This window comes from Lampetra fluviatilis, chromosome 31 (assembly GCF_964198595.1).
Source record: "Lampetra fluviatilis chromosome 31, kcLamFluv1.1, whole genome shotgun sequence".
In the NCBI taxonomy this organism is placed as follows: Eukaryota; Metazoa; Chordata; class Hyperoartia; order Petromyzontiformes; family Petromyzontidae; genus Lampetra; species Lampetra fluviatilis.
The window spans coordinates 9654155-9798333 of record NC_136305.1 but is presented as its reverse complement, the minus strand read 5'-3'; the positions used below and the strand labels follow the sequence as shown (position 1 = coordinate 9798333).

Genomic DNA, 144179 nt, shown 5'->3' with positions numbered 1-144179 from the left:
CCGTGGTAAAATGGCCTTTCATGGTAAACTGGACTTCCATGGTAAACTGGACTTCCATGGTAAAATGGCCTTTCATGGTAAACTGGATTTCATGGTAAACTGGATTTCCATGGTAAACTGGACTTCCATGGTAAACTGGATTTCCATGGTAAACTGGACTTCCATGGTAAAATGGCCTTTCATGGTAAACTGGACTTCCATGGTAAACTGGACTTCCATGGTAAACTGGACTCCCATGGTGAACTGGACTTCCATGATAACATGGCCTTTCATGGTAAACTGGATTTCCATGGTAAACTGGACTTCCATGGTAAACTGGACTCCCATGGTAAACTGGACTTCCATGGTAAAATGGCCTTTCATGGTAAACTGGACTTCCATGGTAAACTGGACTCCCATGGTAAACTGGACTTCCATGATAAAATGGCCTTTCATGGTAAACTGGATTTCATGGTAAACTGGATTTCCATGGTAAACTGGATTTCCATGGTAAACTGTATTTCCATGGTAAACTGGACTTCCACGGTAAACTGTATTTCCATGGTAAACTGGACTTCCATGGTAAAATGGCCTTTAATGGTAAACTGGATTTCCATGGTAAAATGGCCTTTCATGGTAAACTGGATTTCCATGGTAAACTGGACTCCCATGGTAAACTGGATTTCCATGGTAATCTGGACTTCCATGGTAAACTGGATTTCCATGGTAAACTGGATTTCCATGGTAAACTGAACTTCCATGGTAAACTAGATTTCCATGGTAAACTGGACTCCCATGGTAAACTGGATTTCCATGGTAAACTGGACTTCCGTGGTAAACTGGATTTCATGGTAAACTGGATTTCCATGACAAACTAGACTCCCATGGTAAAATGGCCTTCAGTGCTAAACTGTATTTCCATGGTAAACTGGTTCTCCATGCTAAACTGGATTTCCATGGTAAACTGGACTCCCATTGTAAGCTGGACTCCCATGGTCAGCGGTGGGCAACTAAAAATAACAAGAGCGATTTTTTTCGAATTCAATAAAGAAACCCCTCAATATTTCAAGAGCCACAATGCAGTCCTTAAAGAGCCGCATGGCTTCCGACCCCTGAGCTAAGCAGAGGTCGAGTCTGGCCAGGACTTGGACAAGAGGCGGGCTGCCAATCAACGCCACGCGTTGTAGGCTGGGACTGCGAGGATGGCCAAGAGATCGCAAGAAGTGTCACCCTCTCATACGAGCATCACAGCTTCCTCCCTCACAAGGACCAAAACGAATCAGTGGAATTGGCCCAACATTTCAACGCTTAGATCCCCATTACGATCAATCTTGAGCCTCGACGAGGCTTGTGCGGATACACAATGGACACCAATCATTATTGTACCTTGAAAAAAACCACAACAGCTGCTCTTCCACGGATATTGTTTTAAATATATCCTTTAAAATAATTGCGCAAACACTCTGTTGGTCCGAGAGCGTCAATTCATTATTGACCTTCCTGGCTTGAAGGATATGTCAAAAATAAAAATGGGCTCAAGACGGCTTGCTGATGCACCTGGCACCAAGGCAATAAGCGTGCCGTCCTTCCCACGAACGCATCTTGATTCGATGTCAGCAGAAAGGGTCAGGTTGGAGGTTTTTGTTATGGGAGTTGTGTGGGCGTGGTGGTGTGGGGGGGTGGTAGTGTGGCTTTTTGCACAAGCGTCAGCCAGATCGACGCGGAAACAGCGCGGCCACGGGAGATAAAGCACTGAAAGCGCTCTCCGGATTCAAACGGTCAATTGTGCCGATCACGGAGCACGCGAGAGCTTCCCATGAGGTGGGGGGGAGTGGTGGAAAGTGCGGGGGGTGGGCGGAGAGGGGGAGGGGCGGGACCCGTGGAACCCGCGTGCGGTGCGACGATGGGGAATGATCCCAAGGCTTTCCCAAAATCCCTGCTGCACCCGCGCCTGCAGCTGCTGCAGACGCGGGCCGGAAGGCAGCCGCGGCCTCGTGTGAGTCGCGGGCAATTGATTTCCAATTCCAACTCGACGCGTAGGGATGCAACTGCGTCTGGCAGCAAGCCCCGCTCGCCTCGAGCCGGGGATGTGCGTAGGCGTGGAGCAGTGGCATCGCCGGGCGCGTAGTCATTGCCGGCGCCGCACGTCTGCGCCGGGGATTTCGCGGGTTGCCATACGGCCAGTTTGGTTGCAGTCGCGACGAGAGACTTCCCCGTGTCTCGTTGCATAACGGGCATCGCAAGACGCCGTGCAAGGCGGAGGACGTGTGCATTTAAATGCAATTGTGGGGGAGATGAGGGTGGTTTATTTATGTTTTACGCGAAGGTAGACACGGGGGCGTGCAATGTAAGGAAAAGAGAAATTATATTTCCTGTACTCGGCCCTGGAACTATCTTCTCCTGGAATTATCTTCTCCCAGCCATCGGTGCTGTAGATCTCCTGCATATGATCGACTGACCATCTCTCTCTCTGTTTAGAAAATAAAAATATGCTCCTCGTTGTGTACAAATGGGGTCACATTGAGACGCGCTATCCAAATACAACACGTGTCGTACGGTGATGGACACGGCGAGTCGCAGCAGAAGAAGAAGAGAGGTCTCGAGTATGGAATTGAACAGAAGGGCGGAAACGGTGCGGGGAGATGGGGGGGGAGTTCTCAACAGTTGGGGCAGTAGCGGCGAAGGAGCCAATCTCCCAAGAGGGGCGCAGCAAGAAGAACCTGGGCTCGACTCCTGACTCGGGTGCATTTCTGCGTGGGGTTCGTATGATCCTCCACTGCTCTGCCTCGTTTCCTCCAAGTTATCCATTGTCCTCCCCATAGCCAAACACGACGTGACCGGGATTGGCCAAACAACCCCAATGGCGAAGAATGTCCTGCAAATTATTCAATTGAGAGCGTGCATAGTAGCATCGCTCTCCTACTGTGAAATTAATGGCAGAACCCTCCTTTAAAAGAGTTATAAGAATCAGCGAGACTTTCCTGGGTACACAAGCGTAATCATAATTACGAAACATCTTATTTATAATATTTTACTCACGTGCTGGGGGGGAGGGTGGGGGGTCAGCCAGCATCACGTGTTTTTTTTAATTGACGTACGGATATGTGCATGGACGCTGTTAGTTGGCCTCAAATGTCCTCGGCTATTTTCGGTGTTCAGGGCGCGCGGGCTGCGGCTCAAAATAAACGCTCGTGTGCGTGCGGGGGAATTAATGGCAGGGGTGGACTTTGGGAATAAATCAATTGGCATGCAAATTAGGCACAAGGGCATATTGAATTATGTATAATGGATCGCATAATGTCATTACTCGCTCGGCTAATGAGCCCGGGTGACCAGATAGAGTATTGGTGCAGATGCCCACTTTGGCTTTGACATGGACCATAGCTGCTTAGCGATGTAGAGGACAGTAGTTTCTCTTTTATTCTGATTGTTAACGTCCAATACAGCCTGCCTCCCACGCTACATCAGCCTCTCGGTGGATGACGTGAAGCACTCCAGATACCTAGTATCACACCAAAGTCCTGCCCAAAACGAGGATTGCCGTGGTGTTCATCTACACCCTGAGCTAGTGCTCGTAATTCCACATTCCTATGACAGGGGCGAATCTTTCTAAAGGACAACTGCTGACTTTCCCACACATTTGTATCTCGTTTCATCGACCCGGGAGGGATGATGAGCCGAGTCAACCTCACCGCCATCCAAGCCAGGACTTGAACTCGCAACGTTCAGATCTGCGAGCTGCTCGCAACGGCCGACGAACTCGCACCTCGTGCCGATCGAAGGCCTTCCTTTGTTATCTCCTCGTGGAACCATAACTCAGGGCGCCACGCGATCTTGTTAAGTTGTATTTCCAATCAAATCCACAGCAACAATTTAAAATCAACCGAGCATTTTCCACTCCCCTGGGGCTTTCATTACGAGTCGCGTTGAGGCGAGCGCGCAATGCACCCCATCCGTCTGTGCCACCCGAAGCCCTGCCTCTATAAATCACCTTCGCTAGGGCAGCAGCGGCAGCAGGCCCCTGCACAGGCGGAGGTGGAGCCGGCATCGCCGAGTTGTGCGTAGGGAGGGACGCGCTCCTGCGAGATTCATTGCCGGAGGCACCGGGGGGGGGGGGGGTCGCAGGCCATTCGTCAAACGCGCGTGTGTGTGTGTGAGAGCCCCCCCACGTACAGCTCAACTCGGGGTGAAGGGAACAGGCTGAGCGAGGAGAGTGGTGGACGGCTGTGGAGACACCGGTGAGAGTTTGGGCACTGGCGCTGGGTGACACGATCGCCCTTGATGGTCGTTCTATAAATATAAAATATAAACACCACGAGCTGGACTCACTCAGTGTTGCTGGTGGCGTGTGAGAGCGGTGGCGCAGCGGTTAGCGCGCTGCGGTGTCATACCTGGCGACCCCGAGTTCGATTCCCGTTCACGGCCAACACCAGCGACGATTATCTGAACCGGTCGTGGGCCTCCCCTCTAGGTCTACTCAGCCTCAAATGAGTACCTGGTGCGATGCGTGAACATCGCCACTAGAGGAGACAAAGGCGGCCGGGCGCGGTGCTGGCCACCCACACACTCGTGTGCCGTGCCGGCCTTCATAGGTGCTGCTCGCTAACAGCACTTGCACCAAATAGTCTGTTACAGGCTACACGGGGGTCGTTGTCATTGTGTATGTGTGTGAGAGAGAGAAGGAGATCATTATTCAGGCAAGTAAGGACGATTTGGTTGAGCGCGACTTTGAGTTAAAATACGCCAGGGGAGGTTGTGTGTGATTGTGGCCGCGTGGGTAATATGGGTTACTCCTCCCAAGATTTCATACGTCTAGCCGAAGAGAGATTGTGTTGTAATATTTCGTCCAATTTTAAGGCACTTTCCTTCTGTTTCACCGCCACATTTGTGCTCGGTCCCTCTAGCAAGCTTTGATGACATTTGATGTCTCCTCCTTCTCCTCCCCCATTGTTTTTGCTTTAAATAATTGCTGCCGCGCAGCATCCAGAGATGCTTATACTAAAATATTAAAATCCTGTATGTATCCAAATGAGTTCTATCATTGTATAAACGCACAGCATAGGTGAGAACGCCAACGAGTAATTTCCATTTCGATTTAAAGCTTTCGCGACTGCAGGGATTCATCTTCTTGGTTCTTTCGGTAAAGTCACGTAGAATGTAAATAATAAAATAATAAAAATAAAACATAAGAAAATCATTCTCACGACGTTTCGGCCACAACGCAAGTAGCCGTCCTCAGGTGGAGAAGACAGAGTCTGAATGAAAAGCCCCAGGCTTGGAGCGACTTTTTAAGCTGGGATGGAGGGGCGAAGAGCGCCTTGACAAAATAATTTGCATATCAAAAGAAATTTAGCATATTTATGGGAAATGCAGATATGCGATTAGTACTACTTGTGAAATGCGTAGGAGGTTTGGCGAGGGGAGTCATTTTCATCCTGAGCCCGTGCAGTTCCTTCACCCCCCCCCCTCCTCGCGCGTTAGATTACAGGGCGCTGTGTAAACAACATCCACGGGTTGTCAATAACGCTCTAGAAAATGATCTAATTTGCGTGTTATAATTCACCATAGATTTTTTTCTACCTTTCTTCTCGAGTAACATTTTTTTTTTATCAGGATCACATCGCGGGGGATTTTATGACAATGGAACACCGAGTGCCCGGTCTCCCTCGATACGCGCAACATTTTCTGCTCAGAATCTAATTATCGTATCGCAGTGCAGCGAGAGGTGATTAATGGAATCTAAACGTCCCGTGCATATGCTACGCACGCGGGTAAATAACATCGTGCGCCATGTGCTGCAAGTAGCAACTGTTCGATTGTCCGCGCACGGGATATCGTATCTTAGCGAGAATCCATAATTAACGCTTCGATTCCGCTCCACACTCGAGCAGCCGTTCCAACTTCCAACGGCCGAGCTCAAACCACACGCCACAGGGGGTAACCCGCACAAGGCACCACGTGGGTGCGCACAGGGCACCACGTGGGTATGCACAGGGCACCACGTGGGTACGCACAGGGCACCACGTGGGTACGTACAGGGCACCACGTGGGTACGCACAGGGCACCACGTGGGTACGCACAGGGCACCACGTGGGTACGCACAGGGCACCACGTGGGTACGCACAGGGCACCACGTGGGTGCGCGTCATAACGCGACAAGAGACCAGGGCCCCACCACGACGATGCACTGCCCCGTTCCGAACGGGGATTTTTCTTTTCCTTGCGGTACATTGCAAAAAAAGATCAACGTCTGTTCAAATGTTTGTCATGAACAAAAAAAAAACACGCATCGTCAAAAAAACACCGACACTCTGTGCTTACGCCGGACGCCACTCACAGCCCTGGTTCCTTGACCGTTTGTGTTGGGGATGAGATACGTCTGGGGTTTTGAAGGTTCGTGTTGCCACCGTGTGCGATTAAATTCACGCAAACTAAGGCCCCCACGCTTCGGGGCGGTTTGGCGCTGGTTCAAGATGGAGATAGCTCGTGGCCACGCTTCCCTTTTACTTGAGCCGGCTGGCTCCGAGCATGGCCCCAGCCGCGCTCCAGATTCCAATGAGCGGAGCCTGAGCCAGGCCACGGCTGAACCTCTCAAGGGTATTTGAAAGCGACCCGAGCGGTTCAAGCTTCCTTCGAACCGTGATGAACAACACGGCAGTCGAGTGCTCATGTTATGAATCGTAAAAAAAAATCCCTTCATAAAGGAGCTGCTTTCTTCGGTGGAAGGGACTGATCGTTTCTGTTGTTTAATGCCGAGTAGCAAACGGACCCCTCTTAAAGACCCCTTAGCTCTGTCTGCCGAGGTGTGATGCACACCATCACGTCTGTCAATTGCTGGCCCAGGTCAGAATTTGTAAAAGACTCTGAATGTGTCAAATGTTACGCACAAAATGAAATGCAAATGTTCGGTAAGTCCCCGTTTGTGGTGGGTACAACCCAAGGGTAAGTGGGCGGAACTAGGGATGGAATTTGGAAGTAAATGTAATCGCAGAGGGAGAGGTTAGGGGTGAGTGTCGGCTAATCCGAGGAGGGGGGAGGGGGGAGCTGTCGCAACGGGTGAAATTTACAGGGGGAAAAAGTTGATAGAGAGAAAAGAAAAAAGATAGCAAACTTAGAAATGTAATGCAACTCAGAGAGTCGGCCAACACAACAGTTAGCACTATACCTGGTTTATCAACGTCCTTCCAAAGATTGCAAAATGTTGCATCCATCTTCTCGGTTGAAGTCATGTCTCATAACCCAAGGGTAAGTGGGCGGGACTAGGGATGGAATTTGGAAGTAAATGTAACCACAGAGAGAGAGGGTTGGGGTGAGTGTCAGCTAATCCGAGGAGGGGGAGGAGGGAGCTGTCGCAACGGGTGAGAGGGTGGGGGTGAAATTTACAAAGGGGAACAAGTTGATAAAGAGAAAAGTGAAAATCTAGCAAACTTAGCAAACTTAGAAATGGAATGCAACTCAGAGAATCGGCCAACACAATAGTTAACACGATACCTGGTTGACCAACGTCCTTCCAAAGATTGCAAAATTTTGCATCCATCTTCTCGGTTGAAGTCATGTCTAAGTTGTGTGGAAATCCTCCCCGTAGAGGTGGTTCAATCTTGATTTGAAGCTTTCGTGACCGCTGGAATTTATACTCTTTTGTTCTTTCGGTAAAGTCACGTAGATAGAAAAAATAACTAATAAATCACGACGTTTCGATAGCAACACAAGCCATCGTCTTCTACTATAATCACCCGAAAATGTCTGTCCGTCCCGCGCGTGACGTCACTCCACATGAGGCCCACCCCCCCCCCCTCATTAATATTCATGAGTGGGTGTATTTTTACACTAACGCAGAGAAAGGTCGAGCTTCAAATATAGTATGACGTTTCTTTACAGAAAGTGACGGTAAATAATAAATCTATGCAGCACAATGCTACATCCGTGCGTGACGTCACTGCAAAAGAGCCCCCCCCCTTCATTAATATTCATGCCCGCGTGGAAATTTACACGAACGCACTCCACATGCCGCACCCCTCCCTCATTAATAACCATGAGCGGGTGACGTCACTCCACATGCCGCACCCCTCCACAATAACCATGAGCGGGTGACGTCACTCCACATGCCGCACCCCTCCACAATAACCATGAGCGGGTGACGTCACTCCACATGCCGCACCCCTCCACAATAACCATGAGCGGGTGACGTCACTCCACATGCCGCACCCCTCCACAATAACCATTAGCGGGTGACGTCACTCCATATGGGGCAACCCCACCTCCCCCTTATTAATAATCATGAGCTGAACAATTTTTCTATTGAATATTTCAGATTTACTGCAATATACACTCGTCCTTGGACGGGCAAAAAAGCTCGTATTGTTACATTTTGATACTGGCAAGGTAGGTCCCATGATGTAGCCGCTCACCCCGAGCTCTCAATGTCCTGATAGTGCATTTTGTTTGTGCTTTTCGCCTTTCAGCGTCCTCTGGTCTGACACTGTTTGAGATCGGGCTTTAAAAAAAGCTGTCTCTAGTGTGGACCAATCAGGTTCAAAGACAATGCATATACTACCAGAGCATGCGTCTTTTGTCTGCATGTTCACCACAAGTGTATGTGTTTAATGCAGACACGATTACTTGCAAAAAGGTTTCAGTTTGGTGTTTTAACATCTGAACAGAACTGTTTAATTGCCAGAAAAAGGTAAAACGTATTCTCATATTTTTGTTTATACTGGCAAGGGAGGTCCGATGAAGCAGTAAGGTAGTCAGTGACAACACAAGTTTCGTGGCCAACCGTAACATTGCGCCAGGGATGTCTCAAAGCGGAGCCTCCCCCCGTGGTTTGTTGCCTCTGTAATGTAGTAACTCGGCGGGAGACGACTTCACGGGTAACACACTCTTTATTTTATCAAACTCGTTCACAGGTGACTAACACCTACTTTGTATCTCGGGTGACAAACACCCACTTAGTATCTCGGGTGACAAACACCCACTTAGCTACTTGGTGACTAACGCCCACTGAGCTACTCGGATGACCAACATCCACTTAGTATCTCGGGTGACAAACACCCACTTAGCTACTCGGCGACTAACGCCACTGAGCTACTCGGATGACCAACATCCACTTAGTATCTCGGGTGACAAACACCCACTTAGCTACTCGGCGACTAACGCCACTGAGCTACTCGGATGACCAACATCCACTTAGCTACTCGGCGACTAACGCCACTGAGCTACTCGGGACACTCCCTGCCCGGGGTATCCGTCTCGACTGTGGGTCCCCAGCCCGACCCACGGGGGCGTCGGACCCCGGGTCCCACAGCCTCGCCTCCGAGCCACACAGGGCCCCGGTCCCCACAAGGACGGCGGGACTAGGGGTCTCGGGGCACTAGGTCTTCAGCTCCGTCTTCGGGTCTTCAACTGGGTAACTCTCCCCGAGTGCTCTCGCGCGTCCCCCTTTATACCCCACCTGCGGACGTCGCTGCGAGCACCCACTTATTCGACCAATCGCTGGGCGCTGGCTACGATCCTGTTTTCCCACATCTCATCGTGCCTCACCACCCACGCCGCGCCGCCCCGTCATCTGTCACTCCCGGCGCGCGCGTCCACACCACGCCCACAACGCGTGCCCAACCCCGCACCCCGCGCCGCCCCGTGATCCATCACTGTCACAGTCGGCGCACGTCAACACCACCACTACATCACCCCCTACCACATAGCTCGCAGCCGACCCGGCTGCTATAAAAATATACAAACCGCCCTGTGTGCCCCGTAACACAACACAACAACAAGAACACTACCATCCGCAACCATCAACCAATGCCACCGCGACAATAAAACAATATATACAAACCGGCGAGTGACAATAGCAATGTGTATGCAGAAAGGAAAATAAATGGACATTTTTTTTTTTTTTCTTTCGACTCGTGCAGTGTCCCCTTTTTTCCGAGCGTCCCTACAACGGGACATTACCCCGGCAGAGGGGAACACCGGGCGAGCTCGGTGTAGAGAAAAAACGTCTTCATGAAAATTGTTGAGCCCTAGCCCGAGTCCGCCTTGCCGGTCCGTCGTACGGCACCAGACGCGGTTGAACGTCCGGTGGTGCCGGCGGTTCAGGAAGACATCGGCCAGGCATCGAGGACCCGTGCGTGCCCCGGGGTTCAGGCTCCCGACGGTCAGCAGCCGTCAAGCCCGAGGCACCTGGGGGTGGGTCAGGTGGAGACACGTGAGGATCAGCCTGCGACACCTCCCTCCCCGAGTCGACGGTCACATCACACGCCCGGTCGTCACGGCACAGAACGGGGTCACACGGTGCCGCATAAGGCTTCAGTCGGGAGGGGTGCACGTACAAACGGCGTTTCCCCCATTTAATCTGTATACTCTGGGGTCGTGCAACCCGCACAATTTCCACCGGTCCCCTCCAAGGTCTCAACAACTTGGGGGACGTAGCCAACGGTGCATGTGGACAATGCAGCCAGGCCTTATCGCCTGGTTTCCAATCATGCGTATGCACCCTCCGCTCATGCAATTTCTCGTTCGCAATTTGCCGCGACCGCGAATTCAACCTCGCCGCCTCCCGCGCTTCAGTCAATTTGGCGATATTAAATTTGATGTGGTCTGCCAATTTAGATTTTGCACGTGGCTGGGAAATCCCCAGTTGGACGTCCATGGCCGGATCGGCCTCCCGCCCATACATAAGAAAAAATGGGGAAAACCCCGTCGCCGCATGAGGGGCCATTCGATAGGCCGCGAGTACCCCCGGCACCTGTAAGTCCCAATCAACCTGATCGTCGCAGACCTGTTGGCACAACATAGACGTAATCGTCCTGTTCAGACGCTCAACCATCCCGTCAGTCTGCGGGTGGTAGGGGGAAGTACGCACTTTCTTTGTACCCAACAGGTCGCACACCTCGCGCAACAAAACGCTCGAAAAATTCTTTCCTTGATCCGTCAGCAAGCGTTCGGGGGCGCCCTTGTCCAAAACATAACCCTGGACAAAGGCGTCCGCCACCGCCGCAGCCGACTGGTTGGCGAGCGGCCATGCCATAGGCCATCGGGTGAAGTATTCCACGCCAACCAGCAGGAACCTATTTCCCCTTGGTGTAGCCGGAAAGGGCCCCAAGATGTCCAACGCTACCAATTCGTTTATACGCGAAACCTGAATGGATTGCAGCGGTGGATTAGCTGCCAATGGTGGCGGTTTCCTTTTGGCGCACCCTACGCATCCCTTAAGAATATTCGCCACGTCGTTACCCATCCCCGGCCAATAATAGTCTCGCTGGATTAGGGCGAGCGTTTTGTGAAAACCCAGATGCATGAGCCGTTCATGAGCTGCCAGAACAACCCTACCCCGCATAGCAACAGGCACAACGAGCACGTGACGCCGGGACATGTTGTCCCACTTCATCATAAGGCCCTGTCTGCACACCCAGGAACCGACCCGCGCCTCCCCTACCTCGGGAGCGCCAACTTTCCGACGTAGCGTAAGTAGGGAGCTGTCGGACATCTGGAGACGGCCCCACTCAATGAGGGGCAACGACAACAGCGAATCCCTCCCCGTGGGGGCGTCCTCTCCCGGGGTGTCAGTGGCGGCGAGCGCAACTCCCGGGGTGCCGGCGACCGGGGGTTTGCACCGCGCCGATCCCAACAAACATGTGCAGTCCGTGCACGGAGGCAACCGCGACAAGGCGTCCGCATTTGAGTGTCGCAATCCCTTGCGGTAAATCGTCGTGAATTGGTAGTCTTGAAGGACCTCCAACCATCGGGACAATTGGCCCGATGGCTGTGCCACGCGCATAGCGTATTGTAGAGCCGCATGGTCCGTACGGACCGTAAAATGACGGCCGTAAAGATACGGCCTGAATTGCTGTGTAAAAAACACAATCGCTAACAATTCACGACGAGTTACGCAATAGCGTTGTTCGGCGGGGGAAAGAACTCTACTACCGTAGGCGACCACCCGTTCAACCCCCCCGACCACCTGTGAGAGCACCCCCCCGATACCCGTGTTGCTGGCGTCTGTGTCAAGCAAAAACGGTTGTGTGAAATCGGGGTAACACAAGGGGGGAGCCTGCACCAAGGCGTCACGAAGGGAGCAGAACGCAGCCTCCTCTTCCGCCCCCCAGTGAAACCTCACACCCTTAGCCGTCAAAGAGTGCAGGGGCCTGGCTATGGTGGCAAATTGCTTGACAAAACGACGGTAATAGGAGGCGAAACCAATGAAACTGCGAACCTCCGTGACCGAGGTTGGCGTTGGCCATGAGCTGACGCAATGCGTCTTAGCAGGGTCCGTCGAGATCCCTGAACGACTCACGATATGGCCCAAATACCTGACCGATTCCCGAAGCAGAAAACATTTAGCCGGTTTAAATTTAAGCTTAGCGGAACGCATCCTGAGGAACACCGCTCTCAGTCGCTGGAGGTGCTCCTCGAAAGTCCGACTAAAGACGATGATATCGTCGAGATAAATCAAACAGGTATCCCATTGGAGGCCCGACAAAACCAATTCCATGAGTCTCTGGAACATGGCGGGAGCGGAATGTAAGCCCATGGGCAAACGGTTGAATTCAAATAGGCCACCAGGTGTCCGGAAAGCAGTTTTAGGTTTAGACTCGTTATCGAGTGGCAATTGCCAAAATCCAGAAAGCAGATCGAGTGTGGAAAAAAACTGTGCTCCCGCCAAGGCATCCAGCGACTCATCCATCCTGGGGAGCGGATACGCATCCGCCATCGAGATTTTGTTTAAGCGGCGGAAATCGACACAAAACCGCAAGGACCCGTCCTGTTTCTTTACTAGGACAATAGGAGCACCCCACGGACTAGAAGAGGGCGAAATGATATCGGCCGCCAACATATCATTAACCGCCGATTGCACATGTTCCTTCTCGGCTGGGCTGAGCCGGAAGGGATTCTGACGAATAGGGGCCGCGTCCCCTGTAGCTATGTGGTGGCGCAACAGGTCAGTGCAGCCGATATCGTACTTATGTTTGCTGAACACGTCAGCAAACTCGAGTAGCAAACCCCTCAATGCTCCCAATTGCACCTCGGACAAGTTAGCAGAACCGGCACACAACGAGTCCAACCACTCAGTCCCCTCATCACTTGGAGGATGCGACTTGACAGTGAAATCTGCTTGAGCCACGAGCCGTTCCTCAACGGGTAGCGGCGCGGCGTGAGCCAGCACCGTTCCCTGCGCAATTACGGCCGGCCGCGACCCCGTATTCAGGACCATTACGAACGGCTCACTGTCCCCTCTCACCATGGTTTGAGCAACCGCTAAGTCGAGGCCCCTTCTGGCTCTGTTAGACGGCCCCAACAGCACCCCCTGTGCCTCCGCACCCACCTCGAGTGGCTTCCTGAACCGAAGGGGTACTAACATTTGCGATCCCGGGGACACCCGTACAGTGTGAGTTGCCAGCGCCTGCACCGTCGCACAAACCGTGCGCATTTTGGTAGGGCTCGTCAAGAACGCAACCCGCCGACCTGACGGAAGCTCTATGCAGGCCTGATCTATGAGAATTTTGATGGGCATTTTGGACAAAAAGTCCGTACCTAGCAAACAGGGAACGGCCAGCGATGATGATACAAAAATAGGGCCCGCCAATTTGATGTCACCAATGCAAATAGTCGCCCGAATCTGGCCGATGATCCCCAGGGATCCCCCATTCGCCGCATAAAATGGCACGTCTACTGGCAGAAGGGGTCTACTTTGGACGGGAAGAATGTTATAAATAAGGTCCGAGATGATGGTGGCCGACGCACCCGTGTCAACAAGCACCCGGACCTCAACCCCGTCAATGAACCCCGTTACCACGGACGACCCGGCCGACGCAGCCACGATCCTGTGGGCCAATTCGGACCACTCGACTGCTTGCGGGCCGCGTACGGACCCCCCTCGCCGAAATGAACCCCCGGCACCCAGCCGCGAACCCCCCACCGCCAAGCGGCGACCCGAATGTGCCATGTTTGTGGACCGAACGTGTGAGGTGCCGCGACTTGCCGGGTTTTGTTGGGATGACTTGTGGCCCTGGTCGTCGTCCCGACGTGGTCCTGTGGCGCGCTGACGCGGGGCCCGGCACCCGGCTGCGACGTGACCCCGAAGGCCGCAGTTGTAGCAGACGACGGACGTCGTAGGTTTCGGTTGCTCCAGCTTGCGGGGTGAACGTGTGGGCGAACGACCTCCCGTTCTCCACTCCCCCGGACGCGATGCAGCGAAGGCCTGCTCCTGATCCGCAGCTGGCTGAGGTTCGGCGATCGTGGCGGCCAGTGCCGCGTTCCCCGCCCATTTGCAGACGACCCCCGGCTTGCGTTTGAGGACCTCGTACGCGTGAATGCTCGTGGCGATCGCCAGGGAGCAGATATCCATCTCGTCCGCCACATTGATGGGGACCCCCAACTCGTGGGCCAACGCCAGCAGCTGCTCCGTCACCATGGCGTCCTTCCCCTCCTTATCCATGCGGGGAAAAGCTGCGTCCGCCAAGGCGAGTAGTGCCGTGCGATAGGCGAGCGTCGTTTCTCCAGCCACCTTCCGCCGATCGTAGAACTGGTGGCGACACGTGGAGGGCGGCCCGAACACCTTCGCCATCAGGTGTAGTGCGGCCTGGAGCGTAGAGCGGGACGACCTTGCAGCAGATGTGAAGGCTGCAAGCGCGTCGTCGTCAAGCATCGCTGGCAACGCACGCAGGGCAGTGGTGTCGGACCACCCCGACATCTCCTGATGAGCGAGGAACCTTCGTTGGAAGGCTCCCCAGTCGCCCCCATCCGCCTTGAACGCCGACAGCGCGGGCAATCTTTGCTGGAGGACCCGATCGTCGTCGACGTCGGAGAGATTTTCCCGCGCTCCGCTGTAGTTGTGTAAAATGTCGGCTCGGTTGTCAGGCGCAAAATGGAGAGCTCCGGCGCGCGCTGATGACGTGGGCTGCGCTGAGCGGAGGTGTCCGGCCACGTGGCGTCCGTCTTTCCCGCCAATCGGTGGCGGCCCCCCAAAAACGGCGGCAACTTCCAGACTTTTGGCGCGAAGCGCCTTTTGGCGGGATTCCTCCAACGTCGCTTCCTCCACCAACCCCGCAGCCGTTTTTCCGCTCGCCGGAACGGAGATGTCGGCCAAGACAGCGGCGGCGGCGAGTAGCAACTCCGCCAACCGGGAGTGCGCGTCCTGGAGGCTGGTGTCAGAGGCAAGCGGAGCGTCGGCCATCACCGCGAAGTGCTGCATCGGCGGCAACTCCTCGTCCTCTCCTCCCGAGGTTGGTGTCCCCGGTACGCCGTCGTCGTCCCGACCTCGCTCGTGGGTACGGGTAGTCTTCCTCGTGTCCATACTTCTTGAAGACAGGTTTACTTCTGACGCCAGTTGTAATGTAGTAACTCGGCGGGAGACGACTTCACGGGTAACACACTCTTTATTTTATCAAACTCGTTCACAGGTGACTAACACCTACTTTGTATCTCGGGTGACAAACACCCACTTAGTATCTCGGCGACTAACGCCACTGAGCTACTCGGATGACCAACATCCACTTAGTATCTCGGGTGACAAACACCCACTTAGCTACTCGGCGACTAACGCCACTGAGCTACTCGGATGACCAACATCCACTTAGCTACTCAGCGACTAACGCCACTGAGCTACTCGGGACACTCCCTGCCCGGGGTATCCGTCTCGACTGTGGGTCCCCAGCCCGACCCACGGGGGCGTCGGACCCCGGGTCCCACAGCCTCGCCTCCGAGCCACACAGGGCCCCGGTCCCCACAAGGACGGCGGGACTAGGGGTCTCGGGGCACTAGGTCTTCAGCTCCGTCTTCGGGTCTTCAACTGGGTAACTCTCCCCGAGTGCTCTCGCGCGTCCCCCTTTATACCCCACCTGCGGACGTCGCTGCGAGCACCCACTTATTCGACCAATCGCTGGGCGCTGGCTACGATCCTGTTTTCCCACATCTCATCGTGCCTCACCACCCACGCCGCGCCGCCCCGTCATCTGTCACTCCCGGCGCGCGCGTCCACACCACGCCCACAACGCGTGCCCAACCCCGCACCCCGCGCCGCCCCGTGATCCATCACTGTCACAGTCGGCGCACGTCAACACCACCACTACACCTCGATGCGCGTGGCTGCGTCGCTTCGTGACGAGTGAGACAGCGGATTCGCGGTGCCGCACGGCCAGAGGTCGCAAACGGGTTTTGATTCCTTACCCGTACCCGTACCCGGCCGCACCAGGGTCGCAAACGGGTACCCGTACCCGCCCGGGTACGGGTACCCGTTCCCTACCCATACCTGTACCCTACCCGAAATTAGTGACAAACGGTTACTCACCAGTGACTCACGGCCTACCCGTACCCGTACCCGGCCGCACCAGAGTCGCAAACGGGTACGGGTAGCCGGGTATCGGGTAGGGTACGGGTATCGGGTACCCGGTTGCGACCTCTGCGCACGGCCCCGCACGCGGCCCCGTCAATGCAGCACTGTCGGAGGCAGCGGCACGGGTTCGGTGGATCACCGCACGAATGGCAACACGTTGCGAGACCCCCCACCCCAACCTCCCGTGGGCGGCGAGGTGCAATGCCCTGGCTTGACCAGCAGGATGCGGCACGGCAACGTGAGGACTCGTAATCGAGATTTTTTGGGGGGGGGGGGGGTGAGATCGCATCAATATGAATGTGTCGTTAAACCCGGCACCGTCCGACACAGCCAATTAGTAAAGGTTTGTCACGTGAACAAAACATGTCAGGCGACAGCCTGATGATGATGAGAGTTGTCATTACTGGCTGAACGTCATTGTGAATGTCGTGGGTTTACTCTCCAACACACCGGTGTGCTGAACTAATAACAAATTGGCGTGTTTTGTTCACGTGACAAACTAATTGGCTGTGTCGGGTGGTGGCGGGTTTAACGACACATTTCTATTGACGCGATCTAACCCACAAACCTCTACTATGGATAATATTGGTCGTGAAAGCCTACGACGCGTTAAACGGACTGATATCATCGTGTCCCTTCTGCACGGGGATAGGGAGCGTTGCCGCCACCGCATGTGTAGCTTTTGTTCCGGGAACGCCGGTGTCCCCCCACGTATAATAATAAGACTAATTAATTTGGCTGAAAACATCTTAATACACAGAGAACTGCAGAACGATTATCGGTGCCGGCTCCACCAACCCGGCAGGCAGTCTTCATAGCTTGTCTGTAGATCCACGACGATTGCAAGATGTAATTTGCACTAACGATTGTATGCAAAATTAATCATTAGAATGTAAAACAAGAATAGATTAGAATGTGGGCCAAATCCATTCGTTCTCTCAATGGGACTCTCACGCGCGGCGACAGAGCGCTGTGAATTAAGGGATGCTGACACGCGTTGCCATGGCAAAAGCCGAAGAAGAATAAGAAAAAAAGGCAGCGATCATCTGGGTCAATGTATTCTGGTTGTATTTTTAGTTTCTCTGCAACGGGAGGCTGGGAACGTGCACGCTTCGCGGTGCCCGGCCAGGCGCACCACTCGGCAGCGGCGAGTGCCTCTGCTGCAAGCAACTAACGCGCACCATGAACGCAGCGCACAGACACCACCTCGTGAGCGGGTGGCCCACGCAGTTGAGACGGCGTGGAGGCACTCAGCTTAGGCACTGCGAATGTGAAATATAGCCAGCTGTAAGCCAGGTTTGCAAGTAGAATGTTGTTATCTCGGGCCAGCTTTAACAATGGACTCAACTGCACACTAAAAAAACGTGTACTCAATTCAGCTCACTGCTATTACTGATAATTAAATGCATGTGTTTCATTGGTACCAAATAAAAGAACATTTGGGGATGCAGCATTATTGCACCGCGCAGCACACAAAACGCCAGGATTGTGTAGAGGACTGCGTGGTGCACAATACCGTGCAGCGTTTGTGCCGGCAAGGGGCAGCATTGCACGAGCGCAGGCTTGCTGCTCTCCCACCCCACAAGCCGACGAATCCAGCCGGGCAGCTCCAATCTGCCCAGCGCTGACCGCCGCGTGCGCTGCAGAACGGGCAGAGCGGGAGTCTCCAATCGCTCCTCTCGCCGATTGCTCCTGCAAGTCGGGGCCGTTCAGGCGCAACGGGCATCTTCAGGACTCTATTGATAACGTTACGACCGCTACTATCTTATTTGATTTAACCAGGTTATTTTGTAGGGCCCAACTGAGTAATGTGGCTCTTTTTCGGAAGCGAGCTGGCCACGAATGATGGCTCAACCTCAACGCAGTGGCTTCGTGCGTGGACATTTCTAACAGCCAAATAACTAGGATCGCGTGTTTCTAAATATGGAGGGGAAAATAAAAATATCCGTAGAAAAATCCACGCGACCACGGAGAGAACGTGCAAACTCCAAATATACAGGCGGCAAGGTCGGGATCGAACCCACGACCAGACGAGGGAGTTAACATCTCACCACAGTCGATCTCCCACAACGGGCTGATTGTCAGAACATGGGATCGAACCCACGACCTCCTGTATACCAGGCGAGGGAGTTAACATTTCACCACAGTCGATCTCCCACAACGGGCTGATTGTCAGAACATGGGATCGAACCCACGACCTCCTGTATACCAGGCGAGGGAGTTAACATTTCACCACAGTCGATCTCCCACAACGGGCTGATTGTCAGAACATGGGATCGAACCCACGACCTCCTGTATACCAGGCGAGGGAGTTAACATCTCACCAACAGTCGATCTACCACAACGGGCTGATTGTCAGAACATGGGATCGAACCCACGACCTCCTGTATGCCAGGCGAGGGAGTTAACATTTCACCACAGTCGATCTCCCACAACGGGCTGATTGTCAGAACATGGGATCGAACCCACGACCTCCTGTATACCAGGCGAGGGAGTTAACATTTCACCACAGTCGATCTCCCACAACGGGCTGATTGTCAGAACATGGGATCGAACCCACGACCTCCTGTATGCCAGGCGAGGGAGTTAACATCTCACCACAGTTGATCTCCCACAACGGGCTGATTGTCAGAACATTTTCAAACCTGCCCCAGTGCTCGTACCCTTACAAAAGAGCCGTGTGTGTGTGCGTGCTGGCTCGCTATTCACAGCACTTGCCCCTAAAGCATATTAAGGCTACACGGGGAACATTTGTCTTTGTATAACCGCAAATCCCGTGGCTAGGGTTCCCAGGCAGACCTTACGTCCCCAGTGAATCTCGAGGATTGCCCGATTGGCCGGTTTTGTTGTCATAGCAAAGTTATGCGGCTAATGTAAGGGGGGGAAACACGTGCGTGCAATTTTGGATTGTTGTTTGTCCGTTGATTATGTTACATTGTACACTCGTCCATTTACGAAAACATTCTTCACGTCTCAGATATCGCAAGGGGCACGCGCATGCCTCTCTCACTTGCGAAAATATATAAGTAATGTAAGTAAAACACACGACACAATGTATAATTTAAATCTGCAAATTAAGAATTTGACCGATTACAAAAGAGCACAGAAGAGAAATCTGGGTATTAATGAAACTGTAACGCTGTACAGATTATTCAATTTTTCCATTTTATAGAAATAATCGTGATGTGTGTGTGGGGGGGGAGTCCCATTGTTAATGCATGCGCTCGGCAAAATGGCAAACACATAAATATCAACGCACGTCTCCGTGTAAGAAATGATGTTTCAACGACTCGTCGAAACAACACAAATGTGAACACGTATTTAGTCGAGAGCGCCTCCATCGGCATTCCAATCGAACGTTTCGCTATCGAGAGCGATGCGTCTCAATTCCGTCGACAGCCGGAGGGTCACGTGGAGGATGACGGTGCCGGGTGACTTCGCGTTCGCGTGCATCGATGGGACTGAGCGAAGATGGGAAGCGCCTTCCAAGTGGCAGGCGAACACGAGCACCAGGACAACGGGGACTCGAGCGCAACCACCGCCGACTGATGTCGAGTCATAGCCAATGCCTAGACTCCAGTCATTGCCTCGTCTACAGCCACTGCCTCGTCTACAGTCATAGCCACTGCCTAATCTCCAGCCACGACCACCGCACGCCGTGCTTTCAGTAATTGCATAAAGATGCAGCGATTCATAAGGATGACCAAAGTTCACGGTGAATTGTCAATCGGCCGATAGATGAAAGCCTCTCTGTGCCACGTCAGTCACTCATGGGGAGTTGTTTGGCCATACTTCACCGCATGAAGAGAGCAATACCTCGCTGATCCCGTCAAGGAGCATAAACCATCATCACGCGAACTCCGGTGGTCATCCTCGCAACAGCAGCAGCGGCTTTGGCTAAGCCACCAAACAAAGACGGCGGTCACCACTGCATCGCTCGCTTTTAAATGCGTTTTTGCGGCCGTCCTAGACTTTTTTTCTTCCGATATTAGGAAGCCACAAGAACAATACCCTTTTTAAATCTAGATTGAAAACTCATTTCTTTAGAACTTATTTTTGTGTTTAGTTTGTTGTCCTTCCCCTGCACCTCCGATTATCACGGTTGGCTATGTACGGTGCGAAAGAAATTCAACATACATGCATACACTGATCTAGGCTGTGGCCAGGAATAAAACTCGGGCCACGTGGTGCATAGCGCAGTGCACAAGTCACTGCACCTTCATTGCATCCAAAGCTCATGATGCATGTAATGATAATAGGCTTTATATGTACTGTGTAGCACTTATTGCAAAACAAGAAAGCACTTAACATCCGGAGTTGCATTTAAACCAGGGAAGTAATATTACAGATACAACTCTTTATTGAAAAATACACATCAATTATTAACAAACAAAACATATTAAGCACAGAAATTAAAATCATATGTTAAGGAAGATGTTATGAAATTTTTTATTTAGACAACTGAATGGCATGTTGAGGAATCAATGTTTTTTTGTTTCTACATCACACGTGCCATATCTGACGGGTTCAAGCGGCACCACCTGTGGCAGATGTGACATTTTGGCATAACGCACAACTAGGAATTGGTCGAATCGCAACCGTTCCTTCGAACTGCCCAGAATCTGGGATAGCGTGGCGGTAGTCGGTGTCACACCTCGCGCTCTCAGTCACGGAGACCGTTGCAAGCAAACGAGACCCCGCAGCAAAAGCCCCCATCGGGTTACGCGAGGACAATTTACCCAGAGGGCCGCCGCGGCCCTACTTGGTCAACTCTGCGCGACCCACGTGCGCCACCACGCAATTTACTTTGATTGAGGGTTTGCAATAACGGGAGACCCTCATCGTTACCGAGGACCGCTCGCCGCTCGCTCGGGTAATCCGAGAGATTTCGCTCGCCCGATAACAAACGCAATTCACTCTCCCCGCATGGAGAATCGCAGGCGGGGGTTGCCTGGAACACCCTTTCTTGCAAGAGCGGTGCGATGCCAAAGACTGAAAACGGTGGTTCATGCCGAGAGTTAAAACAGCGGTTCTCAATCGGGGCAAGGCAGTATCCCTAGGGGGTACCACGTGGCAATGTCCCAGCGGTGGGAGGAGGGGGTGGGGGAGTACGTGCGGTGATATATGAACGTGCGAAATTATATCATTACGTGAGAGTCGTTGGTGAATAATCTGCCAATATAAAATTACTACATAAAAAATGTCATCTCTATGCTAAGCTAGAGCGATGTAAAATACCTTTCGAACCTCGTTGATCGAAAACAACGCGGGTTTCCAAGAGTAACCGGCGAGCACGGCAGAGGGTCCCGTTGAATTGTTTTCATTACCGGCTGGCTAGGATACCTCGCAAAATGAACAATTGGTTACAATGTTGATGATCGTTCATTCGTACATGCATTTCTCGGAACCATGTTTGGGTCAGGCAAGGGGGCACTCGGTTGAAGCAATATTCAGCAAGGGGTGGTACAGTAGCCACAAGACGTTTGAGAACCAACGGACTTCAAGTGACCCACGTGTGTGAAGCAATCTTCACCAGGGCAACGATGTGCAAGAGGTGGCACCACTATAACGATTGTTTTTTTTCGTCTTGGAGGAACGCGATTGTTCGTTACTTAACGTGTCCAAAAAATTCTAAATGGATTCTTGTACGCCCAATTCGATGGCTATCAATAATCCAGACTTTCACAGAATCGACGAATGGATTGAAACACTGAGAAACAGCACAACTCATTATATAAGCAGACAAAAAATCCTTCACATATCAATTCTCTCCAGGAATAGAAAGTATTTTTTACGCAACAAATTGACCCCACGGCCTACATTCTGGGTGTGCAGAATTTCAGCAGCATTGGTTCAGTACATATAGACACTCTCTGGACCCGTTGCGACATGCAGTGTCCCATCGGCAGACTTGCCTGAACACGATACAACCTAATCCCTTTGCTCAATTATCCAATTCATCGCATTGCCTTTGTGTACGCACACTGTGGCGTTGCCTGGAAGAAAGAAAAAAACAACAGCAGCAGCATATGCAGCTGCAGCCCGTGGCGGTCAGTCCAAGAGTCAGCCACCGCATCCATGCCCACACACGGAACGCGCCCTCGGCCACGTCTTCAAAATCACGTCGCCGCCCACATTCAGACCCGATTCAAGGAACGGTCTAAAAACAACAAGCACACCGATCCGTGCAGAGGCTGCCCTCTGCTGGACCACCATGGGCCACATGGCCGCGTAGCGCCGCTGTCGCATCTGCAAACATGGGTGCCGCGGTGGCGAGATGTTAACTACCTCGCCTGGTATGCAGGAGATCGTGGGTTCTATCCCGACGATTGTATATTTGGAGTTTGCGTCTCTCTTTCTCTCTCTCTCTTGTGGTCGCGTGGATTATTCTCCGTGTCCTCTGGCTTTTCTTTCCAGATTTAGAAACACGCGTTTCGAGTATTTGGCTGCTATACATTCCCACATGAAAAGCCACTTCGTTGAGCTATCGTGTGTGGCCAGGTCACTTCTAAGTAGCTCAGTGGGCCTAACCTGGTAAAATAAAAATAGTTAGTTTAACGCGTAGGCTTTCGCGACCAATATTATTCATAAAGGTTTTTCGTTAGAGCGCGTCAGTATAAATGTATCGTAACTCTGCACCACCCGACACAGCCAATTCGTAAGGGATTTGTCACGTAAACAAAACGCCAATTAGTTACTACTTCAGCCCACCGGTGTGTTGGAGAGTAAATCCACAACATTTACAATTTGAGTACGACGTGTCGCTGGTAATTATATAAATACATCCAGCATCATCGGGCGATTTGCCAGAATATCGAAGCCATCCACCTGCTTCCGGTCTTAAATAGTTGCAGCAATATGTGGAGGTCTTCTAGCTCCGACGGGAGGGCTCCAGGAAAGAGTTTCGTGGAGTGTTGCTCTTCCCCCTCCGTTGAAGGAGCGCGGAATGCAGACCGTGTGTGGGACCGCACATCTCAGCACGACGTTGTTGAGCGATTACGCTGGTGGTTGTTGGTAAGCAGAGTTGAAATTGTAAGAGTTCTACCAGTCAGCAATTTGTATTGTGCACATATAGCAGCCGGCGCACGTGTATTTACGCCGTCAGATTCAGCGCAGCAAGTCGGTTACTTGCAAACAATTGCGAGGCTTGTGGGCAGTGGCGTGCAAATAGAAATCACAATCATCAGCTCCACCACCACCACCACCACAGTCCTCATCAACACAGCCCAAACAAGAGAAACAATAGAATAGGCCGATGATGAGTCAAGCCCCACTGCTCTTAATGACCGAGTGAGGATGCGTCATTATTTTATAGAGCAGCGGTCCCCAACCTTTTTGGCACCAGGGACCGGTTTCGTGGAAGACAATTTTTCCACGGACCGGGGGGGAGGGGGGTCATCATTGGGTCTTTCCCCCTTTTCAAAAAAGCACTCCAGCGACGTTTGTTTTTTGACTCATGTTGGCTACTAGGGGTTAGAGCTTGTGGGCTTACCGACACTGTGACTGAGACAAGTGCGCGGTGTGGGAAAGAGGCGTGGACGGAAGTGATAAATAAAATAATGGGGGCGGGCAACGCGTGGACTCACCGCTCTCACCTCCTGTGCGGCCCGGTTCCTAACAGAGCATATATAATGCAAGGCCGTAATTATAATATATATTGGGGGGGACACATCCCCCCCAATAATCAAATATGTTCAAAATGCCCCCCCCCAATATATTGCTATAAAAATATTTTTTTTTAATTGCGATGCTATGGAAATAAAAACAACCATTTGCTAAACCTTGGCCACAATATCTGGACTTGTCTTCATATAACAATGCATACATTTATGTTAATATGATTGTGGTTATGGTTGTAATGTATCAATCCCTAATCTCTGCCGTTACATACAATGAAACAAGAAATGGTAAAAAAGTTCAAACAGAGCAATGTAATACAATATACACTATTAGCCACGACCATCCGTCCCTGCCAACGAGTGACATGCCCAGTCACAACGCCTCCCCAGCAACCACCGCAGCTTCACCAGAAGCCCAGGCCAGGGAGATCAGTGGGGCTTATATAATTGAATAATGTTTTAAATATCTTGATTTGAAGCTTTCGTCACTGCAGGAATCCATGCTCTTTGGTTCTTTCGGTAAAAGTCACGCAGGTATAAAAGAAAAATAAATCACGACGTTTCGGGCGCAACACAAGCGTCCATCAAAAGCATGCTTTTATTGTATTTTATACATACGTGACTTTTCATCTTCTTGGTTCTCTCGGTAAAGTCACGTAGAAGGGAAATAATAAAATAATAAAAATAAAACATAATAAAATAATTCTCACGACGTTTCGGCCACAACGCAAGCAGCCGTCCTCAGGTGAAGAACAGGTCTGTCGGAAAGACAGCGTCTGAATGAACACCACCAGGCTTGGCAGCGTATATTTAATGGATGGTGACTCTACCGAAAGAACCAAGGAGTCATGTTTTAATACTGAGTGACTTGCTTACATTTTTCTCTATTTTGCACTCCAATAGTTGGTTTGTGTATTATGTTGTTGTTGTAACTTGCTGGACATCTGTGAAAAAGAGCTTCATAGCTCATCGGATTCCTCCAGCGGTCTCAAATAAAGATTCTGATTGTGATCTCCGGCTGAGTGGACACTTGGTGCACCTTCGACAAGTCTTCCACGCGGCGGTGAGGGCGGCTGATTGGACGGAGGAATGAAGAGGCTTTGCAGGAGTTTCAGAATCAGAATCTTTGACTGCTGTTGGCCACGTATTACAATGCCACCTTCCAGTGGTGCCGACAATTGAGATATCTGGCGCTGGGCTCATGGACGAAGCTGTGTCCGTCGCATTCGCATCGTTGCCAGTGTGTGATGTTCTAAGATGTTTAGCAGCCAGAGGGAGCTCATTCACTTGTATAGACCCGCCTGAGTCGTTCGAAACCTAAATCCTACGTCGCGAACACTGACAGTTCTCGTCTCTAATAACCCCTAACACTCACCGACATAATTTTATTGATTTTTCTAGGGAAACGTTGCTGCGTCTCAAAATATATTCAGGAGAGGCCTGCATTGGGGTGTGTGGTCAGTTCAGCTGAGTGGTTTGTCTTGTGGGAGGAAATAGGCAGTGCCGGGAGAAAACCCATCCAAATGACGGGGATAACAAAGACAAAGATACCCTGTACAGCCTTTACAGCCTGTTAGGGCAAGTGTTGTTAGCGAGCACCTATGAAGACCGGCACAGCACATCATGGGATGGGTGGCCAGCACCACGCCCCAGCCGCCTTCGTCTCTCAAGTGGCGATTTTCACTCTTTTCACACTGAGTCGACCAAGGAGAGGCCCAGGACCGGTTCTGATAATCGTCACTTTTGGCCGTGAAAGGGTATCGAACTCGTGACTTGTGTGGACTTGTGCTCCCATGTGTGTTGACTTGTACTTCCACGTGTGTGGACTTGTACTGCCACGTGTGTGGACTTGTACTGCCACGTGTGTGGACTTGTGCTCCCACGTGTGTGGACTTGTACTGCCACGTGTGAAGACTTGTACTGCCACGTGTGTGGACTTGTACTGCCACGTGTGAAGACTTGTACTGCCACGTGTGTGAACTTGTGCTCCCACGTGTGTGGACTTGTACTGCCACGTGTGTGGACTTGTACTGCCACGTGTGAAGACTTGTACTGCCACGTGTGTGAACTTGTGCTCCCACGTGTGTGGACTTGTACTGCCACGTGTGTGGACTTGTACTGCCACGTGTGAAGACTTGTACTGCCACGTGTGTGGACTTGTACTGCCACGTGTGTGAACTTGTGCTCCCACGTGTGTGGACTTGTACTGCCACGTGTGTGGACTTGTACTGCCACGTGTGAAGACTTGTACTGCCACGTGTGTGGACTTGTACTGCCACGTGTGAAGACTTGTGCTCCCACGTGTGTGGACTTGTACTGCCACGTGTGAAGACTTGTACTGCCACGTGTGTGGACTTGTACTGCCACGTGTGAAGACTTGTACTGCCACGTGTGTGAACTTGTGCTCCCACGTGTGTGGACTTGTACTGCCACGTGTGTGGACTTGTACTGCCACGTGTGAAGACTTGTACTGCCACGTGTGTGAACTTGTGCTCCCACGTGTGTGGACTTGTACTGCCACGTGTGTGGACTTGTACTGCCACGTGTGAAGACTTGTACTGCCACGTGTGTGGACTTGTACTGCCACGTGTGTGAACTTGTGCTCCCACGTGTGTGGACTTGTACTGCCACGTGTGTGGACTTGTACTGCCACGTGTGAAGACTTGTACTGCCACGTGTGTGGACTTGTACTGCCACGTGTGAAGACTTGTACTGCCACGTGTGTGAACTTGTGCTCCCACGTGTGTGGACTTGTACTGCCACGTGTGTGGACTTGTACTGCCACGTGTGAAGACTTGTACTGCCACGTGTGTGGACTTGTACTGCCACGTGTGTGAACTTGTGCTCCCACGTGTGTGGACTTGTACTGCCACGTGTGTGGACTTGTACTGCCACGTGTGAAGACTTGTACTGCCACGTGTGTGGACTTGTACTGCCACGTGTGAAGACTTGTACTGCCATGTGCGTGGAGCTTCAGACTCACCGACTAATTCATGTACGTGTGTGAAAATCACATTTTTCTTCGAGATTGAATGCGACTCGCCTTGTTTGCCGGAGAACAAGTCCGTCTGGAAATCGTCTATTTTTAGCGTTCAGCCCCCCCCCCCCAAAAATACAAGTGTAACAAAAAGCCTGTGAGTCATAAACATTCGTGAATACGTTCTGAGAAGACACTTGTTGTATACCCAGCACTACCGTGAAGCCTCACTAGCACATTCCCACTTCGCCTATAGAATCACGAGATGCTTCTTTTAGAGTCAGTAGGTACTACTTTACAGCCACTAGATTCTACTGACTGTATTGTATGTAGGGTGTGTCGGTAGAAATGCCTACCAAATAAAAATTGGGTGGTGGGGGGGGGTAAAAATATCTTTGGAGGGGGGGTCAACATTTTTGGAAACCTTTTAGATCAACCATTTACCCCCCCCCCCCCCCACTTTCTATAACTTTTTGATTCAGGACTTCTGAATGGCTCTTATCATTTGGTTGACGGACAAATGGACAAACAAACGGAACGCCAGGCTCTCACAATAGCTTAGTATTTGTGTATGTATATGTTATGTTCTTTAAGAGAAGAGAAGTTTCGAAATATATATTTTCCCCGGGGGATAAAGCCGGTTACTTCCTGCTAGTTTACTATAATCTAACGTCACAATTTTTACAAAAAATGTTATTCTCGATGTCGGGGGGTGGGGGGTTGGGGCTCCCCATGGTGCGCAGGTCGTGTGCGAGTTTATTTGACCATACTTCACCACGCTGGTCGGTGCGGGTTGGTGAAGGAGAGAACCAATATCGTTGGAGAATAGTAGAGTACAACTATGGGGTTCAGCTGCACAGCCTCCTGTTGACAACGCAGCATCTGCAATGGATATTCGTTGAACGTTGCTTGAATTGAGAAAACGACTCAGAGGCGCGAGGAGGAGGAGGAATCTCAGACGAGCGGGGAGGCGGCAGCAGCAGCCACGTGATGAGCCAGGCCCTATTTCCCCACAAAGCTCTGCGGTTTTCTACATATTAAGGTTTGTTTGTCCAGCTCAACGAGTGTTTACGCGTGGGCTGGTAACTTCAGCACCCGGATGAGATGGGGCACAGCACTCGATCCCGTACAGATGGACGAGATGGCGTTTACATGCTTGCTATTCCGTCTCCTGGTACGCCGGGGTATTGCCACCTCCCTGACGCCCACGGGAAGAGAGTTTAACAACATTTTTTGTGATCCATCAGCCCTCGCCTTGTACACAGAGCTGGATCGGCGGCGTGCGTCATCGCCGCCCGGCAAACATTGATGTTTATCACTTGCATAGTATCACTGGTTAAACCACAACGGTTGTTGCGGCAAGCGTTGCAATTTGATATGATCGGTGAGTAAAATTGTGTATGAACAACAATCACTTTAACTTTTTTTGAAAATAAAACAACGGAAGTAGTTTTATATTTTTGTTTTCGCGTTTCAAATTGCACGATTTTCCCACGTATGCCCGCATCCAACCTGAAGAGTTCTGAAGAGGCGAGCTTAATCTTTTACGATGCATCGCACTGCATGCTGCTTGACTCCGAAAGGCAAACATGATGTTTGTTAAAACGTCGCAGCCTGATTGCATCAACCTTTGACCTCCAGCCGGTGAAACGTCCTCCGTCGCTGAGATAATATAATTGGGCGCGCGTGGGCCTCACTCTGAAAAAAATTCAAAATGCCACTTTTCCCTTCACCTGTTATTGGTATTCCTCCTTTTGAACAGCGGCAAAAGCACACACACACACACACAACCCTGTGATCCGCTGTCGTCAAGTGCTCGCCTCTGCAGAATATTTTTTTTCAAATGTTACATATATATGTATGTCTTGTTTATTTTAAATGTCAGGTTTTTTTTAATGAAGGAAGGCATTCGTTTGTTTTTGTAGGTCAGGTTTGTTAGAGGTTTATATTTAGAACGTAGCCAAAGCAAATGGTTGCACCGTCTGTCATCGCGCACGATCGATGCGAGCGGATTGTCATCGCTACCCTGCAATTTGTGTTTCTGCTGCGCGCGAGTGAATCGAGCGCCCATCGCTCCGTGCTCGACAAAGTTCAGGCCTGCCGTCAGAAACTCCGCGTTGATGCGTTCATCTCCAACAGGAAGCTATGTCAGTCAGGAACGTTGCACTCTTTATATTTGATTTGCCGAGTTCCAAGAAGAATGAGAGATGGACACAAAATTGTAACCACGGAGTGCACAAAAGACGAAATCAAAGGGGTCGAACACCACTACCGATCAGGAGCAAGTGAAGAAAGGATGGATGGGAACAAACCATAAATGGGGGAGGCCTTTGCCCAGCAGTAAGAAGATATTGCCTGACAACAACATCAAAAACAACAACAACAACAACACGAACTAAACGACAACAACACAAGAATGACGTCAGGCCTGGAGTCAGAAGCATCAAACGCTGTGCCCACGGCTGTTCCGACAGCGGTCACACTTCAGGGGCAAGGAGCAGCCAGGCGAAAGGGGAAACTCCCTCCACCGAGAAACAACGCACTGCGATTACACCTCGAACTGATTAATAAACAGCCGATGTGCCGTAATTACACAAAGCCGCTGAGGCTCAAAGGTATTTTTTTAAGGACCGTGCTGCATTTCCGACATTGGGACCGCCGCTGGAGCAATGCACTTCTAAATCGAGATTGAAAACGCGTTTCTTTACAACTGTTGTTCGTGTTCAGTTTGTTGTCCTTCCCCGCACCTCCGATGAGCGCGGTTGGCTGCGTACGGTGCTAAAGAAGTTCAACACACACATTAGGATTACTACTATGAGACATCTCCTTTAAATGCTTACCCCGAGCTCTCAATACTCTGATAGTGCACTGTTTTTTTAGTCGTACGCCTTTTGGCGTCATCTGGTCCAACACCAATGGAGACTAGGCTCTAAGAAAAACTGTCTCGGGTGTGGACCAATCAACTTCAAGGACAGTGCATATGATTATCATTATCAGAGCTGTTTATTTTTGTTTGCATTTTGACGGCTTGTGTTGTGGTTATTGCAAACATGATTGCCTTGTATAAAGGTGTCAGTTTTTGTACCAGTTGAAAGGGTAAACACCTATTACTACACATGAGGATGTTTGGCCAGTTCCATGCGGAAGGCTGCACTTCATAGAAGAACGAAGCTACCCTGTACAAACAAAATTCAATGAAACGGAGCAACAGACGAGAAGACACGGAGACTGCCGTGAACATGCGGGGTAGGAGCGCCGCTCGTCGTCAATGAATGGTTTTCCTGCTTATTCTCCTCCTTCTCTGTGGCTGCTGCTGCTCGGCTGATTCGGAGCGAACAGGTAAACAGGAGGATGTGCAATAGAACGGGACGTGCACCGCCAGGGAAAATAAGTCGGCATTTATAGGTAAAGATACATGCTATTGTACGTGTGTATGTTGAACTTCTTTCGCGAAGTACGTAGCCAACCGTGCTAATGCGGAGGTATTGAGAGGGAGCCGGCCAGACGTACGCAGATAATGGTCTTGAGCCTGAACTGGGGATGACTATTGTACGTGTGTATGTTGAACTTCTTTCGCGAAGTACGTAGCCAACCGTGCTGATTAGGAGGCATTGAGAGGAAGCCGACCAGACATACGCAGATAATGGTCTTGAGCCTGAACTGGGGATGACAGGGATGTGGGAAGGTCAGGGAACAGTCGTCTACAGAGCAACTCCATTCCACTGCTGGCTTGGTGGGTGTTCCGCTGTCGCCACCCAGGGGAAGTGTGCGCTGGCACCGGGTTATTGTGGCCTCCGGAGTTCAAAGCGTTCCTCTCGCTTTAAAGCCAGCATGGCCACTTTGTGAATAGCAGCCCATCTATTCGGGGGGGGGGTGGGGGGTGGCACACTTCAGCAGCCGCACGTAAAGGTTACGACGACGGAGTTTTTTTCTTAATCCATTATTAACTAAGGCAGAAAATAGCGGGCATGTTGCACGCGAGCGTAAACCTGTCCCCCCATTCGAGGAGCGTGTCTGCCCTGTACGTTAACCCGACAGAAAATACACACTCGGAGCAAAGCCACGGTGGGTTTTGTTTATATATATTTTTTCAAAAACGAACGACTCTTTGCGAGAGACGTTTCGCTTGATGGAGCGTTGCTTTGTACTTCGCATTAGACGGCGGTTGAGGTCCGTTTGCGTTCGTCGAATTCCCAAAGACAACAACGACATCATCATCATCATCGCCGCCGCGCGAAACGCCATGCAGAGCCCCCACATAGTCCAGGTCAAGAGCGCCTTTCAGTCCATTGTCCGTCACCCGGTTGACGAGGCCATCTCCTACACCGCCGGACAGTTCATAACAATAGGCCACGAGTGCGATTGTGGTCACAAATCTCAAACCGTGGACCACGCAGACACACCACTGCCCGCTTCGGTCGTTCGCTGGCAGCGTTCCACATTCGCCAGTTGTGTGTGTGTAGGTGTACGTGTGCGTGTCTCAACATTGGTAACGAATATCTGAACCGGTCCTGTTCCTCCCCCTAGGTCTAGAATCGCGAATTCTGCAAGATTGTTACGTGTGATCAGATGTGTATGTATATGAGTGGTGAATATCTGAACCGGTTCTGGGCCTCTCTTAGGTCGACTCAGCCTCAAATGAGTACCTGGTGCGGTGTGTAAGTGTCACCACTAGGGAGACAAATGCGGCCGGACGTGGTGCTGGCCACCCACGAACTCGTTTGCCGTGCCGGCCCTCACAGGTGCTCGCTAACAGCACTTGCCCCAACAGTATGTTAAGGCTATCCGGGGGATCTTTGTCTTTGTAGCTCTCCGTAAGTCTATTCACCAGGCTCCCCTGAAAGCCCTCCACTGGCTCACTCACCGACCTCGACACGAACATACACGCGCTGTGATCAACTCCCCGCCGCACGAAATAACTAGGAAAAAAATTATAGATTTTTAGTTTGAACGTAAAACTTCGCTAAACTTCAGGGATTGTATCGACCGCGACAGTGCTGTTTAGTCATTACAGACACGGTTCGCGAGCCCGCGTGCTCCCGGCGAGTGAATGCAATTTACCGATCTCCAGTCGAGACTGGGCAGCCATGCAAACAATGTGCTTCTAAAAATAAAGAGAGGCCAAGCGTGAGAAAAGGCCTGTTTGTGCACGTGGAATGCAAAATAAACGCCGCTGCAGCCCCCAGTCTGTCTGTCTGTCTGCCCGCTGTGACACCAATGTTCGAGGAGCAGAATGATGCCCTTTGATTGGGTTCTGGGATCGCGCGAGTGCTCCCAGTATCTTGAGACGCGGGGTTCGCACATTTTTTACGAAACGCCACGACCAAGGCGCAAGGGTCTCTCCTCTCGGTGGAGTTATAGAGATTAAGCTCGTGCAGGGCCTGTAGCGTACGTTATAAAGGGGCCGTAAATAAATAAACACATAAATATGAAAAGCAATTTTTTTATTGCATAGTAAAGTAATTGTATTTTTCCTTTTGCTATACAGCCAGATAATACGACAAATCGCTAACATTAAACACGCAGTCGTTCATAAAAGTTGAAGGCAGTATAGTACTATAGTAATAGAGCAAGTGCAGAGTCACTGAACCGGAATTAATAACGTGAAAGCATTTAGCGCAGGGTCCTTGACAGTGCGGGGCCCGTAGCATCTGTTACTTTTTCTACTAGGATACAGTAATCCGGCACAGGGCATGATAACAAAATACAGAGATACCCCGTATAGCCTGAACAGACTGTTGGGGCAAGTGCTGTTAGCAAGTAGCACCTATCTAGGCCGGCACGGTGCACAATGGGGGTGGGTGTCCAGCACCACGCCCGACCGTTTTTGTCTCCCCAGTGGCGATGTTTACACACCGCACCAGGTACTCATTTTAGGCTAAGTCGATGTAGAGGAGGCCCAGGACCCCGGTTCAAATAATCGTCACTGGTGTTGGTGGCCGTGAGCGGGAATCGAACTCGGGTGGTCGGGTTCATAGCGCAGTGCTCTAACCGCTGCACCACCGCTCCCCACATGTTTGGGTATAAGTACCCACACTCTACGACACCACATTTGGTGACCACATTTGGTGACCCTTGCCATTGAGGCAATGATTGGTTTCTTGAGGTCTCAACTGGTTAAACATAATAACCTTGACTTGATTTACCGATCGACTAACTATGGTGAACCCATTTTATACATGCTGGGTGGACAGGCAGGAGAGATATAAGGACCTTGCCTCCATTAACTGAAATTCCCAAAGGCAATGTTTGTCTTTTTTTAAATATAATTTAATAGCGGTACGAGTATTCATATTTTTACAAACAAAAACATATCAATTAAACTACAGTATTGCATCAACAGTGTAGAGGCCAGTGGCTTAATTGGCGAGTGTGCAGGCGGTGCAACTGCGGGGGGGGGCGTAATTAAACTAAAACGATTAAACTAGTTTCATCCACGCACCAGCACCACCCGTGACAAAACATGCCACTGACAGAGGTTAATATACATACTGTATTTTGGAATGCGGACTGCATGCTTTTGCGTTGTTTAATCTGTGGACAATCGCATGTATGTACTTGAAATAGCTCATCGGCGATGTGCAGAACATCACCATGTTGACACCACACAGGGGCATATGCGATAATTACTCAGCAAGGAAGTGATCGATAGAGTTGGGGGGAGGGGGAGGGGAATCTGGACACAGGAGCGGGCCATCGCGTTTTGGTTTAGCAGGTTTTGACCGCTCTGAGTAACCACTGCCCCGTGCAATATTCTAAAAGCAGAAGGCAATTGCGCAAATGACCGCGTTATCACGGCGACGGACGTCAGAGCCTTCGTTTGGTTCTGTCGTTCCATTCTTCCCGTTCGCTTCTCACATCCGCAATCCACCTAATGCGCGACGCGTGGCACGGCGAGCCGTGTGGCAACACGGGCCCCCGCTCGGGTTTCGCACGCTGTGTCTGCATCGTCTACTCCTCCTTCTAGCAAACTATCAGAATCGGAATATGTATTTACACTGGAGGAATCCGATGAGCTGTAAAGCTCTTTTTCACACAAGTCCAGTAGGGGTGGGTAAGAACGTCACAACAGCAAACAGTACACAAATACTGCAGTGGTGCAAAGTACACGAGAGGTAAACAGATCACCCAAACACATACGAATCAAACTAAACCATCCCCATCCTACCAGTAAAAGCCCACTGAGGTGTTCACTTATTTTTCAGAAGCGACCTGCCCACAAATGAGAGCTCAATAAAGTGGTTAATCATTTGGACATTTATAGTCAGCAAAATAATCTAAATAATCGTCGTCACGATTGCCCCCCTTTACTAAATATAAAACATTCACGTGGTCTTGTTTTTTTGTGAATATAAAATGTACGTATTTCGTTTTCGGCGTTGTATTTGCATAAACGCTCTAATTAAATGCTCCGATTAAGTGCTCAGATTACGCTGCATTAGTCCTTTATTTAATCAGGAAAATGCTCACCGACTTTCAAGACCTTTCATGAGGGTCCTGCTTTGTAAGGCTTGGCCATGCTTTATGGAGTAGTTTTGTTAGTGTGTGAATATACATTTTTAAAATATACTCGCACAACGGTGCCGTGGGGTTCAATGCAAATCTAAGAATTGCACAGCAGCGACAAAAAAAACAACCCCGATGGTTGAAATCCGTGGCCAATTGATGAGCTGCTTCACTCGGTGAGTTGCGGACACTGGAGTGTTCTGTGCGAGGGAGGAAAACAACTTTTTTTTTAAATATAAAAATGAAGTCTACGTCGTGCTCCCAGCTGGGAGAGCGGAGGAGGCGTGAGGAGGCAGCCGTGCACGTTGTTCCATTGGCACAGGGAGACTGTCCGTCACGGGCGCGCACGCCGATGACTCCGCGAGACCTGCGTCACAGTACGCACCGCAAACCACGTCACCCCCTTGTCATTCATTTATTTTACATCTGGCAGGCGGGGAGGGGGAACGTGCCGGGGCGTGTGGGGGTGGGGCTATTGAGCATAACGCCTGTGCGCTGCATAATGTCACTTTTTGTTTTGTTAAACCAACAACTACAACTGTGTGCATCACCGCAGCCACTGGTGTTGGCCACGTGCACTGTATGTGCCATGGGCAAATACAAGGGGAGGTCATCATTTTTTGAGAGAGATGGGATATGTACATTCGACGATGGCCTTATTTTAAGGATTGTGAACATCATCGTTGATGTATTATTCATGACATGAGGTTATTCCATTTTTTTGCGACTTCTAATACTATAACACGAAAAGCCCCATAAAACATTGGGACGCAAATATCTCAGCGATCTCTTGCTGTGAGCGAAGTTGTGCTCTTCCTGCAGCTAATGCGTTTCACAAGAAGCCATCTGTCAAAAATGCTCAATCATTACACAAGCGACTCAACCATTTAGTTATCTATTCATTCCTCTTGCAGACAACATTTGCGACCGTCCGTGCACCGGAACCCAGGACAAGTGACTAATCGAGACGGGTGGGACATTGCCCGGCTTTGGGTCGCGGCCGCATTAATGCTGCTGCTGCTCCTACTGCTGCTCGCTCTACTGGTCGAGCAGGTGAGTAAGTGGCGCGTCACACACGCCCGCGTGTCGGATCAATCACACAACACAGGAAACGCTTTGCTCCACCCCACGCATTAAAACAACGCCACATCGATTGGGGCACGTGTACGTGCGTGGTCACATAATGAAGACTTCTCGGACATATTTGAGAGTCGATGTTGCCGGTAATTAATTTCAACTTCAGCTCCCCGGGGCTGAGCTCTAGAAAATATGTATCTGTCCTCCCCCCTCCCCACACCTCCGGCTAGGGTGTAATTAGTGGTTCTTGATGCAATTCACCCCCCCCCCCCCTTGTCCAATGTCAGCCCCTCTTCGTGGTCCGACGTCTGTGCCTCGGTTGCAATTGCACCGCCTGTACACTCGATAGCAACGCCACCGATGTGACTGACGGCACCGAAATTACGCGTCAAGGAATTGTTCAGGGCCTGAAGTGGAAGAAAGAAAGAAAAAAATCGCAAAGAGCAATGCTGCCGGCTACGAATAAACACAAAGTGGAAAGGACCCTTGCTGATATCACTCGCGATTGTCTCCAAATAATCGGCATGCTGGCACTTGTATTATTATTATGAACAACACGTTGTGACCACAGGTGTAAACAAATACGTACAGGGAAGCGCGTCATCTGGCGTGGGCTCGAGCTGGAAAACGTGTGGATCATTTACTAAGCGGTGCCCACGTTGTCAGGATGTCTGTGTGGGCGGACCGAGCCAGCTACGTTGAGTGTGTGACGGTGGGCACTGTATTATCGAGTTGTTGCTATTTTTGTTTTATTATTTCGCTTGTTAGGCCAGGAAAGTGTCACCGAGTCTCAAGAATATTTTGCAGGAACATCCTGCCAGGTTGTTCACAGCAGGAAACCATGTTGCCATATCTAATCCCGGTTGAGTAATTCGCAGCTGTTTTTTTTAGCATTCGAATGCCTGTACGCATGTTGAACTTCTTTCGCACCGTACGTAGCCAACCGTGCTAATCGTAGGTGCGAAAGGACAGGGGGAAATGGTGCATGTATGGGATTAGTAGGATGTCGTATCTCGTGGGCTTACGGTTACGCAATACCACGTTGCACTAGCAAAGATCATGCCGGATAATCTCAAAATATCAACAATTCTGCCGTGGAAATCGTGAAGTCATGGAATGTGTCCGGACGGAAAATGTTTGCAGCTCATGGCAAGAATTTGATTTATTTAAATAGCCACGCTATTTACTTTGCAATTACCTGACTCTGTGTTCCACCGTTCTCCTGTGTAAACATTCGCGTTTGAAGTAGACACCGTTCCTGAACAGATAAATGCGATGCTGTATATTAATTCGCCTCATTTGCAGAGCTCAACAGAGTCCCGCTGTGCTGCCAGCATGGCTATGTCACATGCCTCTGGTCCCGGCCAGCTGGCATCGATCCAACATTCTACAGGAAAAAAAAGATTGTCATTACCGTTAGGTTACAACAAAAATATATGGCGAGGGAGAGTTTTGTTTATTTAAAAAAAGAAGGCTTTCATTAGCCTCCAAAAGATGGTATTCATATTCTTTGGGTCTTTCGGTAAAGTCATGTAGATAGGTTCAAATAAAATAACAAAAAAATATAGAATAAACTACGACGTTTCGATCGCAACACAAGCGTTCGTCATTCGGAAGAAAAAATTAACTGACCTTTTCTTCCTGATGACGAACGCTTGTGTTGCGATCGTTTTGTTATTTTTTTGGTTATTGTCTTTGAGCCTATCTACGTGATTTGGAGCTTTCGTGACTGCAGGAATTTATTTTTGGTTCTTTCGATAAAGTCACGTAGAAAGAGACAACACGGAGACACAGATAGAGAGACACAGTGGCGTTGTTTGTTTCTCTCTCTCTGTGTGCCTCTGTGTTGTCTCTCTCTGCTTATGTGTCTGTCTATGTGTCTCCTTGTCTGTGTTTTATCTCTCTCTCTCAAATGTATCACTCTTTGGAAGACCGTAAACAACCAGGTAGGGTGTTGACTGTTATGTTAGCCGACTCTCTGTGTTTTATTGCATTATATTTCTAAGTTTATTACGTTTAAATTTTGGATTTCACACCTGATGACGATTGCTTGTGTTTCAGTCGAAACGTCGTGAAAATTGTATTATTTTATATTTTTCATTATTTTATTGCTTCCCTTCTACGTGACTTTACCGAAAGAACCAATAATATTTATTAGGTTTGTTTTTTATCATTCATTTGTACCTGATGATGATTGCTTGTGTTGCAATCGAAACGTCGTATTCTATAATTAAATTGATATTCTTTCTACGTGACTTTACTGAAAGAACCAAAGAATATGAATCCCTGCAGTCACGAAAGCTTGAAATCAAGATTTAAGATGTATTCATTTGTTGTGGCAAAATAAGCAGAGAAAGGCAGAGGAAGAGATGCGAGACAAGACCGGGGGTTCAGAGGTCATGGCTGGTCAAGAGCAACTCAGGAAAGTGAGGAATACAAGAACATTGGGGGAGGCCTTTGCCCAACAATAAGTTACCAGCCGTCAACAACGATCACATTCATTACTGTGCACTGTTTTAATTACATTTTCATACAACGCGTACACGTTTAAACGTAGGCGTCGTGTCTCCTGTCCAACCTCTATGGATCTTTCCCAACCTTCTGCACAGGCCACCAAGAGCTTCAGGTGTGGGCATCGCCAAATCTCGAGGAGTGCATTGTGGCGCTGCAGGGCATCGACATGTTCATTCAAACGTGAACACGTTACGCGTTCACCTTTAACGAACACGTCGTTACGCGCACGGGCCCCTCAGACGATGTCAATCCACTGCTGAATAAATATTCTTGGTTTTAAAAACAATCCAAATGCCCACACCTATGCTTGTGACCGCACCGCTGCTGTTTTGAGACTCCCTGCAATTCACCCGCGTGTCCTAACCCTTGGGAAATCTGCGCCCCCCCCCCTCCTCCCCTATGCATTGCACCGCACCCCGATGTAATTACCGACATAGCAACGTGACAGCCCCTCCACAAAAAAAATGCAGACACCGCCACCTCTGCAGTGCCGGGCGTTGCCTCCCGCTCGGCGCGAACGAAAACTGGCACACCGCGCACACCGGCCGGCGTGCCCGCAGCTACGGCCAAACCATTGTTGCTCGACATTACCTATGTTCCGTAAAAGGTCACGTCTGAAAATACCCTGGATTTTTGTGACACTGTAACATGCCAGGGACACTGAGTGCAAGTGCTGGAGGTGGTTGTGTGTGTGTGTGTGTTATGTGGGGAGTGGTGGTGTAGCGGTTAGCACGCTGTGCAACAAACCTGGCGACCCGGGTTTGAGTCCTGCTTATGGCCAACACCCAGTGACGATTATCTGAACCGGTCCTGGGCCTCCCCTAGGTCCACTCAGCCTCAAATACGTACCTGGTACGGTGTGTAAACATCGCCACCTACATAAGTGCTCGCTAACACTTGCCCCAACAGTATGTCAAGGCTATGCGGGGGATCTTTATATTTATTTTTGGTTGTCACGATCCCCATCTTCGATGCGATCAGAGCTGGATCCACTTGCATGAGACCTTTATGAGGCGGGGGGCTCCAAAGGGCTTTTTGTGGGCATGTGTTGCGACGTGGCCTCCTGAAAATTTGCTTGAGTTAATATTACAGCCTTATTCGTTTAGTGCGGACAGCAGTGGTGCTGTGGTTTGTGCACTGCTCTCTGTGTGTGTATATACTGTATATGAACACGGCCACGGTTAACATCAGTGTCGAGTTAGATCAGAACCCGTCCTGTACCACTCTGCTCTTCACTAGCATGCACTGCCCAGCGAGTATCGTCAAACAACCACCAACACTGGCATGTCATGGGGGCCAGCATCTAGCAGTGAATTGACTAAAGCCTGTAAATTATGAATAACAATGTAACAAGTGATCACTATACAATGTTCAGTATAAACCTATCTCATTAACGTGTCATTTTTGTGCAAAGATAAGCAATAAGAAACATATAAATCGTTGAAACCATCAACATGACGATGGTGGTGATTATGATGTTGAGTATGTTGTGAATATTGGGTCATGGGTGCAGCACTTAACTCTTTCTCTCTCTCTGTCAACATTTCCCATCTACCCGAACACGAGCTTGGACGTAAATGGCTCAAGTGTTCTATTTGGGCCACTCAATTCCAATTATGGCACTGTATAAATAGTAAGAATTGCACTTACTTGGGCATAGCACAGAACAAATGCATAATTTAAACATTACCGCAACATTGTTATGAAGACGCTGAATGGTGCTTAAATCACCCAGCAGCGCGGACACATTTATGCACACACACGCGCACATCATTCAGCGGTGTCCGGTAAATAAACAAGGAGCGTCCGCACGTTCATTCGCTCGCGTGCCATTTCACCCGAAAAGTCTGTTCCTGCCAGGAGAAATGCACGGACAATTGGACGATTTTCTTGGATGTTTACTTTTGCGAACGCGACGTTGCTCAGTACCGCGTGCGCGCTCTTGCCGTGGGCATTGACGCAAGGAATCAGGCCGAGCCCTCGGTCCAATTTTCCATTCTCGTCGTGGGTCCACGTGCAGTTGCACCGCCTGCACCCTCGGCAGTTACGTCGTCGCATTCCGGATCTTGTGTTGATAGCGCTGAGCATCACCACCAACCACGTCCAATGTGTTGGTTGCGAGCTCTGCAGTGAGGGCAGTGTGTTTTCGTTACAGGTGAACAGTGGTGGCACCCCTGACAATGAAAATGCCAGCTCAAATGAGCGATGGCACAGTAGCACTCACTCCGGTGCTGGGTCTGAGCCAATGGTACAAATTTCCACATTCCCATAGCAGGGGCCAGGCTTTGCTCTGCACACAATTCTGTGCATTTTTAGTTTTTGTTACCCAACGGTATTTTTTCGAAAGTAATAAAGTCAGTTGGAACGTTTCATCGCTGTTTTCCTTAACATTTCCATTGTGAACGTGGGGTTTCTATGCTGCCTGGGAATAACCACGTCATGGACTTGGGCTGGCTGCGTGGCCGACATTAGAAGGCGGTAGAGCAATGGATTATTATACTCATCTCTGCAGAACTCAAAGGTGCGTGCATGTGTTTACTGTTAACTGTGGATGCTCTGATTTCCTCCCACATCCAATACAACCATTAATACAAATGAATCTAAACATCCTTAGGCAAGTGCCCTTCTGAAAAAGTCTTGAGACTCAGTGAGATTTGTGTAGGTAAAATAAACGACGTTGTTATTATTACTAGAACTACAAGCACTACAGCATCACTAACCAGCTCACACGATGCCCCGTCATCGACTGTTCCACCAGCAAGTGCACTGTGCTCAATGGGTTTTCCCCCATTGCATTCATCAAGGGCCCCTTATAATAATTGTGTTACCACTGCCTGGTCTTCACCGAGGAATAAGTGCTCTTTACTCACCGCTATAGGATAATACATTCGACCAGCTATCCCGTTACACTTTCAAGCAAACTCGGAAGACTGTGGTATTAGCAGTCAGCTACCATGACTAATTTGCTACGGCTGCTTGTATATTTACTTCGTGTTCACTATTTGCACAAAAACTTTACCTTGAATATTACATCGCGGTGGGACCCGTTTCAGAGTATTGTTTTTTTGTTTGTTAAATTATTAATGTGGTCACGCGTGTGCCTTGGTGGGTTTCATTTAGCTGGGTTTTATGGATGGTCAAGCCCTTAATTTTTAATGCCAAGAAGTAGCGTTGGAAAATTGAGTCCGGTATTCATAACGGAGTCTCGGTGGGGCTTCATGGAGGATGAGGGAGCAAAGGATATTCTGTCTGCTTTCAAACCTACGTGCATTCCTCCGGGCAAAACGAATCCCATTTTGGAAAAGCTGTGGTCGGCTTCGGCTTTCAATTACGCGGGCGCTCACTGGGCGAATGCAGTGGCCCCGTTATTCGACAGGGTGGTACGTTTAGAGAAAGTTTTGCACCACAGATAATAACCATTAGCGTCATGACACTGGTACATCGCAGAACATATTGTTCCGCATCAGTAAACACATTTGTGCTGTAATACTTATTCTGAATATTTGTTTAGTCTTACATCGAACTGATACAAGTGGCGTCGCGTTTTTGGCACGGGTCCTGGCGTTCCTCCAAGCCCCGTCGTTGGCCGCTGTGCAGTTGCACCGCCTGTGCACTCGATAAATCCACGCCACGGGACTGATACAGTAGTTGTTGAGTGCGCCAAATGCGATGGAAAGAAAACACGCGGCCGGTCTTCCTGAGCGGGTGGTCAGGGTGCGCAGCCCAGGGGGGCCGTAAGCGACCACACAGAGCGTCTTGTTTTATTTGCAAATGTTAACGTGAGCGCGCCTGGCCCAAAACCACACCGACACTTGGCACTGCCGTTTCCTCCAGCCTGCTCGGGCAGGCGAGGGCTGTCTGTTTGTGCACATGTGCATGCGTGTGCCATGACAACGATAGCAGTCGTATACGCGTACGCATATATGTTGAACGTCTTTCGCACCGTACTTAGCCAACCGTGCTAATTGGAAGGTGCAGGGAGGTGTCACATGCTGGAGGTGTCACCATTGTTATTGATGGGATATACACCGTTGATAAACCCGGCTTGCTTGCTTAATCAGTTGGACCTCTCAAATGTACATTCTTCTGTTGCCAGTCATCTTCATGAACAATTTAAATGCAAGCGATCGGCAGCGAATGTGTCTCTCAGCCTTCACTCTTTTTGTACAGAAGAAGGGTTGACGCAACCTTCCACGATTGAGGTATTTTACTGGTAGAAACCTCCTGGTTACACCAGCCCACAGGGGATTATTGTGTCCGTCCGTCGTGCATCCAAAAATGGGAGGGGTGGGGCTGGGTGGAGAGGGGAGGTTGGGGAGGGGCTGGGTGGGGAGGGGCTGGATGGGGAGGTTGGGGCTGGGTGGGCGGTGGGAGGGGTGGGGCTGGGTGGGGAGGGGCTGGTCACCCCGTGGTGCCCTTATAAAACTCAACGTTTAACCTACTCACGCCGGCTTGTGCCCGCCCTCACAGTCGGCCATATTTGCGGAATACACCACGCCGCCGTTGACCCTGGCCATTGACCGAGCAACCCAACGTTCCTACCAGCTCCCTCCGCAGGAATGTGTTCATTTATGTGAAATCATTTAGGAAAGAGGTCGAATATGTTTTTTCCCCCAACAACTGGTCATGATTCTTTCATGTCCACAGCGATATCATCATATTCAGGAGATCGTGCCTTTGTTTTACTTTGCAGAGCAGTGTGACACACGATAGCGATGGGATCATACAATTAGTAGAGGCACTTGAAGCGGGTATCTGTGCAGAAAGTAATAATTTGGGAGGTGTAATGTTGACATCGCTTTTTTCATCTCAAGTCAACTTGTAGACAAGAAGTGCTTCTCTCATCTCATCAGCTATCGTTTAAAAGGATGGTTGGCTACGTACGGTGCGAAAGAAGTTCAACATACATACATATAACTGCAAACTGGACAAAGTGACACCATAACATATTTGTCTTACGCCTATACCCCACTATCCATGCTGTCAGAAAAGTCCAATAACAACATTCGAAGACGCTTTGCATTAATTACTAAAAATACTAAACTATTTATTATTTCACCAGGTAAGACTCACCGAGCTATGTCGCTGTTTTTCAGAAGCAACCTGGCCACAAATGATAGCTCAACCACGTGGCTTAGCGTGTGAAAATTTATATCAGCCAAATACTCTCAACGCATGTTTCTAAATGTGGAGAGAAAAACAGGAAGATCCAGAGAAAAATCCACGTGACCACGGGGAGAGAGAGAGATGTGCCAACTCCAAATATACAGCAGGCGTCAGGGTTAGGATCAAATCCACAACCTCCAGTATAGCAAGCGAGCTACTGTAGTTAACAATTCGCTACCGTGGCGCCCAAATAGTAAACACATTAACGGCTTTAGCTATAGTATTAGACTCTTCCTGGGCGCAGTGCAATTGTTACAGTACAGTGCAATTGTTGTGCTATGACATGGCCAAGCGGTAGCGCATTCACCGCTCGTGTCAGAGGTTCCCGGTTTGAGTCCAGCGGCCGTCCTGGTTATCACTGCGGCTTGATTAACCATGCGAAATAAGCGCCTGTCTGCTTTACAGTTGGACGTTAAAGACCCCCTGTTATTCAAAATGAGTTGGCCATTGTTTCCCGGGCGTTATGGTACCAAATTTTAAACTTACCCGCAAATTACTAAATTGGGAATCCACACAGCAATCATCGCCCACCCCCTCTCCCCTTCTCCTCCACCGGAAACTTGGCAGGACCCTCCTGGGGAAGGGTCTGGAGACTCGGTGATGCCTTCCAGGGTAAAAGAAGTAGACATACAGCAACACCCCGATGTCCGTACCGACTCGTTACATCGTTCATGACGCTGTTTGTCACTGGCCGTCTTGGCACTTTGGGCCTCTGGGCCTGTGTTCAGAAAGTGTGATTACAGAAGAAGAAGAAGAAAAACATCCCTCCGATGTATTGCATTCACATACAGTGCTAGTATTTTCCAACAGCAGCATTGGTTTAAGCGATTTTCGACCTCCACTGACCAGCGCTGTGAAGTATGGTCAAACAACACGGCGTGGGGAGACCTTATTCAATCATTGGATTGCAATTTGCTGTAAGATACAGGGGGATTTAGGTCTGAACAATGGGGGGGGGGGGTCTGTGAATGTGTACATCAATTCTAGATTTGAAGCTTTCGTGACTGCAATGATTCATATTCTTAGGTTTTTTCGATAAAGTCACGTAGGTAAAAATGTTTGAATAAAAGTAAAATAAAAACAAAATAAAAATCACGACGTTTCGGAGGCAACACAAGCTTCCGTCTTCAGGTGGAACCGTCACAGCACGACTGCTGCATCAAGTAAGAGAAATTCCAAGAAAACTTAATTTTATTTTTTTTACCTACGTGACTTTACCGAAAAAACCTAAGAATATGCACATCATTTCCCCGATTTAAGTCGTTCCGCAATTACGTCGTCACTTCATTATTAACACCGCCACCTGATTCAACCTCCAAGCTCACGTCGCTGTCAGCGTCATCGTCGTCCGTCCCTTCCTCGTCATCCGTCGCCTCTCAGCCGTCGCCTCCACCACCCACCACGACCAACCCTGTAAAAGCCGCTTTGGTCTCACCTCGTTTCGATATTCGTCGTCGCACCTTTACAGGAACGCATCCCCGACGTAAGCCGGGCTTTTACCGCAATCGTAATAAATAATCATACGGTATTCATAATCGTGGATGTTAGTTGCAACGCTCGTGGTAACGACTACGCGTGTAAACTGGTGGTGATTGTGCCATTGGTGGTGATTGCAGCAGCAGTAGCAATAGCAGCGTGTTCAGCCACGCAGCTCACAGTTGGCAGTAGCAGTAGCGGCTGCAGCCTCGCTGATCACTCCCAGCAAGCGGCTGCAGCCTCGCTGATCACTCCCAGCAAGCGGCTACAGCCCCGCTGATGAGTCCCACTAAGTGGCTACAGCCCCGCTGATGAGTCTCACTAAGTGGCTACAGCCTCGCTGATGAGTCCCAGCAAGTGGCTACAGCCCCGCTGATGGGTCCCAACAAGTGGCTACAGCCTCACTGATGAGTCCCAGCAAGTGGCTACAGCCTCACTGATGAGTCCCAGCAAGTGGCTACAGCCTCACTGATGAGTCCCAGCAAGTGGCTACAGCCTCACTGATGAGTCCCAGCAAGTGGCTACAGCCTCACTAATGAGTCCCAGCAAGTGGCTACAGCCTCACTGATGAGTCCCAGCAAGTGGCTACAGCCTCACTGATGAGTCCCAGCAAGTGGCTACAGCCTCACTAATGAGTCCCAGCAAGTGGCTACAGCCTCACTAATGAGTCCCAGCAAGTGGCTACAGCCTCACTAATGAGTCCCAGCAAGTGGCTACAGCCTCACTAATGAGTCCCAGCAAGTGGCTACAGCCTCACTGATGAGTCCCAGCAAGTGGCTACAGCCTCACTAATGAGTCCCAGCAAGTGGCTACAGCCTCACTAATGAGTCCCAGCAAGTGGCTACAGCCTCACTGATGAGTCCCAGCAAGTGGCTACAGCCTCGCTGATGAGTCCCAGCAAGTGGCTACAGCCTCGCTGATGAGTCCCAGCAAGTGGCTACAGCCTCACTGATGAGTCCCAGCAAGTGGCTACAGCCTCACTAATGAGTCCCAGCAAGTGGCTACAGCCTCACTAATGAGTCCCAGCAAGTGGCTACAGCCTTACTGATGAGTCCCAGCAAGTGGCTACAGCCCCACTGATGGGTCCCAACAAGTGGCTACAGCCTCACTGATGAGTCCCACTAAGTGGCTACAGCCTCACTGATGAGTCCCACTAAGTGGCTACAGCCTCGCTGATGAGTCCCAGCAAGTGGCTACAGCCTCGCTGATGAGTCCCACTAAGTGGCTACAGCCTCACTGATGAGTCCCACTAAGTGGCTACAGCCCCGCTGATGAGTCCCAGCAAGTGGCTACAGCCCCGCTGATGAGTCCCACTAAGTGGCTACAGCCTCACTGATGAGTCCCACTAAGTGGCTACAGCCTCGCTGATGAGTCCCAGCAAGTGGCTACAGCCTCACTGATGAGTCCCACTAAGTGGCTACAGCCTCACTGATGAGTCCCAGCAAGTGGCTACAGCCTCGCTGATGAGTCCCAGCAAGTGGCTACAGCCTCGCTGATGAGTCCCAGCAAGTGGCTACAGCCTCACTAATGAGTCCCAGCAAGTGGCTACAGCCTCGCTGATGAGTCCCAGCAAGTGGCTACAGCCTCACTGATGAGTCCCAGCAAGTGGCTACAGCCTCACTGATGAGTCCCAGCAAGTGGCTACAACCTCGCTGATGAGTCCCAGCAAGTGGCTACAGCCTCGCTGATGAGTCCCAGCAAGTGGCTACAGCCTCGCTGATGAGTCCCAGCAAGTGGCTACAGCCTCGCTGATGAGTCCCAGCAAGTGGCTACAGCCTCGCTGATGAGTCCCACTAAGTGGCTACAGCCCCGCTGATGAGTCCCAGCAAGTGGCTACAGCCTCGCTGATGAGTCCCAGCAAGTGGCTACAGCCTCGCTGATGAGTCCCAGGAAGGGTGGGAGGGGGCACCCTCGCGCCGACGTCACTCCGTCGCGGACCCGCCTATTGGCCGCGCGCGCGTCACGTGCGCCAAACATTCCAGCTCGGCGTCGCGGCGACCACGAAGGCGAACAGGGGGGAGAGCGGAGAGAGACGCGGGGAGAGACACGGGGAGAGGGAGAGAGACACGGGGAGAGACACGCGGAGAGACACACGGGGAGAGACACACGGGGAGAGACACACGGGGAGTGACACGCGGGGAGAGACACGGGGAGAGACACGCGGGGAGACACACGGGGAGAGGCACACGGGGAGAGACGCGGGGAGAGACACGGGGAGTGACACCCGGGGAGAGACACGGGGGGAGAGAGATACGGGGAGAGAGACACGGGGAGAGTGACACGGGGAGAGTGACACGGGGAGAGAGACACACAGGGAGAGAGACGCGGGGAGAGAGACGCGGGGGGAGACGCACGGGGGAGACCGAGACGAGGAGAGACGAGACGTGGATAGACGAGAGACGGAGCGACACGCCGGGGCCACTGGAGAAGACGCCGCCACCGCCGACGCCGCGGAGCAGGAGGAGTGAGCGCCGAGCCCGCGCCGCAGACGTGAGTAGAGTAGAGAGTAGACGAGAGAGAGGAGAGAGTGGAGTAGAGAGAGGAGAGGAGAGAGAGGAGAAGAGAGAGATCGGAGCGGCGAGCAGGGGGGTCGAGAAGCGATACTGGCCCTGTCACTACTAGCACCGTCAGTAGCACTGTCACTCTGTCACCAGCACTGTCACTCTGTCACCAGCACTGTCACTCTGTCACTAGCCCTGTCACTACTAACACTGTCACTAGCCCTGTCACTCTGTCACTAGCACTGTCACTCTGTCACTAGCACTGTCACTCTGTCACTAGCCCTGTCACTACTAACACTGTCACTAGCCCTGTCACTCTGTCACTAACACTGTCACTCTGTCACCAGCACTGTCACTCTGTCACTAGCCCTGTCACTACTAACACTGTCACTAGCCCTGTCACTCTGTCACTAGCCCTGTCACTCTGTCACTAGCACTGTCACTCTGTCACTAACACTGTCACTCTGTCACTAGCCCTGTCACTCTGTCACTAGCCCTGTCACTCTGTCACTAGCCCTGTCTGTCACTAGCCCTGTCACTACTAACACTGTCACTAGCCCTGTCACTCTGTCACTAGCACTGTCACTCTGTCACTAACACTGTCACTCTGTCACTATCCCTGTCACTCTGTCACTAGCCCTGTCACTACTAACACTGTCACTAGCCCTGTCACTCTGTCACTAGCACTGTCACTCTGTCACTAACACTGTCACTCTGTCACTATCCCTGTCACTCTGTCACTAGCCCTGTCACTACTAACACTGTCACTAGCCCTGTCACTCTGTCACTATCCCTGTCACTCTGTCACTATCCCTGTCACTCTGTCACTAGCCCTGTCACTACTAACACTGTCACTAGCCCTGTCACTCTGTCACTATCCCTGTCACTCTGTCACTAACACTGTCACTCTGTCACTAGCACTGTCACTCTGTCACTAACACTGTCACTCTGTCACTATCCCTGTCACTCTGTCACTAGCCCTGTCACTACTAACACTGTCACTAGCACTGTCACTCTGTCTCTAACACTGTCACTCTGTCACTATCCCTGTCACTGTCACTAGCCCTGTCACTACTAACACTGTCACTAGCACTGTCACTCTGTCACTAGCACTGTCACTCTGTCACTAACACTGTCACTCTGTCACTAGCACTGTCACTAACACTGTCACTCTGTCACTATCCCTGTCACTCTGTCACTAGCCCTGTCACTACTAGCACTGTCACTAGCCCTGTCACTCTGTCACCAGCACTGTCACTCTGTCACTAGCACTGTCACTAACACTGTCACTCTGTCACTATCCCTGTCACTCTGTCACTAGCCCTGTCACTACTAACACTGTCACTAGCACTGTCACTCTGTCACTAACACTGTCACTCTGTCACTAGCACTGTCACTAACACTGTCACTCTGTCACTATCCCTGTCACTCTGTCACTAGCCCTGTCACTACTAACACTGTCACTAGCCCTGTCACTAGCCCTGTCACTCTGTCACTAGCACTGTCACTCTGTCACTAACACTGTCACTCTGTCACTATCCCTGTCACACTGTCACTAGCCCTGTCACTAGCCCTGTCACTCTGTCACTAGCACTGTCACTCTGTCACTCTGTCACTAGCACTGTCACTCTGTCACTAGCACTGTCACTCTGTCACTAACACTGTCACTCTGTCACTAGCACTGTCACTCTGTCACTAACACTGTCACTCTGTCACTATCCCTGTCACTCTGTCACTAGCCCTGTCACTACTAACACTGTCACTAGCACTGTCACTCTGTCACTAGCACTGTCACTAACACTGTCACTAGCACTGTCACTCTGTCACTCTGTCACTAGCACTGTCACTAACACTGTCACTAGCACTGTCACTCTGTCACTGTCACTAGCCTTGTCACTCTGTCACTAACACTGTCACTAGCCCTGTCACTCTGTCACTAACACTGTCACTCTGTCACTGTCACTAGCACTGTCACTCTGTCACTAACACTGTCACTAGCACTGTCACTCTGTCACTAGCACTGTCACTAACACTGTCACTAGCACTGTCACTCTGTCACTGTCACTAGCCCTGTCACTCTGTCACTAACACTGTCACTAGCCCTGTCACTCTGTCACTAACACTGTCACTAGCCCTGTCACTCTGTCACTAACACTGTCACTCTGTCACTGTCACTAGCACTGTCACTCTGTCACTAACACTGTCACTAACACTGTCACTCTGTCACTAGCACTGTCACTAGCACTGTCACTAGCACTGACACTACCCTGAAAGTAACACTTGCAATAAACCATCATTAAAACCAAGGCGAACACTAAACCTGACGCTAGCATTGTCACTGATATCATTAGCCTTGACACTAGCCTCGATAACGACACTTGCCCTGACACCAGCCCTAGAACTAGCACGAACAGTATTGCTCTTATCTCTACCCCTAACACAGCATCAGCAATAACCCAAGCCCTGAACTCTACCATAACCACACACATAGCCCTGCCCGTAACTACCATTTTGCCCTACTTGACCCCATAACTCCAGCCATAGGACCACTTCTGACACTAATCTTAACCTTAGTTGTCGCAGTAGTTCTAGCTGTAACCCTCATCACAGCCCTACTGACACCTCCAACTGGCTTCTCTGGCTCTATTAACCCAAACCCCCTTAAACCCTTTAACCCTTTTGCTTCATCAAACCCAGGTTCAGCTTTTCCCTCCCCCCATAATCTCGATTTCTGGTTGTCACCGCTGACGGCTGCATGGACCGTGTCGTGGATTTGCAGCAGCCGGAAGCTGTTTGCTGGTGGCAGCGGTGGCGATGTAGTGTTTTGGCTGCTGCTGTTCACGGTGTTTGCTGCTGTTGTGGTGTTGAGGTTGCTGACAGCTTCTTCTCGTTTGTTTGTGGCCATGTGGTGGGTCAGCAACAGGTTAGCCAACGACCGAATTCTTGAAGTTCAATGCCCCACCTTTTTTATTGTTCACGGATTACGTTTTAATGTACGTGTGTGTGTATGTGCTATTTTTGTTCATGTATATGAGAGTGTGGGATTGGGTGGCCCGGCTAGGTGCTGGCCATCCCACACCCTATCGTGTGCCTCGTCGGCCTTCGTAGGTGCTCGCTATCAGCACTTGACCCAACATTTTGTTAAGGCTATACGGGGGATCTTTGTCTTTGCTATTGATGCAGCAGCTAAGCCAAGCATAGGTGAGATCTTCTCCAGAGCACTGTGCTAGTTTTTAAAAATAGTGTCTCTAGACTCTGGAGATTATCTTATTAATGAATGCAATTTAGCTTCTCATTAGGCAACATATCCGTAAAAGGAGCACCCTTTCGGCAGATATTTTACCGTTAATTATCAACAACCTTATGATCGTTCACCTTTAGTGCGTGTATTGTTAAACCCGTGATAAATGCATTGACGTGACCTTCACGGTAATATTGCTCTCGCACTACACATTTTGGTGCGAACACCGACCAGACTCTGCTAATGACCTATTAACCGTGAAACATCAGCTCCTACTTATCGTCGGTAAACGCTCACACCCATTGCGACACACTCCGGTTATGTGCATTGATTGGATCGTTCCCACTTCTCTTGCGTATCGTGATCGATCACGACACGCATCGTTTGGGTTGTACTCATCTCTGCACATGAGCAGCTCGCTTGTGCCATTGTCACTTTTACACAGCGGATCGCTTGGCATAAACCATCTGCGATACCACGTGGAATATTAGCAATGAGGTTATTGCCATAAACAGTATGAGTTGATATGTACTCCACTGTTGTGCTGTCCTGAGCTTTTCCCTGTTCCTCATACCTAACGTTGTTTTATGAGACATTAGTAATAGCTGAAACAACATGTTATCATCACCAGCGATGGTCCATCTACCGCTGGATGAAGGCTTCCCCAAGCCGTCACCGTCTCTCATGATTCTGCTACGCAGTAATCTCGTGAGCGCCTGCGCACGAGCTGATTTCATCGCTAAGTCTCCTCCTGTTCCCAAATTTGGCTCAAAATGTTTTTCCAACCGCGCATCTCACCGTGCTTATTTGGCTTTTCACTAGTTTTTGTTTCTTTTGAATCACCTATTCTATCCTTGCATGTGGAAATGTGCTCAGGAGTTAAATGCCAAATGTCCAGCTCTGCTTGACACGAGAGGGGCTTCAGGAGAGAGTTGGGGGTGTCATTCTGTTATTCCTCCTCCCTTCAAGGTGTGTAGACTACACAGTAGTGGTTTACTACGTGGTCCATAGTTTGGGTTCCGTGGCCACAATCGCACTGTAGATGTGTCTTTAATTTCCACTTGATGAAGGAGATGTGGACATCGGCCTGTTGACGATGATGCTCTGATGCGGTCAATCGTTGCACCGGTGTCATCGAGGAATGTCAAAATCCAGGAGGAGTGATGTGGAGTGTGGGGAAACCTCCAGGGCCCTTTGGAAGGAGACCTGTGCATTAGTCGTTCGACCCCTGTACCTTCAAGGATTCCAATCCTCCTGTGTAGAGTAACTGCTTCAGTATGAATGTTGTCCGAATAAGCAAAGTGGGTACGTTTAAAATTATCAACTAGTCTACTTACAAAAAAAATAAATATTCACAGAATCATTTTCATGTTAAATAATTGCAGTTATTAGCAGTGGCTGTAAGCCAAATCAATTTGTATGCACTCTGCTCTCAGAATAATTGCATAATCAGCAATTTTAGAATTTAAAATGTCCAGCAGTTGTTACTTACACACGCTCGTCTGTTTACTATAGTTCGTTTTTCCGAGCACAAACATTTTGCATAAAACTGTAATTCATTTATACCAGGAATACAGTATTAATAAATTGGAAATGGAACACGTATTTTTAGCAATGCGTGTAACAGTATTTTAACTGAATACTAGACCTTATCACAGCATATTGGATTTTCAGTATTATATGATTCCATCTAAATTTTGTTACAATTATAAATTAACTTTGATGAAAAAGACATTGTGTGTGCAATGTTTAAGCTGATTAGTCATCTTTGGCAATGCATTACCACTCCACTTTCACTTGTTGTTGTTGTTGTTCTCCGGTTGAGAGAGACAGTTGATTGGGTAGCCTGCTCCCCGCTAATGTACCTTGATGCATTTTCACAGCCCACTCATCAAAGTGCCCTCTCGAGTGTAGCAGACTGTTGTGCTGCTTCGTTAAGCATTCATTCAGTCTGCGTTTGTAAAAGGCGGCAAAAGCATCGTTGACACGAGCCTTCTGTGTACCAAGATGTCACAAAATTATGCATATTCGTGTGTTTTACTGCCTCCAGAACACGGTTTGGATGGCCTAATGCAAGCAATCAGACATGTTTTCAAATATCCATTGGCTATGAAAGTGCCGGCAGACCATTGCAATGTTGAGAGCACAGTGTTTTGATTTCCACCAGACCAGCTAATGCAATGCTCAGCACACCCCGAATTTAATGTAAAACATGAACGCACGGACGGAAAGCCCCGTGCATTGCAATGAAGAACATAATGGTGGTAGCTGGCATGGTCGTGGTTGGTTTGTTGGGAACGATTTTGACTATTCAAGGCGATGAGGCTATACATTTTGTCCTATCACTACTTTTATTTGATAATCTACAAATGTGAACCTCATTTTTCAATCGGTGCAACTGCCTTGCACGAAGAGCTCATATTTAAAGGCATTGTTTTAAAAAATATATATTAATTCATTTCAGTGAGTTACTATCTCATTTTTTTATATTGACAAACATTTGTATTGCCTTATGTTGAATTTAAAGTAGGTCCAATGCTCACGTATTTAATTAGCACTAGCCGCATTAGGTCAATGTGTGTTATACAGGTAGGAACAACAGTCCCACACTGCCCACCAGGGATTATTTGTCTGTCGTGCATAGGATTGGTTGAAGTGCATCACGTGACTGCGAGCTTTCTGTCGTGCACGAATGCGCTGTCCAACCAAGTTCCTACCTGCCCACTCCGAAGGAACGTGTTTTGAAGGGCTGGTTTAATATATCGTTTGCTGCTAATGTTGGTTGACAATGTTGCGTGGATGTGGCAATCACTTTACTCGTCACGGATCTACAGAATTGGCGGGGCGGGGCATTCGTCTTGTGGCTGCTATAGCTGCGTTGGCACTAGGGAGCCACTCTTAATTTAGGTTCATCTTTGGAAAAAAATGAACTGTATGAAAGGACCCCACTTTATTTCATGACACCAGAGTACAATTGCGAGCGCACAGGGACTGTTGTTTGAATGCCGAGTGAAAACGCTGCATAGCACCATACATTTTTTGTGAGTTTGCGAAGTCACAAGTTTCTAAGTAAATTATAATTTCTTGAACATGTTTTCATTGTGTCTTGGCTTAAAAAAATTCTGTTTGGAGAAAGGTCTATATTTTTTATTTAAAGCTTTCGTGACTGCAGTCACGTAGAAGGGAAATAATATTTGTATTACTTTATTGTTTCCCTTCTACGTGACTTTACCGAAAGAACCAATAATATAAAGGTCTATTTGTTACACAAATTATGAGAATTGTAACAAGAAATGGCTGTACACTCGCTGGCTGATGGCAGTTGCATGTGATAGTCGTTAAATTTCAATCAAGAGTTGGCTATCAGTGCTCTCCACTCCTTGCGCCTATTCCACTGAAAACTCAAGACCTTCTACCCTATGACTGACTGCTTGCTATCTAAAAAAGAAACATGCGTGCAGCTTCTGTACAGCGCCTTGACATGCAGTCACATGCAGTCACATGCAGATGCTATATAAATCTAAATTATACTGGATTGTATTTTTGCCACAAGTACGTTTGGCCCGCAGGTGCAAAACGTTTTATTCGCAGGGCATCTAGACTTTACACTGTGCCTTTTCACAAATCACAGCGCTGCTGTTGCATGTTTGTTGGGATGACGATGTTGCCCGCTGCTAGGCTGCGTTCAATTACGCCTAATGCTGATCATGCCCCTAATGGCGTTTGCGCTGCACGGCGTTTGCAAGGAGGGAAGCCGAGGACAGAAACGGGCATTACTTTCCCTCCACCTGTGGCCGATTAAGAACAATTTTTTTGTTACATTTGCACCGTAACGACGTACAGTGTTTGCCGATTTTCTCCCAAAAACTATAAGCGATCGGCTTCACTCCGAACGATTTACTCCAGAATACGCAGTTTTCGTTGCACATCACAATGGCGTGTTCAGTTCATTAGCATGCAACCTGGGCCTTCGGCTGTTTTGCCAGGTGGCTATTAGAGCAGGCTGTCGAGGTGTTCGCCCACGAGCGCTGTCACTAAACGGGAAGTGCTTCTGTGCGAGCCAGGAGGAGTCCGAATCGGCCGCACGCTGCACCTTTTGTAGGCAGCTCTGGGCTTGGATGCTCGCTGGGAGGCGTTGACCTTTACGCTCGTGGTTCGTGCGCTGAGCGACTTGGTGATGGCCGTCAAAGCTAATCCTCTGACAAACAAAAATAACATTTCAGGAACCCTGCCAGTGGGGACCTACAGACCAGGAGCATCGGCACAAGCACTCTGAGGGTTCTCCTTTTGTTAATTAATCAAATGGCGATGGTTACTGGAGTGCTCAATAGTATAATTTCTTTGATTGTTATTATTGTGTTTGTGTTAATGCTTCATTGCGTTAACTTTAGCACACTTCATGTGCTTATTATGATTACGATGTCGATAAGGACTGTTGTAAATACAGAATATGCCCCTGGTATTTCTATTCTCAGTCTGTGGTGGCTGCAAGCTTAATAGTTTTCTGACATTTATTTCTGAGTTACGTTAAGATAACGTCATGCCCTTTAAGGAAATATGCCTATGCTAATATTGGATTTGTTTCTCAACCAATAATAAATCGTAAGCTGCTGATTTATTAAGCATTGATATATATCATCACAGCTGCTTGTCCAAGCCAAATATTTTATTAAAATGTAATTAAATAAATGTGACCCACATAAGTGTGTTTAAGCCTTTCATATATTTACCTAAAATATGCCGGTCAAAAAATCATTTTGACTTTTCACAATCTCCTGTGAGCTTGGGTTGAGATTGATGGCAGTTGGCAGGGTTTAATGTTGAAATTCCTAAGATGTTTAAGTCCCTTGCTTAGCTCTGACATTTAAGGTTAGGTACCGAATTTATTTCGGTATATATTGAGTCACGGAAAACATCCATGTATGAATATTCATTGCCCTAGTGATGGTCAAAAATGCCAGGGTTCCTACATTGTTAAAAGGTCAAATGCAGATAAATGAGACAATTGTTTACATGCAATCTTAGATCTGCGTGTAGAGCACTTCAACACATCATAGATGTATTCATAATCATCTCTTAATTATGACAGGTTTTGTACAAAATACAATTTTGGAAAAGCTTTTTTTTTTATCGACATGAGTCATGTTTAAATTGTCAATACATGCATGTATTATTCACATAGTTCTGAAGTCGTCACGTGGGTTAAGGAAAGCAAACTTGATTTCTGGTCCTGAGTTCTCATCCTCTTGCCACATATCTCAGCTCTGCAGGACCTCATACCTGCATCTTTTCAACATCTCTTGTGTCCGCCATTTCCTTACCCTAGCTGATGCCGTGACCATCATGCATACCTTCATCTTCATCCAAACTTGACTGCTGCAACTCTCTCCCTCGCCAATCCCTTTGTCTGCTAACTCCAGGCGATCCAAAATGCCGCTGCCAGACTTCTCACCCACACCTGCAGTAGACGACACACATCACCCCTATAACTCCACTGCCTCACCGTCCATTCCCGGATCAGATTTCAAGATCACCATCTTCAAGATCCTCCATGGACATGCCCTCTTACCTTTTCCCACGAATATGACTATTCCTCTCCACTCACTCTCTGCTCAGGCAACTAAGGTTTTTTGTCAAAGCCTCGCAGACAAGTTTCAGTGGAAGGCCACCTATTTCACTCTCCTACCCTCAAAGTCCAGAATTCCCTTTCCCCAGCCAACCTTGCTGTCGACTGTGTTCATTTGTAGGCTCAAAACGATTGTTTGTTTCCCTCTCTGACTGACTGGCTCTTTAAAATAAACATTCACGCTGTTTTTGAACACCATCATGAGATAGTCACAGTTCGATCCTACGTTAATCCAAATTGTTTTGTATTTCATAACCTTTTAACGTGCAGTAGAATGTGTTGTCTCGCTGCTTCGCACCCTACCACCCCTTAAACACCGTAAGTCAAGCGGCAATTTCATTCATTTCTGTGTTGTGTGCGCCAAGGCAGATGAATTAACAACAAATAATAATACCCGGTTAACCATGGAGCCGAGTTGCGCTGTGAAAAACACAAAAACAAAACTATGACATCATCCTCTTCGCTCGACTTGAACAAGTTGAGAGCACGAGCGTGAAGCAGCAGCAGCACCACCAGCTCAAGTTCGGCGAGAGTGGCGTGGCTTTGGGGGGGGGGAAGCGAGCGTAATTGCCTCCCCCTGGCAGGAGGGCCTGGGGGCCCGACAAGGGAGGTCTCAGGAAGTGAGGCGGTGTTGCCCCCCTCCTCTCCCTCCACCGTCATCATCACGTAGAACATTTACAGCGGCAGTTAAAGACTCTAAACGCGTGGATGTTGATTCGAAATGTGTCGGGGTAAACCGGAGAAAAATCCATGCGACCACGGGGAGAACATGCAAACTTCAAATACACAGGCGTCAGGGTCGAAGTGGAACCCACCTCTTGTGTGGCGGGCGAGGCAGTTAACATCTCGCCACCGCGACGCCCTTCCTTGCCACGGTGTCCCCCGGTTTCGGGGCTCCCTCGCGTGTGCCGTGTCAGGGGCGAGACCTCGGCTTCTTGCCTGCAAGGCTGCTGCCAAGGTCAAAGACGTATAAAAGAGAATAAAAAGTACCGAGCGTGGCCTTTATAGTTGCTGCAGTGCAATAGATTTACGTCTGTTTGCGTTTGATATGCGTCATCCTTAAAAGAGACCAGGAGTTGCCCAGAAACATGGCCCCGGGTGGATTTTAGCGCGGAGACGCCGAAAACTAGGGGTGTAACTATTGAACCTCTCCACAGCTGCCCTAATACGGTGATTTGATGAATCGTCTTGATTCAGGGCTGCAGTTTCATTAAATAGTAGAAATTTTGTAACTTTTCTACAGTTTTCTTCACTCTATTAGCCGAAATGTAACATTTGCAAATAATGTGCATAGATATGAAAGCGTCTGTTCTTGCGAACGCGATAAAATACATTAACCCATGCATCGTGCACCTGAATCAATGTAACTCAATTAATCGATGCTTTGTTATCGTCCTCGTGAAATGCCTACACCGTTGTGTTCCAGCAGCACCTTAAAAAACCCAGTGCACTGATTCTGGCTGGGCTGCCGAGGTCAATAACAATTCATTACCAGCACAGTGGAACTTTATTAACGGGGATGGGATTGAATATGGTCAGACAACTCAGTTAAGCTCCATTAGACTGACACGTTCAACATGAACACAGTCTGTATGTTACTGTTTGTTCGGGTCTTCCTGCAAGGTAACACCAGAGGCAAACAAGATCAACCATTATCAGCATCGTCAGCCATGTTCTATCCACTGCTATGTGAAGACCTCCCCTACCCCATCACTGTCTCTTTCGCAGTCCTTGTGGTCGCACAATTATTTTCACTCCTGCAAATGAGCTCATCACCCTGGTCTGTCTTCAATAACTGCCATAGGCACTGTATGTGTGTGTGTATGTTGAAATTTTTTCGTATCGTACGTAGCCAACCGTTTTACTCCTTTGCGTGTTCCAGCAATTATTTCCTTTTGTTCAGCAAAATTGTTGTACGTGACGTTTTTTAAAATCTCGTTAAGTTCTTCATTTGCTGGAGTTCAAGTGTTATATTAATGGCTATGCAATATGCAAATTTGGGATGGTTAATACTTTCACCGTTTATATATATGCCTTTTATATCAGTTTTTCTCAAAACACATTCCTGCGGAGGGAGCTGGTAGGAACGTTGGGTTGTTCGGTCAAGGGCCAGGGTCAACAGCGGCGTGGTGTATTCCGCAAATATGCCCGACTGTGAGGGCGGGCACAAGCCGGCGTGAGTAGGTTAAACGGTGAGTTTTATAAGGGCACCACGGGGTGACCAGCCCCTCCCCACCCAGCCCCACCCCTCCCACCCCCCACCCAGCCCTACCCACCCCACCAAGCCCCTCCCCACCCAGCCCCTCCCCACCCTCCCCACCCAGCCCCTCCCCACCCAGCCCTTCCCCACCCAGCCCCTCCCCACCCTCCCCTCCCCACCCAGCCCCTCCCTGCACAACGGACGGACACAATAATCCCCTGTGGGCTGGTGTAACCAGGAGGTTCCTACCAGTAATATCTTCTGTTCTAACATTGTAAAGAGAATATCTTTTTACTTGGCTATTCGTCTGATTTGTACTTTGTTACTTTGTTATGCAGTCTCAATAGTTATGATAGGTAGTTTTTTATAGTTGTTAATTAAGTGTCGGTTTGTGGATGAATAAATAGTTTCTGCTCAATTGGTTGTCTTTACATAATCTATAAAAAGCCACGCAAAGTGCGACTTGATATATTTATCTGTCTCTAATGGAATCTCGTTGATATCATGCCTTGAGTGGTAGTATACACATTTTATAAAACCAGCTATATCCGTCTGTTTAGAATTCCTCCGAGTGATGATGCCTCTATTATATATATTGTGGTTCCATCTTGCTTAGCTAGCGCTTATATTTGATGTTAACCAATCATCGACTTTATTTTGACTGCTTTCATGCTCCCACTGGTTGTTATGACATGTTCAATCATGTCTGTGGTATGTTCTCAAATTTTTTTCCTAAGTTTTTGTCGAATGTTTTTACAGAGTTTTTGTTTGACATTTTTTTTTATCCCCTCTCCTATCTGATTTTCATCAATGTGCATTTTGCGGCTTCAGAGATGTCTTCTCTTCTGGTGTTTTATATATTTTGCCCTCTGATTTCAGTCCACTGTCCACTACATTGTTATTTATTTCATTACTTTAAAAAGTTGTGATATTCATTTACTGACTTTGCTTACTCATTTTGCTCCTATAGTGAGGACTGAGAGAGGAGAATTATGATTTGAGTTCACGGACATCACTGACATGAAGTTTAACGAGTCTACAGAATGGACATGAGAAGTCTAAGTGGATCAATGACAAATCATATTGGCTTGCTTCTCACGGACGAACCCAAGATTGTCAGAGATCGCTTTGTCCTCAGCAACTCTAGAGCAGCAAATAATCACGGGCTGGCGCAATACAAGTTACATTTCAAACATTGGCAAAGAGAGGATGGAACTAATTGCAGCTAATTACCAAGACGGCTAACATCAAAACCGGGTTCAGGAAGTGGCCTAGTTTGGACTGGTTATAAGCAACAGATTCCAATCCCTGTGCACAAACAGGGTACAGTAAAAGAAATTCCAACACAAGAAATGTATAGGTTTGCTTTTACTTAAACATCTGCAAGGAAAACATCTGCACAGAAAATGAATGCCAAAACATATTTCCATATCGTTTACGTTACGTCTAAATGCAACTGGACACCAAGCAGCTGTACAGAAACTGGCTTACGTGTATCATGAAGAGCAAAAGGAAGGAATCTATATATTTTTAAAGCAAAGTGCAACTGAAAACACATACGTAGAGGAGAATAGGAATGTCTTGAGCCTGGAATTTAACAGTGGCAGGGAGTCCGTAGCACGCCTTTCGTTTTTGTTGTACTCTTAGAACTTTATGGCGTGCCCCTGACTGGACGTCTGTGAAAAAGAGCTTCATAGCTCATAGGATTTCTCGAGGATAAATAAAAGTTCCAGATCATGCAGCCAGCAACAGCAAAGGGGAGTGACCTCCCATGGACTGGAGAGTTATTAATGGTTTTGCCAAAAGGCCTTGGTTGCTGGAGTGGAGTCTTAATAATATATGCGGTATAATTATGAAGTCCTAAGCATATGAGTCATTTTACAACATGCACTTGTGGTGGTGAGAGCACATTTACTATCAAAGTTAAACTCTGGCCTTGTGGCCGACGAAACGACCTGTGACTGTGAATGCTATTGAACCAGTTTGCACCGAGCAATCAGAGTGCCAACACTGCCTGATAATTTATAAACTAAACTATGAACTATTTTTTTTATTCTACCAGGTAAGCTCTTTTTCAGAAGCGACATGGCCACAAATGATAGTTCAACAAAGTGGCTTATGTGGAAATTTATAGCAGCTAAATAGTCTAATGCGCATTTTTTGAAAAGTGGAGGGAAAAACCGGAGAACCCGGAGAAAAATACACGCAATCACGGGGAGAACATGCAAGTCCACAGGTGTTAGCGTCGAGATCCAACCCACAACCTCCTGTATAGCAGGCGAAGTAGTTAACATCTCGCCACCCTGGCGTCACCTAACTATGCCATCTGGTGTTGAAATCGCCGAAGACCGTGTTAGACCACCATGGCACCTGATGCCAGCTGATGACATCCGCGCTGCACACAGACATTGAGCTTAATATGCATCCTTCCGCACCACTCTGCACGTGCTGCATTTCCAATTCCCCATCACTTAGAATTCACGGCACACTTGTGCGTGCTTCACCGGGCGCACGGTGCTCTGTAACCAGAGCAGGTGGAGCTACGTTGTCATTGTGGTATTGGTGAAAAGGTTAAATGGAAAGCCGCAATTGAAAATATAAACATTGTGGGTTGCAAGCAGTCACACCGTGAACACAACCGAATGTCGTGTATGTTTAACGTCTTGGCATAGGCAGTGTTGTACTAAGTGATATATACAACACTTACTGTTATTCAAAGCATATCAAATGTAGGCAAGAAGTTTGTTTTTATTTATATTACCCATTAATCATGAGTAAAATGTGGAAGGAATAGAATAGATGTAGCCCTGCAATTGCCTGCTCATGCCCCTGTGTTTGGAAAGGTGTCCACTAGGGGCAGCTCTAGAGTAGTCACTCTTAGAGGATGTTTGGCCTACGCTTCCGCACTGGCTAGACATCCTGGAAGAGGTGGGGGTATCCACACTTTACCACACCACACGTGACCTGTAGAATCATTAACTGCGGTGTGACCCATTTCTACTGCTAGCTTACAGAAGCTGTGGATGGGGGAGGGGGCGGGGGAATAGGAAAACTTGCCCGAACCATAGGTAATGTGTTGTAAGTGGATTAAGTCTCATGTTACGCTGAAAAGATGAAATACCTGCACTACTGTGCATATGTAATACTTTCCCTATTGTGTGGTGCTAATGGTGGTAGTGGTCTTGACTTGCCTGCCCGCTTGGCCAGGAGCAGTCTGTGGTGTGTGCAATAATACGCCCAAGTGCGGGGCGTGGGACATGCGTGTGCCTGCGCGATGAAATCACGTCCAGCACAGGAATGTGAGCACGTGTGGCAGGGCGAGGATCACCTGCAGTTCTTCCTGCCTCACGTTGGCCCGCGGCCTGAGCGTTGCAGTCTGCGTCCATGTCGATGTTGTGAATACCGAGGGGGTTAAATGCGATCCTGCTGCTCGGGCTGCTGTGCATTGCAACGGAGACATTTTATGCACCGTGATTGACACTGTCATTTTTGATCGTTTGCAACAATATGTCGGTCGTGTTCTGATTTGAAAGTGTATTTTACACACAAGCGTATGACCAAATCGACCGGGATGTTCCCGAGCTTCATCAGATCTCGGAATCTTGGATGGGTGACCATGATGCATTAAAACACGAACCTAAAACTAGATATTTTTACCAGGTAAGGCCCCACTGAGCTATCTAGCTCAGAAGCGAGCTGGCCACAAATGATAGCCCAATGAAGTGGCTTATCATGTGCAAATGAATTGAAGCCAAATACTCTAATCGCATGTTTCTAAATGTCGAGGGGAAAAAAACCGGTAGGACCCAGGGAAACATCCACACGACCACGGGGACAGCATGCAAACGCCACAATACAGGTGTCAGGGTCGGGATCCAACCCACGACCTCCTGTATACCAGGCAAGGTGGTTGATATCTCGTCACCGCGGCGAGCTGTTAACAAGTGTCATAGACTGATACGGCCATACGGGGATATGTCAACAGAGGGCAGTGCCGCGGAAGCCATTGTTTTACTGTACCATATTCCAACATCTATGTTCTCCACCTTCATCAGTTCACACGGAGCAGTGTGTTGTTCAAGATGTGCTCGTATATATTCGAAATTATTTAACACGTTCCTTCGGAGTGGGCAGGTAGAAACTTGGTTGGACAGCGCATTCGTGCACGACAGAAAGCTCGCGATCACGTGACGCACTTCAACCAATCCGGGAGCGTTTGGGAGGGGCTATGCACGATAGACAAATAATCCCTGGTGTTGTTCCTACCTGTAAAAACCACACGTACATTGAGATTGATGTGTTGTCTTAAAACAAAGGGATTTACGCTGTATTGCCCTTGCATGGAAATGAGTGCTTGAAATACATTGTAACTGCTTATTATTTCCTATCTTCTGCATAAAACTTATCTTATTTCTGTCACATGTTGTCATCGATGGTCTCCATATAGATTGACGGACGTCACAATGGCATGACGACAAAGGCATCAGAAGCCCTCAGGCCTCGGCGCAGTATTGCTCAAGACAATTGTGCCTGGAGACGCGGATAAATCCATCCCACATCGGTGTCCCACGGAGAGCGTCATGAACTCCCACAGCCAGCCAGGTGAGAGCCCCTGCTCCAGCCGCTCGGCACCGTTGTACCGTCTCGTCTTTCTTGGTATTAGCTTGGGTGTCTAAATTGTGTGCGTTCTGAGAAAGCTTCACTTTTATTGTGCTTGCAGTTCTCACGAGAGCCAGAGCATTCCATTGAGGTGAAATCACAGGTCCAGGCGCCCTGGCTGCTTGTGTAAGAGTTGTGCACATTTTTAGTAAATTGGCATTTTCAACGTTGTCCCCCCTCCGCACTCCTACCCATATTTACTTATATCGCTAATCTGTTATGTTTAACTTTTGACATTTCTCACAACGTTTTTCCACAGCCAACTGGTTCCGTTTCCAATCCACACAGCCATGCCACGGTTGCAGCTTGTTCCAGCTTCACTTGGAGTAAACAAGTTGAAAAAATGCAGTGTTTTTATGTCAATGCGAAAGAAATGTGGCTTGCATTAAGAGAAAATGTGGCACCTTTATCAGCGCGTATATCATCGGAGAGTAAAACTCACGAGTGGCCTGAATTTAACGACGTGAGATTTTTATGGCCAAAATGTAACTTCTCCATCTCTTCAACGACAGGTCACAAGTTGTCACATCATTTCCACTGCTTCACCCACCACCACACACTCTCATTGCTGGACCCCAATAAAACACACAGATATTCAAAACATCTGTTTTAAAGAGAGAGTCTTATTAAAGGGTTTGGCTGATAAAAAGCAACTTTTGTTTCAGATATAGGAATTAAAGATGAAAATATAATATTCCATGGCATCTGTTCACCTTCTGCATGATGTAAAGACATAATTGCTTTGTGTCAGATGCTATACAGAGGTTCTTTGTTTAGTCCACAGTGAATCATTGTTATTTGTAAGCACAACATTTAGGGGTACTTAAGAAAATATTTTAACATATCTTAATTTACAGATACACTGCTACATTCGTGCTTATCGCTTCAAATTCGCATGCGCAATTGATACAGTATTCAAAGCCAAAGGGAAACATACAGAGAGGTCTGGTTACAATTTAAACGTTAGGCCAATCATTTGTTAATATTCATGGCCACAGTCTTGCAAACGTCATTATTATTTTGTGTACTGGTTATAATTGTGGACTTTTGGAGCACCTAAATGACCTCAGAGGCAGATACGGTTTCTTAATTTCTATAAATTGTTTGGTGTTTAAATTTCTTTATCTAAACGCTAGGCTATTGCCACCAGAATGTTAAAACAATTAAGGACGTGCAGCGCACAGGTATACAGTGAGGGAAAAAAGTATTTGATCCCCTGCTGATTTTGTGCGTTTGCCCACTGACAAAGATATGATCAGTCTATAATTTTTTATGATAGGTTTATTTGAACAGTGAGAGACAGAATAACAACAAAAAAATCCAGAAAAACGCATGTCAAAAATGTTATAAATTGATTTGCATTTTAATGAGGGAAATAAGTATTTGACCCCTCTGCAAAACATGACTTAGTACTTAGTGGCAAAACCCTTGTTGGCAATCACAGAGGTCAGACGTTTCTTGTAGTTGGCCACCAGGTTTGCACACATCTCAGGAGGGATTTTGTCCCACTCCTCTTTGCAGGTCTTCTCCAGGTCATTAAGGTTTCGAGGCTGACGTTTGGAAACTCGAACCTTCAGCTCCCTCCACAGATTTTCTATGAGATTAAAGTCTGGAGACTGGCTAGGCCACTCCAGGACCTTAATGTGCTTTTTCTTGAGCCACTTCTTTGTTGCCTTGGCCGTGTGTTTTAGGTCATTGTCATGCTGGAATACCCATCCACGACCCATTTTCAATGCCCTGACTGAGGGAAGGAGGTTCTCACCCACGATTTGACGGTACATGGCCCTGTCCATCGTCCCTTTGATGCGGTGAAGTTGTCCTGTCCCCTTAGCAGAAAAACACCCCCAAAGCATGTTTCCACCTCCATGTTTGACGGTGGGGATGGTGTTCTTGGGGTCACAGGCAGCATTCCTCCTCCTCCAAACACGGCGAGTTGAGTTGATGTCAAAGAGCTAAATTTTGGTCTCATCTGACCACAACACTTTCACCCAGTTGTCCTCTGAATCATTCAGATGTTCATTGGCAAACTTCAGACGGGCATGTATATGTGCTTTCTTGAGCAGGGGGACCTTGCGGGCGCTGCAGGATTTCAGTCGTTCACGGCGTAGTGTGTTACCAACTGTTTTCTTGGTGACTATGGTCCCAGCTGCCTTGAGATCATTGACAAGATCCTCCCGTGTAGTTCTGGGCTGATTCCTCACCGTTCTCATGATCATTGCAACTCCACGAGGTGAGATCTTGCATGGAGCCCCAGGCCGAGGGAGATTGAAAGTTATTTTGTGTTTCTTTCATTTGCGAATAATCGCACCAACTGTTGTCACCTTATCGCCAAGCTGCTTGGCGATGGTCTTGTAGCCCATTCCAGCCTTGTGTAGGTCTACAATATTGTCCCTAACATCCTTGGAGAGCTCTTTGGTCTTGGCCATGGTGGAGAGTTTGGAATCTGATTGATTGATTTATTCTATGAACAGGTGTCTTTTATACAGGCAACAAGCTGAGATTAGGAGCACTCCCTTTAAGAGTGTGCTCCTAATCTCAGCTCGTTACCTGTATAAAACACACCTGGGAGCCAGAAATCTTTCTGATTGAGAGGGGGTCAAATACTGATTTCCCTCATTAAAATGCAAATCAATTTATAACATTTTTGACGTGCGTTTTTCTGGATTTTGTTGTTGTTATTCTGTCTCTCACTGTTCAAATAACCCTACCATTAAAATAATAGACTGATCATTTCTTTGTCAGTGGGCAAACGTACAAAATCAGCAGGGGATCAAATACTTTTTTCCCTCACTGTAACCTGAGCTTGGCTGGCCGCTGCTTCATCAGGCATTGGCCAGCGAGGGTCTCTGTGGTGTGTGTCGTCGGATTATTTTAGTAAGTCGAATGCCACGTGTGCCTTCGTGGCCCACTCCAAGAGGCTGCTGGTGTCAGATGGCCGAGGATTTTTCATTCAGCTAATTTAGTGTTAGGTAAATCAATGGCACGAGCAAATCACTTCCCATTGAATCCAGCGCACCAGTGACCAGCGTAGGCAGCTTCGCGGCTCGGCTTGCTGTGGAAAGGAAGTTGGTAAAATGCTAATTGTGCAATTAAGAAACATTTTTTTGAATACGCTGGACTGTGCTGCATATTAGCATTTAGAAATAACCATAATTTTTTCATGTGCTGGCCATGATGTGCCCCGCAATTATTCAGTTTTACAGTGCGTCGCATTTCAGTTGGTATGTAAAACAGGACCTGTGGTGCAGGGGGAATAATCTGTGTTGGTCCACACAGCTATCACCCCCATTAACCCGACTTCAGGCACTGGGCAGGAAATTTAAGGTATGTTGTTGAAACCCTGGGGAGAAAAATGCGAAAGAGTATTCACTTTCTCTGGTCTTTGCACATTCGCAAGAACAATACGTTTTATTGTGCCCCCTTTGGGTTACCAGTAGCAATGTAATGGTTAATTTTTACTTTTGGCGCAGTGTTTTTCATCTTTGAGAATATCAGTTATGGCACAAGATGGAGTCGAAATACGTGGGTGCGTCGTTTGAAATGGAATGCCTGTGGGATTGCAAGTGCTATCGAGGCTCATAGACTCAATACAACTCGTGATTCCTGGAAGCATTGTAGGAAGAGTTGTCTGTGTAAGCCTTGTGCCGTTGCCAGCAGCTCCTAGAAGGGAGAACATCTTCGTTCTGTTTTTTTTTCCCCTGGCGTAAATTAATTGGGGCAAATTAGCAGTGTTTGAAAACAGCCGATATATATATATTTTTGACGAAACTACTGAAACCATTCGCCCGTGCCATTAGCCCTTTTCCAGCGCGTGTGCGCGTATCCTATGCGATGGGTGCACGAGGCTAACACCGCAACTCCAATGAGGACACGATGCTGTGACATTTGAAATTTGGCAGGAGTTCCTATTAACACCCCAATAAAACAAGTATTATTACAGTGCACCCAGCTATATTTGCTGCAGTGCCGAGCATTGCTCGGCGATTCCCACGTGGCACGTCGAAAGCGGGTTTCTTACCGCATAGATAACAACATTTGTTATTGCGCACTCTTATGAGTTCAGTCCATATTGAATGCACATAGATGACACAGTTAAGTAGGCTCTCTGAAACAACACTGTTTCGAGTCTGTTGCAGAACTGGCTCATACTCAGGGATGGATCCCGAACATGAGCTGGTAGCGTGTTCTAGGTCTTTGGGCCGCAGACCCCAGAAATTGCGCTGACCGTATCGTGTGCGCTTTACACGCGGGTACAGCAGGTCGCCGCGAGCCACGGTTCGTAGTCGGTTAAATTGTTGTTTGCTTTAACCCGCATGTCTCGACGTAAGGATGTACAATTAAATTAACGCGCAACAAAAACATGCGGTGTGGTTTTTTTCCTGCAGCTATCTTGTGCCTTCTCTGTATTTGACTAACTCGGCTGTGCATCTTGGCCCCCGTGTCACATTATCCTGACCAGTGGCTGCGAATATATGTATTTTGTCACACCGTTCGAAGCATTCATATTCTGTGCCGCATTAAGCATCTGTTAGGAAATGTTCGAAATTCTGCCGGCCGAGGGCGATTACATCTGTTGTTTATCAAACCCACTCCTTTGTGCGCCTGGATGGATAAAAAAAAACAGCGGCACCTGGCTGATGATGGTCAGCATTGAACTGTGTGTTTAGTGGACATGGGCTTGTACAGTTCTGGATGGTTGCTTGTCAGTGGGAAAGGGCGGCGTGCACTGTATCATTGCGTAATGTACAGTTGAATACTAGTGGGGGGGGTGGGATGGATGTTCTGGGCACTGTATCCATTTTGCCTAAGTGCTTCATCAGCGGCCAGGGATTATTTCTATAACCACAGGTGTGATATCGCATGTACGTTTGTGACAGCGGAACTATTGGTGAAAAATGTGCAAAGAAGCACCGCTTGAAATTGCGCCAGGAGGCAAGAGAGCGGCACACGTGGATCAGAGAAGGAACGCTTTGTTCATTCGAACGCATGCTGCTTGCGTAGAGCTTAGCCAGTCCCAATCGCGACGTCCGTCGGCTCGGTGTAAAAGTGCGAGACGCCGTGTCACTGTTTGACAGCATGTGGCACAAGAGTCGCAAAATTTAAATGGACGGTAAATTTAAATGGTCTAAACAGTTGTTGAATTTTGTTCGGTGGAAGAACCATTTTGATATTAGAGCCACTATTGACGAGTAGAAAAGTGGAAATGGAGCGAGCAGTAGGCGCTGGGTTTGCGGAGCCTTGCGACTCATAGAGCATGGGAACCGATGCACCAGATGCTCTTGCTGATCCTGGCCCAAAACTGGGTCACTCTTGGTCTATCAGAGTTGGTTCCAAGCGGCTATAAAATGAGGCCTGTGTGTGTATATACAGGGAATTTTTAAAAGATGGACCCGATTTGAAATCGCTATATCTCTGCAACCACGAACCGCCCATGAATGAAACTCTTACCACTTGAAAGGGCAGGGCATAAAGTTGCAAATGATTACTGCTAGATGCCTCTCCCAGCGCACAAACAGCCCCTAGCCTCAGTCATTTGCAAGACACACTGCCTCAACGTTGGATAGACTCGGCGCTACACTCTTGGCCCCCAAGATCCCCAGACATCACACCCTGCGACTTTTTCTTGTGGGGATACGTCAAAGACCGTGTTTTTGCGCCACCATTAGTGACTAATCTGGATGACCTCAAAAACAGAATCATGGCAGCGGTGACTTCAGTGGAAGAAGACACTTTGAGAGGCGTTTGGGACGAATTGAACTATCATCTCGATGTTGTCCGTACAGCAGGTGGAGGGCACATCGAGCAGTTATAAAATGGTTAGAAAAACTTGATAACTCCTTAAACCGTTTGTAACTTTTTGTGTTATTGTGACATGTTTCCATCGTGAAATATACTGCTTTGAAATTGGATCCATCTTTTTAAACACCCTGTATTTGGAGAGCGGTAGTGTAGTGGTATGCGTGCTACGCTACAAAACCGGCGACCTGAGTTCGATTCCCGCTTACGACCACTAACACCAGTGATGAATATCTGAACTGAACTGGTCTTGGGCCTCCCCTAGGTCGTCTCAGCCTCAAATGAGTATCTGGCGTGGTGTGTAAGTATCGCCACCGGGGAGACAAACGTGGTCGGGTGTGGTGCTGGCCACCTATACCCTCGTGTACCGTGCCGGCCTTTATAGGTGCTCGCTAACATCACTTGCCCCAACAGTCTGTTAAGGCTATACGGGGGATCTTTTTCTTCATATGTATGGGTTCAATTCCTAACCACGGCTTACATTAGTGGCGAGTAGCAGCGGAATCGGTCCTGGGCCTACCCAAGATCAACACAAAATTAAATGATTGCCTGGTGCAATGTAAAAACATCAGCACTGGGGAGACAAAGGCTGCTGTGCAGGCTTCTCGTCACACCGCCTTCTTGTGTGCCATGTGGACCTTAGCACCACTTGGCCCAACAGTCAACAGTGCCAGAGAGAAGATCTTTGTTATATTTTATACTACATTTACATTTACACGTACATTATATTAGTATGCGTTTGGAGCGTGCAGTGGGTCATATTAAGGTTGTGTGAGCACGTGTCAGTTACATGCTCACGAGTGGTCATCTTGCAACACAGCAGTATTTACTTAATAGGCTTGGCTGCTGATGAGACCCCGAAGGTCAAAATTGGTCCAGTTTGCCTGTTTAAACAAACACGGCTGTAAAACAAATGTCCAAAGGGCCAACAGACCAATGACAAAAAAGGATTTTTTTTTAATACGCCGCGTAACGGCTTTGTGGATTCTGTCACAATGCGATGCTTTGTGTACACGTGTCAGAGTGTCGTTTGTCCGGCGAGTAAGTATGGGGAAAAAAATATTAATCTGTTTCATTTCATTGTAATTGCACACAACCTCAGTATGTATTCAAAGTCTTTTTCTGTCCCGCGTTTATGTTGTACCAGAGCCATGCATTCTTGTTTTTCTTCAGCTTACCGAGGCAAAGCGACGTGTTATTGCAGTGGGCACTCACCTGGTTTAAATAAAGAATCTGACGCACGCGTAATACCCGTTCTCTCGCTGCAAGGTCACTTGCACATATCGCGTACAGTGCTGTACATCAATGCAGAGGGATTGGTTTTGAAACGTTACGTCCAATCAATGTGTGTGGAACTTGTGAAAAAAAACGTGACCTGTGAAACGCGGCGAGCGAATTTCCATCGACAGTGGGATTGTTGTTTGTAACGCGTTTTGCGGCGCTAAATGTGTCCTCGCCGTGCACGGCGTCTTTTTGCATGTGGCTGCAGCAACGTTGGTCTGTGGTTGTTGTAGGGCTGAACGATTAATCGATTTCAAATCGAAATCGCAATTTGAAACAATGCGATTAGCAAATTGCAAAGGCTGCGATTTTTTGCGATTTTAAAAGTCCTATTACTTTTTTATTGGAATTAGTTCATAATTTATTATTATAACTTTATTTATTTCACTTAACAATTGTTCTATGTTTCATTGTTCTATTTCAATTGCAACATTTTAATAAGTACATGTTGGAAGCAATTAATATATTTTAAGTTCTCATCCTCGCATTAGAATATATAGAGCAGTTAATATTTAGATGGTATCACGTGGTAATGCTCCATCACATGTTTTAAATCTATTACACAGTGAATATTTAACTGAAGCTTGACTTTTAAAAATGTAATCTCACATCAAATCGCAATCGCAATATCTGTCAGAAATATCGCAATGAAATATTTTCCCCAAATCGTTCATCCCCAGCTTGTTGTAGCCCATGCCAAGCGGAGCAGTGAAATCGTGGCAGTGTTGACTGAGCTTGCTGGCAACGGAAGCTGTTCGGTAACCAATCATCTCTAGTGCAGGGTGTTTGTATAAATTTCAGCCACAGTGTATTATGTATTTCATGTTTATTACCGGCGAATATATATATAGTTCAATCAATTGCTGCAAAGGGTAGTACGTGTAGAAGTTTACGGTGAATGGTTATACAGCCGTTTGATGACACGTGCACTCATTTATAACACAAAACTATCATGAGCATCGTTTTGGAGACTATAAGTAGCAATATAAATAATCAAAACTATGCCACCATCACAGATTTGTTAACTCAATGTGAAAAAAATAAACGTATTTTTACGTTGTATAATTTTTTTAAGACTGAGAAAATGTAAATCTTCTTTAAAAAGAAAAATAACTGCTACAAAGGGTAGTACATATTGCGTCCGTGGAGGACCGGATTTGTGAAGGGGGCGTAATGTCTGCTTATATTATGCAGTAATTGTTACATGCCCCTGACAGTTCAGGATAAGAGTGGAGTCGTGGTGAATGGGCTGGGTGGGCTTGGGGCTGATTACAGGTTGAACGTGCGACTGGATTATAGGCCGGAGCTTCGCCATCCAAAACATGAAATTAAACGACAAAAAACACGTGTTTGCCTTCATTGAAAATGCACTTTGTATACCGCAGGTTATGGTGATCTTAGCGCAGTTGTGGCTTCTGGCGCTGTTATCAAGCTGTGATGGTTCTGGCGCAATCTTGGCTTGACAAAATTGGTACCCACACTTATAATACTACACAAATAGCGACGTGAAGCAGAAGAGCAGAAATGGACAGCTGATCCAGGTGATGGGAAATTTAGGGAGTTGGGGGTCACGGAGGTCGCTGATGTGCAAGTGGGAACTTTAATGCGATCGCTGAGTGTGGATGTTGACTCAGCGGGGGGGGGGGGGGAGTCGGTGACCATGTCTCCAAACGGAGGATTAAAAAGAGGTTTTCTGTTTTTAACCGGGTATATGTGCGAGTGGTGAAATAGCAACAACAGTGTCCATATCTGTTTGCCAAATACACTGGATGGGCTGTACTCGCAATATTGGCCACTTTTTTTGAAAAGCGATGATTATTTTAATTATTCAGGAAATTACCAAGTGTGGTAGAGCTGACGGCTTCCCATCGACGACATGTGCTCACAATTTAGAATTTCGTGCAACAGATGCTATTATACGCTGTGTTTTACTTCCCCCTTTGACGAAAAAGTCAGGAAAAGAAAGAGACGCTTTCACATCAGGCCTTTCTGCGAGGAGCCTACTAAAACATCAGGACCTCATTGCGGAACCTAATTGAGCCTCGAGCAGCACGGACAGGTCACCGAGGAGTCGCGTGACGCAAAGCCGCAAGTTTTCCCAGCCGGGCCCCCGGCGTGGTCTGGCAGCGCACCGCCCCAGTCAATGCTGAATTGACAGTTGCACTCCTCTGCAGCGATTCGCGCAGAATCGCGAGTGATCATGTTGGGTGCCGTTAAGTATTTCGGTCTTATAGGTGTTTCGTACGTGAATCCCTTTACATTGGCAGGCATCAGTCGTGTGCAGCAGAGCTGTCTGAATATACACACCCAACAAAGCATATAGCTACAGATGTAAAACGTAAAAAAAAAGTAAAATCTTCTAATTTAAGGAAATATATAAAGAACGTCCACGGTTTTCTAGACAGCCTCCCACCCCGCTTCCCGTCCGCTTAGAGTCCATTAATGCAAAGCTTGACACGCGAGGGAGAGTTTGCTCCGTAGCAGGGTCCTATCCAGAGGCACTCGTAAGAGCAGGTGCGGAGGAAAGCTCATGAGGCCTGAAGGACGACGGAGCGAGCGGCTGTGCCGGGGAGAGGGCATACGTGCGAGCACGGCCTGGCACGTTCGCACCCGCTTTTCAGCCGCAGTGTAGCCGGCCACGTGGGGCCCGTTTGAATGAACAGACAGTGATGCTGTATAAGTACGTATGTTGAATTTATTTCAGGCCATTCTTGCCTGTGATGCACGCGTGTTACCACCGCGCTACCACCACCCCTGCCGCTCATCGTTATGATTATTATTGTATGTATGTGTAATGTAGCTCTCGGAGACACCATCTTGTTCTTTATGTGTATTTATTATGAATATATTCCGCTGACAACGAGTAACCGCGAGTGACTAAAAACACTTGGGTCATTAAACAACTCTATTCTGAGACAACATAACCCTAGCCTCAAGACTACTCGAAGACGATGAAAACGACCCGTTCCAAGACGGCGACGGCGATTCCCCACAACAACAGCCCCCAGGTCCAGTTCGCGCCGGCTCTTATCCCTCGCACGACCCGGCCACGCCCCTATTCCCGAACTCTCGCTCACCGCACTTGGCCCTGTCAACGCTTGTCCCATCAATCATCCTTAGCAGTCAATTAGTAACCATGGTCCCGGGGAACCATACTGTCCCTCTATTTCCCCGTACTGTCCTTACATCACCCACCCCCCTCTCTTAAAAACATAGCCGTCCCCGGCTAACACGATTTTAAACCAACTTATCTTAGGCCGAACCAAACATTTAACACAATGCAACGCATAACCAATGTTCTAGGACCGAAAAAGAACAACTTACCCCTTAGAAGGACAATGCGGGCAACCAAAAAAACAACAATGCCACAATCCGAACAACGTACGCAACGCAACCCCCACGATTGTTACTACCACTCGGGCCCGACAGCGGGTCATATACTGCAGACATCTCCTTGTAGGCATCTTGAAGCGTAGCCCTCTCCTCCTCAGGGATGGCCCAGAAACACTGTGAGGCCATCATCGTCAAGAGCTGTAGGTAAAGCTCTCAACGCCTCCTCTTCCATCCAGCTGACAGACCGGTACGCTGCTCCAAACCGACGGGTGAAGGCACTCCAATCCCCCCCCACCACCGTAAATTATCTGATCAAGGGCAACCTTCATGGTTGCTCGGCGGCCCCTCGCCTCGCCGCCGGAGTTGACACCGCCTCCGCAGCCTCCCGCGCGTGCTCCAAAATGGCGGCCGTCGGTCGTGTCGCTTCCCGCGAAATGGCGGCCCCCGACCACGCGGTCTCCAGCACGGGAACTCCGACTGTAGGCGGCCGCTCCACCATCCTTGCGCGACTTTGCGGCTCGTCCCCGGCTGCGCCGGCTCTCGAAGTCGCCGCTCTCTTCGTCGCCACCAACTCAGCGACGGTCAAACATAGCCGATCCGCCTCCGCCACCAGGTCTTGCCACTCTTCCGTCGCAGGTGCCGCTTTCTCTGCACCCTCGGACTTCGTCACCGGGCTCCCGGCTCCCGGGGCTGCTGGGGGGACTTCTTGGTAGTCTTCTTTCTCCGTCTCTGAAGATGCTACAGGTGGGTTCTTACTCTTTCCTTTCTTCGGCATTTTACAATAGCCACTTCTGACACCACTGTAATGTAGCTCTCAGAGACACGGTCTTGTTCTTTATGTATATTTATTATGAATAAATTCCGCTGACAGCTTAACGAGTAACCGCGAGTGACTATATACACTTGGGTCATTAAACAACTCTATTCTGAGACAACATAACCCTAGCCTCAAGACTACTCGGAGACGACCTGTTCCAAGGCAACGACGGCAACGGCGATTCCCCACAACAACAGCCCCCAGGTCCAGTTCGCACCGGCTCTTATCCCTCGCACGACCCGGCCACGCCCCTATTCCCGAACTCTCGCTCACCGCACCTGGCCCTGTCAATCTCCGCCCTTATTACACTTTACCTCACGTGACCCTGTCAACGCTTGTCCCATCAGTCATCATTAGCCCGTCAATTAGTAACCATGGTCCCGGGGAACCATACTGTCCCTCTATCTCCCTTATTGTTCTTACATATGTATGTTGAACTTATTTCGCATTTTACGTAGCCAACCGTGCTTATCGGGGGTGCGGTGGAAGGACAACAAACTAAACACACGAAGCAGATCTCAAGAAATTAGTTTTCAATCTAGATTTGAAAGTGCATAGCTCCAGTTGCTTCCTAATATCGTAAGGGAGGGCATTCCAGACGACCGCAGAAGCGCATATGAAATCATGTGATGTGGTTCGATGGCTAGCTATTCATGGGGGACTGACACAAGCCTTGCATTCTTTCTCTGCATTTCGCAACTGCATCAAGATTCCAAAATGTCTTACGGCTCTGAGTTTCATACCATAGAGTTGTGTGTGCGTGCTGTATGAATACCTGCATTTGCAAATCTTGCATTTTGTTAGGTGATTAAAGATGCTTTGATCCGTCATTTAGAAATGATTCAATACGTGCTTTGAATCATGTGCGTAATCCTGGTTTCAACTCCTGGTTGGAGGTTGCCTCAGTGCTTGAGAAAATGTAGTTATGTTTTTATTTATTTCATAATGAGAATATTTATACTGGAGGAATCCGATGAGCTATCAAGCTCTTTTTACAGATGTCCAGTAGATGTCATACCTCTGGGGCAGTTGAAATTAGTTCTACTTTGTGGGGAAGTCAGTTGTGGTTGTCCTCTGAGTAGAATGTCAATACTCAGCTCAGGACTGTAAACTTTGTAAAATTGGTCAACTCAGCTAATGATGAAACAATGTGCATCTTGAAAGTCTTTTTATTTTCCTTTCTCCTGGTGTATCCCTCCAGTACAACCACCACACCTAAGTTTTTACTGGCGTCCATAAACGCATAAAACTACTTTAGTCTTATTGCGGGTTTTTCAGATGCTTCACTTTCGAAATAGTATTTCAATAATGGAGCAGTGTGCTAAGGTCATGTCATATTGTGTAACCCATATTTTTTATGTTTTTATAAGAACTTTGTCCACATCAAACGTGCCTCATTTTCGCCATATAATCACCTCCTGGAGCTGTCTGTTGCCACATGAAAGCTTACGGATTGGAGTAACCAAGGGTGTTCTGAAGATCAATACAGTATTTTCTTTTGGGATTTGTGCTCTATTTTTGATATCCTATTCCATACAAGCAATCCCATTGCAACATCAAAACAAGCTTCAATGAGTGTAGCAACAACAACAACAGCAACATAAAACGATGAAATCAGAAGTGCTACTTGGGGGAAAATACAGCCTCTAAAAGTGCATCAATACAGGGCACTTATTGGGTAGAAGGCTGAGCTGATAGTTTTGTGGGCAATTCTATGACTTTAAGCAAATCCGAGTGGACTGTGCACTTTGGAATCTGAACCTTTAAGTCCATTATCACGTATAACTGCGGTGCTAACTTTAATCCTGAATTCTCCAAAGCGAGTGAAAACACGGGCTCTTGCCATTGAGTTTTGAAAGAGCAAAAACGCGCATCTCGATTCAAATAAAAGCATGGATTTTTTTGAGAAATGCAATATAACGATTGTTTCTGATTATATTTTTACTAGCCTTTTGTCCGTCCAAGGACGGGTGTATTTCAGTAAATCTGAAACTTGCAAGCGAAACACAGACCGCGACGTGATATTCATTGCCTCAATTCGCGTGCAATTTTTAAGGCCGTGGTGACACAGACTTTTTCATGTTAAGGTTATAATCCTTTGTTCATCATGATGTCTTTTTTACTTCTATGTCTCAATAGCGTTACGGAGATTGCTTGACGTGAGGGTTGTAAGTTGTAAGTTGACGCTGAGGAGGGGGGAGGAGGCGCTTCGTGACCCCCCCCCCCCATGTGGAGTGACGTCACCTGCTCATGATTATTAATGAGGGGGGGGATCCACGTGGAGGATGTCACCTGTTCATGATTATTAATGAGGGGGGCTGGCCGACGTGGAGTGACGTCACGCACGGGACATATACATTATTGGCTCATTATAGTAGTAAATGCTTGGTTCTGAGACATGTTTTAAATCCTGGATTTAGTGTTTTGGGCTCAGTAGAGTTTGCACGCTGAGCACTCCGCTTCGCTGTCTGTAAGGGAGTGTGACTGCTTCAAGCAGTGGCTTTGTGCAGCTAAACTTAGAGAAATATAATTTTACCAAAGAGGGCGCCACGGTGGCAAGATGTTACGACCTCGCCTGGTATACAGGAGGTCTTGGGTTCGATTCCGACCCTGACGCCTGTATATTTGGAGTCTGTGTGTTCTCCCCATTGTCGTGTTGATTTTTCTCCGGGTCCTCCGGTTTTTCCTTCCACATTTGCAATTAACATCACGCCTCTAGAGTATGTGGCAGCTGTAAATGTCCACATGATAAGCCACTTCGTTGAGCTATAATTTGTGGCCAGGTCACTTTTGAAAAAAAATCAATATAGCTTAGTGGGATTAGATTCAACAATCTATTTTTGTTGTTTTATTCTTGCCGTCTCATTCGTATAACGTTATCTCATAAGTTTGTTCGCTTCATCTGGATCATTACCACACAAATTAAGACTGCGTATTATTTGCATGAATCATAAACAGTGTGTTAATGAATGGAAGTGATTTTCTGCGCAACTGAGCATTTGGGAGGTACACTCATCTCCCTGTTCCCAAAGGCATACGTATTTATGTGCAGGTCTTTTTACGTGTCACAAAACCCATTTACGACTGCCAATGGCATTATGTAACAATGAAACTATGTAACGTGGGATGCTACAACAGTCTTACGATTGAATTGCGCAAGTTCTCCTGAAGGAGCAGGCACTGTTTAATTTATTGCCGTCCGCTCGTTCACCTGGCCATTACAGTCGAAAAAAGAGAGGTGTTTTTAATGGACCTCGCTCAGCCACTTTGCTCCGTTTTTGCCGTGAACTCTGGTCACTCGCCAGGGGGAAGAGCGAAAGGGGGTCCCTTGAGCATACCCCAGGCACCCCGGTGGCCCCTAGTAGGTGCCCATGGAAACCCGCAGAGGCTTTGCATCATTGTGCACTACCACCTCCCATTCTTTCGTAAGAATTGCACTTGGTGAATTGCCGGCAATGCAGTGGCCTCGTTTATCCATCTTTACACCTAAGTGTACCTACCGCTTGCGCTGACCTTTGCGCTTGCATCCTCCATCCACTGTTTGTCTTTGTTGCCGCACCAGCAACCTGTGATATTTAATTTGGATCGCGTTTCAGTTCCTACCGCTCGACTTCTACCTTTGCCTTGCAATCCATTGAAAGCTTTTTGCTTTGCCATTCATCTTAGGCAGCGGGAATTTGCAGAAGCAAAACTTTGTCTGACAAGTTTTCTGCTCCGTTTTGAGCAGAGTCATTCCATAAATTGTGCAAGAGGAAATGTTACATGTTACAGCTGAAACATAATCTGCCAGGTTAGTTTTATTTCATAATAAAGAAATGACTGGAGTCTCATTGAATGTGGTTCAGAGTTTTCCCAAGTTGCTTTTGGGCCAGCCCATAGTTTAGCTTTTTCTGGGTAATTTCCCCTCTTCAAAAAAATATACTACTGCAGAACATGCTATACACTTATTGAATAGCCACATTTTTATAGTTAATCTTACTTTAACAGGCACACAATCATGATAGAACGAAGCATTCGAAGCATAAAAAAACAAGTTAAAAGGGGAAAAAACGTAAATCTTATCATGGTTAATACGGCTGTGTGCTGGCCAATTGTATAATCTGAATCTATAAATGTTTTAAGATGTTGGAAGTGTAGCATTGTTATTTTTTATGACAGCACCCGAGCGTGAGACTGTCACAAGCCTCTTGCGGTCCGTTTCCCGGATGTGGCGCTTGCAACACGCTCACCCAGGGGCGTTCACTTGAGTAACTCTCATTGAGAAGTAGTATTATTAGCAGTGAAGGCAACAAGACGGTGTTGCAGCTGGTGATCTCTCGTTCTGCTCGGTGATTCGTGAGTTATGAACCGCTAAACGGTTGCCTGTCAAACAGCATGCTCTGGCCCTCTGACGGATATGTGTCTTATAAACGTTACGGCAACCTTAGCTTTTTGTGTCGATGATTTATACTTGTATGCCTTGTTTGTAAGTATACATCAAGAATTAACATTTCTCAGCATGAGGGAATGCTGTTAAATTACTGGGGGTTTTTTTTGCTATATATAATTAACCAATAATTGCAAACATAGAAAAAAACTAGACTTGAAAATGTACACATAATTAAAGCAAATTCACGTCCCAAGTTTACAAATGCGGCGGGCACCGTACATTCATTCATAGGCAAGAAGGCAAATATGCTTTGTGTGCACTCCAATGCTTTTAATTTTTTTATTTCCGCTCTCGTAAAAGAGCTAGAAACCTAATTGTGCAAGCGCTCATGAATGGTCACCCGCAGCCATTTACCAGAATTCACGAGATTTCGTAATCTGCTCACCGATCTACACGACTGCCATGCCCCCACCAGCATTGCTTAAAACATTCTAAATCCACGTCGGGGTTACGGGCTTTGCAGTGTAAATATGGGATAAGAATGTGAACCGGTAGGCGGAGAATAATCGGCATTAATGTTTTTTTTTGCCCGAGTGGGTTTTTTTTTGCCCGAGTGTGGGTTTTTTTTCTCTCCCTCCTCTGGAAGCGTCTTTTGGTTGACTTGCGCTGATCTGAGTCGAGTCGCGTCACAGGATTGTTTGAGTGCGAGGTGGCGGGCGATGGGGGGGGTGGAAGAAAATCGTGACATTATAGGCACCCGCCGCCGGTATAAATAGAGGAGGAGGGAGGGGGGGGCAGTGTTTAAATGTTTTGATGTGTGTGCAAGAAAATGTGCGCTGCGGGGGTTGTGCGATTTGCATTGACGTAAGGAGGCAGCTTTGGCGTGTAGGCGGGGGCCTCTCCTCCTCCTCCTCTCCTCTCTCTCTTCGGCGCCGGGGCTTGTTGCGAGGGGCGAGCTCGCTACGGACCTGGGCCGCGAGTAAAATCAACAACAAGAAAGCAGCGGCGATGTTTGGAGGAGAAGGCGTGGGGTGGTGGTGGTGGTGTTCGTGAGTGGGGGGTTTATTTTTTAGTTATCGCGGCGAGGCCAGAGCCGTTTTGGGTTTTTTTTTCCGCCGTCAAAAAAGATCGGCGATGAGCGGGGATAGATTGAGGCGAGGATTAAAAGACGAAGAAGAAAAAACACCGCGTTGAAAGAGCGAAGCGAAGCCAAGCATCAGCGTCTCGTTGACTTTGGCGTACAAAGGGAAATCGCCTTGAAACGCCGTCGCTGGTATGTACTGCGTGCGTGGAATTTTTATTTATTTATATGAAAAGCAATACATTCCGCGTCGTGCTATATTTAAACTTCGCAAATGGTCTACAGTTGTAAAACGGGGTTTCCAACGTCCAGATGAATTTTAATACGAGCCCCATTGGGTTTTATTAAACGACAATAACAACAACAACACCACCACCACCACTCCCCGACGCCTCGTGCGTCCGCGCGCTTCCTCGACTGCGCGGGGCGCCCAGCGCGACGGTCGCTTCGCTCGGCTCCGTGTGGGGGGGGGGGGCACAGTGCAGGCTGCTCGCAGCGCTCATCACCCGAGCCCCCCACGGTGTGTGTAGTGGGTGGGTAGCACAGTGCAGGCTGCTCACAGCTCTCATCACCCGAGCCCCCCACGGTCCCACGGTGTGTGTGGGGGGGGTAGCGAGCACACAGTGCAGGCTGCTCGCAGCTCTCATCAGCCGAGCCCCCCACTGTGTGTGTAGTGGGGGGCACCGCCGAGTCACATTCGCACCTCATTGGCCCGCCGCACTTCACCCTCGCTCGGTGTTGTGCACCCCCCCCCCCCAGCGTGTTGGGGTAACACGCTGGGGGTGACGGGGGGGTTACGCGGTTTATTTTGACTCTGCGGCAAACTCTGGGGAGCGGTGGTGGTGGGGGGGGGGGCAGCGGTGGTGGGGGGGGGGGGCGGCGGTAGTTGGGGGGGGGCGGCGGTGGTGGTGGGGGGGCAGGGCTGGTGGTGGGGGGGGGCAGGAGTGGTGGGGGGCAGGAGTGGTGGGGGGGCAGGGGTGGTGGGGGGGGCAGGGGTGGTGGGGGGGGGCAGGGGTGGTGGGGGGGGGCAGCGTTGGTGGGGGGGGGCCAGCGTTGGTGGGGGGGGGGCAGCGTTGGTGGGGGGGGGGCAGCGTTGGTGGGGGGGGGGGGCAGCGTTGGTGGGGGGGGGGCAGCGTTGGCCCGGCTCGCGCCGGTCCCCAGCCCATTTCTCGGGGCAGATTCGGGTCATCACGGTGGGTCTCATTCGCCACGTGCGCGCTCGGACCACCCTAATCCGTGTTTTCTGACTTTACATTTTTTAAATGCGGCCGGGCCACGTCTCTCCATCGCGTGAAATCGTCGATGCCTATAACCTATCTACCTACCTCGCTACCTCGTCGTTACAATGCAGACGTTACTTTTATTCTATGGGAACCTCATTTGCCAGTAAAAATATGATAATTGGTTCTTTACCCTTCTATCTGGCAACAAAACTGACACCTTTTTACAAGGAGTCATGTTTGCATAGACCGCAATACCTGCAGTCATAATACAAACAAAAGAACATAACTCTGATAATGTGCACTGTCCTTAAAGTTGATTGATCCACACCCGAGACAGCTTTCCTTAGAGCCTAGTCTCATATGGGTTGGACCAGATGACGCCAAAAGGCGCCTTTTGGCGTCATCTGGTCCAACCCATATGAGACTAGGCTCTAAGGAAAGCTGTCTCGGGTGTGGATCAATCAACTTTAAGGACAGTGCACATTATCAGAGTTATGTTCTTTTGTTTGTATTATGACTGCAGGTATTGCGGTCTATGCAAACATGACTCCTTGTAAAAAGGTGTCAGTTTTGTTGCCAGATAGAAGGGTAAAGAACCAATTATCGTTACTTTTATTGTTGGCGCGAATAATGCGGCGAAACGGCTCCTTCCGCCTGCCACGTAACACCGCTGCATCTCCATGTCTGTAAATACGCAAAGCCTGTTCTTCTCAAGGCCAGCGTATGTATGCGAGCTCGGCCCTTGGGCTTCATATGTAATGACCCTTATGCCGTCTACTTTAAGATCTTTTCCACTGCAATTATCCAAGTGACTGAACAGTTTACACCGTGTGAACGACTGTGCATTACCCCAGGTTTTGAGTGCGCTGGATGTAACAATATTTTCGCTGAAAGTAGCAATACTTTCGCTGGATGTAACAATACTGAACTTATCCGCGTGCCGTTCATTGCAAACACGTGCAATTAATGAATGTAAAAACCCCAAAACATTGGGGGCAGATATACGTAATGCGCGCGTTGCAGGTAATGCATGGCTTTAGCAAATAACGCGTGTGTGTTCTTTTAAACGTATGCACATGCCACGAATCGGCCACTTGGGACCATTTTCATGTTGGCGCAATAAATCCCGTCGGGCAGCTTGTACAGTTCACACAGCAACTCGGCATCAGGCAGACGTGTGTTTTGACATCCGTGAAAATCAGTAGCTTAGCAGACGAAGTCTACGTGCTTTGTCAGGTTCGCAGGTTTCAATTGGGCTCGATTTATATTTTGTGTGAATTATTAAAAAATTGGAAGCAAAAATGGTGTTGTTGATGAAAACGCAATTACAGCAACCAATGGAAAGGGACTGCAGGAAATGATAGAATCACTTAATAAAGAAGGCTGCGAGGTCGGGCTTGAGATAAATACTGTATAAAACAAAGAAATAGTCTCAAACAGAAGGTTAACCAAACAATTTAAGGTATCTATTGGACGGACACAGCTGGAAGACCAGGATCAACATTCTCAAAGAGACACGAGAGCACGTTGGATTTCTTTTGCAAAATTGAGCTTTTAATAATGAAAAGCAACGTAGCCATTATGCTTCAGGAGGGACGTTTTAACCATTGTACATTGCCTGCTTATGACCGTGTGGATCAGAAACGTTGACAACGAAAACGGAACAAAGGTTGAAAAGTCTGCAAGGAAGAATGGGGAGATGCATGCAGGGAGCACGTGGCATCTAGAATACAAACGAGTTGAAAATGTCACACTGTAAAGCAGAGTCAGTGGGCTTGAGCCGGACACATCGGCGGTCGAGACGAATAATGGAATGGCAGCCAAAGGGTGAAACATGTCTGAGGGTATGTCCATTGCGGAGATGGAGCAATGAAATCAGCTCGCATGCAACCGCTAAATGGATGTTTGCATTATGGGCCTGTGGGAGATGGTGGTGCTTTGTGTGTGAGGGGGGGGGGAGGCCTTCATCTACCAGTGGATAGATCACGGCTGATCGTGAAGATGATGCTCAAGTCTCTTTCTCACTCCTTCACACACACGTGCATCGTCAGCCTTTGCCGATCTTCTTCTGATTTTTACTGCAGGAGGCGTTTCTCGCAAACAGTCGCTCTACTGGTGCCTTAACGAGCAGCCAATAACCAAGAGACATTCTTTCTCGGCTGATATAAAATATCAATGGTGAACAATGAGCACGAAGCAAATCTACACATGTGCCTCCAAGCTCGTGTTGGTGGTGTTTAAAATTAATGTAATTGATTGGTAGATTAACTTGAAACGTGACAATATCTGTTTGACTTTGGAACTGCACGCTGGGTGAAAAGCACACCATATTTATCTTAATTGGTATTACGAATGTGTGCCTGCACATGATAAAAAATATATACTTAGATCGTGAGTGCATGGAAATGATAATTCTGATGTGTAAGGTACCCTAGAAACCGCAGCACACTAAATGAAGGCATTCACATTAATTTGGCAGTCATACTTGCATGTGTATGCCGGTAGACACCGATGTATGTATGTTGAACTTCTTTCGCACCGTACATAGTTAACCGTGCTAATTGGAGGTGGGGGGGGGGAAGGCCAACAAACTAAATACAAAAAGCAGAATGACTAGTTGCCCTCTGTGATGATTGATCTTAAGGGCAAGTTATGCATTTTTACAATTTTCACCCAAGTTTTAATGCCCGCCTTGAGATTTCCTTCACGTTGCTTTTCCATTCGCAAAAACATTGGCGCTGCTCATGCAATTTCTGCAGTGTACAGATGGTGACTCGCCGCTTTTATTTGAGCTGCGTGCTCTTAAAATTAAAATTATTTGAGTGCATTTTTCTCCAATGCTTGTGTTAGATGTTTAATTTTTTTAAACCGTATATGTATACAGCTCCAGAGGAAGGTTAAAAAAGTACATGGATAAAAGCAATTCTTACTTGGAGATGTCAGGCTAATAACAGTAGTGTCTGTTCCTTGCTCGATTATTAGTGTTATTTTTTTCCCATAAATAAATTACACTTGGGTCAATTGACAAAAGCTGTAATATGCTTTTAAAGATGTTAAATCCTACCCCACAGTCAGATCTCTGTTGCAACGGTATTAGGATACAATCTGCCAGCAAATGGGTCACCATCATCAGCCATGCTGGCCACAATCGCACTGTGGCCTGTCTTTTAATTTTCCATTTATGAAGCTATGGACCATATAGCAAACCGCTCTAGCCTGCGCTCCTTCAATGGAGAAATAGCAAGACGACACGAACTCTCTCCTGAAGCCCTCTTGTGGCTAGCAGACCATGACATTGGCATTGACAGCCTGAATATATTGCCATGCGCAAGAATATAATAATCAGTTATGATCAACTCACTACTAGATGAAGGCTTCCCCAATGCACGGCCATCGCTCATGGTTCTGTGGTGCGAGAATCCACCCAGCACCTGCACACGAACTAAATTCATCATTCCATCTCTGGAGTGGACGATCCTCTCGTGCGAGTTCCATCCGTTGCCACGTGGCTATTCCCGGAGATTTGCAGCAATAAACATCAATACCTAAGGTTGCCCAGGCAGCGACACTTGCACAAAAATGCCTCACGACCGTAAGTTGAACTAGTACAGTGTTCTTCATTGCAAGGCCCGCGGGCCGCTGGCGGTCCTTGGTGGTCTTTAGTGCAGCCCCTAACGTGCGGCCCCCGACAATACAAAAATGTGAAAACAACTCATTGCAGTGTGGTGGCCCTCACGCTGATGTCTTATCGGCGAAAGTGGCCCCCCTCTGAAAATTAGTGAAGAACACTGAACTCGTGGATGCGGTTGTTGCTTGAGCTTTGTGTAAGCCTTAGGAACACGAGAATGAGTTTGATGCTGGGAAGAGAAATTGTTTCGGTACGTTCCTGCATAAACAGTGGCATAGAGCTCTCAATGTTATAGAAGGTTGTATTGTGATTGTTATTGAATAGTGCAGGTCTAATTGTGACGTAACAAGTCCCTGTGTAACAAAATGAGTAACGTTGAGTCATGCAGAGTTCCTGTTTCGCGGTGTCCAAAAGTTGTAGCACTGCGTTTGTATAAATACTTCACTATACCCACGTAACTGTATTTAATGTAGTTGCCATAGTAGGGTAAAATAGTTCCCTCTGTTTCAGGGAGTGGGGACAACAGCCAAGTGAATGCATCCAATTTCAAACAAATTCTTAACAGTTGGGAGGCGTGGCATAATAGGAAATAATTTGAAATGTACAATCGGTGGCAGGCACATGGTTTAGCCTTTGCTCACGTGTGTACATATGCCACCTCTGAAGGATCTCAAAATATACAGCTGCAACATTTGGACAGGAAAGCAGGCCTTGCGTGTGCTCGACTGAATGACTGCGCCCTAATCTCACGTTCATTTTGACTCGCATGGATCAATCGACAACCACATGTTCAACCTCCCTCCACCTGCGCTTTACAAATACTAATTCGTGTGCACACCTGCGGACGGGTGTCTGGAATACTCTTTGAGTCCTTCGTCATATTATAAGCTTGAGCTTGTGCACATAACTGTCCATGGTGTTGAGTGGTGACACAGTGGTTAGCGCATTGCACGATGACCACAGAAAGCAAATCTGAACAGGCCTGGGCTTCCCCCGCTTCACCAACCTGTACTGACCAGTGTAGTGAAGTATCGTCAAACTACCCTGGCATGGGGAGGCATTCATTCTGCAGTGGATTGACAAAAGGGCTGTTATTTTTTTGTTTTAAATATCCCATCCACCCTCTTGCTCAATATGCTCAGTGGGCTCTGTTTCTGCTTAGAGGCATGTATTGACGCTGGGAACATTTCACAATGAATGCCGTAGTCGAAATGTATCTCATCTGTTAAATCAGAGGCTGCTGCTTTTGGCCTCAACTTGTTGCCTCGAGAATGCATATCCCTATAGCTGCGTTGAGTATAATCCCATGGCACCTTGGATTTATAAACCAGAAGGGGGAAAAAAAACCCCACAGAGCTGAAGTGAATGCGTCATCATCACCCCTTCGCTCTGCTCCGGGTGGCAGGCTACTGGGCAAACGCAGCTCGTGCACTGCTTCGGGTACATTTGTGAGCAAGCACGGACCGAGAGGAACAGAATGAATCGCATACTAATAATAACGTTAATCATACAGACTATTTCATCAAGTGCATTACGCTGGTTTTAGCAGGTGATATCAGTTTATTAAATCATTCTCATGTGGCGTTAGCACAAGGAGTACAAGCAGACGTGACATTATGAACCTATTGCGCCGATGTCTCGTTGCTTTTTATTTATGATGGAGATGGCTATGCATCACAAGCTGTGTGTGTAGATGTTAGGAGTTTCCTTCCGTGAACACATCTGCTACAAATTAGAGAGAGGTTGAATGTCACTGCTTCACGTAATATCCCCCATCACAGTCTTTAAACGCCAGCTATTAACATGTAAAACATGTTTCACATTGCTTGGAGATCTGTACGGGTTTCTGAGCTACTAATGATTGAGGATTTGAAGAAAGCAAGCCTTGTTCAGCTCGTAGGTTAAAAGGCTGGCCTGTTTTTTTTTGTTAATCCAATAAAATACCTAAATGAAAAGTAACATAATTGGGAAAATGTTGTTCCCTATTTTTCCATCTTACCGAGAGCAAAATGCTCTTGCTGTTTTGTGTTAGAGTAACCGCTAACTCAAGTGGACAGCCTTCGAGTATTTTTAGACGCATACTAAATGTTCCGTAGCTTTTTATTGCTCTTTTGCTCTTGTTTTTTTTCATTAAAGGCCAACTAAAGCCCGACGTGAGCAGCATGCTAGACATACGCGGCGCACACCAGCCACCCCTCTGGTACCCGTCACTTATTGACGAATAAATAAAATTAGGTTTCTGTTCTAAAGGGCGCTTGCATTGATATTTGGATTTTTATTTTTGGTCGCTCCGTTTATTTACGCGTGCGACGTGTGAATACGAAATCGTTTCTGCTCTTGTCGGTTGATTAAATTCATCCTTGTCGAGAAAGGGTCTGGTTGGAAGAATGAGGGAATCCATTATTTGATCGCCTGGTTAACATAGCGAAATCAAGGGTATGTTGCGTAAGTTGACAATTAAGCTGTATTGATATCGAGAGCAGGTTGGAATGCATTTTGGAAGCTGAACTTGTGAAACCGTGCCAATGTATCTAAAGATAGACGTGTTTACTCAGTGTTTAGTACCTGCACTGACATGGTTCACAAAAACATGAAAATTCATGAAGAACATGGGACAAGAGCTGAAAAGTGCACTAAGATTCATGGAGAGCTGCACGCTTGGTATTACCCTGAGAGACAGAATTGTCAACATGGATATAGCCAAGAGAGTGGAATATATCTCAGATGTGATGTCGCTGTGAAGTCAGGTCGTTTGCAGGCCCAAGTTGGAATGTTCAATTCCATGATCGTGTAAATGGTGGTGACGACTTGGGGGGGGGGGGGGGGGGGAGACTTTCATCCGGCAGTGTTTTGATAACCTTTGACGACGTCGTCGTCGAGCTTAGCTGCTCGTCGCTTGCCCTCGGTGGCGTGCCGCGTGGCGTGCGAACCCCGAGCTGGCCGTGTTTGCCCCGCAGGCGCCCTGCCCTCGAGCGTGCGGCCCGAGCTGGAGGCGGTCTTCCGGGGGCCCCCCCTGGAGCAGCGGGGCCCCGACCTGCGCTCCTCGCTGCACCAGCAGCTCAGCATGGACATGGAGATGCTGCGCCGGAACCACCAGTTGCAGCAGCAGCTGCTGCTCGCCGAGTTCCAGCGCAAGTACCAGGAGATGAACCAGCAGCATCAGTCCGAGCTGCAGGACCGCCTGCAGGTATATACCGCGTGGCCCAGCGGGGCGCTCGTCTGCTCTTCCGATGATGAACCTTTACGAATCGAGCGATTCGCTGTCCAGCGTGTGTTGTGTCTCGGTGCATTGTAGGGGCACGACCCTCCATTAATTAAACAATGAGGACTTGGTGAAGTGCCTTTGTGATGCACCGTAACCCAACTGCTTTGACACACAGCGGCTGTTTGTGACTAAGTTTGCTTGCTTTAAGGTGCTGGCGCTGCGGCAGCAGCAGGAGTTGTTGGAGAGGCAGTTGATGCAGGAGCAGGAGAGAGATCGGCTGAGGAAAATGCAGCAGCTGGAGCTCAACGCTATAAAACGCAAGGACAAGGACCAGAACAGTACGTCTCTTTGCAAATACACCCACGCATAACCTTGTTCGTATCCACCTGTGCTTATTAAACTCGTGCCACAGTGCAATGTTTTTTGTTTTCCCTCTGAGCAAAAACATGTTTTGGCATTAACAGCAAATAACGTGAAGTGTTTTTGGTGTGCCCTTACGATTATTATTGCAGCATAAGAGGGGGAAACAGAATGTCCCACCTTACAAACATGTCGGTGATTTCATCTCCAGTGGTTGTTATTTTGCACAGATACAGCTGTGGGACCCTCCGCCAGTTACGCACTCACATTTGGCATTGGTGGGCGAGAAAGCTGCATCCTAACCACGCTGTTCACTTTTCAGGTGCCGTGGCCAGTCCTGCCGTCAGGAAACACCTCCAGCAGTTTGTCAAGAGCAGGTGAATGCTAGAAATATTTCCAAATGTGTATTTATCATTCACTTTGAATGCACTGGGCATTGATGCAAGTCACATCTTCTTGTTTTTTTACTTTTTAACAAGAATTGCATAGAGATGAAGTCACCTTGATTGCATCCGATCTCATTAGGCCTCAGAAGCTAAGCGGGTTTGAGTCTGATTGGGGGTTGTATGGGCAACCACCATGCATAAATAGGTGGTTAGTTTAACACGTAGACTTTCGCGACCAATATCATCCATAACAGAGGTTTTTGGGTTAGATCGTGTGAATTTATAAATGTGTCGTTAAAACCCGTCACCACCCGACACAACAACACAGTACTCGGATTGTAAATGTTGTGGCTTGGCTCTCCAACACACCGGTGTGCTGTTATAGTGACGAATTGGCACTATAACAGCACAGTTGGCTGTGTCGGGTGGTAGCGGGTTTTAACGACACATTTATAGATTTACGCGATCTAACCGAAAAACCTCTTAAATAGGCGGTTATTTGCTGCTTCGGGGGTTACTTTGTGGGCAGTGGAGGGCAACGCAGAAAACTCCATAATTGTACCGCATGTCCTCACGTCTATTGCTCCCCGCCTTCACCAACTCACACTGACCGCCGTGGTGACGTGCACGGCATTGGGAAGAGGTCCTCATCCACCAGTGGGCTGGCAAAAGATCCCTTGCACATACACGTACGACAAGAATCACTTCTTACTTGTGTTATCACCTTTGCTGGGAACTGCATTGAGAATGTACATTACAAACGTTCATCCGTTTCCACGTCCGCAGGACAGGTTAACCTTGTGTTGTCTAAACACTAAACACTATTTTTATTTTAACAGGTAATGCCCACTGAGCTGTATAGCTCTTTTTCAGAAGCGGCCGCAAATCATAGCTCAACGAAAGTGGCTTATCGTGTGGAAATTTACAGCTGCCAAATACTCTAAACGCGTGTTTCTAAATGTGGCGGGAAAAACTGGAGGACCCTGAGAAAAATGTACACGACCACAGGGAAAGAGAAGATGCAAACTCCAAATATACAGCAGGCATCCAGGTCAGGATCGAACAGACGAACTCCTAACGTGGATCGAACCCACGTCTATATAACCCCCCCCCCCACCGCTGTGCTCCATCAACGGTCATCCTCTGGCCCACGTGGCCAGGGGGTTGCGCTACCACGTCTGATGACGCCACCGTCTCATTGCAGGCAGCCCCGTGAGTCTGGCACGACCATCTCACAGGGCAATGGATCAGGCCCCACGGCACTAGGAGGACCCAGCACATCCGAGGGCAGAGGCAACTACCCCCTCCGCAGAATAGGTACGGCGAACCCGATCACGCTGCTTTGGTTGTCACGCTGTTGTTAATGCGTCGTTCTTATTTTCGCCGGCGTTCTTTTTGGGTGTTGAAATCATTTTAATGCGCAATTATAATTACAATAATGTACTTTCAATTCTTCGGTGGTCTATATTGAATTTTGACTTTGACAGGCGCAAGTCTAAATTGCCCTCATTGCCAGCAGCAAGTAATGTTCGAAGGCTGTATTTAAATAATGAATCCATTCAGTGTAATATTAATCAATTGGCGAATCAGTCACACAATTGTGCCACTGCCAACTCCTTTAAGCAATTAATTTCTCTCTTGTCATTGCTTTAATTTCTCCTCCCGACTTGCAATTCACCCGCTGACTTATGCCTTTGGTGCGCGATTCCAGCCTCGGAACCCATCCTCAAGGTGCGCTCCAAGCTGAGACAGCGCGTAATCGAGATGCGCTACACCCCGCTCCCACTGAACTCCAAGCCTCTGTGTGACACGTCCGCGGGGAGGAAGCCTGCAGAAGGGCTGGGTACGTCCGCTCACCCTCACAAGTGCACAGACGCGGCTTTCATTCACCCGCCGGTCGCGCTCCCATGTCCTGCGACCACCACCCAGAGGCGGAAGGGCGGCCGCGTGTGTGTGTTTACGTCCGTGTGAGAAAAACCGATGGCTGACTCCTCCTCAGAACATCGGTTGTGAAGTTTGGGTCAGTCTGTCTGCGGAACTCTTATTACACTGGTCAACAAAAAAAAATATTTCTGGCCTGGACTTTTGCAGCTGTTTTAGACTAATTTCAGGGTGCTGATTCCAAATCTGATTTGCTCTATCACATCTCATTTTTATGCTATCGGCATACCCCATTTTCATTGATTTTACCCGAAATTAATTCTGTCACTTATGATTGCAAGTTGTTGCGAGTCAGTGACTGCTTTAGTGTTAAAATATGGTGTACTGTATTTTTAGGATAGTGTGTTTTATAATATAATTTTATGTAGATATCCACATTTATTTAATATTTTTCTTCTGCAGTTTTTATTGAAAATGCAATATTTGATATCTCAAAAACCTGATGTGATAGACAAAAATTGATGCCAGATTTGGAATCAGCACCCCAAATTTACCTTAAAACCGTTGGAATACCTTATGCCAGAAAAAGTGTGTTGACCAGTGTTTTCGGCCCATGTGTGTATGGCTATTCACTGTTGCTTCTTCAGGACACTTTGAGCTGTCCCGGGGTAAGTGTTCTTGCAATTTCCAGCTCTTTGCAGCGCCTCGTGGAACAATAATCCTCAAAACCAGCTTAGAATTCCATGTCTAAGCCAGCAGAGAAATCTCTCCGTTCATTAACATTCAATAGCTTCATTAAAGCAAACAAACACACGTCAGGGATTGTTTTTTAATGCCCCCTCAATGGAAATGGACTCAATCAAACTAATCCTGATTGAAATAAAAGATGTGAAATGTTTTTTTAATCGTCTCTGTGTGCACACAGGGTGGTCTGTCTGCCATCGTTTGCGCCAGTGTGCTCATGTAAATGAAACTATCTATTTACAATTATTCCTCTGTTTTAATGCATTCGATAATTGTTGCCCAATACACTTAGAAGTAATACAGAGTAATTGTAGTGCAAAATCACATCCCCTAATTAGCCCACAGTGTAGAAGTGCTGAGACGTAGATTAATTACCATCCCCATATGACGCTGTTTTAAACCCTCCATATGAATATTAAGCGGCCGGCAAGTGCCTAGCTTTTCCAGTGTGTATTGTCCAAACAAATTGGTCTTATGATTATTTATGACCTGTACCTTAAGCTGCCAGCTCAAAAGACAGCGCTATAAAATAGAAGATTAACACTCCGATAGATTCCGTGAGGCTCCGCTCAGCCCGTTGTAAAATACTGCTATTTGTATTGCATTTCCGGGAAGGGTTTCTTCTTATCATAATCAGCTCATTGCAGGCTTCAGTCGGCTCTGCCCCCTCCCCCCCTTACTGCTGGGCTGGCAGTGTTTTCCTTTTACAGTAAATGTATAAGTAGAGAATGTTAAATAACCTTTTAGCCTCTGGTCGTTGAGAGCACATATTCCAAAAACCAGTTGCATGGGGTTAGGATTTCATGTGTTTAATCGCTAGAACAGTGTTTTGCCATGGTGGTAAAAGAATACCCTATTTTATGTCTATTTGTGAGCGCTGTGTTTGTCAATCTTGAGAACTAAGGTCATTCACCAGTACTCGCTTGTCAGCGTTGTTGCTCACCGAAGAGGAGTGGTAGTGTTAGAGGTTAGCGCACTTGAGTTCGTTTTTCTACTCCGCTCGTGTGCCGTGCCGGCCTTCATAGGCGCTCCCTCACAGCACTTGCCCCCAGCAGTCTGTTAAAACCTATAAGGGGAATTTTTATCGATGGATTTGTTCACCATGGGGCGTATTAATCGCCACCTTTACTCTGACAGGCAGGGACCAGTGCAGAGTGTTGCGTGAATTTCACCCAGCGAATATGCCCCGCTCTGGAACTCACAGTGGTCACCTTAGCCACTTGAATTACCAAGCTGCGGTTATCTATAAAATAACTTCGCAGACAGTGCAACAGAGACGGTAGAAACGGTCCCAAATTCAGTGCCACCGTCGTAAGAAACTGCTTCTTTCCAGATGTAAATAAAAATGCTGTTGCGAATTAACAGGGGTAAACTCCGAGGAAATCAGATAGCGCGGTGCATGGTGTGCAGTGATATTGCGTGATAGCTCAGCAGTTGGGTGTAGGCCTGTCCACGTCCATGGGGTGGGACGGACATAGCGACAAAGTGCGTGCGTTTCTCCTCCCGTGTAGATGCTCTGCCGTCCGACAGCGCCCCGGGCTCTGAGCAGAGTTCACCCAACAGCAGCTACAGCAACATCGTGAAGCTGAACGGCACTACAGGATCTGTACCCAACATCCACGGAGAGGTCTGCACACCCACACACCTCCTCCGCACTGCACGTATCCCATTGTGTTCTCATGCTGCTGCTGCTGCTAGCGTTCGGTGGTGGGCCTTCTACCCATTACGTTTGTGAGACGGCGTTCGCCTGCTTTCCCCGGCCTCTCGGCTACTCCCATGCACGCTACGAGGCATTGAATCACTATATCTTTGTGCGTGTTTATTAGGCAGCAGCAGACATTCATCGTGGATTGGCGTGCGACTTTTCACAGAGCCACTCGATGCTCACAGTAGTGCATGGGGCAAAAAACTCGAGAGAAAAAATGCTCGCCGCGCGGCGAAACCCGGAATCATCACGTTTCACTGTCCAAATTAATTAGCTCTTGACACACTGATTGTGTTATTCATTGGAAGGCCCCACTTGGTGTACCTGGTTGAAAAGAGCACATCTTAAAAACGAATGTTTCCGTGGTCAGTGACTACAGCGTAATTTTCCATACAGCCCTCATTTCTAGTGTTGTGGCATGACACCGGACTCCTGCCACGTTTTTTTGTACCACCCTTTGCGACCACATGGTTTTTTGCTAATTCTCAGCCAAATACAATGTTTAAGTTATAATGAAAAAGGCAATGCGTTTGTTTTGATCTCATCAGAATAAGCAGTCAATCCATGGTACAAACAGAATGTTATTTCAATACCGTTTTGCAATAAATCCAATATTTACATTGACAAGTTCCGGGTATTTCACCCAGCATCCTTTTGAATATTTACCTTATGTTTGTCCAATATTAAACAGGGTTTGCAGAACGACTGCCAAAAGAGAGGTTAGTCATTGTTGTCAGCAGGCTATTTTTACTCGCTTTTGTTTGCCCAGCAACTGTAGACCATTGTCGGCTTGGCAATTCCACTTATTGTGCTGTTTACGTGCATAACTGTGAAAGCAAGCGCTCCATTATTTCTATTATCACTCAAAACGAGGCACAGCACGCCTCTAGAAGCTCAACGCCGGCGGCCTCCTCTGTATTCTCGGCGTGCGTTGTGCCCCATGCTTGGGCAGCACGGTTCTGCGGTCAGGGCTGGACAGGACCGACAGCAGCCATGCTGCCATTGTGCAGGAGGAGTAGGCGCACTGGGCTTGTGTACGCGCTGCGCTAGCTGCTAGTACCCCCCCCCAGCCCCCTCCTCTGCCCCCCTTCTCTTTTGCCCCCCCCCCACCATGCATAGTTGCCTGCCAAACTCACGCTGGGCGTGCCAAGCACACGGAAAATTGCTTCATCTTTAAACATCTTCAGAGCTCGTGATGTTCAGAAATATATTGTTTTGGAGTAAAAAGTGTCATCGTTTTTTTTACACAATTTTAAGTCGATTTACTCCCCCACTCTCATTATTTCCTCCTCTGCACTTACAGTTAAGAGAACCGTAAGTTCAATAACGTGATGTATAAGGGCCCTGAAGCACCTACTCAGTAACTTTAATAGAAATAAAGTTGATCCATGCCATGCACAGCGTCATGAAAAACTTTCGGTGAATGTGCCCAAGTAAGCCATCATTGAAACAATTATGAAAATAATCTCCCTAACAACTTGCACTCGCCACCTATTACATCTTACAACCTTGAGAAATACGATTTAAAGGAAGCGCTTCAACAAATGCAGTGCTGTGGTTCGGTTAACAGAGAAGTGCCTATGAAAACTGTGACTGGCCTCAACGTATAACGCCAGCTGTTCTTCCCCGCAGCACGCATTGGCGTTGGCAATAAACCGGGAGCAGTCCGTGAGTCACCCCAACCTCTTCACATCCCCATCCCTTCCGAACATCTCTCTGGGCCTCCCGCAGTCCGCATCGCAGGTACGAGTGGCATCGGCCGTGCGTGTGTATGTGTTTATTTCCAAAGGCGGCCGGGCGTGGTGCTGGCCACCCACCCCCTCGTGTGCCGTGCCGGCCTTCATAGGTGCTCGCTACCAGCACTTGCCCCAACAGTCTGTTCAGGCTATACGGGGGATCTTTGTCTTTGCTATTGGTGCAGCAGCTAAGCCAGACATAGGTGAGATCTTCTCCAGAGCACTGTGCTCGTTATAAAATAGTGTCTCTAGACTCGAGATATTATCTTAATATTATTGCAACTTAGCTTATCATTAGGCAACTTATCCATAAAAAGGAGCATCCTTTTGGCAGATATTTTACCGTTAATTATTGGCAGCCTTATGATCGTTCACCTTTAGTGCATGTATTGTTAAACCTGTGCTACTTTGTGTTTACTTGCGCGTTCTGTGTAAATTAAAGTCTGGGTTGAGTGTGAGCTCGCCTGGACAATCGGACCGCTGGAGAAAGAGCTTCGCCGGCATGTGGTGCGAGCACACTTCGAGTGCCTGCATGGCTGGTGTTACGAATGATGGCGGGGTTTAATTAGATAGCACTAAAAATATCTCTCACAGTGTAGTATCGATTGAGGACGTACACCCATTAGAAGCTCCTGAGACGATGGGAAGAAGGGAGATTGCTTCCCGATTGAGTGGAGGATGCACTTTACGTCTTGTTTAAAGGCCCAATTATTGGCAGTTTTTATCTCTTTGCGTATAAAACACGCGCGTCTCAAGTGCATTTTCTGCTATGTTTTTATTACTACACCAAAAACACTCCTCCAATAAATTTCACAACTTACATTTTACGCTGGACAGCAAGTCGTGCAAAAATGTCACACCCCACACCAAGAATTGTTAACGCCCAGCAAATTGTGACGTAGCGTCATCACCATTCATGCACGCCCCGCGTGAGGAAGTGCAAGCCACACATCTTGCAGCGGAGCTCACGTGTGAACGGTACACAAAGTTAAATGGGTTCTTCCGTGGTCTCCAGACGGCCTCACGTGGCCTCTATCTGTGTCTTGGGTGTGTAGACCTCACCGCCTTTATCTCGCGCGACGACTCGTGCACATGGTGACATTGTGCGTCTCGCTATGTTGCACGGTTTTGGTTCTCCGCCTGGCGGAACGTTCCACGATCATGAATTAATAGGGCTGTCACATCGATCCGCGGCTTGAATACGCAAAGGGGTAGTAATGTTGCTTACATGTGCTTATTGTACATTTAAATCAACTCAAATTTAAAATGGCCAATGAGCATGAAATGTTTCAGCCCGCTCCACCTTCCTCCAATGCCGCTGTTTTGCATTTCGTTTTCCCTCCGATGTCTTCAAATGTTAATCGCGGAGGGAAGCTCCCTCGGGTGCGACGCGCCTTGGCTGAGTGTTGACCGCGGGGCGCTGTGCCTGTCCAGGGTGCTTCGGTGCTCAGCTCGCAGCAGGAGGCGGAGAGGCAGGCCATCCTGGCTGTGCGCCAGGGCGGCGCCCTCACCGGCCAGTTCCTTGCCAGCACACCACTGCCCACGCAGCTGCCTCTCGCCGGGCCCGAGCCCGATGGCCAGCACAACCTCATGTACCCCTACTTCACGCAGTCGACAGCCACTCCACCTAAAGGCAAGACGCGTGTGCGTGTGTGTGTGTAGTGGGGAGCAGTAGTGTTGCGGTTCGCGCGCTGTGTTACGAACACGGCCGCCCGAGTTCGATTCCCGCTCACGGCCAACACCAGTGACGACTATGTGAACCAGTCCTAGCCTTACAAGACAATGGCAGCTAGGCGTGGTTCTGGCCACCGACCGCTTTGTGTGCTGTCCTGTCCTTCGTTGGTGCTAGCTAACAGTACTTGCCCCAAGTAGCTGTTAAGGCTATACGGGGGATCTTTGTCTTTGTGTGTGGAATGATTGCGAACAGCGCTTGGCACAACAGCAGTGTATGTAACCTGCATGGGGATCTTTGTTATGTGGTGGAAAAAAGTGGATGGTGCTATGGTGATCTGTCTCAAACAAGTGGGCACACTGGGATTTCATTGTCTGTCAGCATCCTTCCCGTATAGCAATGTATGATGTTGCATTAATTCATTCAAATTTTCCATGTGGTCCTCACATTTGCATTTTGGGTATCTTGTCCTATGTAGCCTTATATTACTGTCAGTTAAACTCATCGCACTGACGTTAAGTGAATGGTAATTTAACGTTAGTGACTTTAAATTTCCATTGCCATCACACCTAGCATCACCACAATCGCCACCAACACGTCCATCGCGATCGCGACCACCACCATCAACGCCAACATCACCACCATCACAATCAATGCCACCACACCATCATCAAAGCTCCCATCATCATTGCTATTAATGCTGCCACATTTCCTGCCATCACCGCCAACTAGCCGTGGTCCAGCCCCCGCAACATTTTTGACGTTTGTCAACTCAGGTTGAAAGTATTGATTTGCAATCTCCGCCCATCTGTAGATGGGTCGTGTCATGGTAACTGATAACGATAATCCAGAAAGAACTGATTTCTCGTGTAGTGGGTTACACGGAGACACACACCTGACTTTGGAGGCTACACGTTTATTCTAACACCCCAACAGGGTGACTACATAAACGTACGGGATAACGACATAGGTGGCAACAACCACAGGTAACTAGACCCCAACGGTATAACTACATAACCGGGCCAGGTCAGTAACATACTGCCTCACCCACGATGCCAAACGTGACGACCGAAGATCGAAGAGACGTAGCACGGCGGGTTACATTCCAGAAGACAGCCCTGATTGGCTCTCGGGAACTCTCTCTTATGCCCTGAGCGTGGCCTGACTCCGCCCTCGGCCACGCCCCCTTCTGGATCCTTCTAGAAGGTTCTGGGCCATACATCACGTGTCCCTCTCGCCACCTTTTGGCCCCCCTCGCTACCCTGCCCTGGTCACGTGCCCTCTCGGGTTCACCCAGACTGTCACGTCCTTAACTGACCTCTCTCTGTCAGTCACCAGAACCATGCCCCCTAGGGCCCCCTTCCATGCCATACATACTCTGATGCCAGAGAGAGGCTCTAACACGCACAGCTCCATTCTTGTATCAGTAGCTGGCGCTAAACGCCGTAGTGACTCAATATACATCACTACACTAGTATAAGTTGTTTTGCAATTCGGGACTTGCCCTAATAGAGAACAAACCACATTGACCAAAGGGTTACCCAAAACTTGGCAATAAAAGCCACCGCTAGAAGGATTACCCTTGTCGCTCAAGATGATTACGTTACACGTCACACACGTGCCTCACCTCCCCATGTCGTCATCGTGCGAGGTTATCCGAGGGCGCGGTGACGCAGCACAACAACAAGCGCATTCGCCGCTCGGGGCAAAGGCTCACTGTTCGAATCCAGCGGCCTCCCTGGTTAATACTGCAGTGTATTTACCACAATGATACTAACTTTCCGTCTGCTTCACAGCGGACGTTAAAGGTCCCGTGATGTAATTCGCAAGAGTAGGCCATCGTTTGCCAGTGACAGGGTCAAGATTTGCCAAATAAAAAACAATTGCCTGTAAATTGCTCGATTTGGGGTTGTGCGTCGCAATCGTCACCCCCGACTGGGCAGAATCATGCCCCAGGTCACTCTCGCAAATGAGACTCATCCTGGTCGCTTGAGTTCTCACCTGGTTAAACAAAATAAACTCGAACTGTTTAAGCAATATACACTGCCTTTTATTTTAAAACTACTGCAGTTTACAAAGCAAGTCTCCTGCAGGTCGAGCAGAATCTATATATATCGTATATTCTGTACAGTGTTTATCTGAATTAAGCGGGAAACCACGTTGGAAACTCCTTTTAAAGAGCTGCCCACACGGAGAATGCCGGGAACAGGGCACACTGGCCAGTGGCCTTTACTGGAAATACTGAGACAGAGCAGTGGAAAACCACGGGCCGTGGTCTCAATAGGGCACGCACAGCTCTCATATCTGCAACAGACTGCCGTATCTCTAGCGTGTGGTTCCGATGACATTCCAGCCACTGACTCTATGCATTTGTTCACATTTCACGCCTATGTGGGTCTGATGGCAATTAACAGAATCCCTTAGTAGTGCTCTAAGCAGTAATTATATATTAGTTTTTAAACATGTTTTATTACTTGGCTTTTCCTCTTAAAAGTATTAATCTCTTTTTTACGTTGAATCGTAGAAAATATGATAAATTCTCCCTTCCTGTGCTTGATATCCAAGAAGAATATTTTTTATAGAGAAATGTGGCACAAAAGGCCTCTAACATTACACAACGTGAGTAATCACATAACCAGAAATTTAATTGCTTATGCAGTGGTAGGAGTCACCACCATCATCAGCCATTATCATTCCACTGCTGGACAAAGGCCTCCCCCAGGGCATCCGAGTGCAGAGCATAAAAAATAAATGTGCGACGTTTGCGTCATCCCTCGGGGACAATCTCCACCCGATCTGGCCAACCGCATCTCCACGTGGCGAGAAAGATCGCTAATTCTCCTCCACTGTGGCAAAGTAGTTTATTGTAACCCAGTTGACGCTGCAGCTGCCGTTGCCGCTGCTTCACGCCCTGGGTCCACGTGCACACGAGTGGCCCTCTGGCCTGCACGCTCGGCCGCACACGCTGTGCCGTACGGCGTGTGCAGCTGAGGCTGGCGCGGCTGAGTGTTTGCCCTCTCCACAGTGCACCCAACTTGAGAGAGAGCACCGTTTCATCGGCCGGGCACACGATGTCACCTATTGAGCTCTGAGGAGGCACTCTAAACTAAAACTAAAAAAGCGCATTTTTATTTTACAAGGTAAGGCACGCTGAGCTTTATAGCTCTATTTCAGAAGCAACCTAGCCACAAATTATAGCTCAACGAAGTGGCTTATCATGCAACAATATATAATAACCAAATTCTCTAAATGCCCGTTTCTAAATGTGGAGGGAAACACCAGAGGAACCCGGAGGAGTATCCACAAGACCACGGTCGAGAACAAATTAACTTCAAATATCCAGGCGTTAGAGTCGGGATCGTACTCATGGCCTCCTGCATACCAGGCGAGATAGCTAACATCTTGCCAGTCGTAGCAGAACAGTCCAGCGGGCATCACCAATTTTATTCTAGATTTGAAGCTTTCGTGACTGCAAGGATTCATACTCTTAGTTCTTTCGGTAAAGTCACGTAGGTAAAAAAATGATATTAAAATTAATAAAAATAAAAAAATCACCAAATTGACATTTGGCCTAACTCGTGTTCAGGTGTGGGAGATAAAGTCAGCTGCACTTACAGTCATTTACAGCGTGGTATTGTAAATGTTATTGAAGATTTACATTTAAGTAAAATATAAACTGTGTGCTTACATTGAACTCGACGTTAATGAATAAAAGCGAGTGACAGACGGAAGTGACCAGTTCACTCGGGTAACAGCGCAGAGTCGGCACCATTGAGATCCTGGGTTCGAATCTCGATTTCGGTTGCCTGTGGTTTCATTGAGTTTCTCAGCTGTAGTCAGCTGATGGTCTTCACTTAATTTGGTTTATTTCCCTTTCTCAGACCTTTTTTTTGTTTACAAATATCAGTTTTACTGCCACGTGATGAACATTGCTCTGGAACATAGCAGCCCCAAATAGGTATTTAAATGAAATGGGTCACTTGGAGGGATCTCTGAAGCAGTTCTGTGATATCTGCTTCAGTGGGCCGTTCAATAACACACGGTATCTTCACTCCACGATGGGCCTTACAAATAGATACTTCATCTCATAACAGGGGCACTCATTTTACAGTTTGAATAAAATCAGGAAAATGTAAAAAAAGGGAGTGAGTGATTGAGCAGGTAAATAGATAACTGAGTGAATGAGTGAGCAAGTGAGTAGCTAAGCTATTGAGTGGATGGGTGAGTGTGTGGTAGCGCTGCGCTACGAACCCAACGACCCAAGTTCGATTCCTGCTCACGGCCAACACTCGTGACGATTCTTTTAACCGGTCCTGTTCCTCGCTATGTCGACTCAGCCTCAAATGAGTACCTGGTCGGTGTGTAAACATCACCACTAGGGAGACGGACGGGCGTGGCATTGGTCGCCCACCCATCTCGTGTGCCATGCCGGCATTCGTAGGTGCTCACTAACAGCACTTGCCCCAACAGTATGTTCAGGCAACACGGGGGATCTTTGTCTTTGGGAGCTGAGACCTGAGTGTGGCTGTGTCCGTGTGTGGTGCAGGGCTCGTGGGCTGCGTGGTGCCAGGGGTGGCCGTCGCCCCCCAGGCCGGCCTGCGCGCGGCTCCCACCCACCGCACTGTTAGCCGGACACACTCGGCGCCGCTGCCCCAGGCCCCCCAGGGCCTCCAGCACATGGTTCTCATGCAGAGGCACCAGCAGTTCCTGCGACGCCAGCAGCATCTTCAACAGCAGCAGCTGCAGCAGCAGCAGATGCAGCAGCAGCAGCAGCGACAGCAGCTGCAGGTTGGCACGAGCGGGGTCATGGAATGTCAGAGGCTTCACACTTAGGGCAGCATTGGAAAGTACAAGAATAATACTCTTTGGTTTTTTCGGTAAAGTCACGTAGGTGAAAATTAAAATAATAATACGATTTTAAATAAAAATGAAAATAACTCAATTAAATCACGCCGGCGATTGTTTTTTCGCTGTGGTTGTCCCCACCTGATGACGGACGCTTATGTTGCGCCTGGAACGTCGTGATTTTATTTAGTTATTTTTATTTAAAATTTTATTATTATTTTTATTTTCACCTATGTGACTTTACCGAAAGAACCAAAGAGTATGGATCCTTGCAGTCACGAAAACTTCAAATCTAGAATTACAAGATAAATGTGCAGCCCAGCAATTGCTTGCTGACGCCACTGCTGGTAGAAGGGCCTGCACTTGAAAGAGTTTTAGGGTGTCATTCTTCAGGGTATTTTTAACCTCCTCTTCGACACGTGCCAGACGGCCATAATCCTGGAAACCTGGGTTTAATTCTCAACTGTGAATAACATTAGTGGCAGTTGGTATCTGAATGGGTCCTTGCCCTCCTGTTGGTCGATTCAGCCTTAAATGAAGACCTGGTGTGATGGGTTAACACCATCACTGGGGAGATGGAGGTGGTTGGGTGTGGTGCCAGCCACCCGGCACTGGACGTGGTGCTGGCCACACTACCCCCTCGAGCGCCTTGCTGTCCTGAATAGGTGCTTGCTGACAGCACTTGCCTGAAAAGTCTGTTAAGGCTACACGGGGAGGGTCTTTGTATTGCGGTATGAGTGTGTGTACATGTGCACGTGTCCGTGTGCCTCCTAGAACTACGACCATCCGCGGCTGGCGCACATGGAAGACGAGCTGAGCCCGCTGCGGCCTGCCTTCGGTCCCGGCGGCGTGGCCGGGGTCCCGCACCTGCCGGCGACGGTGGTGAGCGGCGGCCCCGGCCCCTCTTCGCCTCCCCAGATGGTGGCCATAAAACAGGAACCTCGGGAAGAGGAGGGGCAGCTGGGCGAACGGGTGGACGAGAGGGAGCGGCAGGCGGAGGAGCAGCAGCAGGTGTTGCACACCAGACAGGTGAGCTGCAGCAGGGAGCAGCGTGCGGGGGCGTTCGGTATTTGCGGAGTTTGAAATGGGACAGTTAACCGATTTAAGTGGGTCAATTTGGATGGGATTATAATTGGCTACTTTTTCTGTGGTCAATTATTTGGGCCCGTTTAAAAATGGCGGCCGCCACTACGTCCTGCTTTTGCAAAGTCACGCCGAGCGTGACGCGAATGACGATACAAATGATGTCACCGAGGCCGCCCATCAGCATCCGTTCAGTGTTACATATGGGAACCGAGGTGCGACATTTTATAAACATTTTCATGTTATCTGATCAATCGAATAAATGCACCGATAATGTATGTTAAACATCTTTCGCACCGTACGTAGCCAACTGTGCAAATCGGAGGTGTGGGGGAAGGACAACAAACTAAATACAAATGGGTTCTCAGGAAAATATTTGTAGATCTAGATAAGTGCATGGTTGCAGTGGCTTCTTAATATCGGAATGAAGAGCATTCCAGATGGGCACGGAAGCGCTTCTGGTAGAGTAGTCAATTACTTAGTGCAGCTATAGGCGGAACAATGCATCGATATATCGAATAATACCGATTTACAAGTCAATGATAAATGCAGCGAATGGTATGTGTGAAGATCTATGTTTTTTGATGCAATACATTGTATATAATTGGTTTGTTTCACCTCACAGCCACTAGAGGCACTACTACTCTCCAGAAAGTAAGAGAAAAATAATTGGTCCTTGAATCTAATAACGACCTTGAATCACCACGGCCCATCATATTGTCGGGAGAGTTATTGTTCCAGACCGACCATTTTGCTGATGGCGGCAGCAGCAGCGTCACTGATGAACGGCACAAGGAAGGGGAGGCAGTGTTGTCCTGTAACGACGTCACTGCCCATGCCCCGCTCGCAGCCCGGAGCGGTTCATGATATAATGAATCGCTCCGGGCTGCGAGCGCCAACTTCCAATTTGCTAACATCCCCGACCTAACAATCAGCCGGCAGTCTATCGGCGGTGATTAATATGCCAGCGCTCGATTCAGAGCAGCACCCTTACGGCCATGCTCTACGTGCCAAGTGCAGTTTATGTTAAAATAAATTAAGGAACTGTTCAAGTGACGTTTATACCCTTACAGTTTCTGCTGCCCAGGATTTCAATTCTTTTTTATTTGAGGCTTAACTTTTTTTTTTTTAGCAACGGCACTTGCAGTCACTGATGGAGCAGCAGGAGACGCCGTGGGGCCTGGGCGCGCACCTCCCGCTGACGCGCGCACGCTCTTCGCCGGCGCACTACCCCTCTCCCCTGCCTCCTGAGCCCAACCGGCCGTCCTTCTCCACCGGCACGTAGTGGCACACGCCGCTTAACCAGCACACACGCTTTCTACAAATTCATGGTGGCGAGATGTGTACTGGGCATTTGTGAAAAACTGGACATCTGCGAGAAAGAGCTTTATTGCGCATCGGATTCCTCCAGTATAAATAAACATTCCGATTCTGACCTCGCCCGGTGTATAGGAAGTCGTGGGTTCGATCCCGTCCCTGACGCCTTGTCTATATTTGCAGTTTGCATGTCTCTGTCCCCATTATTTCCCACAGATTTTTCTCCGGGTCCTCCGATTTTTCCCTCCACCTTTAGAAACACGCATTTAGAGTATTTGGCTGCTATACATTTCCACGTGATAAGCCACTTCGTTGAGCTATCATTTGTGGCCTGGTCGCTTCTGAACAAATGCTATTTAACTCAGTGGACCTTACTTGGTAAAATAAAAAATAGTTAATAGCTAGTTACGTAGGCTTTCGCGACCAATATTATTCATAATATAGGTTTTTGGGTCAGATCACGTTATTTATAAATGTGTCGTAACCCTCCACCACCCGACACGGCCAAACAGTAAAAAATGTGTTACGTTTTTCAAAGGACAAAATTATTCACATCTTTAGCCCACCGGTGTGTGGAAGAGAGAATCAACAGCATTTTTAAATTTGAGTACGACGTTTCGCTGGTAATTACAATCAGCTTCATCGGGAAAGAATGGTGAAGCTCTCCTGTTGCTCCCGGTCTTAAATAGAGCAGCAGCAGGGTGACGTCATCATTTAATTCAATCTGGTGCTGTGATTCGAGGCAAAGAGGGGCAGGGTATTGTAATTATATAGATTGGTAATCATTCACTTGTTATTCATTGGTATTTGTTTCCCATAAGGAATTGTAATTATATTTATTTAATAATACTCTTCCAGGCCGCACTAAGCCTGTAGCTGTCAGAGCAATTGAAGTTATTTCTGTTTCTCTCAATTTCAATGGATTCTCTAATTAGTCTTGGCCAGTAATAATTAGTTTTACACAACACTTCAACTTTATCAAAATCAATTGAGTGTCCTTGTTGACAAGCATGCTCTACCACTGCCGACAGTTGTGTTTGAGATCATTTAATGTTTCTTTGGTGTTCTTTTAGTCTTACGCTGATGTTGCGTCCCGTCTGTCCAATATAGCATCTGCCGCATAAACAGTTAATCCGATATACACCTTCTGTTGATAAAAACGTGACACATTTTTTACTGTTTGGCTGTGTCGGGTGGTGGAGGGTTACGACACATTTATAAATAAAGCGATCTGACCCAAAAACCTATATTATGAGTTAATAGCTAATATAGTTACGTATGTGCATGCACTTGTGTGCATGCATGTGGTGTAACGATAAACGCTCAGCTTGAGGCATGTCAGAACTTTCCTTGGCCTTCTCCCCTAGGTTGACTCAACCGTAAATGAGTTTCCGGTGCCACGTGTGATCGTGAGTGCTCGGGAGAAAAAAGTGGTGGGGCATTGTTTCTGGTCACACCACCCTGCCATGTTCCGTTCCGGCTCGAATATGTTCTCTGTAATGGAACTTTTTCAAAGGGTCCAAATCGATATGCGTGGGATCTTTGTTATTTTTGCATATATTTGTGCGTGTGATGCGTTGTTAAAAGTGCACAACTCTGATAATGATATGCACTGTCCTTGACGTTGATTGGTCCACACCCGAGACAGCTTTTCTTAGAACCTAGTCTCCATTGGTGTTGGACCAGATGACGCCAAAAGGTGTACAACTCATCATTATCAGAGTTGTTTATTTTTGTTTGCATTTTGACTGCTTGTGTTGTGGTTATTGCAAACATGATCCCTTGTATAAAGGTGTCAGTTTTTTGTACCAGTTGAAAGGGTAAAAATCTATCACTATATTTTGCCACTGGTAAATGAGATGTCTCATAGTGTTAGTGGTGAATGTTGAATGAATGTTGCACGTAGGATTGGGCATTTACAGGATTATCATGCATATGTACAGCTCTTTGCCAATCCACTGCTGGATGCGGCCCTCTATATACAGCATGTGGGTTATTTAACCACCAGTGCGGCTTGGTGATGTGTGTTGTATATGTTGGGTGTGAAAATTTTGATGTGTTGTATGCGTGCGTGGGTGAAATTATTATGTTGTATATGTGGGTTATGAGTATTCAGTGAAAATAATAATAATCAATCGAAATTTGGCCAAAGGTGTAATTATCCGGAAATACTTTAATCCATGTAATTACGCACATTTAATTATGCCAATTCGAGAGGTAATTGTAGTAATTATGCGAGTGGGTGTAATTATGATAATGCAAGTCGTTATGATAACCAGACCCCGCCTCGGTGACGAGGGTGGGTTATCGATCGGAATAAGGCAATTAATCGTATGCAGTTATGCAGGGGTGGTGTAAGTATACAAGATTAACTTAGATTAACTCGGCCTCGTTGTCTAGGTTCGTCTCATTCTCGCTTATTTAGGTCCCCGGTTCGCCCCGTTATCGCTTTAACATTTACTGAGTATGTGTTAGTGTGTTTATTAAGGTCACCAAGTTCAGATCTCAACGCAGAAGCAGATCTTATGCATAGACTTCAGGAAAGAATCACACAACCACTTCTGTATTAATCAATTTATTACTAATTCAACCTCAACTATGATATAGTATGCGAACTCTCAATCCCGGAACGTCAATACGGCATCAATACAGTATCATCAACGATTGTCTGATTTCACTTGACAACGGCACATGGATCCCGCGTAACGCGATGGTTGTTAGTGAGAGAGAGTCGTTAAAACATGCAAATACTATGCTAAGAAAACCTTAACGTTACTGAATGATTATACTTGAAAGATTATGCGGTGATAAAACACAATCAAAACAGTTATGATTCTTAAAGGCACCAACCTCAACAGATACATCGCAGGTTATCTGACAACAGAGTGGCTCGGCGGAAGGAGGTGCCAAGAATCAATTCGTATTGATGGATCTGTTGGGAATTTATGCGATTAAGAGTACAGTCCACTAAATATTAAAGATAATACTCTTACAAATGACGGATGGCCATCACTCGGTCTCGAGTTTTTCTTCACAGCCACGGATGGCTTATGGGTTCGAGTGGGTTTGAGTGGTATGAGTTGTCTTCAATAGTCAGTGTTCGGAGTCGGTTCTTTATGTCAAACAGATGCCTGGTGGTCGTGTGGTGAGGGGGCGGTGCGCGTCATACGTATTAGTCGCTCCTCTGTCGCCGTGGGGAATTGGTTGGATGCCTGTTGATACGCTGTCGTAGTTCGGAACCCGGTCGGTAGGTGGCGCCCGCAGCTCGCTCGCAGCGCACCGTCGTCCTCTCGTCACCAGACCACGACCCTGGCTACCAGCAGGGGCTTCTGACGCGGCAGGTTGAACTGTCAAGCGGGTCTTGCCCGCCTGCAGAGGCGACGGGGAGCTGCTTGAGTCGAGCCCCGAGAGCCAGCTGAACTCGGCTGAGTCCCAGAAGCTGAAGAGTCGAGCCGACCCGTTAGTCGCAGCTCGGCTGGTGAGTTCGACCCTCTTGGTCGAACTCGGCTGATGAGTCGAGCCGACCCTTCCGGTCGAGCTCGCTCATGAGTCGACCCGTTGGTCGCCCTCGTGATGAGTTGACTCTCCTGGTCCAACTGGTTTCCAATGCTCAGAGTCCTTTCTTTTATGCCGAAAAATCCCTTTGGGTCCTGCCCACAAGGCGGGGTTTTCTTTTGATTTACTGTGTCAGGATCTGTCCGTGTGTAGGTGTGTGCATGTGTGTGTCCGTACGTCCGTGTGTCCTTGTGTGCATCACCCACGATATATCCCGTGGTCATATTCCCTCCATAAAATCCACGAGCAAACAATCAGGTGTTACAAATTGCCTCGAGGTCATGGGTGCGATTCATCCCTTGTTTGGCCTTCTTCATGAACCAAAACACAGACGTTACAAATCGTCTCATAGGCGTCTTTGTCCGTGTTGCACCACCTGGAGGGAGGGGCACACTCCCCCCGACCCTCGCTGACGCATGAAGAAATGATTAAAAGTTTTAACATTTGTCCCTTACCATTTCCCAGTTATGATTCTGTATTTAACCTAAGGTCTGTCATTTCCCATCGTGGTGCTTGACTCAAGTGGAGGTTTCCCCGAGCGTGTACACACTCATATCCCGCGCTGCGGGGATACAAAGACGGCCGGGATCTCCCTTTCTCTCCGACCCTGGGTTTAACATCGCTCTTTTATTATGTATTTTATTTCGACCTGGTGGTGATTTATCCCGTTATGCTTCGGGTCGAGTTGTATCAATAACTTTAGCCTACCCTGTTGTTAAACTCCGACTTTAACGTTATTTTAATAGCAATACAGAATAATTGAGCTTTTCGACTTAACTAGGCGAACACGAACTTTTGGTAACCCCCCCCCGCAGCCTCGCTGTTCAGCTGAGCCTGCAGCCTTGAGAGAGAGAGCAACACCCTTATTTTCGTCTCACTGTGGTCATCCAACCTTCTGCTCTGGGAGTGTGATTAATTTCAGGACAAGGCCCCCTCACGTTCAGACGTGCAGTGGTTGTTAATCAGCCCCCTCTCCTGTATACACAACCTTGAGCTGAGTTTATCTTTCAGCTGCAGAGAACAAGGCGTGTTCCTCCTCCCTGTGTGCACGTGTTCCAATTAGCTCGAAATCCCTAACACACAATCAGTGATGACCCCCCCGGCCTTCTGTGGCCGTGATCCAGACAAAGGCGCCTCTGCTCCTTTCATTGCCCAATTATTTGCCCATGTGCTGAGGTCATAGATGGTTGGGCTTTTTGCTTTAACTGTCTGGCTGACTCTCCCACTGCCTCTGCCCTTGCACGGGTGACATGCCCGTTTCTCAGGCCTTATCTATCCCTGAAGCAAGGTTGCAATTCTGCCATCTTAGCCCTCCTCCCGTTCATTACTACAACACCTGGTGTTTTGCAGTTTGCTGCGCTTTAGTGTTTTCATTCATTATATATCAATGATGGAAGAAGGCTAGAATACAACATTCCGCCCTTTTAAAAATGGCCAGTGGTCAAATGGCCACGGGTTATTTTTAAAAAAAAATGTATACCCTTCTTCCATCATGAACCATCGATTGTCCTCAAGTTTTGCTGCTATTTCCTTACAACGCGCGCGTACGTGTCACAACTTAACATGGTTATATGTGACAAGAGAAGAAAAAAATTCTAAAGGAAGGCAGAACGATAAGGAAGGGAGAAATTATTCTATTGACTACGTGTTATAGGAGATATCGTTAAAAATATAGTTTCTACGGTTATTCTTGGGTGGCATCATCAGGCCTTGGCTCCCTTCTAGCTTGGCAAGGTACGTTAGCAGGAGCGTGAGCAGGAGGGCTGCCATTTCCTGGAAAACATGTTACACATTATCGTAGTGAGATATGCTCATTAGTTTAGTTCCCCAGGGATTGGTGTTTTATTCTGAGTTAAATTTTTTTTATGTCCTAAGGTTAAGCGTTATTATGTTTCCACTTAAGCTTTCTGGAATTCGTACTCTTTAGTTTTTATTTTTATTTTGGAAGGTCGTATAGGTAGGAAACATATAATAATAAAAGTATTGTTTGTTGGTTAATTATCTTTGTTAAGTTTCTACTTTTCGGTACGGAAAACGTTAAGAAAACGCGGAGTTTCAACCGTTATTTATTCTGCCCTTATCTGTATCTCTAGATGTCTTGGGAGGCTAGTCCATACATCTTTTGTCCATTTGGATGTCCATGACCTCTTTGTGACTGAACTCTCAACACTTTAACCGCCCTCCATGTTTCATGGATTCCTGGTGTTCTTGTGAGGAGAAGTGAGTTGTTTTCATTAATTAATTAAAAAAAGGTATATATATAAATTTAAAAAAATTATTATTTTTTTTTTGAATTGTTCTTAATTAAAAAAAATAGACACAACAATCCGGCCGTTTGAAAATTATCAGGGGTCGATTTGGCCACTGGCGAATTTTCAAACCAAGTAAATGCCCCTTTTTTGTGTTATGCATCTATAGGCCGCCCTCACTCTCGGCGGTTATTCTTACGACGCGCACATAGGTATCACAATCGTAACATGGTCACTTTTGAAATAAGCAAAAAAAATAAAACACCACGTTAAACATCGGTACTAATCCATAACGCATTCCTTCCAAAGCGCGCGCATGTATCACAATCTTAACAAGGTTACATTTGGAATAAGCAAAAGAAATAAAACCCAACTTTAGCATCGATATCACCAGTTACATGGTTCTCATCCCTCATAACTCCGACGGATATTAATTTTCCTTGTTTTTGTTAAATCCTGGGAAACGATAGGTAGCGGTTTCGAACGCATTTTTGCGTTAATTCCCTCCTGTTACATCCTGGCAATCTTTTTACCAAGTTCCAAGTGTCTGGTTTACCACTTATCACTTTGATCATTCGATCACGGTTTTCCGGTTCGTTTTTGTAATTTCCCCTCTCACTCTCTCGCGTCGTGGGAGTGTGGGGTGTAAAATTGTGCTGCACATAATCAGAATTCGCGCACACAACCAACTTCTGTACTCCGTCCTCACTGGCATTCGCTCCCTCTGCAATTACATGCACATTTGCCGAGTCAGTGTGTCGATTTAATTCTGTCCCTCGTAATGTTGCCCTCTTTGTTTTTACGAGTGTGTTGGATTCCAACACCATTCCCGATACGTCATGGACATTCGTCTCCATTTTAGCACTCCTATCCACATAAATTTTGGTTTCCCTTGGATATTTTCCATTCAAAGGCTCATGCCTGCGCTCCTCAGGGCGTGTCCCTGCTGTCGGTTTTTGTACTGTCCGATCACGCTTCAATGCAACCCTGTCCTTGTATTCGATCCGCGCGTCATTTACGGGAGTACTGTCCACGTTTCTGCCCGCCCGGTCACTTGCAGCCTGCCTGTATTCCTCATTGATCTCAGGGTTTAATACCTCGGCGGGTGGGGCGCGCGTTGGCCGCTCGCTCGCGCTCACTGTGGGTCGTTCATCATGTCTTTGGACCGCATTCTGTGTTATTCCTCTATTCCCTCCTGGTATAGCCGGTGGAGGAATTGGTCGGAATTGGATCAATTGTGTTTGACCTCCCATCCTGCGATTCCTCTGAATGTTCGCATCCATACCTCCGCGGTCTGTGTAACCCCTTCCCGCTGGATGGTTATCTCGCCATCTCTGTGCGTAATTTTGGCCTCGTGTGTGTCGTGGCATGGGGTGTTGATATGGTTCTGTTCTGAACCTTCCCCCCCTACGATTCTCCTGAATGTTCGGCTTTATGCCGCTCTCATTCTCGTGCCAACCTCTCTCTGGGTTATTTTGCCATGTGTGCGTGCGTGTTTGCTCCGCCCTGCATTGTGGGACTGCTCGGTGATTTTTATTCCTCTCTGAGAGGCTGGGTTCCTTATCCCTCTCCCTGTGTTCTGGATCCGAATTATGATTCTTAGCTCTGTATAACCATGCCATGTACGCCTTGCTCTCTATGCGGCGTAAGGATGCGGTTTCTGGATTCACAACCATTCTCACCCTTTCGGTAATCTCTGGGCTCAAGGATTCAAAAAACATAATTTTGAACATTTTATCTCCTTCGTGGTATTGATTCACATCGCCTGCGTAATACGCTCTTTTAAATTGCACGAGGTAGTCACGTGGATCTTGGTCCATGCCCTGGGTCATCGATTTTACAGCATAAAACCCCTCAGTGAGTGTCGAATATTCTCCAAACTTCCGAATCACTGCCAGGCTCAGTTGTTTAAAATCATTTCTAACCTTGTGTGGTAGTGACTTTACCCATGGGATAGAACCTTTATTTAAGCTTCGTTTCAACAAACTCGCTTTTTCATCCCGTCTCATCAACCCTCTAATCATTGCCTCCTCTTCCACTGTCGCGATATGTGTGTGGATATCCATGGACTTATTGTGGGGGTCAAAATCGGGAATTCTGACTAGAGCCTTGTCCATCAATTTAAGGGTTTTACTGTTGAAAAAGTATTCCGAAAGTTGATCGCCGTCAGCGTCATCATCAAACAAGTTATCATCAGGCAATCTGTCACTTTTATCTGTTCTGCGTGGGGCGTGATTAAGCGGTGTGCATTTTCTGTGTGCGTGCCCAGTGCCGTGTCGCTCGTGTTGCCATTTCCCTTCAGTTTTTGCCTCTGCCCTTAGCGGAGCCCGTCCTGTCAACTTTACTTTAACATTTTGCTTCCCTCTATCTGTGAAGTTGTCAATCTCACATGTTTTTGTTTGCATATGTATCTCTCCCTCCCTTCTCTCGAATGAGTGTGATTTAATGTTACTTCCACATTTATTCTGTGGATCCACGTCTGTGAGCTCCGCTGGTGTCGCGAGCCCTGATTTCTCCTCCCTTACAATGGTGTGAGGACATTTTTCCTCGTTTATTAGAGACGATTTATCTCCCGTTTCCTTTCCAAATTTCCCTTTATTCCACCATCCCTGTCTGTATGCCTGTGTGAGGAGGAATGAGTCCTGTCCTGCCTTCTCTGCAGCTTTTGCATCGTGTTCGCCTTTGTTACATTTTATCCAGTCAATTAGTTTCCCCCGAGGTGTGTTCGTGTTATCGATACAGCTCCCTCCCCATATGTCTCTCTGACTGTACTGATTTGTAACAGATTGGTCGGTACGTTTTAATACGAGCTCCCCGTACCCCGTCACCCATTCAAAAATTATTCTTAATCCTATCATCTCAAGTGGCGGAAGTTACTCTAGACATTCCTTTTCAGAGCACTTATACACAATTGTATCACAGGATGCGTCAGTTCAACTCGAGCAAATAATTTCAGCCCAGCTGTCTTTGTTATACTCTGCTACTCTGGTATTCCCTTCAGAGCGCGTTTTGTTTTGTTTTACGCCCGTTTACAATCACAAAGCAACGTCAGTTCACAACTCTTTGATTAACACAACAGTGATTCGTTCCTGAATTCATGCATAAACTGTCTGCGAGAAATCCCGGACGAGCCCCCATTATGTTGTATATGTTGGGTGTGAAAATTTTGATGTGTTGTATGCGTGCGTGGGTGAAATTATTATGTTGTATATGTGGGTTATGAGTATTCAGTGAAAATAATAATAATCAATCGAAATTTGGCCAAAGGTGTAATTATCCGGAAATACTTTAATCCATGTAATTACGCACATTTAATTATGCCAATTCGAGAGGTAATTGTAGTAATTATGCGAGTGGGTGTAATTATGATAATGCAAGTCGTTATGATAACCAGACCCCGCCTCGGTGACGAGGGTGGGTTATCGATCGGAATAAGGCAATTAATCGTATGCAGTTATGCAGGGGTGGTGTAAGTATACAAGATTAACTTAGATTAACTCGGCCTCGTTGTCTAGGTTCGTCTCATTCTCGCTTATTTAGGTCCCCGGTTCGCCCCGTTATCGCTTTAACATTTACTGAGTATGTGTTAGTGTGTTTATTAAGGTCACCAAGTTCAGATCTCAACGCAGAAGCAGATCTTATGCATAGACTTCAGGAAAGAATCACACAACCACTTCTGTATTAATCAATTTATTACTAATTCAACCTCAACTATGATATAGTATGCGAACTCTCAATCCCGGAACGTCAATACGGCATCAATACAGTATCATCAACGATTGTCTGATTTCACTTGACAACGGCACATGGATCCCGCGTAACGCGATGGTTGTTAGTGAGAGAGAGTCGTTAAAACATGCAAATACTATGCTAAGAAAACCTTAACGTTACTGAATGATTATACTTGAAAGATTATGCGGTGATAAAACACAATCAAAACAGTTATGATTCTTAAAGGCACCAACCTCAACAGATACATCGCAGGTTATCTGACAACAGAGTGGCTCGGCGGAAGGAGGTGCCAAGAATCAATTCGTATTGATGGATCTGTTGGGAATTTATGCGATTAAGAGTACAGTCCACTAAATATTAAAGATAATACTCTTACAAATGACGGATGGCCATCACTCGGTCTCGAGTTTTTCTTCACAGCCACGGATGGCTTATGGGTTCGAGTGGGTTTGAGTGGTAAGAGTTGTCTTCAATAGTCAGTGTTCGGAGTCGGTTCTTTATGTCAAACAGATGCCTGGTGGTCGTGTGGTGAGGGGGCGGTGCGCGTCATACGTATTAGTCGCTCCTCTGTCGCCGTGGGGAATTGGTTGGATGCCTGTTGATACGCTGTCGTAGTTCGGAACCCGGTCGGTAGGTGGCGCCCGCAGCTCGCTCGCAGCGCACCGTCGTCCTCTCGTCACCAGACCACGACCCTGGCTACCAGCAGGGGCTTCTGACGCGGCAGGTTGAACTGTCAAGCGGGTCTTGCCCGCCTGCAGAGGCGACGGGGAGCTGCTTGAGTCGAGCCCCGAGAGCCAGCTGAACTCGGCTGAGTCCCAGAAGCTGAAGAGTCGAGCCGACCCGTTAGTCGCAGCTCGGCTGGTGAGTTCGACCCTCTTGGTCGAACTCGGCTGATGAGTCGAGCCGACCCTTCCGGTCGAGCTCGCTCATGAGTCGACCCGTTGGTCGCCCTCGTGATGAGTTGACTCTCCTGGTCCAACTGGTTTCCAATGCTCAGAGTCCTTTCTTTTATGCCGAAAAATCCCTTTGGGTCCTGCCCACAAGGCGGGGTTTTCTTTTGATTTACTGTGTCAGGATCTGTCCGTGTGTAGGTGTGTGCATGTGTGTGTCCGTACGTCCGTGTGTCCTTGTGTGCATCACCCACGATATATCCCGTGGTCATATTCCCTCCATAAAATCCACGAGCAAACAATCAGGTGTTACAAATTGCCTCGAGGTCATGGGTGCGATTCATCCCTTGTTTGGCCTTCTTCATGAACCAAAACACAGACGTTACAAATCGTCTCATAGGCGTCTTTGTCCGTGTTGCACCACCTGGAGGGAGGGGCACACTCCCCCCGACCCTCGCTGACGCATGAAGAAATGATTAAAAGTTTTAACATTTGTCCCTTACCATTTCCCAGTTATGATTCTGTATTTAACCTAAGGTCTGTCATTTCCCATCGTGGTGCTTGACTCAAGTGGAGGTTTCCCCGAGCGTGTACACACTCATATCCCGCGCTGCGGGGATACAAAGACGGCCGGGATCTCCCTTTCTCTCCGACCCTGGGTTTAACATCGCTCTTTTATTATGTATTTTATTTCGACCTGGTGGTGATTTATCCCGTTATGCTTCGGGTCGAGTTGTATCAATAACTTTAGCCTACCCTGTTGTTAAACTCCGACTTTAACGTTATTTTAATAGCAATACAGAATAATTGAGCTTTTCGACTTAACTAGGCGAACACGAACTTTTGGTAACCCCCCCCCGCAGCCTCGCTGTTCAGCTGAGCCTGCAGCCTTGAGAGAGAGAGCAACACCCTTATTTTCGTCTCACTGTGGTCATCCAACCTTCTGCTCTGGGAGTGTGATTAATTTCAGGACAAGGCCCCCTCACGTTCAGACGTGCAGTGGTTGTTAATCAGCCCCCTCTCCTGTATACACAACCTTGAGCTGAGTTTATCTTTCAGCTGCAGAGAACAAGGCGTGTTCCTCCTCCCTGTGTGCACGTGTTCCAATTAGCTCGAAATCCCTAACACACAATCAGTGATGACCCCCCCGGCCTTCTGTGGCCGTGATCCAGACAAAGGCGCCTCTGCTCCTTTCATTGCCCAATTATTTGCCCATGTGCTGAGGTCATAGATGGTTGGGCTTTTTGCTTTAACTGTCTGGCTGACTCTCCCACTGCCTCTGCCCTTGCACGGGTGACATGCCCGTTTCTCAGGCCTTATCTATCCCTGAAGCAAGGTTGCAATTCTGCCATCTTAGCCCTCCTCCCGTTCATTACTACAACACCTGGTGTTTTGCAGTTTGCTGCGCTTTAGTGTTTTCATTCATTATATATCAATGATGGAAGAAGGCTAGAATACAACATGTGGGAGCATAGGACCGTACAACAATGGATTTTGGTGCACCGACCTCTTTGCCCACAATGTAGCACTGCTGTAGCATAGTATTATGTGTGATGGTTGCCCATCCAATTCCTCTTCATGCTCGAACCCACTTTTGTGATACGACAAGATGGGATGCGTTCCGGTTGACGTGCTTACACGCACGAGTGCAGTTCAATCGATCACCCTTGGTGCCGTTCACCAAGTGACACCATGTGCGGTGCAGGCGTCGTGTACGACACCCTGATGGTGCGGCACCAGTGCAGCTGCGGCGACGACAGCAACCACCCCGAGCACGCGGGGCGCATCATGGCGATCTGGGCGCGCCTGCAGCAGACGGGGCTGCTCAGCAAGTGTGAGGTGAGACCCCCCCCCCCCTCCGCGCCACCAGCAGGATGGCTCTTGTAGTCTCCGCACCCCCCCCCCCCCCCGTGGTCCAAGCCTGACCCCCGAATTGGCGGAGCCGTTTTCTCGGCACAGTTTCGTTCTGCCGCAGTGGCACTGCGTTGTCTTGTCCCCGTGTCGATCCACGCGCTAACCACCTCTCGCCGCATGTTAACCCTTTCCCATTCCGGTGATGTACGTCTACGTCATCAAAACAAAACCGGAATAAAAAATAAAATAATTTTTTTGGTACCGAAGCTCCCACAAAGCCATGCGGGAGGGCGTGTGGCACAGTTTAGCGCCAGCTGTCACAGAGTGCGGTCGTGTCGCTACGGTTTTCTGCGGTGAGTACAGTCGAATGTCTTTAAAAACAGCAGCGCTAGGCCTCTAAATAAAATTAACGCTAACCGTTTGCGCGTGCCGTGATTCAGCAGTAAACGGGACCCAACTTTCAACTTGCAGAGGTCTCAGAACGGAAAAGGGTGAATATGGGCTTTGTGCTTTGGGCAAAAAATGTCCTAATATGATCGGGCGATTGTCGTGCTGCGTTGTTAATTTGGTGTTTATTACGTGTGTGATGGTGCATCTCTTCACCGGGTAAGATGTGTTAATTAACTGACGATGTATGCATTAAATCGTGCATGTAACCATCGATTGTGTGCAAATGTGTGCATTTTATATGCTGATGTTACAATCAGTGTAAAAGTACAGACAATACTCTAAATGGGAAATAGCATAGGAAAACAGGCAAAGCGACCAAAAAAAAACGATACAAAATGAGATGGTAAGATCAATATGAAAAAAAAAATACATGATTGAATCACTATGTGGATTAAGTGTTACATGCTAGGCACTTATATGGTCAAATTATGTGCTTAAGTGCCTTTGTAATGGTGCTATCCCTACTATGTGCCAAGAGTCCCCTTGTAATGAACATGAATATGTTTCGCTGTGGTTATAAATAGAGGTAATGATGAGTGAAGGAGAGCTTGGAGCTGGTTGGTGCTGGTTAACAGCGCTGTCTGGCAGCGTCCCTTAGTCTGTGTCTCTGTGGGGCATGACCCTGTGCTTGGCTGTAGCCCTATAGTTACGTCATCGAGACAACTGAGTGTGGGGCTGAGTCCCCATTGCAGAGTTGGGCACCCTGTGGCGCGTTTGCCAGACTCGGCACTCGACTTCATGTGCCAGTTATTTAATTTTATTCGGCGCGTGACCACCTTAGCCCTATCACTACGAAGCCGCCCGCACTATATTTATTCGTCTTGGCAAGCTTCTTAGCCGCACGAATCGGATACTAGAGGGCAATATATTTGACCTGAGAACAACACTGTTGTCTCATTTTAGCATGCAAAGTCACTGTCTGTCACTGCAAGGGTCCCTAGCAGAGACAGAAAGGACCGGATGTGTGTTTGTGTGCGCAAATGTGAGGCCTGCCGTAGGCATTTAAAAAGTCCTATTCGGGGGCTCAGAAATAAGGCTCCCAACGTCCATCCCGTGCGGATCCACGGCCGTCACCATCGGCCGTTGTGCGCGTGCAGGTGATCGCGGGGCGCAAGGCCTCGCTCAAGGACATCCAGACGGTGCACTCGGAGCTCCACGTGCTGCGTTACGGCACCAACCCCCTGAACCGCCAGAAACTGGACACGCAGGGGCTGCTCGGTAACGAGGAGGAGGGGGGGGGGGCTCTCGGGCGCCGGTCCCCGCCACCACCGGCTACCAGAGCACGCGCAGGGGACAGCTTCTTCTTCTCGTTTCTCCCGTGGAAAGGAGTCAAATTATACAGCGGCCAACCAACGTCTGTCCCCGTTAGTCAAGCGAGCCACTTATAAAGAAAGGATGTCCATGGAGCTTCCTAAAATAATATGGGCTGTCGGCTTGACAGAGTGTGTGGTATGAGGCCGATAACGATTAACTTTGCCTCATCGTTCACGCTCTGTACTGCAAGACTCGAGAGCTCAAAATCCACCCTTCCCGTTCCACCCGATTCCGAATTTCTGGTGTGTTTTTTGTTATTAAATCTAATGTCGAATGCTCACCACTAACTTATTGGCATTCCTGATGGGGATTAGGGTTACATTAAGTCTGAACGTCTTGTCATTAGCCTTCGATTAAATATAAAACGAGAGACGTGATCTGCCACCGTTGTTCTTAATGCCCCAGGGCTCTCGCCATTCGGGGAAAAAGCGACGCCTTGGCCCCGACGTGTCGCGCTTGGCAAGAGCTGTGGCGGTGATCCCCCGTGTGATGGGAGCGCGCATGTGCGTTGTGTTACAGACGCTCAGCCAACACAGCTCATGCTGCTGCGGTGCGGGGGCGTTGGGGTGAGTGGTGAAGTGCACTGCAGGAGGAGCGCTTCACGCGGGACTCGCTCACCTGCTGCACGCTCTGTTCTCACCCCGAGTGTCGATGCCATCGGATAAAATGCACTTAACCCTTGCAACACGCTTTGTGATAAGTATTATGTAATTGTCTTCACGGAGATAAACGTTTCATTTTTTGTTACACGTCTAGGTTACAAACAGAAGGTAGCATACACAGAACTATGCACATGTGTATGTTGAACTTATTATTTGTTTCTTTCGGTTAAGTCACGTCTAAAGATAAAATAATAAATTAAATTAAATAATAGAATACGACGTTTCGATTGCAACACAAGCAATCATCATCAGGTATAATGAAATTAGGTATAATGAAATTATACCTGATGATTGCTTGTGTTGCAATCGAAACGTCGTATTCTATTATTTAATTTAATTCATTATTTTATCTTTAGACGTGACTTAACCGAAAGAAACAAATAATAATTCCTGCAGTCACGAAAGTTCTAAAAATTATGTTGAACTTCTTTCGCATCGTACGTAGCCAACCGTGCTGATTGAAGGTGCGTAGGGAAGGACAATAAGCTAAACACAAAGAGCAGTTCTGAAGATATACATTTTCTATTTAGAAAACAAATATTTTTAAGTTTATATAAACCCGTTATGAGACAATAATGAGACGAGAAATTAGGGAACACACAAAAAAACGTATTGAAGATGTCATCGTGAGCAATGATGAGGCCATTGATTGTTACTTCACGAAGAGTAGCCCCAAGAGCAGCGCTTCTCAAACTGTTTCACTCCGCGGCACGCTTCCGAGCTCGCTCGATCTTCGCCGCACGCCGATCCATAAAACCACCGTGGGCCTTGGTTGGTGGGTGGGGTGGTGGGGTGTGGTTGGGTGGGTTGGGTGGGGTGGGTGAGTTGGGGTGTGGTGGGTGGGTTGGGGTGTGATGGGTGGGTGGGTTGAGGTGTGGTGGGTGGGTGGATGGGGTGGGGTTATGGGGTTGGTGGGGTGGGATGGGGTGAAGTGGGGTGGGCGTTCAAGGGTGGGGGGCAACGGCTGGCAGGCGTACTGCGCCAATGGAGAGGGGAGGGTGGCAAGTGGGGGTGGTGGGCAGGCGTGGATTGGTCACTGAACGGCAAGGAGGAGCGTTCGTCTGTCTCGCGTTTGCGAACAGTGAGGATGTTTCGTAGAATTCCGAAAATACCACGGCACACCTGGGATGCTTGCGAAGCGCTGCCCTGAGGTGAGGGCAGCCGCCACAGTAGAGATTGATCCACAATTCTAGTATGGTGGAGGAATCCTGTGCAGATCTCTCTCACCAAATAACATCATATAACCCAGCGGTCCCCAACCTTTTTGGCACCAGTGACCGGTTTCGTGGAAGACAATTTTTTCACGGACGGTGTGGGGGGTTCATCATTGGGTCTTTCCCCTTTTTCAAAGAAGCTCTCCAGCGACGTTTGGTTTTTACTAATTTTGGCTACTAGGGGTTAGCAGCTTGTGGGCTTAACAAAACTGTGACTGAGACAAGTGCGCAGTGCGGGAAAGAGGCGTGGACGGAAGTGGTAAATAATAAAATAATGGGGGCGGGCCACGCGTGGACTCACCGCTCTCACCTCCTGCTGTGCGGCCTGGTTCCTAACAGGCCACGGACCGGTACCGGTCCGCGGCCCGGAGGTTGGGGACCCCTGATATAACCCAGGAAATAAATATTATCTCAAATAAGCACAACGATGTTTCAGAGCTCACACCTAATGTGGGTAACCACTGCCCTTAGCAGTAGGAAAGATGGCAACGCTCCCAGCACGGATGGTATAATTTAGAGGCCAATAAACCACGCAACTAAGCAGGTTTAACGACACATATTTACGCAGACCCAAACCAAAAAGCCTATATTATGGGATCACTCACTATGCCTAGCTTTTGTCGACTATGAAAATGCATTTGATTCAGTAGAAACTGGTGCATTCAATCAGAGCCTTAATAAAATATATAAATCTAGAAATTATCAAAACCTTATATAAAGTTGGCACAGCTACGCTGAGGTCACTTGGAGTTACAGCCAACAGAAGGGATCAAGCCCAAGTGGATGATCACGTGTGTGAGTGCACGATGATGGATCGTGGCAACGCGGGACCACACAGAGTGGGGCTGACATTGGGAGGGGGAGGCCTTCACTCCTGCATTGGCTCGAGCAGTGGGTCCCCAACCTTTTAGAAATGCGCGTTTGGCTGCTATAAATTTCCACGTGATGATAAGCCACTTTGTTAAGCTATCATTTGTGATAGCCAGGTCGCTTCTGAAAAAGAGCTATATAGCTCAGTGGGCCTTACCTGGTGACATAGATTCTGAGGCTCACTGTAAACCCTAAAAACTCTTTTTCCGGGCCATCTTGCACCAACAAAATTTTTTTTTGTTAATTAAAACTACTCTAAATCGCAGTAACTGCAATCATTCCGTCGACCACATTCCCCCGGGCCTTGCAGATCGTCAGTGTTTTGTGGATCTGGGCTAGAAAATGTCTTGGCACACAGCTCACGACGACTGTCAAGAGTCTTGGCACACAGCTCACGAAGACTCTCAAAAGTCTTGGCACACAGCTCACCCGTACGTGGACGTACCTTGCAGGTCGACAGCGACACGTACTGGAGCGACGCTCATTCGGGCAGCGCAGCACGCATGGCGGCCGGCTCCGTCACCACGCTCGCCTTCCACGTCGCGTCGGGGCAACTCAAGGTGCCGGCCAGCGCCTCTAGACAAGCAACCGTGGCACTCCTCTAATTTGACCGCAGTGTGCAAGAGGCCTTCTTCGTTCAGCGGTGTTGACAAAGGGATGAAAAATAAGTCACCGTTAACGTTGAGTTTTTTTTTATAAATCGAGGGATTAAGGAACGGTACCAAAGTATTAAGTGGTTTTGTTCTCGAAGCCTGAGTTCCTATACCTGGAGGTGAAATCACCATAATGATTTGGCATCAGAAGAGAAGAAAAGCTCAACTGGAGAGAAAGCAAAAGTGATTGGATAACATTTAATTTTGTTGTCATGCCCCCTGTCAATTGCGTGCAATCCAATTGGACCTGTTGGTTAATACATTCTTGAAATAGTAAAAATAATAATCATTGCGTAACGTTCCAACAAACGACTGTGTTGTAACAGCAGGTGTCTCTTGTGTCCTCTAGAATGGCTTTGCAATCGTCCGCCCGCCCGGCCATCATGCCGAGGAGTCTGCCGTGATGTGAGTTGCAGTACACATGCCAGATGGTTAAGAGCCAGTGGCGTGGTTTGGTCATTGTTTTTGTTGTTATTAGTAAAATCGGTATTATGCCTGTTCGCTTGGGAAAAGCCTCACTCAAGACTGCCATGTATGTGCGATAGGGTCCGATGCTACGATATGTCATCCCAATTGAGTAATTTATAGATACGTTTTCAGCATTATGTTTTGGCTAATACTAGTTACAATGTTTTTAGAAAGTTACGTGTGTAGTGTGTATGACCGAATCACCCAGAATGCACCCAATCTCATGATGAAGTAAGCTAGGCAGGTTTGATAATTTTTTGTTCTTTTAAGAGGTGACCACCTCACACAAAACATGTTCTTTGGCTCTGGAGCTACATGGTGGACAGCAGGGGGCAGTGGAGCATAATCCATTGTTGTACAATACTCCTATACCCCCACATCTATGCTCCCCGCATTCACCAACGCGCACTGACCACCGGGTTATAGTGTGTGATCCCCAGGACCTGCGCGGTGTTGTGAGGCCCGTCAGGGTATTGACAAAGGGCTGTACGTGTGCAATCGGCGGAGTGTGCTTGCAGCGCATGCCATTCCTAGACAATTGCAATGTGTCATCCCAATTGACAGTTGCAATCGACAAAGACAACAGTCCCTGCTGTAGCTGGCACTCTTGGTCACCTAACCACAGACACCTCCTGTGTTGTATGCTCGTGCGAGTCGGTGAGTGCTTGCTGGTGAGATTGAGGAGGGTGTGTGTGGTCGGCAGGGTGGTGCACTTGTGCAGGCCGTGTGTCTCTGGAGCTGAGCGTGTGCGCTCCCTCGCTCCCCACCCTGCGCTCTAGGGGTTTCTGCGTCTTCAATTCGGTGGCGATCGCAGCAAAGTTGCTCCAGCAGGAGCTGCATGTGCGCAGGATCCTCATCGTCGATCTGGTGAGCTTGCCTTGCGGCCGCACTTTCTAGCTGCATGCTGGATTTTTTTTGTTTCCTATGGATGTTTCTCCATCCCACTTTATATCCCGATTGTGCCATCAGCTTTCACGTCATGAGTTGAACATGTGGGAGCTCTCGCACAGAAGTGCAACCCTTCGTGTTAGAGAACGGCTCACGGAAGTGGATATCACAGCTACCTCTGAGATCCCTTCAAGTAACCTCTGGACCTTGCAATAGTGGGCAGCACTTTCTCACCTGCTTTGCCACTGAGAGAAATGTTGGATGTTTTCAATTGTCAGCACTCGAATTTTGCCGAATTAGGTGCAGAACCAATTAAGTGTGACTGGTGACCAGGATGAAATAAAAAACTCACTACGCTTGAGAATCTGGTATAATCACCGCACTCGAAGGCAAGATCTTCTGGCCACCTTGCATGGTCTTCTCGTTAGCCTCCCTTGATAATTGCTTTTGAGGTCACTGCATTGATCTGTAAAGCATACTCTTAATGGTCTTGCCAATGGATCTTTATTGTCTGCAGTCGAATTGGACATCGGTCTGACTAGACAAGACAGTGGAGCAGAATGCCATTTTATATTCTGCCAATATTTTAGGGAAATTTGGTGCATTAAGACAGCCCGTTTCTTATTAACACAAGCACACAAAACAAAAACACACGCACGTTCTGGCTATCCATGGACCTCTCACTGTAACCGAGCATTTGTCCGTTCGGTTCACGTTGCGAGGACATACTGAGCCGTGTCCTGCCTCCCCCCTCCCGCCGCCGCCGTGCCGTGCGCTGTGTTTGGCTTCACAGGATGTGCACCATGGTAACGGCACACAGCAGGCGTTCTACAACGACCCCAGGGTCCTCTATCTTTCCCTCCATCGCTATGACAACGGAAACTTCTTCCCCGGCAGCGGGGCGTCCAGCGAGGTGAGGGCGGACCGCCACACTGCCCGCTGCACGACGCGTTCGATTGGTCGGCGTGGGTTGAAACCCTGTTGGTGGATTCGCCGCGGTCCAACTGGGCCCCGCTGATCGAGGGGTGTGGGCTGTGGTCACCGCGTGCGCGTGCAGGTGGGCGTGGGGCCGGGGGAGGGGTTCACAGTGAACGTGCCGTGGACCGGTGGGCTGGACCCCCCCATGGGGGACGCCGACTACCTCGCCGCCTTCCGGTGCGTCGCCGCACAACTCTCTCCCTTCTGCCTCCTGCTGGCGCTATCGAGGCCATAAACCAATTCCTACTGCTGCTGCTGCTGCTTAGGTTTTTTTTTCGGTCGAGCTGTGTACGACACTCCCAAGTATTTTGTGTTTAGCGCCACATGTTGTTCGGTTCGACCGTCCTCTGTTTCACTGCACGTGTCGAGAGCTTCGTGAGGATGCCGAACAACTCCGCGCACTACCCGAAAATTGCATCGTAGGGCTACGCGGCAAGCTGCGAAAAACTGACGCAGTGGTTTAGTTCTCACACTTGTTGTCAATTATGAGACACTAATTGGTATTATGCAGACGTAATGCGGTAAAAGCCTGGGTAGCCGACTTCCGGCTAGCCATATTTGGCATTAAGCCTTCCGATAAAATAATTCTGGCGCAGCCTCCACGCAGTCTCCGCCCCCCTCCACCACCTCCCCCCGCCCCAGAAGCATGTGGCATGTGGAAGCATTCCCCGCGCCCCCCTCCCCAACTGTGCTTGACACGGATTTTAGCGTGTCGTACCTCCCTTACCACTCCACGTTAAACAAGAGCGTTAGAATGCAAAGCTCTGCTTTGTTTTTCGCTCTTGACTCAGGCCTTAGGGGGACAGGAGGGCACTCCGTGGGCACAGTTTGGCCCTGCCTAAGGGAAGCGGTAGCAGCCCCCGGTGTTCGTGTCGGTTCCTGTGCAGGACGGTGGTGATGCCCATCGCGGTGGAGTTTGAGCCGGATGTGGTGCTGGTCTCGGCCGGGTTCGATGCGCTGGATGGACACCCGCCGCAGCTCGGTGGTTACAAGCTCACCGCCTCCTGTGAGTAGCGCCTCCTCGCCACTCGGCGGGGAGCCGTGGCTCTCGGCGTCAACGTCGCGCAGCGAGCAAGATGTTCCACGATTGCACATCTTCCGTGCGCACCGCCCCTTTCGTCGTCGATCCGCTGCTGGATGAGGGCTCTCCCCCACGCGATGCGGCAGTCGTGAAGGTTTATTTCGACATGTTTGACCCCCGCTGGTCGGTGGCACGTTGGTGAAGGTGGAGAGCGTAGACGCTGGAGCGGAGCACAATGTAACGAGGGGCACCACGGTTGTGTAACGTGATCTTCTTCGCCTGGTATGCAGGAGGTCGTGGGTTCGATCCCGACCCTCACGCCTCTATATTTGGAATTTGCGCGTTCTCCCCGTGGTTGCGTGGATTTTTTTCTCCGAGTCCTCTGGTTTTCCCCTCCACATTTAGGAACATGCATTGAGATAATTTTAATTATTTTGCTGCTATAAATGTCCAAATGATACGCCACTTTGTTGAGCGATCATTTGTGGCCCGGTCGTTTTTTTTTTAAATAAGTGAAAACCTCGGTGGGCTTTGCCTGGTAGGATGGGGATGGTTTAGTTTTATTTGTATGCATTTCGGTGATCTGTTAACCTTTCTTGTACTGGGCACTACTATCCCCTGCCCCTACAGCTTTATAGCTCATCAGATTCTTCCAGTATCAATAGATATTCTGATTCAATGTGTTTTGCTGCACCGCCCTCTCCTGATGACAACATAGTCCCGCAGCAGCCTATAGCACCTGTTACATGCATGGCGGTTTCCCATCAAAGCACTATCCGGGCTCAATACTCTACTGAGCTTCCGAGATCTGACAATATCCAGGCACATGGCATACTATTTAATCCTAGGCTTTTTACATGAATACATAATACAAATCAGAAGCAGCTATGCGATTCTATAAGGAGGCACCAACTCTGTACATCCTGGGCTGAAGATTTTCTTTAGAGAGACAGCAAAAGCCTTTACCCCCATGACCCATACAGCAAGGAGAGGCCCTTATCCAGCAGTGGATTGACAATGCATCCCATTAATAGTTTTAATATGTACGCCGCCTCGTGTATGCAATGTGGACCCACATCAATGTCTGAAATACTTTTGAATCCTAAGACTAAGAAACCAACTCCAACATACGATTTTGGCAACCGTCTAGAACCGCTAATCCTGTAAGATTGTTGAGTGTGATCAGATTTGTATGTATATGAGTGATGAATATCTGAACCGTTCCTGGGCCTCTCTTAGGTCGATTCAGCCTCAAATGAGTACCTGGTGCGGTGTGTAAACATCGCCACTGGGGAGACAAAGGTGGTCGGGCGTAGTGCTGGCTACCCACCCTCTCATGTGCTGTGGTGGCCTTCATAGGTGCTCGCTCACAGCACTTGCCCCTACAGTCTGTTCAGACTATACAGGGGGATCTTTGTGTTGTGTATGTATTGGTATGTGAGTGGGCTTCTGCTAGGTCAACTCGGCCTTAAATAAACACCTTGTGCAGTGTGTAAACATCACCACTGGGGAGATAAAGGTGGCTGGGTGTGTGTATATATGGAATAGACGCTAAAAGCCCCTGACAGAAGTCTGTATGTCTACACGGGGAATTGTCGTGTGTGTTTATGGAACAGGCTTTGGGCATCTGGTTCGCCAGCTCATGAGCGTGGCCAACGGGCGGGTGGTGCTCTCCCTGGAAGGGGGCCACGAGTTGGGTGCGCTGTGCGACGGCACCGAGGCTTGCCTGCACGCCCTGCTGGGCGACCAGGTAACCTCCACCGTATCAGGCGCACGTCTGGGGACGCCTCTTTCGTACGGATACGGATTGAGAAGTGACCGCATAGATCTAAGTCCCAAGTCGCAAATCCAGCCGACGATGGCTTCAAGAGACTCAAATTGCGCACTTCAGGCGGTCTGTGTTCGAAGTGAACTACGACCTCTCAAAGGAATGGCGCCGCCCCCTGTGGTCCCCCCCCGCCTGTGATCCGTGGATCAAACTAATCATTTGAGGCACCGGTGTATGGCAGCAAGAGCAGTTTATGCGAATGCTCTCGCAAGAGGTCACAGGTTTGGAACAACGGTCCTTCGCTGACTATGCGCGCTGATGAATGAGCGAATGCTTTAGAGGACAGCGAGTGTGGACCACTCGTGCACTCGGAGGTCGCTCGCAGTGGACACGAGTTCACACACAGACCTACAGACTCGCACAGAGACCCATAGACTCATGCAGAGGTCCACAGACTAGCAGATAAACTCACAACGTGGGGCGCCGCAGTAGTGAGATGTTAACTACTTCGCTTGGTATACAGCAGGTCGTGGGTTTTATCCCGACCCTGACACCTTTGGAGTTTGCATGTTCCTCCCTGTGGTTTTCTCTCCGGGTCCTCTGGTTTTTCTCTCCACATTTAGAAACATGTTTTTTCGAGTATTTGGCTGCAATAAATTGCCACACCATCAGCCACTTTGTTGAGCTGTCATTTGTGGCCAGGTCGCTTCTGAAAAAAAGCTACATAGCTCAGTGGGCCTTAAGTGGTAAAATAAACGTAGTTTTAGTCGTTACTGTTTTCTGAGGTGTGCGGCAGTCGCATTTGGATGATCCTTTTAATTTTCTAGTTGTGGAATGGGTGGTTCCACCCTCTGTGGCCAGCGCAGACACAATCTACACGTCCACTCATTGCAGCACGGCGCTGCTCTGCAGTACGGAGCTCACCTCTCACACGCGTCGCTTTGTGTAACGCGTTGAATATTGTTGTTGTGGGAGACATTGTGGATGGGACGATGGTAATGGAATTTTCCCATTGCAGCTGGATCCCCTCCCAAAGGATGTTTTGGATCAGAGGCCTAATCAAAATGCGGCGGAGACTCTGGAGAAGGTCATCAACATTCAGGGTGAGTCAGTCTCGCGTCACGGCATTAGTGGCATCGCGATTCTCGCCCAAGCGTGCATAAATACGAGACATGCGATGATTCACTCCCCGGTGTTTCGATTTATGTGTGTACGTATGTTGAACTTCTTTCGTAGCCAAGCGCACTAAAAAGATTCAGGGTTAATGATTCGGTTCAACGATCGATTTCTTCTGTTTTGTCTGTTTCTCATTATTTTGTCTTCTTTGTGCAGTTGGTTTGCTCCATTCGTGTACGGCCCTTTTGTCAATCCACTGCTGGATGCAGGCCTACCCCACGCCATGCGGGTTATTGTACTCTCCTTCACCATGCTGCTCGGTGTGAGTTGGTGAAGGTGTGGAGTGTAGTCGCAGGAGCACAAGTGCAGTACAACAATGGATTTTGCTGCACTGCCTTCTGCTATGACCTCGCACAGCATGTGCTGTCGAGTCGCAAGCGACTCGACAGCAAAAAGACTTACTTGCAGCCTCGTCACCGAGCCCAGCCGTATCTGAGACATCAGCGTCGCGTAACCCACGGGGGACCCTCGGTGTGCCGTCCACTGCGCAGGCAAGTACTGGGCGAGCGTGCGGCGTGGCGTGAGCACCGTGCGCCTCTCGGCGCTCGAAGCTCAGCGCAGGGAGCGCGAGGAGGTGGAGACCGTGTCCGCCATGGCCTCCCTATCGGTCGCCGTGCGCAGCGACAACGGCACGCCGGAACGGAGGTGACCGCCGCCGGCACACGGACACACGCGGCGCGCACTCCTGGGATTAGGGGGACGCGCGACTCCCCCCCCCCTCCACCCCGCAGGTCGCCCAATTCTGTTCTCCTTCAGCGCCGTACTACACACCCTTCCCCCGGACACGGCTGACTCTTACGTCGGTGGCGTTGGAACAGCCACGGGAATGTTTTTTTTTTCCTTCGCTAAAATATAAAGAGGAAGAGGTCGGCCAACAAACCGGCTGGATAATGAACACTAGTGTCTCGGGAGAGAGATCGGCAATGGACGTCTTGCAGGTCGTAAAAAAACGTCACAGGACGCGGAGAGAGATAATTGCCAAAGCGTGGCTGGTGTCCCCACGACCTTGACGTTTAAGGGAGGGATGGCGCCGGTGATGGATTTTCGGAGCACACTGTTCCTTCACCTAATTTATTTTTCCCATAATTGCATCATGACCTGAATCATGCATCAGCTTATTCAATGAGTAATTGCAAATCTAATGGAAGGAATTGTGCTTAAGCAGTTGCAAAGACGACTAATTCACCATCGTTGCTCGTTTTACTCTCCAGATCCCTGGAGCCTATGGAAGAGGAGGCCGACTGAACGAGTTCCCCACAGGGGTGACGGCGTGTCGCGCGACGTCTCCGCGCCTCGCAGCACCGAACCCGGGTGGCTCGCGACTCCTAACCCGCCGCTCTCGCCAGCGGCTGTCCGAGGTCGACTACGATAACGGAACACTGCCGATGACGCACGTTTCAATGGGAAACGGGTCCCCTAACCACGTTCTTTCTGCGGTTGCTGCTTTCGACCGTGGTCTGCCCGTAGTCACGGCCTCGTGCGCGTGTGCGTGGGACAACCCGGCCAGTTCGCCGAGCCCAGAGCTGGAAAACCACCGCTGTGACCGTGACCGGCTGGGACCCGCGCGCCAGCCCCGGTGACGGCCGTCCGCGCCTCGGCATTCCCCGAGCGAAAGACGTTCGAAGGTCACCCTCGTCCTGAAGCCATCGCTAAAAGAAATCCAGCAATTTATGTTGTACATAGACGTGAAAATTTACATGATATATATTTTTAACGTTACTCTAAAATTATATTTCATATAAAGAACATAAACGCCAAATGTCGGACGTAAAGCACTAACGTGTGTATGCACGCGTAAATGCATATTCGCAGAGCGTCGACGTAGAAATCGCGATGATTCGTAGAGTCGTGAAATGGGTTGTTAACGGGAGCCGTCATCCATCGCTTATCGATGATGCTGGGGTCATGTCAGTCATTCGTCCGGTTGTAAATCCGTCGGCACATTTGCAAGGTGACGCTTTGGTACTCGTGCGCATTCAAATCGGACGTGGCCGGCTTTAACACGTGTCGTTAGCCAGCCAATCGTTGTATCTACCTGTGAGTGACAGCCAATCACACAAGTGAGCCTGAAGGAGACAGCCAACCAGTCGACTCCCAGGCGACGTGAACGTTCAAACGCTCGCCTCCCCCCCCCCCACCCCCCGTTTTTTGGACCAGGTCTCAAGTGTCGCTGTATCGTCACCGCGACACTGCCAATGGGCTGTGGGGTCATGGGAGCGAGGATCCGCTTTGTTGTTTCGTTACCTTTATAGTATTGGCCTTCGTTCACGATGTTTTTCTGGGCCCTTGTGGTGGATTTACGGTGGAGTCCACCGTGCTGCTGTTCGAAGAGAAGCGGGCGAGCCATCGAATCGCACTCGTTGCCGGGTAAGCGTCGCGTGCGTGGCATCCACTTGAGGGTTGCCCTGCCCTAAACGCTTGCTCCTTTTATTTTTTTTCCACATTTGCCTTGGCAGCACTTAAAGACTTTGCCGTTTTGTGTAGAGGTGCCTCTGAACGCAAATTAATCGCCGCGTTGCGGAGTGGCGAAACCGCTACACGGCACATGAGACAGTCGGGACCAGTAATCTGAAATAGCCACAAGATGCAGTTATTTTTCAAAATACTTCCCTGCCAATGGGAGTAGACTTCAAATCGGGAAATTAACGCGTGACTTTCAATGTATGCACTAATCTAGGCAGTCCATGGCACACCTGCAAACAAGGCGATTTGTAAATTCTCTAGGAACGGGAAAGTGTGGCAATGTTCACAGGGAGTGATATTTTCAGCCGAGACAGACACGACAATTTCCATTGGCTGGGATTCACTGCACACCGGTGCATCCATTGGGGCGGGCAGCTTCATAGCAGGCAGTGCGGAAAAAAAAACGTTTTACGTCCTTTTGCTGTGATTTGAATTGCGCTCACAAGAGTTTGGAATCTTGAGAAATACCTGTGTCCCATACGCCCTCGCCCTGCCGTCTGTGTGTGTTTGCTTGAGTACATAGACGGCGGCGCGTTGGAGTGTAAATAGGCGTGCCAGTGTATCCTGTAAGAGAGCCTCGGTTCACCATCGCGACTCCGTAGACATTGGGACCAGTGGCATCATAAATAATGACACTTTACGTACTTTACACCGGTGCTCCCACAGACAACAGACAGGTGACTTGCCCAGGAGTATGACAAAGCACTAAACATACTTATTTTGTTGCCAAATTGAAAATGGCCTTTTGCACAAAAGATCCATTACAGGTTTTTAAGTGAACATGTCAATAGACTCTGCCAGACACCTGCTGGACATTAGCCGTGGCCATTCTTTTTGGTTTTTTGAAGCCACATTCACTTGGCAAACAAGTTTAGTGCGGCTGTTTTCTTTGCGTATTCCTCATTCTTACACACACTGCTCACAGTTGGGGATGACCTGCCTGAAAAATGCTAACATTGTACGGGGAGGAGGGGAAAAAAAAGACTGGAGTTTTTGGTGCAGACGTGTTTTTTTCTTTGGAAGAGAAATATTCGGGAGAGTGTACGTGCGCCAGTCTCTTGCGAGCCCCCCCCCCCCCCCCGTCTAAACACGCGCAACACAGCTGCCAAACTCCGCAGAGCGCTGAGCACCCAGCGTTCAATATTGCCCGAGGGCCGACCCTTATCGGTTTGTGAAGTTCGTGTCAGTTTTCGGTTCTGTACGTGTGTGGCTAAGGTTAATTCGTCGCCTATGGGAATGGGGAAAGATCTCGGGCTGTACGTGTGCGGAATGAAAACGCAGCCCTGGGTGGTGCGCGGTCTGACCAGAATTACCCCGGCGTGTCGATTCACGAACAACGGAATGATGTACAGTTTTGTCTTACTTTTCATAATATATATTTTCATCAAATGTGTAAACTAATATATTTTACGTAGAATACCTATATGGCAGAGACCTGGTTAATCCGCAATTTAGAGACATTTTTGATACGTGGACAGTGCAGATTGCAAATTCCAGATGCATGCTGTTGCTGTAACTCTGCCAAGCACGTAGCCAGGTGGAATTGTCGGAGCACGGCGATGGAATTCGGTGCCGCACGATAGCGGCGACGACGGCGGCTAGAGCAGCGGCGCCGCCGCTGTTCAGCGCGTGGCCCCGATTACCATGCCGGCCGGTCCCTTCCCCGTTCTGTTGCGTCGCTTTCATGCCACTTGGCAGGCGGGCCGTGTGCGGTACGGCCGCCCGAGAGTGGCCCCCGATGCCTTTTACTTTGAAGCAGAAAGGCGAAGCCCGCGTTAAGAGCGCCGAGCATCTGCGGATCGGTTGCCGAACGCGCGCTCGCCCGTTCAGCTTCCCCGGCGGGGTGGACAATGGACATCGGTGTGGAGGTTGGCCATACGCTCCGCAAATCGATCGCGTTCGGGCGACTTTGCCGACGTCCTATGGCCACAACCGGAAAGAGCCTGGCATTGTGCGCTCGTGCGCTGGCACTGTGTTTACTTTATTCGCGAGTGCATAATTTTTTGTTATAGAAACTAACACATTCCATTGAACCATGTTTTGTTTTTCCATCGTATGGAAATATATCGAGAGAGGCCACGAGCGTTTACTCGGATCGTACGTCGGCACTTTGTAACCGTTAGAATCACATATCTGGGATTGGTGTGCTTCATGATAAGGCTTCAGTGTGGGTAATGTCCTCTAACGTGATGTAAGTCAATGCATTGTAAAGTCCTTACGAGGTGACCTTTATATTAAATGATTGTTAGCAGAGTTGATATAATATATCTGTCATTTAGATGAATGTGAAAAAGGTTTATAAATTACACAGCCACATTTGCACATGTAATGAATATGTCCTGCACTACAGGAACATGTAACAGCATATCAGTGGAGCCAGTTATGGTTTGTTTGTTTTATATTTAACACACAAGTGTACGAGCCATAAAAGACTATCTTGTCTGCTTATTGAGAGAAATCGACCCCCAGAACCATACACGGCAGTGGCCATCAGCAGCAGCAGCAGCAACAGCGGAGTTGGAGCTTGCAGTGTTGTTGTGCCTCTGGTTACCGCCACCATTCATCGATGCTCTTATAGGACACGCAGACACGCGTCTGTGCGAGGGTCATTCAAAACGTTCTTGTGCCGTCAATTTACTCGAGTGGTCGGGAGGATTCGGCGTCAGATTATTTTCTTTTTGCCAGGCTAATCCACCCTGTTCCCTGCCCCCGCCCCCCCACGGCCTCCTTCATAGCTCCATGTCTACCAGTCGCGTGTTACGGGAGTGATGTGCATTAGCTAAATGAAACGTGAATGTAGTGCGATTGGCGGACGGGGGAACTCGTTTCGAGGTGGCGCGCTGTGGCCAGCAGTTTGAGGTGTGCTTCCGTGCAGAATCGTGGTACTTGAGACGATGACAAAATCCTCTGTCCCTTCCTTACAAGGTTTTCGGCTTTTGAATGACCCTCGATGATGCGTTGCGCGTGCGTCCCGTGCCTGTGCCTACGCTCGTGCATCCAGACGCAGCGTTTGGTCCCCCGCGTGGTGAACTCGAGCCAGTGAGGAATTCTCCGAGTACCGATGTGATGCGCGCTCGCGTGTGTGCGTGTGTGTGTGTGCGTGTGTGTGCGTGTGTGTGCGTGTGTGTGTGCGCGCCGTGCTGGCACCCGGTGAGCTGAATGTAATTTTAATCGAACAACTTTGTGGGCCACACGCGATGCCTCGCCGGCCTCGTTTTCATTGGCGACACTTCGACTTAGAACCAGTCCTGTGCGTAGTTAGACGATGATGTACTGACAGTGCAGATTGTTGGGTTTTTTTTCTTCTCAATTGCTGTTCTGTGGTGAAAAGCATTGTGCTTTCTTAAGGGTCCATCGTTTTATTTCTTGGTAGGTTTTATTTTTCCCACGATACTGTACTGTTGTTTATTCGTGCGCTTCGGTAAGCGTGATGCTGTGATTAAAGATCTCTAGCTGTGCATTCATCTTAAGGTGGAACCATCGGGGCATTTGTATACACACACTTTTCTACTCTCGATGTCGATGAACATTTACAATGTATACTGTCGTGACGTTGTTTTACGAATGCAAATGTTTCGTTATGTTCGGGCAAGTACTGTTTTCTGATTGTTATTTTTTTCGCTCATGAAAACTCCGTACCTTTTTTTTTATACACATATATATAAAACGTAAACTTAACAACAACAAAAAGCCTTTTTCAGCACATCACATCGTAGCCTTGTGCCGTCGCGCGATACACAGCTCCTGTGACGATGCTCTCCGCCTATTTATTTCCAAGATCAACTGTTTTCATCGTACGCGTTTGTTACACTGAGCGGGCGCAGACGAGGGAGCCGGGTGGTCTCTCTCGTGTCTTGGCGCACAGCATTCCTTCGCGGCGCATTCCAGCGGGCTTCGCTCCTCCACAAAGCCCGTGCTTTATTGGGTTGTTGAAATGCGTACACATATCTGTGCGCCGCACACCGCAATGAAAACGTTACCGCTCCTCTGTAAAGCAGTGCTGCCGCCACGTTAGCACCGCGGGGGTTTTTTTTATTTTGGGGGAAGAGGAGGGAAAGGTGGGGTGGACGCGTTAATCGGTGCATTGTTCATGGGCGCGTTGTTCATGGGCCCGTTGTTCATGGGCTCGTTGTTAATCGGTGCGTTGTTCATGGGCGCGTTGATACCGGTCGCCGCTGCACGCACGAATGGGAAGGAGTGAGGATGTGGGATAGCGTCGGGACTACCGGATTTAGCTTCAGCACAATTTTTTTTTCGGAGCAGCGACGTTTCGTGCTGCCCCCCTCCCTACCCCCGCGGTGTCAATTCCGAAAGCCGACTTCACGGTTCAGGTGTTTCACACCATAGCCTTTCAGCTGTGCGTATACTTCCAGCGACATGCCTCGAGTTCGTCGTGCAAATTCTAACGCCTGGAAACAAAAGGCAAAAAAAGCACGTTCTTCAAATGAAGTGAACTGGCATCGATTACACTTAACATTGGCGGTTTCGTTTGGCGAGGGCGCGAGCTTACATCGCAGACAGCAACGAGGTCCATTGGGGCCCATCTTTCGTCGAGGAGAAAATGGCTTTGAAATATTTTTCTAACATCTCGTACTTATTTTTGTCATTTACGCCGGTGATGTGTGCGTTTAATATTCGCGTCTTTTGCCGGGATTTCTTCGAGTAGCATACCTCCTTTGAACGTGAGCGGCATAGAATGGATTGAAGAGGCTTCAAATTGGGCGATGACGAAAACTACCTTGGGCCAGGTCGCGTTTGCGGTTGAGCGTCGTGTGACGGCCTCTCGCTCCGCTCGCGGGGTCCTGTCACTCGACCCCGAGTCGCGAGGGATCCAGGATTTTGCGCGGAGCCTCGGTGCCGAGTGTTTGCAGCTGTGAGAGTGACTGTTAGGGGGCCGGTGGTGGCGGGGGGGTGCAGTTGTCCACCACTTTTTCACTCTTGTTGTGCCCGCATTGCTGTGCCGGAAGCCGGGGAGTTGCTTATCCCCCAACCGTGATTTTTGGCTGGAGTTTGTGCAGCTTGGAAGCGAGTGTGTGAGAGTGAGTATATTTAGAACGAGTGTGAGGGGGGGAGCGGTGGCGTGGCGGTTAGCGCACTGCGCTACGAACCCGGCGGCCACCTGGGTTCGAATCCTGCTCACGGTCGACCCCAGTGACGATTATCTGAACCGGTCCTGGGCCTCGCCTAGGTCGACTCGGCCTCTAAAGAGTACCTGGTGCGGTGTGTAGACATCGCCACTGGGGAGACGAAGGCGGCCGGGCGTGGTGCTGGCCACCCACCCCCTCGTGTGCCATGCCGGCCTTCATACGTGCTCGCTAGCAGCACTTGCCCCAACAGTCTGTTCAGGCAATGCGGGGGATCTTTGTTGTGTACGAGTGAGGGAGAGTGCATGCGTGAGTGACTGAGTTAGCGAGCGAGTGTCCGATTGGTCGCCCCCCCCCCCCCCCCTTGCTGTTGCGATTCGTGGGGAGCTGGAGGTCGTCGGTGGTTGTTCGAGGACACGGAGAGGCGCGCGCGCGCGGACCCGGCCTCCTTGCCCGATCACTGTCAACGAATCCCACCGGCGCTCCCTTGGCGTGCGGCACGCAGTGCGGGCACTGAGTGGGGGCATCGGCGGCGAGAGGGCCCTGCGGTCACCGCCGCCGCGTGCCACTTGGCGTGGGTTTCATGTTCTTGTACGAGCGTCGTGTTCGAACACGTGCGCGTACACACACGAACACAGTACTAAATGAACAAGATAGATATTTTATACTTACAGTTCTAAATAAAATAAATATATATCTGTGCTGTAACTCTCTGTCATGATTTGTGGATCGCGTTTTGCTGGTTTAGGTCAACGCAACAATTGATTTGTGTGGTGTTGGGGGAGCCCCTCGCGCCTGAAGCAGGCCTCTGACCCGGAGCGTTGTTTCACCGGCTGCCGGTTCGCGATGGAGAGGGTCGTGAGCGAAGGATCGAGGTGAAGGCCAATGACGGGGGCGCAGTAATGACATTGTTATCAGCTCTCGGGGGGTGCGGCAATCTCTCAGGTGGGGCCCCAATATTTGATTTGCCTCTCACGGTCCCCCCCCCCCAGACTATTACAGATCGCGGCGGCTCTTGTCTAATCACATCGTTACGCTCACGGTCTCGAGCATGTAACGCTCTTCGCAAAATGTAGCCCCTACACCTCCGTGGTAACTCTTAACAATATTAAGTTCCTGCTCTCAATGAATTAAAATGAAACTTGGAACGTAAATGGAAAATTTTTCAATGAGAAAAAAGTTAAGCCGCTTTTTAATGAAGTTTGTGTTAATTTTTACACTTGTTGAAAACATCCCGTGGTGGTTGTCAAGGAGGGTACAACTCGTACCTTTGGCCACCAGGTGGGGGGGGGGCAAGTCACCCCTTGACGCCACGCGAGTTTTGCTCCTGGCCCCACGGGTCATCACTTGACCTCTTTTCCACGGCGTCCCGTGCTTGTCATGTCCACCACAAACTGAAAGTGTCTGGCAGGAGGAAAAATGTTTTGCTCTGTACCCCAAAACTGGGTGACATTGCCTTTGAATTAAAACATTCAAGCCATATTCACATTTTGGCAAAATGACCAAAACACAATCATTGCGATTTGCCTTCCAGTTTGTGATTAATAACAATAGTAATAGGTTTTTACCCGTTCAACTGGTACAAAAACTGACACCTTTATACAAGGCATCATGTTTGCAATAACCACAACACAAGCAGTCAAAATGCAAACAAAAAGAATCAACTCTGATAATGATAATGATGTGCACTGTCCTTGAACTTGATTGGTCCACACCCGAGACAGCTTTTCTTAGAGCCTAGTCTCCATTGGTGTTGGACCAGATGACGCCAAAAGGTGTATAAAGGTGTCAGTTTTTGTACCAGTTGAAAGGGTAAAAACCTATTACTATATTTTTGCCACTGGTAAAGGAGATGTCTCATAGTATTAATAACAATGGCAATGGTTTACTGTACCCCAGGTGAGACTGTCTCAGGCCTATTTTAGGAGGCTCCTCGGTTGGGATGTTTGGCTAATTGAATGAGTGCCTCACGTTACGTGGAAGGAAGTAGCCACAATGCGGCGTGACCCTCTTGTAAAAAGCGGCCTTTTGCAGAACAATTCCCACATTGTGGCTGGCACAGTTCCGGGGCCTCACTGAAAACTGGGGTCCATCTCGGGTCCCAGAGACCCAGGGAGAGCGGAGCGCAGGAAATCCCAGAACCTGGGATCCGTGACACCCAAGCAACGGGGCAGCCCCTTTTGTCTCCGCGCGATCGGGGCAATGCCGAGGTTGTGGGGGCCCTGGCTCTTGGAATTGCACTGCAGCTGCGCCGAGTTGTATCCGGATTCATTCGTCAATTCATTTTCGGAGGTGGCCGTGACTCGCTTGAAACGTGCAATGGAGGAGCCGGAGGGGACGAGATGTATTCGGATAGGTGTGGGGGTGGCGAGCCCAGGACCCAGAGACACTGGACTGGAGCTTACTCAATCACTAACTTGCTCACTTACCAGCTTGCTTACACACCGGTTGACTCACGCACTCACCAGCATTCTCACTCATCAACCCACAGGCTCGCCAGCTTTGTCGCTCACTCACCAGCTTGCTCACCGTCCCAGCTGACTCGCACTCACCAGCGCCCTCACTCATCACCTCGCGCACACTCACTCATCGGCTCGATCACTCACCACCGTTGGGGGCTGTTCTCCAGCGCAGGGTGACGCAATGCTGAGTGCGATCATTCTGAATGGAGCAAGCAATGCTGATGACCTAAATACGGCACTTGGTGGCTGGTTTATTGGTGTTATGTTAAATGTACAAACAATCTCCACCCATAGATCTTATTCTATCAACACTAGTTAGTTGTTATCACAGATTTTGTCTCCGAGAGCCCGTATTTACCATTCGCTCGATTCGGGACACGTGTTTTGTGTCTCGTTCTGTTGGATTCTCGCCGTGTTTCAAACGACGATACCGCCTCGTGCGTGTTATTGCGCAACGTTTTATCTTGTTTTATCTTTGTGTGTGTATGTGTGTGTGCATATGTGTGTATATATGTGTGCGGTGGGTCATGGTGCTGATCACTCATCCCCTCGTGTGCCGTTCCGGCCTTCATACCGTCTCGCTAACAGCAACTTGCCCCAACAGCCTGTTAAAGGCTACATGGGAGATCTTTGTCTTTTGTGTCTGATATTAATTCGATTCCCAGCGATCACTGGGCCCGTGATCGCCGGGCTTGGTCCTCCCACAGGAGATGGCTCCACCTTCACCCCCATGTGAAAGACGCCGTGCCGCCCGATTATGCACAACCCTCCCAAGCCACGCCCCAGTTGCCACAGGACATTCCTCCCTGGACAGAAGCTCCCTTCTTCTTCACTCAGCTGCCCGCACATGGAACTGCCTCCCTGAACACATTGTCGGCGAGATCACCGATTCCGGTCCCCAGGCCTTCACATGCGGAGCGCACAACGCACGGGACATCTCCTGACTTTACCACACGCCTTGTAGGGATTGAGTCTTTGAGCTACAGTGAACTAATTGTTATGCCGATTAGATGTACTAATGTCGGATATGGCTGTTGTTCACAATTACACCCAATTAAAAATAAAACCTCTAAATGAGTACCTGGTGCGGTGTATCAACGCCAGCACACAAGGGGACAAAGGGGGCTGTCAACCTTGTTCTGACCACACCACCTCAAGCTTGTTCTGACCACACCACCTCACCTTGTTCTGGCCACACCACCTCATCTCGAAAACGGCATTTGCCCAAACTGTCCGGTGATTGCTCTCCGTGTGGGGGATCTTTGTGTCTTTTCACATTTTTTTTTATTTGACCAGGTAAGGCTCCACTGAGCTGTGTAGCTCTTTTTTCAGACGCGCCATGGACACACATGATCGCTCAACGAAGTGGCTTATCGTAGTATGGAAATGTATTACAGCGAAATGTTCTAATCGCGTGTTTCGAAATATGAAGGGAAACAACCGGAGGACCCGGATTAAAATCCACGCGACCACGAGCAGAGAGACACGCAAACTCCTAATATACAGCAGCAGGCGTCAGGGTCGGGATCGAACCCACGACCTCCTGTACACCAGCCAAGGTAGTTATCTCCTAGCCACCGTGATGATGATGAGAGTTGAAGACACCGCAAACTCCAAATATACAGCAGAAATATACAGCAGGCGTCAGGGTCGGGATTGAACCCATGACCTGTACACCGGGCGAGGTGGTCAACATCTCCTAGCCACCGTGATGATTAGAGCTGAAGACAACGCAAACTCCAAATATACAGCAGGCGTCAGGGTCGGGATCGAACCCACGACCTCCTGTACACCGGGCGAGGTGGTCAACATCTCCTAGCCACCGTGATGATGATGAGAGCTGGAGACACCGCAAACTCCAAATATACAGCAGCAGGCGTCAGGGTCGGAATCGAACCCACGACCTCCTGTACACCGGGCGAGGTGGTCAACATCTTCTAGCCACCGTGATGATGAGAGCTGGAGACACCGCAAACTCCAAATATACAGCAGGATCGGGATCGAACCCACGACCTTCTGTACACCGGGCGAGGTGATCAACATCTCCTCGCCACCGTGGCGCCCATGCGCTTCGTGAGATGTGTGCGTCACACCGGGGTTCTGTGCTCCGGCTACGGCAGTCTCGCGTGCGTAAATCTCCGGGGTTCGCCAGGGAGACCGACGGAAATTAGGGGGGGGGGGGGAGGTGACTGCTTCGTGCTCCCCGGCACACTCCCGCGGTGGCAACCCGACTTGGCTTGAGGCGACGTGCGCGATCTGTCGTCCGCAGGGGCTGCTCGCGTTCACGCGTTTCGGAAACGAGCAAAGAGGCCACTTGCAGGGAATGACGCAGAGCCCGGCTCCCTCGCCGTGGGCACGGCGAAGCGACGTAGTCAGTGGGCTCTGGGAATGCGATTTATTTGTGCTGTTGCCACCTTCGGGAGCAGGGCTCTCTGAGCCTGCACCCCGCTGGGGATCGTGAAGTTCAAGCCGCGGTGGTCACCCGGGAGACGAACAGGGGTCACGAGTCGAGGCGAGTCGATGTCCTCAAAAGTGACAGCAGACAAGAACTCCGTTACAATATTCTAGATTTGAAGCTTTCGTTACTGCAAGGATTCATATTCTTAGGTGTTTTCGGTAAAGTCACGTAGGTAAAAAATTTTAATTAATAAAAGTAAAATTAAATTAAAATCACGACGTTTCGGAGGCAAACACAAGCTTCCGTCTTCAGGTGGAACCGTCACAGCACGATTGCTGTTTCAAGTAAGAGAAATCCCCAGAAAACAGTCCTTGTTACAATAGTTGTTTTTTTTATTTTGGCTAAATTCCAGCTCTGACACTCAAAAAATGTCAGTTCGATCAACTCGTGATTTTTTTCTTCTCGATTGGCGCATTACCAGATGTGCACCGAAGATGGATGAGGTTAAGAATTCGGAGTGTGCTTTTTTTTGTCTATCTGCGATGGCATTTGCGGATCTAAAGAACCCCCGGACGGTTCATAGCCCTGCGCGATTTGAAAGGCGTGAATACCACACGGACTCGAGTATTACTCTGATCCCTGTCCACTGGAGGGCGCCCGCTGTTCACGGTGGGTGCCGGGTCCCGTTGGGGCAGCTCAAATCCCTCTTCTCAATGCTGCCCTCTTTCGCCGCGGGTCCCTTTGCGCTCATTCAGCGCTGCCCACCGAACCCTCTCGGCAGGGGTTCGTTTCAACTGGGGCTCTGTCCGGGTTAGTGACACCGACAATGTTTGCACCCGTGACACCACATCCAGTATAGCCCCTTCTCCTCCGACTAGCACGGTTGGCTATGTACGGTGCGAACGAAATTCAATGCGCATACTTTGGCAGTGGCTACTACTTTAGTCAGGCGCGCCACCGACTCCAATCTACGATCGGCGACCCGAAAATCTTTCGGTGAGAGAGTTCAGCGCAGGTGTCCCCCCCCCCCCCCCAAGCAAGGATAACTATTACACGGCTTTAACACATTCCTGCGGAGGGAGCTGGTAGGAACGTTGGGTTGCTCGGTCAATGGCCAGGGTCAACGGCGGCGTGGTGTATTCCGCAAATATGCCCGACTGTGAGGGCGGGCACAAGCCGGCGTGAGTAGGTGAAACGTTGAGTTTTATAAGGGCACCACGGGGTGACCAGCCCCTCCCCTGTAGTTAGTTATAACAACAAAAACATTTTTCGTAAGCCCAGCTTACATGTGCTGTGTCAATATACCTACAAGGCTTAACCTCTATGCTAATTTACTTTTTGAACCTTCGAATGCGCTCCGGTCAGAGCCGTCATTGTTACCCAACTACAGTGACGCTCCGAGTCACGTGGTTTCGTCTGCACGCGCCACAAGCACGCGTTGTTGTTGTTTTCGTCGCTGCTGGCGTTTTTATAGTCGCTGATTTTGTCAAATTGTATGGTGTTTTAGTTGCAATATTGTGGTAATTAGTATTTGTGAACCTATATAAATAACTTTTTTGAGAATGAAATAGTAATTAAAGGAAAAGGAGAAAAAAAGGCTTCTGCTCAGTTACTTATAATGTTGTAACTAAATAATGTTGTAATTCAATGTAGAAGATTTTACAAAAAATTGTGTTGTTAGTATTCATAATCTAAGAAATATTAAATTTAAGCAATTAACAACTATATTTATCACAGGTTATTATATTATTAAAATTGATAATAAACTTACATGTAGAACATTTTTTATTATTTAACTCTTTGATAACTAAATAGAGAAATTGACAGTTTAAAACATGAAGTGTGGGGGAAATGCTATGTTTCTTGATACATGCGGACACCTTTCAAAAGAGGGGTTTTACAGGGTGATGCCAAATGGCGAGAAAATTCTGCGCTCGTGGATGGTTTACTCACTCATCAGCGAGAATGTGTCCTGTTTTTACTGCCGACTGTTTGCCGTGAGTGCTGCATATACGACATCCAAATTTGTGACTGGGTTTCAGAAGTGGTGCAAACTGAGCCAGAAAGTGCATAACCATGAGACATCCGAAGAGCACCTGCGTCGCCTTGAAAAGTGTCAAACATTGGCAGCAGGACTGAGGCTGCGCAAAACCATTGACGCCGAAACTATTGCTTTGATGGAAATGGAGAAGAAAAAGTGGAGGGACATCTTGCACAGATTGCTTGATATCACATTGTTTCTTGCCAAGCAGAATCTGGCATTCCGTGACCACAAGGGAGATGAATCTTCATTGAATGAAGGGAACTTTCTTGAGATGGTTGAGATGCTTTCAAGATATGATCCATTGCTGAAAGAGCACCTAATAAGGTTAAAGCGGAGCGCTTGTAAACTTAAAGTCTCTTATCTTGCACCAAAAACTTAGAATGAGTTTATAAGTACCCTTGCAAATCATGCGGAGGAGAAGCTTGTCATGGACATAAAGTCTGCGAAGTATTTTGGGATCATGTTCGACAGCACACCTGACATGTCTGAAGTGATCAGATATGTAAAAAATCAACAATAGGAAAGTTGAATAGAAAGAGGTATTTCTAGGATTTTTCCCTTTAAAGGGGAAAAAAGCTGCTGACCTTAATTCTGACATTCTTAAAAAACTGGAAAGTGACGGTCTGGGCATAATGATGTCCTGTGCTCAAGGTTACGATAATGTTGCCACCATGGCTAGAATCCATGGAGGTGTACAAGCCATTCTTAAGAGAAAAAAACAAGAATGCTATTTTTAATGGGTGCGTGGACCATTCGCTTAACTTGTGCGGTCAGCACTCTTTTGCTGAAAATGCATTGTGTGACATTTTTTTGAATCCTTGAGACAATGTTTTCTTTCTTTGCTGCTTCCACCCAGCGATGGGATGTGTTAATTGACCATGCTGGAATGTCAACACGCTGGAGTGCTCATCATGCTGCACTTACGCCAGTTAAAGAAAAGTTCGATAAGTTTGTGGCGGCGATTGAAGCTCTTTGTGATCCACGTGAAAAATTGGACACAAGAGCAGCAGCACAAGGTCTTTTGCCTGCTCTCTGTGATTTCAGCTTTCTGTGCTACCCGTACTTCTGGTGTGATGTACTCCAGGAGGTTAATCTTACACAGCAGTACCTGCAGACTGAGGGCTTAACTCTGGACAAGGTGGTGACAAAGCTCGAGGTGCTAAGACTTTTTTTCTGCACGAGGAGCGCAGTCACCTAGCGGAGCATGCAGTTGAAGAGGCGCTTTTAAAATCGGACGAATGTGGAATTGCAGTCGAGAGAAGAGCCAGGTTCAAGGAGATGATGGCAGGGGAGCAGGCAAACGATGCTGGACTCACTCTGCAAGAAGAAAATTAGAGGGCGATGCTTAAGTGCATTGATCGCTTTCATTCTGAACTCCAGATCAGATCAAGAGCCATCAAGGAAGTAGCAGCCATGTTTGAGGCTGTTCAAGCGAAGAGTCTCATATCTGCCACTGAAGAAGAGTTAAAAGTGTCCATTCAAAAATTGACGACTTTCTATGATGAGGTGTCTGAGAGTCTCAAACCTGCGTGTGCCTTCAATTCCACGTGTTCCCGTTTCTGTCGCTCAGTGCAATTCACGAAGCGTGAACGCTCTCCATGCTTGTGAGTGTTTTTGTTCAACTTTTTTTTATGACCACGTTTCTGCACCATGTCACAGCGGGGAGTTTGCACTGCTTGAAAACAATCTCGGTACAATGTGAGTAAACAGGAGTGAGCGTGCGTGTGTGTGGATGGCGGAGAAGTTTGTGGTGCAATGCGTTACGAACGTAGCAAGTGGTATAATCACTTTTTATGGGCCTCCCCTAGGTCGACTCATCCTTAAATGAGAAGCGACTACATCGGTTCAGGCACCTATTAACAGCTTACCATGCAACGGAACTCGTGCCTGTGGTGTGTGCAGAAACACAGTAAGCTCCGATTAGCACGGTTGACTACGTACGGTGCGAAAGAAATTAAACATACATTCTGCCTGACACGTCCTGCACTGGACGGGCGCTTCGGTGGGACCTGCACCACCAAATGTGCCTTTGGCACTCGCTCTCGAGCCAGTGGAGTGCTCTTGGTCAGGCCTGCTGCATGATATCTGTGCCATGGTGTGTAAATCACAGCACTGGTGTGCAGTGCCAGCCTTAATAGGATGGGTGCTCACTAACTGCGTTGTCGCAAATCGTCTGTTCGCCAAACAGGGAATCGTCGTCTTTGTGTGAGATGCCAATTATCCAGCCTGCAGGTGATTGGATACTTTTGGCTGCCATCAGATATGAGGCCACAAGTGGCCCTTAAGTCACGTGTCCCCTAGATGCTGCTGTTTCTCATGGGCGGACACGTGGAGCGCGAGAGTGAGCGCGTGTCGCGGTGACGTCTCCTCGAGTCACGGGCAGCCACACGTGAGTGCGAGGTGCAATGCGTGTGGGACGACCTGCATCCAACTCCTTTGTCTGGGTCGGTGGATGGGGCGTTGGCTGTGGGCATGGGTGGCTGGCAGGGGCGGACGCACGGATATAGGAATGGCTGGCTGGGTAGATGGTAATCTTGATGTCTGGGTGGATGGATGAATAGACCACTGGCTAACTGGTTGGCTGGGTAGATGGTAATCTTGATGTCTGGGTTGATGGATGAATAGATAACTGGCTAACTGGCTGGCTGGG

General features: G+C 48.5%; 1 protein-coding gene across 2 annotated transcripts; it reads left to right on the top strand.

The window, feature by feature from the left end:
- The first annotated feature begins 46646 nt into the window (after positions 1-46646).
- LOC144943530 (histone deacetylase 4-like) lies at positions 46647-135326 on the top strand. 2 transcript variants are annotated; one of them, XM_078871069.1, is made up of 26 exons: positions 46647-47137; positions 62663-62817; positions 87360-87589; positions 87816-87945; positions 88290-88344; positions 89558-89670; positions 90065-90196; positions 92490-92605; positions 94316-94426; positions 95854-96052; positions 100638-100879; positions 101711-101965; positions 103152-103296; positions 115468-115601; positions 117164-117284; positions 117900-117946; positions 120579-120686; positions 121129-121184; positions 122027-122114; positions 122929-123048; positions 123193-123290; positions 124001-124119; positions 125751-125884; positions 126921-127005; positions 127570-127723; positions 128290-135326. In XM_078871069.1, the coding sequence occupies exons 2-26, from the start codon at positions 62796-62798 to the stop codon at positions 128321-128323; spliced, it is 3048 nt and encodes a 1015-aa protein (XP_078727195.1). In that variant the 5' UTR covers positions 46647-47137; positions 62663-62795; the 3' UTR covers positions 128324-135326. The 2 variants fall into 2 exon arrangements, with proteins under 2 accessions (XP_078727195.1, XP_078727196.1); XM_078871070.1 differs by lacking the exons at positions 46647-47137; positions 62663-62817 and adding an exon at positions 79288-79743.
- The last annotated feature ends 8853 nt before the right edge of the window (positions 135327-144179 follow it).

Bases quoted from the DNA above. Each gene is read 5' to 3' on its own strand.
- LOC144943530 (XM_078871069.1), top strand. From the start codon at position 62,796: ATGAACTCCCACAGCCAGCCAG. The intron at 100,880-101,710 runs GTTGGCACGAGC...TGTGCCTCCTAG, and splicing joins AGCAGCGACAGCAGCTGCAG to AACTACGACCATCCGCGGCT. The intron at 122,115-122,928 runs GTGAGCTTGCCT...TTGGCTTCACAG, and splicing joins GGATCCTCATCGTCGATCTG to GATGTGCACCATGGTAACGG.